Below are 121,896 nucleotides of genomic sequence, written 5' to 3' on the forward strand. Positions count from 1 at the left end.
TCTGTAACAGCTATTTACTGGGTGTTGCACACGTAACTGGTATAAGATTAAACCAAGGGAAATCTAAGCATGATGGAAGAAGAGAGGATTATGAAGTCCTCCTATCTGTGGGACTTTTTGGGAAATGATGGCTGCTGGAAAGGGAGAAGTCACTTTGTAATATCCAAGCTCCAGTAGATGGCCACATGCCTGGGTACTGAATGGACTCTGGGTATTAGTATGTGAAACTGGGAAGGAAGAGTGAGAATAGGGGAATCACTGGGAGAGGAAGGAATAATGGTGGGATGGATTGAATACAAAAAGTACATGTATGAATATTGAATTTTTTTTAATAATACCAATCAAGGATATCAGATCCACCCAATTGTATCAATATTATATTACACCCAACTCTTATACTGTGAACTAGATAATCCCATCAGTTAGAAATTAAGTCCATTTTCAGGTGAAGACAGGAGGGCTCAATAATTAAACTCAAGGCCTGTGACTGATCAGTACAGTCCTTTCTGACCCCCACCCCCATCCCACATTTTCAGTAACACCCTAAATGTGCTGTGACATTAGAAGAAAGATGCAGGATTGGTGGCTATCTCTGTGGCTCTAAAGGAACCCATATTTCATCCTCACCCTGGCCAGCTCACAGATTTACCACAAGAGTTCTCTAATCTTAAGGCAGAAAACCACTACAGCTTCCCTTCCAAGGGAGACAGAATGTGAAGAGGCCAGAAAAATGTATCAGGTTGCCCTGGACCTGGAGTTAAAGATACTTGTGAGGGCTGGAGGGATGACTCAGCCGTTAAGAGCACTGACTGCTCTTCCAGAGGTCCTGAGTTCAATTCCCAGCAACCACATGGTGGCTCACAACTATCTGTAATGAGATCCAATGCCCTCTTCTGGTGCGTCTGAAGACAGCAATGTTGTATTCATATAAATAAATCCTTTAAAAAAAGGGGGGGGGGGCTGGGGATTTAGCTCAGTGGTAGAGCGCTTACCTAGGAAGCACAAGGCCCTGGGTTCGGTCCCCAGCTCCGAAAAAAAAGAACCAAAAAAAAAAAAAAAAAAAAAAAAGATGCTTGTGACCCACCAAGTGGATTTTGGAAATTGAACCCAGGTGCTCTGGAAGGGCAGCCAGTATTCTTAAGTCCTGGCCAATTTGCCATCACACCACCAATACTCTACCCTTCTCATGTGCACATGACCCAGGGAGGATCGGGTGGAATCAGAATGACCCTGTAATGGAAAGGTTTATAGTGATTCCTAGTGAAAAAGAATGTTTCTATTCTGATAGTGGACAAGACTAAATCTGGGCATAAGTGACCTGGCTGCTGGCTAATGGATGTTTATATAAAAAGGCTACCATGTTGCAATGGGAGTGAATATAGTCTATTTGTTACTTATAGGTCGGAATTAAACAAACTAACCCAACAGGAGTTTGTGCTGTTGATTGGGAGTAAGACAGATTCATCTGTGTGGGAAGAGTTGTGAATGAGCAGAGATCCATGGCTCAGTGGGCAGGAAGGGCACAGGGGAGACCACCCGTCTGCATAATGAGACATTGGAGTTTCCCACTGTTCAGCTCCATTGTGTCCAAATGTGAGAAGCTGCTCTCCAGTCGTCCTGTACAAAGCCCCTCATTGGACTTTACTGAGGCATGAGCCCAGCTGCTTCACTCCAACTGCCAGCCTCTGAGGGGTTTGGCGTGATGGTGTCTGGCTGTGTTGCCCCTAAGGAGATTTATGGTCTGTGAAAGATAGTCAAATTAACACCCTGAGCATTCCTGGTAGGATTAGAGGCCTGCATTTGCATGCTGCTCTGACATGTCACAGGATCTTTTCCCAGTCTTGCTGGGTGGGGTTTGGGGAGGATAATTAGAAGGAGCTGGTTACACACCCCAGTCCCAGCTGGCCAGAAGGGTCACTCTGCATTTCCAGAGACATTATCTGGGATTTAACACTTTTTAATTGCTGTACCTCCCAGAAAGTGAAATGGCAAGCCTCCCCTTCTGGAGCTGAATGAGGCCTCCCGACTCCATGGGAGAAAAGAACCAGCCCTTCTCTATGGAGTAGATGGATTCCCCCAGCTACAGGAGGACTGGAGGTGCCTCCGAAGACAAAGGCTTAAGTCATACAAATTACTGGTGTTAACAGCAAAGTTATACACTGTAGAAGAAAGGAAATAAGAGGAAAAGTATAATAGAGTTTAAAAAAAAAATCACTATTTCAATTCCATCCTGTGAAAATAACCTGTTTGGTAAGGTGTGTATTTGTGAGTTGGGGTTTTTTTTGTTCGTTTTTGTTTTTGTTTTGTTTTTTGGACTGTTTATTTACTTGTTTATACATATAAGTACTCTGTTTGCATGTACACCTGCATGACAGAAGAGGGCATCAGATCCCATTACAGATGGTTGGGAGCCACCACGTGGTTGCTGGGAAATGAACTCAGGACCTCTGGAAGAGCAGCCAGTGCTCCTAATGACCGAGCCATCTCTCCAGCCCCTGTAAGCTGTTTCTATGCACTGGACAAGTCCTTTGGCTTTCCTGCATTTTAGGTTTGTGCACTGAAGATCAAACTGGACACACACACTCCGTGGAACAGTGTCTCCAGTCCACTGGTCTCGTTTCCTCAAAGCCAAATCATACTGTTCGCCCTCAGCAGTCTTTAAAGCTTATCACGTGCATTTTCTCATGTTACTGTCTAAGTATTTATCATCTTTTGTATGCATGTGTACAGTGTGTATGAATGCAAACATGTATGCAGTGATAATATTTGTGGAGGCTGAGGACAATCTCAGGCTACATTTCTCACTTTCCTTGTTAGAGACAGGGCTTTTGGCTGTTTTTCTGCCCCTCAGCTTCCAAAGATACTTGTCTTTGCCTCATACCCTGTCTCCAGCTCTTATGTGAGTTCTATGAATTCAAACTCAGACCCTCATATGTATGCTTTTATCTACTGAACCATCTCCCCAACCCATTACTGTATTTTTTGTTGGGAAGAAGGACCACTAACAGAAGAATCTGATCATAATATTTGAGCTCCAAGAAATAAAAGTTAACACTCCAGTGTACAGCAAGCGATGACTATTGTGGTAGATGATTGTGTTTGTGTGTGTGTGTGTGTGTGTGTGTGACTTGTGTGATATGTGTGTGTATGTGTACATACAACACATATGTATCCAGAATTTCACAGAACCTCTGAAAAAAAGGAAGTGAAGCCAGAACCCAATATGTTTGCTCAAATGGTAAAATGCCTTCCATGTTCTCCAGAATTCTTTCTACAAGGTGGACCATCCTTTGTGTGTACAGGTTCCAGTCACTCTTACCACTGGATACTCTTAAAGAATGTACTTGCTTTTTATTTTCAGGGTTAGATTGTTTCTCGTATGAAATCTGTTCCAGTATACTTGAACTATACCACTGAATCTAGACTTAGAAAATGAATTGAATTTCAGAAGGCTATGGTCCAGCCTTCAATCATTCATTGAATCATTGTCCTATCCAATAGGAAGTTGTCTGATACCCACTGCACAAAGGAATTCTCAAGGCTGGCGGCCATTAGAACCATCTCCTATAATCCCACCTTTCAGTACAAGGGGAGCTAAGGCAAAAAGAGTACCTGGACTTCAGGGCCAGCTTGATCTGCAATACCAGACCCTCTCCCCCCTCCCCCGCCCTTCCCTCCCCAGCCACACACACACAGAGAAAATTGACTAGTTTAAAGAACACTTCCTGAGTTTCCTGGGCCTAATCCCTGGAAGTTATGATTATCTGATAAGTGTGGACTTAGCAATTCTAGTTAGTATCCAGATTCAGTTTCTCATAAGCAATTACTTATGAAGCCCCCAAAACAAGGGTGCTTGCCCCATGTAGACTGGAAGGAACTATGCCAGCCTGGCTCTGGACTCTTCCCAACACCTGGCCTGATGCTGGCAAATGTAATAATGGCCTTGAATCCCGATGATTAGGGGCCTGAATGACAATCTAGTCCAGTGGTTCCCAACCTTCCTAATACAGAGACCCTTTAATACAGTTTTCTTATTGCCATGATCCCCATCCATAAAATAGTTTTTGTTGGTGTAAATACTTTTGGGGTTTGTCGAAGGGGTCGAGACACAATGGTTGAGAACCAATGGTTTAGTTAGATTATCGACTGAGTGTAAGGGAACTGAAGGTCCTTGGAACTGGTCCCCATCGTGATGAACAAACACTTGATGAGGGGGTGGAATGGGGGTTTTCAGAGGGGAAACCAGGAAGGGGTATAACATTAAAATATAAATGAACAAAATAACCCATTTAAAAAAACAACACAGGGGTTGGGGATTTAACTCAGGTAGAGCGCTTGCCTAGCAAGTGCAAGGCCCTGGGTTCGGTCCCCAGCTCCGAAAAAAAAAAGAAAAAAGAAGAAAAAAAAAAACAAAAAACACGGGCTGGAGAGATGGCTCAGCGGTTAAGAGCACTGACTGCTCTTCCAGAGGTTCTGAGTTCAATTCCCAGCAACCACATGGTGGCTCACAACCATCTGTAAAGAGATCCGGTGCTGCCTTCTGGTGTGTCTGAAGACAGCTACAGTGTACTTATATATAATAAATGAATAAATAAATCTTTAAAAAAAAAAACACTTGATGAGCAGCCAAGATCGTAACAAGATCTGGGGGCAGGCTTGGCTGAGCAGATTCCTTGGGAAAGCAATTGCTTGCCTCTTCAAGAACCCTGAGAGTCCATACCTACATACAGCTGTATGTAAATTCACAGCCACATCTATCACAATGGCTGTAATTCGCCAAGTACCATGGATTGTCCTTCATAGACATGTCTGTTGACAACCAGTTTATTTTACTCTTTTTAAAATTGTATTTTATTTATGTATCTATCTGCATGCCTCGTGTGCCACAGCAAACACCTTTACCCATTACACCATCATGTTAACCCCCTTTCATGGTTTTTTTTTTTTTTTAGGATTTATTATATATAAGGACATTGTCTTCAGACACCAGAAGAGGGCATCGGATCCCATTACAGATGGTTGTGAGCCACCATGTGGTTGCTGGGATTTGAACTCCAGACCTCTGGAAGAGCAGTCAGTGCTCCTAACCTCTGAACCATCTCTCCAGCCCCCAGCCCCTGTAATTTTTTTTTCTTTTGGTTCTTTTTTTCGGAGCTGGGGACCGAACCCAGGGCCTTGCGCTTCCTAGGCAAGCGCTCAGTCCCTGTAATCTTAATGACTAATGTTAACTCCCAAACCACACACTATCCTTTAGGAAGTTTTTTGTTTGTTTTTTGTTTTTATTTTGTTGTTTGGTTTGGTTTTGGTTTTGAGACATGGTTTCTCTATGTAGCTCTGACTGACCTGGAACTCAATCACTGTAGTCCAGGTTGGTTTCGAACTCAGAGATCCACCTGCCTCTGCCCCCAAAATTTCACTCATTGTGCACACACATGATGGGCACCGACATGAATGCTATAGAGTGGTAAGAAACGACTGGAGAGACTGTAGTGAAAGGAAAGGCAGACCTCTGACACAGGCAGGTCATAGAACGTAGGCAGATACTGAGTTCAGACACAGACCTGTTCCCAGAATTACCAAGCTGCCTAAACATGGAGATGGTCCAAAATGAAGAACTGAGTGCAGACAAGTGACCGTTGACGTGGGCTACATTCAGCAGAGCAATTGTGCCGAGCTGCGATCCCAGGATCAGAGGTCGTCACCTATCTATCCTGTGTGTCCTATGTGCCTTTCACACAACCCTGGTGAGAAGGTCACATCGCTCGTTGATTTAGAGTGTTTGATACGTTTATGGGCCTTGTTTCTCTGATATTCCAATATGCCTAGGTGACCATGGGTCTCGAAATAACTTGCTGCTGTTTATAGGTTGTATCTTAATTTCTTTTCCCGTTGCTGTGTTAAAATACTCTGACAATAACAACTTAAGAGAGAAAGTTTATTTTAGCTCAAAATACCAATATGTCAGAAGCTTGACGGAGCTGGCTACATCACATTCACAATCAGGAAGGGGAGAGCAATGAGTGCATACTGGTACTCTGCTTGACTTCTCTGTGCAGCAGTGGTACCGCGTCTCGCAGGCGATCCAGAGGCTGTCGAGTGCACAATGACCACCAACCATTACAAACGGTAACTTCTGATTAGCCTAAGTCTGGGCCTCATACCCTGCACTGCCATGTGGTCATTTACAAACAAGATGTGGGGTGACTCGCCCTCAGCATTTATCCTCAAAATGCAACAAGCGAACTATAAAATGGAGTGACTCAGGAAGGCTCAGCCGCTACTGTCTGCAACATCGAGCCACTTAGAGCAGACCTCGTCTCCACAGACCACCGTGCCTGTGCCTCTTCATTCCTATGACTTTAAGTCTGAAGTTTTGTTGTAAGTCAGTGCTTTGGTAGGCAAGACAGTCTTCAGAGGGGAGTCTTGGGAAGAGAGGAGTTCAGGCCACTAGGAAGCCAGAGGAAAAATACCTATACCACTAAACCGGATTTCCTGGCCTCATCTTTTGAAAAGAAGGGAGGGCAGAAGGCTGGCTGATTTCTTAGAAGAGTGTTGTGTTGTATTTTTTTTAAATGCTGAGGGGAAATCGTAATGGAATGTTTGATATAAAGGAGAAGAAAATCGAAGTGTGGTTTTTATGTTTGCTTTTAAATACCAGTTAATTTTTGAATAGATACTGCATTTATACAGCTCAAAATATTAAAGTACACAAAGGTGTTCAATAAAGTATCCTGTTCCTATTCCCCATTATTCCAATTTTCCTATATTAAATCTGTGTGTGTGTGTGTGTGTGTGTGTGTTTGCGTGTGCACATATGTGTCGCTCAGGATCAAATCCAGAGAATCTATTCATCATCAAATACATATGAGCTTCTTCTATCTCTTCTTTTAAAACACGAAGTAATCTGCAAGTTATCTTGTAGTTTTCCTCTAACAATATATCTCCAATGTATATCTATTCTACATGAGTATAATGTTAACTCCATCAAAAGGAGAGTTAGGCTTTGGGGATGTTGGGACTAGAACCCAGAGCCTTGTGTATGCAAGGCAAGAACTCTATCACCAGGCTACAGCCCAGGCCTCTTTTTAATTTCTCCTCTCCTCTGGCTAAAAGGCAGCTTAGCTCAGCATGGAGATCCTCACATAATCACAGGCCCAGGGTTGAAAGGACTTCTTGAGGTCACACCTGTTCCTACTATCCGATTGGGGGCAGCTAGTTGTATGCATTGCTGTCTTTGGACCATGACACAGGAAGAAAAACGTTTCATGGAGAACGTCAGAAATTGGAGCACTCCGGGCGCTCTGTGATCCCATGTGTGTGTGTGTGTGTGTGTGTGTGTACATTGTGAGTGTGCATCTATGCATGGACGTGGATACCAGAAGTGTCCTCCTCTATCTCCCTCCACCTTCTTTTTTTTTTTTCTTTTTTTTTTTTTTTCGGAGCTGGGGACCGAACCCAAGGCCTTGCGCTTCCTAGGCAAGTGCTCTACCACTGAGCTAAATCCCCAATCCCGTCCACCTTATTTTTTGAGACAGTCTTTTCACTGAGCCTGGAACCCACAGATTAGCTGGATTAGCTGGCCAGGAAACTCTCAGACTCTCCAAGTCTCCACTGCCCAGCACTGAGGCTGCAGACCCAGACTGTCTTGTCAACTTTTCAGAGCTTTTAGACCGATTTGTGGCGCCTAGTGGTCTGAGTTCAGGTCCTGATGCTTCAACAGAAAGCAAAGAACTGGGATCTTCCCAGAACCAGACAGTTTCTTTGTTTGGTAACCGCCACCACCACACCCCTACCCTCCCCCACTTTTCGAGACAAGGTTTCACTACCCAGCTCTGGTTGGCTTGGAACTTACTATGTAGACCAAGCTTTGAGTTCACTGAGACTCGAACTCACAGAGTTGCCTGCACCTCTGCCTCCACCAAGCCCCTCTCCCCAGTTTTTATTGTACATTGGAGTCTTTTTTTTTTTTTTTAATACAGATAACAGACTCTCAGAGTTCTGTTTTCACTGTGGTGTGACCAGTGCTATGAGGAGTTTTAAGAGATCCCCAAGTATTTTATTTATTTAATTTTATTTTAAAGATTTATTTTACGTATATGAGTACATTGCTTCTGTCTTCAGACACACCAGAAGAGGAGCATTACAGACCCCATTACAGATGGTTGTGAGCCACCATGTGGTTGCTGGGAATTGAACTCAGGACCTGTAGAAGGGCAGTCAGTGTTCTTAACCGCTGAGTCATCTCTCCAGCCGTCAAGTGTTTTATGACCACAACATGGACTTAACTTCTATACTTTCTTTTACCTTTTTTTTTTAAGATTTATTTATTTATTTATTTATTTATTTATTTATTTATTCAATGTATGTGAGGATACTGTAGCTGTCTTCAGACACATCAGAAGAGGGCATCAGAGCCCATCACAGATGGTTGTGAGCCACTTTGTGGTTGCTGGGAATTGAACTCAGGACTCTGGAAGAGCAGTCAGTGCTCTTAACCACTGAGCCATCTCTCCAGCCCTCTTTTACTTTTCTAGATTTATTTATTTATTTATTTATTTTTTGTATGCATGAGTACCTGTCTGGTGCTCTTGAAGGCCGAAAGCTTCTCTGAAACTGGTGTTACAGGTGCTTGTGACCCCTATCCCATGTGGGTGGTGATTTCTAACCAGGGTCCTCTGCAAGACAACAAGTGCTCTTAACCACTGAGCCATCTCTCCAGCCTCCACTCCCTTCTTTTTAGACAGGGTCTCACTATATATTGATAACTGGCTTTGAACTCATAAAAATCTGCCTGCCTCTGCCACCCAAAGTGCTGAGATTAAAGGAAAATGCCAGCAAATATGCCACTTTTACACTCAATCTATTCCCCCTTCTTCTTTTAAATATGTTTGTAAGATCATTTTTATTTTATGTGTACAAGTGTTTGCCTACATGTGTATCTCCACAACATACATGCCTGGTGCCCTGGAAGGCCAAAAGAGGGCATGGAGGAGCCCCTGGAACTGGAGTTAGATTGTTTAGAGCCAATACGTTTGTTGAAGTCACCATCTGCACCACCAGCCCCGTCCCCAGCATAGCTGCAGCCATTTTGCTCTATGCCGCCAGCTATTTCATAGTGTTGCTGTAAAAAGCCTGCCAGTCAGCCACAGAAAAATAGCTTGGCTCAGAGCGGGACCATGCTGTTGTGTTCTGTATGAGGTTTGTTAATCTTATATTTTTGGTTGTGAGCCTAGCCTTTAACGGCTGAGCCATCTCTCCAGCCCGAGGTTTGTTAATCTTAAGACATTCCACAAAACTTTACGTAGGAACCATCAAGTTAAAGGTCAATATGAACTGTGACATCTAAAATGGCTCGAGTCAGAGACAACCAGGGAACAGCACTTCCTGCACCTGCCTATGAGCTCACTGTGTTTTTTTTTTTTTTTTCTTTATAAGCTGACAGAGAAAGATCTTCGTTGTCATAGCTTCAGGTCCCGAAGTCTGAACCATGTCCCTGACCTGGTCAGTATTATCGTGTGTGATCACTAAACCATCCCTGTCTGACTGAGATCATTGTAGTTTGTGGAGCAACTCCTGGATCCCAACAATGTTCCTGCTAGAAACCAATCAAACCTCTGTCCTCTGCAAAAGCAACAAGTTTTCTTAACCACTGAGCCATCTCTCCAATGTTCAAGCTTTCCAAGGGAACTGTGCAGGGACGGAATTTCCCCCCTTCCATCCGTTCCCCACATCCAAAACAGTGACTCCCTAAAGTTTCTCTGTCCCGGGTACCTACTGGGGTACTAGGCGGGCAGGACCATGCCCCTAGTCGCCCTTAAATCATTGCAGGTTCCCTAAGTATTATAATTGAAGTGACAGGTTTATCGTGTGTTCAGACGTTTCATTCTGCTCATCTTGCATGTTAATTTACTTTCTCTAGTTAAATAGATGTATCTAACTGAACTTTCTCTGTTGCGATCGAATCACATTTCTCTGTTATGATCGGAGGCTAAAGGGTGGTCAGTCTGTGGCCTCCTAATGGGTCAACTCCTCAGCTCTTAAAAGGAAACACAAAAAAGGAAGCATTTACACCATTTCGTTTTATCAAATATCTCAGGGAATGTTGCCAGCTCGGACTTATTAATAAAAGGTCACAGAGCAGGCTCGATAATTGGACCTTGGTTCTGGATTGTTATTTGCAATAGGTTGCCATAGATTAAAACCTGATTTCCTCATATATATTTATATTTTGCAAAACATGATTTGTAAAATTAAACAACGGCGAATCGTTAACATGGACTTGATGAAAAGACACACAACCTTTTGCAGCTGTGCCACGCTTTATTTCCAAAACCCAGACAAAGAAACATTCGCAAACACCAGCGAGTTACATTTCGGAAGCTGTCGTAATGCAAGACCGGACGACCTGGCCTGCAGAGCCACGGTAACTGTCCCCGATCTTGGCCCCACGTTTCTAATTGCAGAGACGCGGGTAGACTTTTTAATGTCCCCGCTTTGTAAGCCCACTGGGTCGCCTGAATGGCGGCAAGGTAACGTGACCGTGCGGCGCCAGGGCGGCCGGGGAGGGGTGCGGGCTTGGCCAGTGGGAGGGTGGGATGTGAAGAGGCGAAATCACCCCACCGGCATCAGACCACCCGCCCCTTTGAGCGACGGAATGTGGGCCGGGCAGAGGCCCCAGGCCCGTGATTAACCCTGTGCTCGCCGGGGCGGGGATGGGGGAGGGGAAAAGGCTCTCCAGACCACCTGGCGCGCGCTGCGGAGACTGGGCGCGTTCGCCCTCCCTGGCTCCTGCACTGGACTTTGTTGGTGTATCTGTTTCTAGAACCTCACTGTTCGGTCACCCTCATTCCATTTTCTAGAACCACGAGTTCTCACCGCAATTCAAATAATTTAGGAAACACAGGAAATCGTGGAGCTGGGATTCTCTCTCCCTGGAAGATATGGCCCAGGCGCCTAAAACTGCTGTCCAGTGGGCCACGTTTGTGATTCCTACACTGGAGTGGCGGAGGCAGGAGGATTGTGATGTTAACAAGATCGCTAGGAAGCTTCCCCATCCATATGCCTTTGAGAGACAGTTTCTCACAAAGAAAAACAGTAGATTGTGGGGCTGGAGAAATGGTTCAGCGCTCCGCTCTTCCAGAGGTCCTGAGTTCAATTCCCTACAAATAGACGGTGGCTCATAACCATCTGTGATGGGGTCTGATGCCCTTGTCTGGCACGCGGGTATACATGCAGGTAAGTCATTCATTCATAAAATAAATGTTAAACCAAAACAGTAGATCGCCCGAGGATAGCTGACCGATGTATTAAAGTGTGGTGAGTCTCTCGCCTCCTGCTGGGTCAGCTCTACAGCATTAAGAGTTCAAGGGGTTGGTGATTTAGCTCAGTGGTAGAGCGCTTGCCTAGCAAGTGCAAGGCCCTGGGTTCGGTCCCCAGCTCCGAAAAAAAGGAAAAAAAAAAAAAAAAAAAAAAAAAAAGAGGAAGAGTTCAAGTGCCAGGGCTCTTCTATGTGGAGAAATCATTGACTCTAAACCTGATTCCTCACCCACGACATCTGTCTCAACCCACGTATGCCTGTAATCCCAACACCTGGGACGTGGAAGTAGGAGTAATAGGAATTTTTTTTTTTTTTTTTTTTTTCGGAGCTGGGGACCGAACCCAGGGCCTTGCGGTTGCTAGGCAAGCGCTCTACCACTGAGCTAAATCCCCAACCCCTGGGAGTAATAGGAATTAAATAAAGGCCAACTCAGCTACATAGTGTGTTGGAGGCTATCCTGGACTATATGACACTTTATCTCTCTCTCTCATACACACACATTAAATTAAAATGTGGTAATAATAATGCCTACCGAAGAGCACAGGGGTCCTGGTGAAACCAAATGGAAGGAAGCTCACCTCTTCCTGGGCATTGGGATGGTATTAAGCATTTTAAGGAAAGAAATCTATTACAAGTGCTGTCAGTGCTAATAAAATGTCCTTTACACTTATGTTATAAGCATACTTTCTACTGTTCATTTTCCTGTAAATAAGCACAGGAATTGGGGCTGGGGCAGCTCGTAGGCTTTCCCTTGCTGCCTTAGAAGCTTTGAGCAAGAGGATTTCCAGTAAAACAGCCAGGTGGGCTATAAAATGAACTATATATCTAGCTAGCCAGTATAAAAGCTCCCAAATTCTGGTATTTTATTAACCAATTAAGTTTAAACTGGAGACCAAGGTTTACATAACAAAGACTACACAACCGGTTCTTGGGGTACAGAATTTACCATTTGAATACATAGCAGCACCAGATCAACCCCTAACAGTGGGCAACGGCACATCATGGGCTAATGACAGCATTAGCCATTTTGAACGCTACTCAGCTACCTTGAAACAACAATGCAAAGATTTTAGCTTATTAAGCAGGGACTGTTTGGACGTTTGGAGCAGTTAGACTAGACTTATTGGTATCCAAAGCTCTGGTGAAAAGCTGAACGGCTAGAATAGCTCAGCTCTTAAGAGACCTGAATCTCATCCTTGAGGCCTTGCCAATGTTTTCACACCAGCTGGTAACTCTACTTCTAGGGGATCCAACAGCTTGTTCTGAACTTCATGGGCACCGTGAGCACTGAACTCAAAATCCACACATAGACACACAAACAGATACACGTAAATAAAACTAAATCTCAAAGGGCTGGAGAGCTGGCTCAGCAGTTTAGAGCTGTACAGAAGATCTGAGTTAAATTCCCAGTACACCTGGACACCTCACGAACTTCCTGTAACTTTGACACCAAAGCTATCTAACGGAAAGGTCACAACGCACTCACATGCACCTTCCCACATACAGACCCACATGTACACACATCATAACAGGTAATAAAATAAAATTTAAGAACAAAATAAATATTTAAAAAGCAAAGTGAAAGATAGAAGCGAGAGGGAGAGAGGAAGAGATACAGAAGGAAAGAGAGAAAGAAGGAAGGAAGGAAGGAAGGAAGGAAGGAAGGAAGGAAGGAAGGGAGGGAGGGAGGGAGGGAGGGAGGGAGGGAGGGAGAGAGGGAGGGAGGAAACAAACAAGAATGAAATCAAGCCAGCCTCCGAGAAGCCAATTCCACTTTGGCCACAGGGGGCGCTCTTTCTCTGGTGCAGCGTCTGTATGACTGATGCTGAGTCAAAGCTGTGATTGCCTTCCTCCTCTCGCGTCCGGTCCCGCTCTTTCGTTGGGTGCTGCAAATGAGGCTGTAAAGAGTTCAGAATAAACAAACGATTGTAACGGACCCAAACAAATAGCTGTGAATGGTCCAAACACCCTTCTTGGGCCTTCTGAGCAAGCTGCTTAGATGGCTGGGCCATACTCTTTTGTGCTACTCCTTGGTTCTGAGATATCAAGCTCACTCACATGGTGGTCTTTTCTTGACCCCCGAAGAAGCCTCAGAGAGTTCCTTGCTCTAAGTTCCCAAAGAACCCAACTTTCGTCTATTGTCAGTTTCCAGCCAGGCTTCCTAGAGCTATCTGCTAAACGGTGGACCCTGGTGGCTTCCCGCCAGCGCACTACCAGTGCCTGGGGGACTCAGTTCTCTCCTTCCATGGTGTGGATTTGCCCGGGTGGAACTCAAGTTGTTAGCCTTAACGGCAAGCGCTTTTACCCTCTCAGCCATCTTGCCTGCCCTTTCTTGGAGCATAAAGACTCGTCTGAGATGCTGGTTGCGTATCCACCTGTTGACTCTGGTCACATGAACTACAGGATTAAAAAGAGGACGATCAGAAACATCCTTTCCCATGTAGATTCTTTTGCTACCATTTTTCAGGGTGCTCTAGTCTTCCCATTTTGTTTTGCCCCCGCCCACGTTTTCAATTGCTAGCATTCAGAGCTTAAGCGTTCATAGGAAGAGGTTAAACTAGAGGAGAGGAAAGGAAATAGGAACCTCTGTACTCTTCCTGGTATTTCACCCTGTGGCACTGCCTAGGAACACTTCCACGGCGCATGACCAAGCATTAATTTTTACTTATTATTATTAATTATCTCTCCCTTCTGGGATCTCACACGGGCCCTTTTGCCTTCACTGAATTCCCCACATCTTAACAATCGATGAGCAAGGGCCTTATTCCCGTCTTGACTTCGAGAAGAATCATCATCATTGTAACCATTGTGCCCAAGAACAAAGGAACATATGGATCAAAGCTTTAGAGTCTTCAGTCCCACTACCATCACATGACCACCCAGCTCAAAGGCAGCTACTGTCAACTGAAGCACTGGTGGGATCCGCAGCTTCTGGGCTTTTTAAAGGAGTTCCTATGGTTACCTAGAGACAGCACCCTCGCTGCATCATCGCATTGTTTGCGGCCGTGTTGCCAACATTCCTTCTGCGAGGCTGTATTTAGCCACTTCAAGCTGTAGCCCTTGGTGACAGCATCTCTCCTCTCACAGATCCTTTCGTCCCTCCTGCTCATCTATTTCCTTTTGGTTTCCCTTTCCGACCTAAGAATCAGCTTGCCTAATCAGATCGGAAAGTCCTACTGGTGTTGAATTAGAATAACGCTTAAACGTATTCATTAAAAAAAAACAAAAAACAAAACAGGTTGGGGATTTAGCTCAGTGGTAGAGCGCTTGAGGCCCTGAGTTCAGTCCCCAGCTCCGAAAAAAATAAAAAAATAAAAAAATAAAAAAATAAAATAAAAAAAACAACCCGTATTCATTAATCTGGGCAAACATTTTGAATGCCAATGTATCTTATGTAATAATGCAACCCGTATGTTTTCATTTGAAACTTTAGTTTCTATCCCCAAAGTATTTCTTTGTTCTTCATATCGTTCCTATTAGGTTCAGGCTCCTTTTTACCCTGTGCTGTGTTTTATTAACAGCTATTTCTATGACACTTCTTAATCTTCTGCTGTCTCTATATGATGACCCCGGCTTCCTCCCTTCCTTCCCTCCTTTCCCCTGTACAGTGCTGAGGGTGAACTGCAGAGTGCTGTGTATGGGAAGCATGTGCTTTGCCTCAGTGCTGGTGATTTTTTTTTTTTTTTTTTTTGGTTCTTTTTTTCGGAGCTGGGGACCGAACCCAGGGCCTTGCGCTTCCTAGGCAAGCGCTCTACCACTGAGCGAAATCCCCAACCCCAGTGCTGGTGATTTTAATATGATTGGACTAGGCTTCTTGGAGAGAGAGAGAGAGAGAGAGAGAGAGAGAGAGAGAGAGAGAGAGAGAGAGAGGAAGAAGGAGGAGGAGGAGGAGGAGGAGGAGGAGGAGGAGGAGGAGGAGGAGGAGGAGGAGGAGGAAAAAGAGGAGGAGGAGTTGGGAATGCTTTTATGGCTGCTTTTATATTTTAAAAAGGAGGGAATTTTGAATGTGATTAGCCAGAGGTCACAGGGCGGACAAAACTCGGAGTAAGTTCATCAAAGCCTTGCAGCTGTAAGCACTGATCAGGAACTAAAGGAACGGTTCTTTGAAGTTATAAGGAAGCTGTGAAGGTGGGAGGTCAGAGTGGTCCCCAAGGCCCTAAGACCGTTTATGAACTCTTCTATCCTTTCAAGTCTCCACGACTCCCCCAACCCTTCCAACACCCCCATCCCACCAATATCCCACTTCCCACCCCCATCCCTGTGCTTTTGCTTCGGGGATGTGAGTGCTGTCCAGTTGTGTCAAAGTGGAATTCACTCCACAAGAGCCCTCACCCCCCATCCCTCCCTCTCTCTTCAGTTTCTGATCCTGGAGAGTAAAACCTGGCCTTTGCACATTTCAAGCATACACTCTACCCCTGAGCCGCACCCTGACCCTTACCATTCATTCATTCATTCATTCATTCATTCACTCACTGTTCCAAACTGAGAGGAAGAGTTGCCAATGATTCTCTTGTATAAGTACTTTTTCAGATGGAGATCAAATGTCTCTTTTTGATGTCTACATTGGCATACAAAAGAAAACAGGCTTTAGTTATATACTTATCCACACTTGCGTGAGTGTGCACTCTTCCTGAGCCTCTCCACAGCACTGTCGTGAAAGTCCTGTTAGACATCTCTGTTTTACAAGTGGAAAAATGGGGCTCAGAAAGGGGAAGTGAATTGCCCAAGGTCACACAGCTGCAAGACCCCAATCTGAACCCACGTGTGTTGGTTTCTAGTGCACACATTACTACTTAGAGATTTACCTAGAATATTTCATGGCAGCAAGTGGGGGAAAGGCCGCAAACCTCCTCTCAGCGATTCTGACAGAGTCTTCCATTCTTACACTGCTTTGTATGGCAGCTATAGGAACTAGGTACTTTTTTTTTTTAAAGGATTTTATTTTATGTATATGAGTACACTGTCACTACCTTCATACACACCAGAATAGGACATCAGACCTCATTACTGATGGTTGGGAACCTCCATGTGGTTGCTGGGAATTGAACTCAGGACCTCTGGAGGGGCAGTCAGTGCTCTTAACCGCTGAGCCATCTCTCCAGCCCTTGATCCCTAACATAATTACTTTCTCATCAGAGAACAGATTTTTCACTCTGGAAGCTGTTTAGGATGAACTGCAATTTGTTTCGCTCAGAATATCGTCTGTGTGTGACCAGGCACTTTAATACTGCACTGTGGTGTGGGGCAGTTAGCTGACCGTGGTAGCCAGCTGCATGTTACCAGCAGCATCTTCAGAACGCACCACAGTTCCCGTAAGGCCATACTTTGCTTGGGCCATTACAAGTGGCTGTACCTGTAGAGAAGTTAGAATGGGCCGTTCCTGCCTAACACAGGATCCTGGGGTGAGCCATGCGGGTGCTGTTCGCCCCAAGTCACGGCTGAGGTTTCCTCAGGGCATCAGTGCTGAGGCCCCTCCTACTCGATTCTCCTTCCGCTTTCCCTCGGCCTCTGTTGTCCTTAGGGTGCTGCCTGTCTCTGCATGACTGGGGCTGGGTTCCCAGTGCATCCTTGCCTAAATTCTGAGGAGAGGCAGCTGGCATGTTATTTAAGTATAGTGAAGTTGAAGTTACACAGATCACTGGCAAAAGGTGAGTCACCGATCACACCTGTGCACAAAGAAGGCTAGAAAATGTCCCTGGCTTGGACATCCAGGAAAAAAGGGGGAACCGGATTTAGGTGGATAACTGGTACTTCACCGCAGTGAGCAGTGGAGAAACGAGAGGTATATTTCCCTCCCCCTCCCTTTGCTTCCTTCCCCACCCATCTTGTACAAACAAAAGCAGGTTCTCTATCACTGAAACATCAACCCGTAGCTAAAACGGTCCAGAGGGCGGTTTCTTTTCTTTTTTTTTTTTTTTTCTTTTTTTTTTTTCTTTTTTGGTTCTTTTTTTCGGAGCTGGGGCCCCGAACCCAGGGCCTTGCGCTTCCTAGGCAAGCGCTCTACCACTGAGCTAAATCCCCAACCCCTCTTTTCTTTCTTTTTAATTTTATTTTTTATTCAGTTATTAATTTTTTAATTGAGACAGGCGTTCACTATGTGGCTCTGACTGTCCTGCAACTCACTACACAGACCAGGCTGGCCTGAAACCCACCTGCCTTTGCCTACCACAGGCTGGTATTAAAGGCCTGCAGCCAACTACTGCAGAACTGATTTCTAATCCTGAAACTGTGCAGACGACACGGAGTAGCAGAAAGCCTGACAGTGTCTGGTTTCTCTTCTTCCTCTGCACTGTTTTTTTTAATCTTTGCAAGTAGATGCACTTACTACTGTCCACGTCCATGCACTTCTTCAGCTACAACCACACATTTTGTTATTTTCAGGCTCTCAATGTCATATATTCAATATTCAAAATATTCAAATTAATTTTTTTTTTTACTTTTCTTTAGGACTCACAGGCCATTTTGGGAGCCTGTGTTTACTTTTTAAAATAATTGGACACTTTCTCACTGCCGTTGATCCCTAACATAATTACTTTCTCATCAGAGAACAGATTTTTCACTATGGAAGCTGTTTAGGATGAACTGCAATTTGTTTCGCTCAGAATATCGTCTGTGTGTGATACAATCATGGCTCGAGTCCCGAGAGACCACATCAGGCCAATGCAGTCCCATGTGGAAGAGGTTCGTTGAGGATGACGGGACAGAAGGGGGTCGGGAGAGAGAGAACAAAGAGAAAAAGAGAAAGAGAAAGAGGAAGTGGGCAGGAAGGGTCTGCCTTTTATTTAAACTGTCCGGTGTAACTACTCCCAGGTGACGGTGGGAGCTGAAACAAATGCATGCTGTTGCCATGGCAACAGATGCACAGGTCCCGGTCACTGTTGGAGGTGAAAGTTCCTGATATCAACAGTCTGTATCAATGACTATACTAGGTTGGGCTGAAGAGAATCTATAGTGTATTGTCAATCCGGCTGCTTTCTGATAGTGTTGTTCAACTCTTTTCCCCCCGTCCTTTTTTGTGTGGGGAAGGGGTGCTCACTGTGTAGCACAGGATGGCATCACACATAATTTTCCAGCTTCCACCTCCTAGATGCTAGGATTACGGACTTCTGCCTTTGCAGTTGGCTAACTGCTCCTCTATGGTGACCTTTCCGGGGACCCTGTTTAGCCTTGAACTTGGTGCGGAATATCAAAATGAAAGGTTTAACCCAGAGTTTGCTTTTAGCCAACAGAATGTAAAAAATTAAAACACACCGTTCAGGTGATAATTGTGTGTAGGCAGTGAAATATGATAGAAAGTTAACATTCTGTGAACCTACTAATATTCTTGTACAAATTTGCATTCTGAGTTAATATCATCAGCATACCAAGACACTATGATTAGCCATTTTCCTCGACTGCTAAGCAAATTTATAAAGGACCAGTACCGTAAGGCAGATTTTTTTTTTTTTTTTTTTTTTTTTTTGGAGACAGTATCACCATGTAGTCTTGGTTGGGCTACAACTCACGGTTTAAACCGTGCTAGCCTTGAATTCATAGAGCTCTCTCTGCCTTCCTCTGCCTCCTGCGTGCCAAATAACCTGGAAAACAGAACTAGAACAAGATGGTTGTATGTCTATGATAATTTGTCTTTCTCCCACAGGCAGAGCTACCAGCACCTTCCTGTTCGACACCTTCTGATCTCAGCACTGACAGTAAATGCTAGTGCACCCTGACAACTTTCTCTCCACTCTGCATGGTGCCCCTAGGGGAAATCATTCATCTTTCCTAGAACCAGCCTCCTTGTGTTATAGAGATTTTCATTCAGTCCTCTTCCAGCTGAGGCTTTGTCCAGCATGTTTTTCCATACTTTTCTAGATGTCCTAGACATAGATGCTTTCTCTCTGACCATTTCAGTGGCCTTTCCCTGGCTCTTTGAAGTCCGCCATCTTTCCTGGGTTACATTGTGCACTCCACATGATATGATGTTATACTTGTTGCTACTCATGTTATTATGTCTGTGGAGAACTGCATGCATGATTCTGGAAGGCAATAAGTGTGCTTTAAAAACCCCAGACTTAGCCCAACCCAATCTCCAAAAAGACCTGGAGACGCTGGGACTTTAGACAGTGTCATTCAAAAGGCCGATGGAGGGATCTGATTCCCTTCCCTTTCACTGCAAACAGCTGTTGCTTGTTCCCAAGACAGAGTCCTGGCACAGCTCTTGGACACACAGAGTGTGACCTTTTCTTCTTTCTTAGAGAGAAACTTGTCAGACCATCAGAGGGCGTTCTGGGAGAGATTGGCAGTCCTCTTTCCCAGAGAGCTGACAGTGGGATGCTTGCTAGCCATAGTTCTGGACAGTACAGAATGGTTTCCATTGTTTCTTTTTGGTGATATGCATTTTGCTTGTCTTTTTAGAGACTGTGTGTGTTAGGACATACTTTTGGAGAATGGTCTCCAGACACCTTGAATCTCCTTTCCTTGTCCATGATTAATTTTATCTAAGGATCAGTGCTATTCAACACGTGATCACATAAATCCACCATCAAACTATGCTCAATCTGGATGTTTTAACAATCGCTTTAGTACAGAAACACACAAAATGGGTATAAAATAGTTTTTATGTCATAGAAGCAAATCAAATCGAAAAAGTCAGGAATTCGTTGCACTTACTAATAGTAATCATGACTCAACAAACTGTAACCCAACAATCATATTTATGTTAAATTCTCAATCCACAATACATCAACACAATAAACTTATAACCAATTGATAAGGATATAAGCCTCCCACCTAGATAAGATAAATTTGCCTACAGAAATCCATCCTAACTACCTTGGCAATTCAAGACCGACCTGATCTGGTTCATCTTTCTCCATCTCCATCTTGATTCCCTTCCTTTTCCCTCTCTCCCTCCTTACAAAAACTTTGTCCCCACCATATTTTTATTACTGTCCAATCATGGCTTGATCTAACTGGTGCCAGCCCTCACCTGCATATGAACATCAACCTACAGTCATGTGCTTGCCTAGCATGCACAAATCTCTGGGCTCAATCCCCAATGCCGTACACATACAAATTAATAAAGTTGACTGCTGTACTAGAATGAGTAAGAACTCTAGAAAATCACACCTAATCCAGAGAGAGGCAACCAACAGCCGGCCAGCTGTACCATGTGGAAAGACAGAAGGGTTGGTGGATCTTCTGATTTTCTTTCAAGAACTTTGGGGGTTTTGTATGAAATTATCCCATCTTAAAATGCTGACAGCTTATTCAAATTGGAGGGAAGGAGAAGGAAGAAGAGAAGGAAACAGAGGGCAGGGAAGAAGGGATCAAGGAAGAGAGGAGAGAGAAGGGGGAGGGAAAGGGGAGAGACACAGAGACAAAGACAGGGAGAATATGCTCTTTGAAGTTGAAGGAGAATAAAACACATCCCAATAGCTACCTGTTAGTGACTCTTGCGTTATACAAAATTTTCAGTTTCTCCTTTCAACCATTCAATAATGAACTTAACTCCAGGTGGCTGTGATCAGGATGTAAAGTGAATAAAAATAAATAAATAAATAAATAAATAAATAAATAGGGGGGAAAACCCTTCATTTAAGTCGGTCATGGTGGAGCACCTATAAACCCAGAATTTGGAAGTCTGAGGCATGGTGGTCTTGAGAAAATGACAGTCTCAAGCACACAAAACAGACAGACCACACACACACACACACACACACACACACACGCACACACACACACACAAATAAAAGAATGAAATAAAAGAAATCGCAGAATTTCCATCGTTTTACGACCTTATTTTTAATTAAAGACGATTGTTACAACATATTTTTAAAAACCACGTTTTAAATTTAATTACAAAGGAGATGAAGGCCCAAGTACTGAGAGACATGTTTGCATTTTAGCTGATTTTTTAAAAAGAGTGATCACAATTTACAGGCCTGGAGTTTTTGTTTGTACTTGAAGATCTGGAGGGCACTACACTTCTAAAATTCACTTCTGATTTTACGTAGTTAAACTTTCAGGACAGTAGGCTCAAAATTCACCTCAAAATTAGTAGTAAAGGGACTGAGAAACAATTGTCCTGATAATCCAGTCTTAGATTTATTTATTTATTTAACCTACAAGGCTTTAATCTACATAGAAGGTGTGATGCCAAGTCACACTCAGAGTTCATTACAATCCAGAAAGGAGGGAGGATGGGTATTCATTTTCTCAAGCTGAAAACCCGAGATTTCGAACCATTCAACATGACTCAGGTTCTTACGCACAGTTCATTTAAAAATGTGGTGATATACATTGTATCCCACTTCCTAGGAGAAATTCGCACCTCTTTAGTCTTCTCATTCCCGCTATTCAGCTTCTTTTTGCATAATATATATCTGTTTCCAGTATTTCTTCTGCTCCTTAAGGCAAAATTGAGATGCCGCAAAAAAAAGCTCTCCTGCTGACTCAGATTCTTCTCACCCTGACCTGCTGCCCTATTTTGGAATCCCGACTAGCCTACCCTCCATCCCAGTTCCTAGTCTAAAATGCCCTACGCCTTCCGCCCCGGCTGCGCTGTCCTCTGCTCCGCAGCACCTGCCCCTAGTGCTCCTGCCAGCCCGCAGCCTCAGCCATTCCAGAAATTGACAAAGAAGTTGCAAAGGGAGTGCCACTTCTCAGTGCAGTAGGTCTCAGTGAGCTCGGCATTCTGGTCCAGCCCGTTGGGCTGGAGTCCGACCGCCTCAGGAGTCTCCGGAACCGGGTCTGAGCCCGCCTTCCTCCCGCCTGAGTTGGACTTCACCAGCAAGGGCTTCTTTTCGGGCTGGGAGCTCGGGGACCGCACCGACTGTCGCGGTCGAGCCCGGCTCCGCACCCTGGGCCGGGGCTCCTCGCTAGGACGTGCGGGCAGGCTGGAGTGCGCGGGCGGGTGTAGCTCAGCGCTGGCCGTCTTGTGGGCGCACAGGCGCGGCGGCAGCGGCGCGGTGTCCAGGCAGGGCCGCGGTCTCCTGCGCAGCGCGCCCAGCAGCCGTTTCCAGTAGTGCGCGCTCCGGGAGCCGGTGGCCGCGCAGCGCTCTGGATACCCGCGGTAGGTGCAGTGCAGGCTCGCCCCGCCCGGGACCTGGCAGCGCAGGGCCAGCTCTCCGCCCGTCGGCGTCCCCGGGGCGGGCACCAGGAGCTGCCAGCTGCACGCGTGCTGCTCTGGGCTCACGAAGCGACCCAAGGAGCCGTCTCTGGGGCCGGAGGCCCGGGCCACTTCCCTGCCAGCCGCCCCCTTGTCCCTCCCGGCGGCCGAGAGGAAGCAGCCTCCCAGCAGCAGTAGCAGCGACAGCGGCGAGAGCGACGCCCGCGGCCTGGGAGGACTCACGCCCGCGTTGGCCATGCCACTCCTCTGGGATTCCTGGAGCCTCAGCGCAGGTAGCACGCGGTGAGGAGCATCCTCGGATCTGCGAATGAAGGCTCCAGATGAATCCCGCTCAGCCCTCTCCCTGGACACAGGAACCTGCCAACTCCCCTGACCCGATTTTCCCCGAAGCAAGTGTTCTGCTAGCAGCGAAGAGCCCCTCTAAAGAGCTGCCTTTCCTAAGGGAACAACTTAATGTTTAAGGAATCGGTTTAAAACTTTCACTAAGATAGAAAAATGAAGCTTAATGATCGCCCTCCCAACCCTACCACCAAACTGTCTACAAAATCATTTCAGGTTAATCGGATACCTGTGCTTTTCGCTTACCGAATTCCAGAAGAGGTGGAGATAGAGCGAATGACTGCATAAGGGATTAGTCTGCTTTATACGGCTGTCTGTGAATTAACCTGTTATCAATGGGACAGAAGGGGCCTCCCCCTTCATGCCCCTCCCAGACTTCTCTCACACTAGGTTTCACCCGCTGCTAACACACACAGAAGATACAACGGCGAGCAGACTCACTCCGCCGCAGATATATAATAGAAACAGCCATGTAACATGAAATATAAAATGCTGAATTTGCTTCCACCGCTGAAAATAAGGCAAATGTTAACACAACTTTCTTTCCTTTTGAAACTTGTACATATTTATCTGGTCTATATAGTTAAAAAAAAAGATAAAATGAAACAATATTCAGAACCAGATGCTATTCGCAGTTTTCTTTTTTCTTTTTGCATCGCACGTTATTTCTTGTATGTGTGTACCCCAGGGATCCAACTCGTTTGTAGGGCCCAGTGGGGTGGCAATCACCTTTGCCTATGGAGTCGTCTCAAAAGTCCCACTATTTTCAGTCTATTTTTCTTATCACTCAGTTCTGTATTTTCATCAGTACACCTAAGCGGGGGCATTCTGGTTTTTTAACTATTTGGGATATGGTAAATTAGTTCTAAATATCTTTCAAAACTCAAAGGTCCTAAAAGAACTAATTGCTTTGTGGTTGGAAAGTAATACAAATCCAAGTGGCATAATTAAGCACTAACCCGTTCTTCGCCTGCCTCTTCAGGAGAGGGGTAGACTTTGGGTCGAGTTAGTTTTGCTGTGTGTTTATTTTTCTTTGCAAGTTTTTTATAATAACATTTATAAAATTAAAAAAGAATTTTGTTTACTCTTATTGTTGTGTGTGTGTGCTTGAATGCTACAGCGCATTTGAGGAAGCCAAAAGACAAGTTTCAGGAATCTGCTATCTCCTCCCACCTTGTTGGTCTCAAGAATTGAAGGATTCAACTCAGATGACCAGGCTGAGCAGCAAGTCTCTTTAATTTGCTGGGCCATAAGACGCCCTTTTTTTTAAAACAGGGTCTCTCCTGCCTTGAGTTCATTGTGGATCTGACTGTGACCTTGACCTTGTATTTTAAGCAAAGTTACTTTTAAACTTTGAGATTTTTATATTCATCTCACCTTTAGCTCCATAGTATATGTGGTCTTTTTTTTTTTTTTTTTTACTTTAAGAGTTTATTGCCAAGAGGCTGGGGAGACCCATGTGAGGGTAGGAAAAGAGGAATGGCATCACAAAGTTGTCCTGTGATCTCCATTCAGGCGCATACAAGTAATACACACAGTAATAATAAAAAGTTATTTTGATAAAGCTCTTATTTCTCCAGGGAATGGGGATGTTTCTCACTGGTAGAGGACTTGCTTAGTGTGTTCAAGGTCTTTGACTTCTCAGTACTGAGTTTCCTTATCTAATTTTGGTATGTGACCTTAAAGATGTGCACCACCTTGCCTGGCTATATGAGTTTTTTTTTTTTTTTTTTCTCAGTATTTTTTTCATCTTTATTAACTTGAGTATTTCTTATTTACATTTCAAGAGTTTTTTTTTTTAAAGATTTATTTATTCATTTATAAGTACACTGTAGCTGTCTTCAGATACACCAGAAGAGGGCATCAGATCCCATTACAGATGGTTGTGAGCCACCATGTGGTTGCTGGGAATTGAACTCAGGACCTCTGGAAGAGCAGTAGGGTGCTCTTAACCGCTGAGCCATCTCTCCAGCCCAAGAGTTTTTTTTTTAATCCCCCACTGTTCCACATTCCATACCTCCTCCCCGCAACCCCCACCACAGTCAGAATGTCCCCACCCCATCAGACCTCTAAACTTCCTGGGGCCCCCAGTCTCTTGAGGGTTAGGTGCATCTTCTCTGACTGAGCCCAGACCCGGGAGTCCTCTGGTGTATATGTGTTGGAGGCCTCATCTCAGCTGCCTGGTTGGTGATCCAGTGTCTGCGAGATCTCAGGGGTTAATTGAGATTGCTGGTCCTCCTACAGGGCTGCCATCCTCCTCAGCTTCCTCCAGCTTTTCCCTAATACAACCAGAGGGGTCAGCAGCTTCTGTTTTGGTTGGGTGCATCTGCATCTGACTCTTTCAGCTGCATGTTGGGTCTTTTGGGGAGCAGGCATGGTAGGCACCTTTTTGTGAATATCCCATAGACATGACAGAATGGATACAGAAAATGTGGTTCATTTACACAATGGAATATTACTCAGCTATTAAGAACGAGGACATCCTGAGTTTTGCAGGCAAATGGATGGAACTAGAAAATATCATCCTGAGTGAGGTAACTCAGACCCAAAAGGATGTGCACAGTACGTTCTCAGTAATAAGTGGATATTAGCCAAAAAAAGTACAGAATACTCAAGATACAGTTTACAGAATTCAAAGTCAACAAGCTGAAGGGCCCAAGTTAGGACACCTCAGTCTCACTTGGGAGGGAGAAGAAAGCATAAAGGGGGACAAGAAAGGGAAAGGGAGTTGGGGGAGGGGGGAGGAGAACATGATCTGGTATTGGGTGGGGGAAAAGGACTGAAGGCCAGCAGAAAGAATGGAAACAGGCGACCTTGGGAGGTAGGAGGTTGGAAGGACCCTCCAGAATGTACCAGAGACCTGGGAGGTGAGACCCTCAGGACTCAAAGCGGGGAACTCTAGATGAAATGCCCTATGGTGGGGACAGGGAACTTGTTGAGCCCACCTCCAGCAGAAAGACAGGGCATCAACTGAGGGATGGGGTTGTCAACCCACAATCAAAGCTCGACTCATAATTCTTCCTGTCTGAAAGAAATGCAGGGATGGAAATGGAGAAGAGTCTAAGGAAAAGAAGGTCCAGCAACAGGCCCAAAGTGGGATCCAGCTCAAGGTCCCAAGACCTGACACCAAAAAAATTTTTTAACGATTTATTTATTTTATGTATAAGTACAGTGTTGTTGTCTTTAGACACACCAGAAGAGGGCACAACTATTACAGATGGTTGAGCCAACATGTGGCTGTTGGGAATTGAACTCAGGATCTCTGGAAGAGTAGTCAGTGCTCTTAACCACTAAGCCATCTCTCCACCCCCCATAAGTTAAAATTTTAATAAAACCCCCATAAGTTAAATTTTTAATAAAAACAAATTGGTACCTATGGCACTAAAACACTTAACATGAAAACAGGAACTCTAACAAGAGTTTCATAATTATCAGTAGATAATTAATACGTTTCACAGATGGAAATTTCTAATTTTCTTTCTCAGACTACCCCCCACCCCAACCCCCAGTGCGGCCCTATCAGATTTTTCAGCTGAAGACTGACATCTTGTGGCCTTATGCTCTAATTACATTAAAATTATGAGCTAGATCCACAGACTTGAGTTTTGATGTCAGAGACATCAAGAAGAAAAAGGGAAGGGCACACAGAAAAAGCAAGATAAGTTCAAAAGCATGATGAATGAGGCGGAACAGGGAGAGCCTGGTGGCTCACGCCTGTTAATTCCAGCACTCTAAATGCTGAGGCAGGGGGCTGGAGAGATGACTTAGCGGTTAAGAGCACTGACTGCTCTTCCAGAGGTCCTGAGTTCAATTCCCAGCAACCACATGGTGGCTCACAACCATCTGTAAGAGATCCGATGCCCTCTTCTGGTGTATCTGAAGACAGCTACAGTGTACTTATATATAATAAATGAATAAATCTAAAAATAAATAAATAAATAAATAAATAAATAAATAAATAAATAAATGCTTAGGCAGGAGAAGCACACACTCAAGGCTAGACAGGGCAGCATAGTGAAGGCCAGGCCAGCAACACTGTATCAAAAACAAGATACAAACCACAACAAAACTTAGCATTTTAGGGGCTGGAGTGAAAAGTGCTTACTGCTCTAGCAGAGGACCAGCAGCCTCTAGAGGCTCCAGAGGTTCCTAGCAGCCATATCAGGTAGCTCACACCCACACCTATTACTCCAGTTCTAGGGGACCCACCACCCTCTTCCTTTGTGCTCACACGTACCTACTGCCACATAAATCCATACACATGACTAAAAATAAAATCTTTCCAAGGGAGGCCCAATCTCAGCAGCCCTGGGATCTTGTGAATAACCAACTCTCCCTCCTCTGGGACTACAGTTCAAGTGTTCTGGGTCCTAGTTGGCCAAACCTGCTGCTGGGAGGTATGGTTTGTGGAATTTTCTCTCACCATTGTTTTCTATTCTGTAGCTCTTCCAGAGTGTGTTCTTGAATGTTTGAGTTTCATGTGTGAACACAGTGGGTTTATTACTCCCATCCGTTAATGTCCTCCCACCCTCTGTTTCCTTCTTAGCCCTGACCTTCCTCTCTCTCCTCCCAAGTGCATTCTAACTGCCTCTTAAGAAGAAAGAGGTTGTAGGCTTGGAGGTGGGGCAGAGCCTTTGAGTCCTTGGAGAACTGTCTTCAGTCCAGCAGTTCCCGCTAACTTACTGCTGTCCTTTCTAGTATCTGAAGGCAAGGGTGGAGGTATCGGGTCTGGCCAGACCCAAGTACCTTAGCACTGCATGGCCGAATGGAGGGGCATCTACAGCCCTTACTAACCACAAACCCTCCAACCCACCATCACAGATCCCAAGCACAATCCTGGGAACTTCGCAAGCACTTGAGCCTAGCTAAGGCTTTGGCTCCATGGTCCTGAGAAGTCTTGCAGCACAGAGCCCACTGGCCCCAAGATCCTCAAGAGGTGACTCTGACTCCCAGGACTAAGGGGAGCAAGGAAGAGAAAGTGTTTCTTCAGCCACCATCTTTAAACTGGGATATCCATGGATCCTCAATAAATGTGTAGGTCTAGTAGTACCATGCTTTTAAAAGTCAGTGCACCATAGAATTATACATATACTTCATTAAAGAACATCAACCTAGAAGCTGGTGGGATGGGGCATCATAAGAGCTATATGCACTAGATTCCTTTTCAATCCCCGCATGTGTAACTTAGACATGGTTATGCTGTCAAAAATTGTGAACTAGTATTAGTTTCCCTACTTCACAGCTGAGGAGTTAAGATTCAGAAATTAAGTAACTAGCTCAAGGTTAATAAAGAGATTAATCCAAAATGGAGTTTTAGCTCAGAGTCGCCCATGTGCCTAGCATGAGTCAGTCTCTGGATTCACCACCTCAATGAGTAGTGTTGAGCGCTTACGTGACAGCCATTTGGTTCAGTGGTATGCATTCCCATCCAGTCCCTACCAACGCCATTATTTCATTCACTTCCCACATAGAGAAATGAGGCTTAGTGAGATTATAAAACTTCTTTGGACACGTAGCTGTTATGGGAAAGGACTTAAAAATAAGCCAGTTCAGCCATGTGGTGGTGGTGGTTCACCACACTTTTAAATCTCAGCACACAGGAGGCAGAGGCAGGAGATGGGTCTCTGAGTTCAAGGCCAGCTTGGTCTACAGAGGTAGTGCCAGGACAGCCAGGGTTACACAGAGTAACTCTGTCTTTAAAAAAGCAGAAACCAAACCAAACTAAACAAACAAAAAAAATGAGGTAAAAGTCGTCCTACAGGAGTATGGTTGACCATTTGACAATGACCTCATCCTTAAGGGTAGAGACTCAGTAGTTAAGAGCACATATTACTCTTCCAGAGTAACTGAGTTCGATTCTCAGGAGGCTCACAACCATCTGTAACCTTAGCCTGGCCTCCGTAGGCACAGGCCACACACACACACAATTTCAATTACCTTTGGGGGGAAAAAACAAGTTGAGTTGATAATAACAGTCCTTTCCTCACTTCAAAGTTTTAGACTATGGAGCTATATATTTTGATATTAGAGAAAAAAAAGTATAGACAATGAAAATTGGATCATTTCACTCTCTTGCTCAAAACACTCTGTTCTATACCTCGTATAAAATCCAAATCCCTTACTTCTAAGCCCCTTTTACTCCTCCCATCAAATGGACGGGTCTTAAGTGCACCTGCTATCTAGAGGGCTCCCAGGATCTCTGCATGGATAGCACCTCTTGTCGTGTACTTAGCAGCTTAAACATCTTGTTTCTTTCCGAGCCGCCTGGTTCAGACAGGTCTTTGTCACCTTCTTTTTCCAGTATTCTCATTTATATATCAGGAAAGCCTTTCTGCATTTATGTTTTCTTTCCTTTCAAAACCTTTTTTTACATTTATATGAGATTTTGCCTGTACGTATAACATGTGTACCACATGTCAGCTTTGGTGCAGGAAGTCGGGAGGCATCAGATCTCCTGGACCTGTAAGTCACCTGTGCAGTACTCTAGCAGACACTTGCTTCATTTCCTCCTATACGCATCTGTTTTACAGTTCATCACGTTCTTGTGAACTTTCCTGGATTCATGACATACTCCCCCCCCCACTTCCCACCCCGCCCCAGTCTTTTACAGTGCTTCTCTTCTTACAGATGACAAGCAGACTCAAGAATTGAGACATAACTTCTAAATCAGTAACAAGAAGCTAGTGGGCATGTTTTATAAGGAAGGGCGACAGGACATGCGCCTTTTGATGATTAATCTGTCAGTGGCCTATAAACTGGTCTTGCTGAAACTAGAGAAATACTAGTTTGACTACTAGGATAAAAACACATTTTAAGGTGTTACGAGGCCACGGTAGTTTACAGAGGAGTGTTTAGCAGTGGGGGGACGGAAGGAGGAAAAGATAGGATAAGGGTGATAGTCCTACGTAAAATTATGGGCAGTCCCTTCAGCATTTATGCAGAACGTCTAGTAAATAATGGTATACAGTTGAGCCTCCTCCCACGTCCCCTTCCTCGCGGAACCAATGCAAATTCTTGGCCTGGATTATCTCTTTGTAGCCTACACTGACCCCCGAGTTCACAATCTGCTGCCTCAGCCTCCCAGGCGCTAGGATTATAGGCACGCATCACCCTACCCAGCCCTCTGCCGCTTTTCCTTCTTGACTTCATCCCGCCCACAGCACCGCGACCTGGGCGGGAGTCTCCTTTCTCCAGTTTGTTCCTGTTTGGAAGCAGCCTAGCTGGGTAGTAGGTCAGGATGAAAAGCACTTAAAAACCGAGGTTTGGAATTTTCAGAACTTTGGCTAGGTAATCTTCATCCTTCTCTGGAAGATAAAGACCTCTTTCCAACTCTCCTCTTAATCTTAAAGACTAGGAGGTCTGTCCGGATTCGCACCAACAAAAAGCTCCAGGAGCCCCAGGGCGCTCTGACACTCAGCTCCAGACTCACGGCTCGCGGAGCCACGTGCTGGTGGCGTCACTTCCGGCGTGCCGACGCTAAGTCCGGCGTGCCGGCGTCTGCGTCAGCAGAGAGCGGGGCTGGGGGCACCCGGTTTGAAGTGGTGCGGGTCAGAACGGCGCCGCCTCCGCCCGTGTGTGGGACCCTGGTGGCGACAGAGACGAGCTCCGGTGGCCGGCCCATGTCCGAAGGCCTGTGCCGGCCGCTACACGCCGCGCCGCCTCCTGCCCTGCGCCCGGCGGCCTGGGCCTGCGCCGCTCTGCTCGGGAAACGAGCGCTGGAGCGGCGTGGCGTGTAGGTCCCCGGGAGTTCCGAACCGCCGGCGCCGGCCATGGCGGTCTCCAGGTGAGTGTCGCCGCCTGCCAACTAACGGGGAGCTCGCGCGGGCTAGGCTGTCCGCTCCCGGCGTGACGGTGCGGGGCGGGAGCGCTGCTTCTCGCCCAGACTTTGAGGCTTCCCTCGGCTTGCTGGCGCTTTGAGCTCGGGTTACCCGGAGAAATGGGCTCAAGAAGGGCTTTTTCCTCGTTAAATATGACTCGGCGCGTTCGATCTGGCTTTTTTTCTTTTTTCTTCACCACGTCGCTCTTTGGTTTCTCTTCCCTCTTTGAATTCTAGGCGAGTTTCTTTTCTTTTTCTTTCGTAGTATCAAAGTCTGTTCCCTAACCACCATTTCACGGCAAAACTTGGTGGTAACTGTCGATGGAGGCGGCCGTTGAAATATTGTTATCTAAGAGACCATCTGGTTATGCTAAATTTAAAAAATTTACAAAGTAAGGGGTATAGTTTTTCTCACTTTTTTCTTAAGGTCTAATTCCTCCTTTTTGTTCAGTAGTAAGTATTCTGTCCATCAGCGTGTGATCTTAAGCAGATGGCTATTTTAGCATCTTTTCCCAAGCGATATCATCGATCTTATTGTAAAATTATGTCCACTGTGGAAAAGTGTGAGAAAAATTGTAGAAAAACGTACAAGCGTTTAACTTGTATAGCTTCTGATGATAAAATGGGTTGGAAACTTGGAAATGATTTTGGTGTCCCGATGACGTTTAAGTAGGGGATGGTCTCTCGGTGGTTAGTCACGAAGAGTTACCAAGTCCTTTAGGGATGAAGAGTTAACTTAATGAGAATTGAGTCCTTTCACTAAATGGACTGAAGGAGATAAATGATGAAATAAACACCTTTCGCTCATTTTTCGAAATTAGTTGAATACATTCCTTTCAGCACACCGTGTGCTGAAGTTTTTTCTTTTTTTTTTTTTTTTTTTTCTTTTTTTGGAGCTGGGGACCGAACCCAGGGCCTTGCGCTTCCTAGGTAAGCGCTCTACCACTGAGCTAAATCCCCAGCCCCGAAGTTTTTTCTTATAAGGAGAGACTAACTAACCTGTTCGTCACAGACTCCCTAGGTAACTGATGAAATAGTGTGTGGGAGAGAAGCCCATGGGAGTTGAGTGAAGGGAGTTGCTAGGTGCTGGTAGTAGGGACACCTGATTTTTATTTTATCAGCAGCCTCATCCACTCAGTGGGAGAAAGAATTTTATTTCAGCATTTATGAAACTGTTTTAAGAGAATACTAGTGGCATTTCTTATTCCTACAAGTACAGATAGCTTTATCTTATAATTTATTTTCCATGTAAATGCATAGATATATACACCAGAAATATGTTGGTTCTTGAACAATATGAAATTTGTCAGTCTCTTCTTCTTCTTCTTTGAGACAAGGGGTTGATGTAGCCCAGGCTAGCCTCGAACTCAGAAGAAACCTCTGATTCTGGGATTAGGTATGGTGTCACCTGGCTGTATCAGTTTTCTTACTCTAAGGGAATTAGTACTTCCTTTCATCAAGTAGGTGTGTATGTGTACAATATCCCAAAGCTTTATAGAGACATAAAGCTTTAAGCTTTATGATAGAGCTTAAAAAGATAATCTTTGCTTAGCACTAATCTATAGACCCAAGGTTTGAAGGAGAGTGAGTGGGCTTTAGAGGCTTTTGGTCCTCATCTGGATTCAGAGAGTAGCGCTGTTTGTTGTTCTGTATTTTTTTTTTTTTTTATTCACTGCCATAATTAAAGCCAGCCACATTTTATAGAAGCTTCTTCTGTGTTTGGCTTAGTAATCAAAGTTTAAGCAAAGGCTTTGGGATGCCTTGTTTGGGGGGAGGTATTGGACTTTTGAAAATATTTGTGGGTTCAATTTGAAAAACAAACTTTGTAGTTTCAGGTATGATATCATGCACTAAGCATAAGTCTGTGCCAAATAAGCTTCATTTTTCTCTTGTTGATATTGTGAATTCATTTAAGTACTTTTATGTAAAATAGAGTATAGTTTGAGAAATGGAAATCATATGCCAGAATCAAATAAAAAATACTTTTGCACTGTTTATGTCAATGCATACTGGAAAGAAACTGTATATTTTTAAGACCTCCTATCCCTACTCCACAAGGGTTTCTCTGTGTAGCCTTGGTTGTCCTGGAACTTCTTCTGTAGAGTATGCTGACCTTGAATTTAGAGATCCATTTGTCTCTGCCTCCTGAGTGCTGGAATTAAAGATGTGTGCCACCACTGCCTAACATTTTAAGATCATGGTACTATTGTTCCTTCTTCTGTCGGAAAATCTGGAGTAATCTTTGACTTTTCTGCCTTTTTCATTCCCTCTATCTAGTCAGTCACTAAATCCAATCCTGCCTCACATCTCTAAGCTTCCTTTCTGCAGCCCCGCTTTTTGTTTTTTTGTAATTGCTGAAGCCTTTCAAACTCCATCATCTGCTCCAATGCTCCAAGACATCTGCAACAGCACCCAACACACATTTATTTCTCTCTCTCTCTCTCTCTCTCTCTCTCTCTCTCTCTCTCAGGCGGTTTTATTTTGCCTCAGTTTGAGGGTCAAGGGTAAAGTTGATGGTCAGGAAGGCATGTGGGAACATGAGGCAACTGGCCACACTGCATCCATAGTTAGGAAACAGGAAGAAATGCTCTCTTTAAAAATTTTTGTGTGAGAATGTATGTAGAGGTCAGAGGACAACTTGTGGGAGGTTTTCCCTTTCTAACTTGAGTTCCAGGACTAGAACTCAGGTTGTTAGGGCCACATGTCAAATTTCTTCACCAGCAGCAGCAGCAGCATGATCTGGCCAGCTCACAAGCCTTTTTCTTTGTACTTGTTCTTGTTGGCATCTCCAAATTATTTATCACTTCAGACATGTTATTTGCTAAAATGCAAATTTTAGATTATTTTTCTGCCTTTAACTGACTAGCTTTTTGTTGACTTAAGATAAGGTCCAAATGCCCAAACTCCTTGTAGATCTCTTGATTCTTGCTACATCTTGCATCAAGTTCTTTGCATTTAATGTCCTCCCTCCCTCCTATCTTCCTTCCCTAGAATGTTCTTACCTCCCATTCTTTTGTATCTGGAATACTTATCTTCCCATCTTGTCTTTCTTGTCACAGTCTGAGTTGTGCCTAAGTGCCTACACATCACTTTGCTAGGAAGCCTTCTTCCTTAGTTTTACTTTACCTGTGTTATTTGCAGTGGTGTGGTTTTTGTCTCTCAAAGTATTTTTCACACTTAGTAGCTGGCTGCCTAATTGTTCTCTCTTTTTCTGAATTAATAAATTCTGCTTGGGACAGAAATGTGTCTTATAATCTTTCTGTTTTGAGCAGCATGCCTGGTTTTTAGGAGCCATTTGATGAAATTTATTTTTTATTGTCTTTTGTCTTTTTGGAGACAGGGGTCCCAGTGTAGCGCCCAACTATTCTTTTTTCATTTTTCTGTAGCTGAGACCACAGGAAGTTGTCACTTTCTCAGTGTGTGTTTTCTATTTCAGCTCTAGGTTTCTATTGTTTGGTCATACTGGGGATTGAACTCAGGAACTTATGAATTCCGGGCAAATATTTTACCACGGAACTATAATCCTAGCTTTGGTTTTGTTATGTAGACTCTGGATATGTATTCCAGGCTGTCCTGTAACTATCTTATCAGCCTGTGCTGCCTCTGCTATGTTTAAGGTACACTAACAGGCCTGACACCTAACTATGCTTTTGCTGTTAGGAAGAACATTTACTTTAGCTTTGCATATTGTTTATAAGTATATAGTTATAAGTCTATTTGAGTACCTATAAGTATATTATATGTACTTATAAAAGTATAAAAATATGGTTATTCTTTCAAAAGATTTATTTTTATTATTTTTAATTATGTATATGTGTGTTCCTCTATGTGAGTGCAGATTACCTTGGAGACCAAAGACTTCAAATTCTCTGGAACTGGGGTTACAGTTTATTGTGTGTGGCCTGACATGGGTGCCGAACTGGGAATCGAACTTAGGTCCTCTGGAAGAAAAGGAAAGGGTTCTAGACTGCAGAGCCATTTGTGTGTGTGTGTGTGTGTGTGTGTGTGTATGTGTGTGTGTGTGTGTGTGCCTGCCTGTCTGCTGTCTGTCTGTGTGTCTGTATGTACATGTATATGTATATGTATATGTATATGTATATGTATATGTATATGTATATGTATATGTATATGTATATGTATATGTATGAGTATGCTGTTAGTGACACACCAGAAGAGGGCATTGGATCCCATTACAGGTTGTTGTGAGCCACCTGGGCAGTGCTCTTAACTGCTGAGCCATCTCTCCAACCCTGATCATTTATTTTTTAAGAGTATGATCCTGGACTGGAGAGATGGCTCAATGGTTAAGAGCATTGGCTTCTCTTCCAGAGGTCCTGAGTTCAATTCCTAGCAACCACATGGTGGCTTACAACTCTCTGGAATGAGATCTGATGCCTCTTCTGGTGTGTCTGAAGACAGCTACAGTGTATTCATATACATAAAATAAATAATTATTTGAAAAGAAAATGATCAGGATAGTTTTAAATGTTTTCAGATAAGTCCTGTTATAACATGTTTTTTGTGATGTAAAGTGTATCTAATGTAGCCCTGCATTTTGTATGATCGAAAATATTTATTCTGCTTAAATTCTTTTTTTTTTTTTTTTTTTTTTTTTTTTTTGGTTCCTTTTTTTGGAGCTGGGGACCGAACCCAGGGCCTTGTGCTTCCTAGGTAAGCGCTCTACCACTGAGCTAAATCCCCAGCCCCTGCTTAAATTCTTATAAGGATTGGTTTTATTATACTTTGTAGCAAATTATGACGTGCACAATGAACTTTTGCTTTGTGGATGAGGATATAAATCTTGTATAAATAGCTGAGTCTTTACAATTGTGAACGAGGGTAGCATGTGAAATTCTGTGTAAAATTCAGGAGAATATCATTGGAAGATAATGTGTCTTTTTTTTTTAATATTTATTTTATTTATATGAGTACACTGTAGCTGTCTTCAGACACACCAGAAGAGGGCATCTGATCCCATTACAGATGGTTGTGAGCCACCATGTGGTGGCTGGGAATTGAACTAAGGACCTCTGGAAGAGCAGTCAGTGCTCTTAACCACTGAGCCATCTCACCAGCCCGATAATGTGTCTTCTTTAGGTGCTTATTATTTAACTACTGTTAAAATGTGGATACTGCAAAGTCAGCTAAAATTTTGCACCTCCCCACCTCCCACCAAATTAGTACTTGTTAAGAGCTTGTACTCTTGCTAAGTCTTTGAATTCTATCTTCTTGGCTTTGTAACAGACTCTTCTGTTATCTTTTTTTTTTTTTTTTTTTTTTTTTTGCTTAGTGAGAATTAGAAGCAGAAAAGGCAACTTTAGAGTTTCATAAGGCTTATTCATGGGCAGTGAATCTATAAACTATTAGTTAGGTTCTAAGCTTAATGTAGATTTGCCTTTCTTTGAGACTGGGTCTTGCTTTTATAGTCCAGGTCAAACTCTCCAGTTGGGTCCTCTTCTCTCAAACTTTTGACTGCTGGACTTGCAGGCTTGTACCACCATGCACAGTTTAATGTAGATTAGAAAAAGTGTGTGTGTGTGTGTGTGTGTGTGTGTGTGTGTGTGTCAGAAACAAAGACAGACAGACACTTGCTTAAAGGGTAGTTTGGGAGAGTTGGTTCTCTTTTCACCATTTGAGTCTGGGGGATTGAACTTAGGTTATCAGTCCTACCAGTACCTGCCTTCACTTGATGAACTATCTTGCCAGACCTGATATAGATTTTTAAAAAAGGATTGTTTTTGGTGTGGTTGCCTGTTTAGGCTCTAAGTGAGTTAACTGTTGCACAGTAATATTTTCCTATTGGCCAACTAAGTTTTTTTCTTGATATGTGGGTTCAAGAATGTAGTTTATATTATTTTTCTCTGAATTATGCATAAAAAGTAATTTGTAAAGTATTCAAACATTGGATTTATTTTGGAAGCTGCATCTACCTCACTCCCCCATATATAGATTGAAAGTGATAGAACTAGCAAAGATTCTTAACAAATTGTTGCCGGGGCTGGGGATTTAGCTCAGTGGTAGAGCGCTTACCTAGGAAGCACAAGGCCCTGGGTTCGGTCCCCAGCTCCGAAAAAAAGAACCAAAAAAAAACAAAAACAAAAACAAATTGTTGCAGAACTTTTTGCTCAGTCTTGGTAATTCTCAGTACAATACTGATACATTGTTTCAATAGTCCGATTCTACAAAATGAGAGGAAGTAGTAGTACCCAGCATGATCTGGTGACTTGTAGTCTTTTGAGTCCGCTTTCTCAGTGCTGAGCTTACATGCTGACAAAAGGAAGTTCCTTGATGTGGGAAAGTGCTAAGGACAGGGGAAATAATTACTTAGATGGGTCAAACAAGTAGGCTATGCCTGCTCCTTGTCCCTTACTATTAATTTTAACCATTTTAAGATTAACAGGAGGTATTAATGTCAATTATATTTTATCAAATTCCACTCTTTAGAAAAAAACTCAGAAACAATGAGGAAAAAGTAGAGGAGATATGTAGAAGATTTTCCTTTTCAGTGTGGTAAATTTCAGCATGCTGATTTGCTTTATTTCTCAAGGGGCTTTTATAAGTTTGCTTTATTGTGTTGGATTTTAAATCCAGGCTCTTAAGTATGCATGGTAGGCAACCACTTGATCACTGACCTGCATTCCCAGCCATGGTTTTTATTTTAATTGTACCAAAACAAAATGCATCACTTTGACCATTTAAAAAGGTATAATTTCATAATTTGAAATATATGTATTTATGTCAAAGAATCTGACTTTTTTTTTTTTTTTTTTTTTACTTAGCACATATAAGTACACTGTATGTAGCTGTCTTCAGACACATCAGAAGAGGGTATCAGATCTCATTACAGATGGCTGTGAGCCACCATGTGGTTGCTGGGAATTGAACTCGGGACCTCTGGAAAAGCAGTCAGTGCTCTTAACCGCTGAGCCATCTCTCCAGCCCCAGCTTATGATTTTTTATCTTTGAGATACAGTCATGAAAGAGCTATAAGTTGTTGGATGTGGGTGGAATAGCATAGCTGTATGCCTTTTTCACCGTCGTCACTCCTTAGCAGTATTTATTGAATGCTTCTATGTTCTATGTACTACAATTATAATAAACAAACACATTTTCTAACTGGGCTTGGCACTTGACTTTGTGGTTTCACATCTTTCTGTTGCTTGTGAATGTTCTATGTGATGTCTTTAGTTAGCCTACTTTCTTGTTTAGAAACATACATCAATGTGATTTCATATTACTCTCAGTATGCATTAGAAGATGTGCATTTTTGAACAGTAGAGAACTTCTTGGTGAAGTATTCATACCAGCATTTATTATCCCTATTTCTTAAAAAACACAAGCAATCTTTACATTAAATTTTACTGCACTTTATCTACATGTGAAAAAATAAAATGGACAAACTTGACTTTAAAAAAAAGTATTTATTTTACTATTTAGTGTGCATATGTGTGCTTGTGTCTGTTTCTGTTTTTCTCTATTTGTGCAGTGGCTGTGAAGACTAGATGGTGACATCAGGTCCCTGGAGGTAGTCGTGAGCTGCCCACTGTGTGGGAGCTGTCTGTCATGTGGTTGCTGAAACCAAACCCAGGTCCCTCTGCAAGAGAAGCCAGTGCTCTTTAACTGCTGACCAACTCTTCAGCAGATTGCTGCAGCCTTACACTTTGTGGTTGCTTTCTTATTTTATGGCCCCTTGTGCCTTGGCTAGTCTGTAGTGCTGTTAGTGCTAGTCAGTCTTAGCCGAGATTACACCGCCACTTTTGAACTATTTTGTCAGTTGTCCTTTCCTACTTACTCAGATTAAATTCTGAGAATTCCACTGAGGTTTTTTTTTTTTTTTTTTTTTTTTTTTGTTTTTTTTGTTTTTTCTTTTGCAGGAGGGCATAGAATAAAAATGTAGCTTTTTTTTTTTTTAAAATTAACTGAATTTGTAATCTGTGGCATGTCTGAGTTCAGATTTCTGTTTCTTTTAAATAGTTTACCTGTTATGAATTCTATTGCAAACATTTGGAGAGGAGAGGGTTTATATTGCGGTTACCTGCAAAACCTCACAAACATCTCTATGACCTTTTAGGGCAATTTTCAGGGCATTTATTTGAAACGAGTTTGAAACAACGTGAATCATGTTTTCTGTATTATTTATCTGAATTAGAAACAGACTATTTCTTAGCATCAGTAAATTCAAAATTAGTGAATATTGTCAAATACTACTACCTAATCTTTTAAAGTTTGTTTTGTTTTTTGTTTTTTTAAACATCAGTTCCTTCTTTTTATTAACTCATACACAACTACTTGTCTTATGGTTTGTTGAAGCAGTAAGTCAGACAACACTTGCCACAGTAATGCCTGTCAAAGTGGCTACCCATGAAAACTCCAGCACCACATTCATCAGAAGGACATTCCCGACGAAGTCGGCTGATTTTGCCATTTTCATCCACCTTATAGTATTTCAGCACAGCCAACTTGACCTTCTTTCTCTTATGCTTGTTCTTCTTTGGGGTGGTGTAAGACTTCTTCTTCCTTTTCTTTTTTTTTTCTTTTCTTTTTTTTTTTTGGAGCTGGGGATCGAACCCAGGGCCTTTCTTCTTCCTTTTCTTAGCGCCACCATGAAGTCTCAGCACGAGATGGAGAGTGGACTCCTTTTGAATGTTGTAGTCAGACAAAGTACGGCCACCTTCCAGCTGCTTACCAGCAAAGACCAACCTCTGCTGATCAGGAGGAGTTTCTTCCTTATCCTGGATCTTGGCCTTTACATTTTCTATAGTGTCCGAGGGTTCAACTTCGAGCGTGATGGTCTTCCCTGTAAGGGTCTTCACAAAAATCTGCATCGTGGCAGCTGCTCCACCAACGATGGCGGATCGGAAAGCTGTTTTTTGGTTTTTTTGAGACAGGGTTTCTATATAGCCTCGACTGTCTGTCCTGGAACTCACTTTGTACACCAGGCTAGCCTCAAACTTGCCTGCCTCTGCCTCCCAAGAGCTGGGATTAAGGGAATTTATCACCTGGCAAAAAGATTTATTTGTTAAAAGATTCTATGTGTATAAGTGTATGTCTGAATGTATATATTACTCCATGTGTTCATGGAGTGCAGGAGAGGTTTATAGATACCCTGCAACTGGACTTACAGGTAGCTGTGAGCGACTTGGTGTGTCTGCAAAAGCCACAGGTGATTTTAAGCACAGAGTCATTTTTCTAACCTGAAATACCTTAAATTTTATTTTAAATACTCAATAGTGTCTGATACCTTCAATTCAACTTGGCCTTTGTTACCTTTGTTTTTTTCTATCTGTATATCATTCCAAGAATGAAGTTAGTTTGTTTGTTTGTTTGTTTATGACAGGGTCCCAGTATGTAGCTCTGGTTGGTCTAGAACTCATTTTATAGATGAGGCATGTCTCAAACTCAAAAGAATTCTGCTTCTGCCTCTGTCTTGAGTGCTGAGATTAGAGGCAGTGTCACCATACCTGGCCAAAGTTTTGTGGTAACCAAGCATGGTACATACCTGTGATCCTAGTACTCTCCAGGCTGAGACAGGATGATCTCAAGTACCAAGCCTCGAAAACAAACAGTGGGGTTGGAGAGGTGCCTATGAGTTAAGAGCATTAGTGGCTCTCACAGAGGACCTGGATTAGATTCCTAATACACACATGGTGGCTGTTAACTATCTGTGAGCTCCAGTTCCAGGCGAATCAACACACTTTATTGCTTCCACTGCCACCAGACACACATGGTGCACAGACATGAAGGTAAAACACCCATATATATAACAAATATCTCCCCTGAATTGGAGGGTATGTTTAGAGAGGAAGAGAGGAAAAGTAGTTGCAAACCCTCTTGCTGTTCTTTAATTTTTTTCTTTTGACATCTAACCTTCCTTTTCAAGGGTTGTGCCTACTATCTAATATAATACTGACTTTATCTCATGTTCCCCGCTTGGGGTCCCCCCACTGCCCCAAACCAGTTCACACTGTATCAATGTGGTCTGGTCCTAATGAGTACCCCTATTTTGTCTCACAGGTGGATACCCTAGATTAACAGGTCAGACTGCCCTCTTGTCAGATCCTTGTCTGTTCATTCCTTTATTTTCCCTTTTCTGCGATCCCTAATGTGTTGTTTCAAACGAGGAGTGGAGAGCTCTAAAGAGTGCTGTGATCAAGAGGACTAGAGAAATATACTTGTGTGCTTATTCTTCTACTAAAGGAGGCGCAAGTTCGGTTGCGTCTACAGTGGAAGAAGTGAGAATACACAAGCCAGAATTGCAGGAGAAAGTGCACTGATTTTTTTCTGATAGATAAAAGGCTCTGCAGAAAAGAGGGGCAAGGGGAATTTTGTGGGGTAGATAGGGTCAACATTGGGTTAGAGAGGTATCAGAGATGTGTGGGCAGGAGTTTGGTGATCAGGTCAGTATTTGCCTCTATCTTTTTTGAGGCAGGGTTTCCTGTCATCACACTCCTTTAATCCAGGCTACATGGCCTTTGAGTTTCCCAGGGTATGTTCTGATGCATCTGATCATGTTTAAAGATTTATTTATTATATGTAAGGACACTGTCACTGTCTTCAGACACACCAGAGGAAGGCATCAGATTTTATTACAGATGGTTGTGAGCCACCATGTGGTTGCTGGAATTTGAACTCAGGACCTCTGGAAGAGCAGTCAGTGCTCTTAACCACTGAGCCATCTCTCCAGCCCTGGTCATGGTTTTCTGACAGCAACAGAAAGCAAACTGATTACAAGAGTTTACTGGTGAACCAAGACAGTATCTTGGTTATATAACACAGGTTGGCTTTGAACTCAAGATTATAGTCATGTATCCCCAAGTCCAGGTTGTAAGACATTGTTTGAGATTGTGAATGTAGCTCAGTTGGTAGAGTCCTTGAATTCATAATCCTGCCTTCAATTCCATATCTATCCACCACTTAAACTAGGTTTGGTTGCAGACATCTGTAATCCTCACCCTTGGAGGTGAAGTAGAAAGATCAGGATTTCATTGCTAGCCTCAGCTGCATCAGTCTAGGCTACATGAGGTGTCTAACTATAAAATAAAATAGATAAAAATTAAGTTTAAAAGTAAGTTAATTAAAAAAGTATATTCTAAAGGGAAAAATAATACAGTTTTTGGAAAACCAAAAGACTCATATTTAGGTTTTATTTTGTTTTATGTTACCATGTGAGTCACTGAAAGTTTTAGAATAAAGTAGTGATTTGATCATAGTATACTGTAGGAAAGTAACTGGTAACTGGATCACATTGAGTGTGGATTATATATACTTAAAGGCAGTTGGAAGTTTGTCAGATGGGAGGTGTGTCAGATGTAGATTTGGGAGGTATTTGTACTGGGTATAGATAAACAGTAGTATACAGTTTCCTAAAAGAGAAACTGGAGAGATGAACAGGCAAAGACTGTGTGGGCTCTGAATATTCATAGAAAGAGTGGTATGGATAGGAGGTGAAGTAAAGTATTTGGAGACTAACAAGGTAATCAAAACTTGAGAAGGAAAGGCTTAAGAATGAATACTTGCTGGTATTGATGTCATAGAAGAGTCAAGAAATTTTAATTCATAAGATTGCTATTGGGTTTGGAACTTAAGAATTTATTGGTAACCTTCAAGTGTGGTATTTCAGTCATATAAATAAATTAAATTTTCTAGGGTATAATTGCATGTGATCAGTCGGGGCCTAATGACAATCTTTGGGGACATTCCTAAGATAATATCCATCTTGTTTTTGGACACTGAGTCTCACTGGCCTTAAACTGGCCTTAAGCTGGTTGGTTGTCCAACTTCAGGGATCCACTCTCCTCTTCCTTCCCAACAGTAGGATTACAAGCGTGTGCCAGCCACAATGCTTGCTTTTTAGAACATGGGTTCTAGGGTTTGAGCTTAGGTCCTCATGCTTGAAAAGCACTTCACTGACTGAGCTACCTACCAGCCCCAGGAATAAATATATTTACTATTTAAGCACTTGTTTAAGATGTTTGGCATTAAAGGAACATATTGTAGAAAATAGAGACCAAGAGATCTCTGCATAGAGGAAAGTAGAAGGAAAGAAGGAATAACATAGGCATTATGAACAGATATTAGGGAAGGGTTACTGAGGTTAGAAGAGTAGTGGTATGAAGACATAGGCTTATAAATAGGTTAGTATTAGACTTTCCTTAGAGTGTAAGTGTATTTTCCTGTATATGGATTTACAAATATGTTGGTTCTGAGCCTTTGTTAGTGCTTATTTTGCAGCCAGCCTTGCTTTTGGTTTAAAAAAAAATCACAGAAAATAAATTTTATAGTAGAGAGTAGTTGAAGTTTTTCCAGAGGCACAGTTTAAGAAACTGGGATCAGATAAATCAAAGATATGACAAACATATTAGTGGTCAAACCAAACCAAAAAATGATTAAAAAACTTATAAGAATGTTAAACTGTCAAATATATACACTATCTAGTTGTATACTCCAAAATAAGAGAGGCCTAAGTGAACTTTAAAGTGCACCTTTCAGAGTCTCCCCACAAGTGATGAAGTAGGGTTTTGAAAGGTTTCTTAACTTCAGTCTACTGGTTTTGTTTGTTTTATTTGGGTGGGTGGAGTTCACTAGTTGAGTCCTCAGTTAATGTGACTTGTATGCATTGTAAGAGAGCATCCATGATATAAAAAAATACCTTTGTGGTATAGATTTGATTTTTTATTTTTTTATGTGAGTGTGGTTTATGTATGTATATTTTGTATGCATGCTTGCAGAATCCATAGGAGAATGCCTTGTGCTCTGCTCTATAACTTACCACCTTTTCCCTTGAGACAGGGTCTCTCACTAAGCCCCATGAGCTAGGACAGCAGTTCGCAAGCCTCAGTAGCATACCTGTCACTGCCTCTCTTAGGACTGGTGTCCCAGGGGGCAAACATGACCATGCCCAGCTTTTTAAAAATGTGGTTGCTAGGGATTCAAGTTCAGGCCCTCGTGCTTGTTCTACAGTGCTCTTTACCAATGTGCTGTCTCTCCAGTCCCTTCAACTCTTTGCTAAGATTTATTTTATATATGTGAGTATACCATCACTCTTCAGACACACCAGAAGAAGGCATTGGATTCCATTACAGATGATTTTAAGCCATCATGTGGTTGCTAGGAATTGAACTCAGGAACTCTGGAAGAGCAGTCAGTGCTCTTAACCACTGAGCCCCAACTATTTCTTTATGATAAGAGGTATTTACTATTTGCTAGTTTTGCCTTTCATGTAATTTAAGATTTAAAATGTATGTCTAGGCTAAGTGAAATTTCAGTTGGATTTAACAGGGAGATTTTTTTTTTTCTTTTTTTTTTTTCGGAGCTGGGGACCGAACCCAGGGCCTTGCGTTTGCTAGGCAAGCGCTCTACCACTGAGCTAAATCCCCAACCCCAGGGAGATTTTTTTTTAAAAAATGCTTGTTAATGTTTTTGTTCTTGCATTCTTAAAATTTCTTTTTAAAAGCATTTATTTTGGGGGACAGGACATGCCACAGTATATATGTGGAGGTCAGGAGACAATTTGTGGGATACTATTCTTTTCTTTAACTATGTGGCTTCTGGGGATTGAGCTCAAGTTGTTGGGCTTATTGGCAAGCACTTACCTGTTTAAGTAATCCATCCTACTGGTCTCCTAAAATAATTTCCTGAAAAAATTAAAAGGTTTTTTTTTTTTTTTTTGCCATTGAGCTTGAGGTGTTCTGACTAGCAACGTGCAGATGTTTGTTGCTATTTCCAACGTGCAGATGTTTGTTGCCATTTCCAAGGATTGTTTTGAAGACTCACAGCTGATGTTCATGAACTCTTGACATACCAGTCTCAGGAAAATAAGTCAGAAGGGCTCGAACCTGAGAATCACATAAAACGAATGAAGGGAAGCTGTTGATAGTACACAGATGTTAAGTCTGATCTTACCTTAGAGCTTTTAAAGAATATCAGTGGTCATAAACAACTTTCCTTTCTTTTGTTTCGGAAGCCTAATCTTTCTACCAATCCTTTAGCGAAAAACAGAATGAATGGTGTGCTAGTCAGTATTTGTCATTATGCCAGGTATCTATCTGAGAGACAGGAAGAGGAAGCTACTTGAGATTACTGTTTCAGAGGTTACAGTTCACGGTTGTCTGGTTCCATTGTGTGGACCTGTGGGAAGGCAGAATAACTTGAATATAAGGCATGGTAGTGTAGAACTGCTCACCCCAGGCAGAGAAGGGACAGGAGAGAGAGAGCCTTTGAAGACATATTCCAGTGATGTGCTTCCTTCAGCTCGGCCCACCTCTGAGGCTTCTCCTACCATTCCAAATAGCACCATATGCTGGTAGTCCAACACACGAGCCCGTGGAGGATTATTTTATCTTCCACATACAGGTAAAAGCAAGTGTTTAGATAGCTGTGAATGAACAAGGAGAAAACAGTCTACATGCTCAGTATCTGTGTAAGTTAATTTTTCCATTTCCTTTAGAAGCTTACTGTATTGGATTTTTTGAAAATCTTAATTTTGAAAAATTTTGAAAGTCTTTAGCTTTAATTGCCTGAAGGAATTTTCTTGAGTTATATCTTTCTTACCATACCCTTAACTATAAAATGTAAATCATGTGTTGGCATCTTGTTCTGAAACAGTTGAACATTTCAATACCATTAATATGGAGAGAAAAAGATACATTTTAGGGGTTGGGGATTTAGCTCAGCGGTAGAGCGCTTGCCTAGCGAGCGCAAGGCCCTGGGTTCAGTCCCCAGCTCCGGAAAAAAAGAAAAAAGAAAAAAAAAGATACATTTTAGTTATTTTTCTAACCAATTCTAGTGATTTTTGTGCTTAATGTGACTCATTTTTTAAAAAGACCATGTTTGTGCTGCTTGCCTCTGCCTCACTATGTAGCCCAGTAGTTCCTATGGTGGAACTTAGATCCACCAGCCTTGTGAGTGTTGGTATTAAAGGCATGGGCTACCAGGCCTGTCCTGTTTTCCTCTTAATGTGAGAGGCATTCATTTATTTCTTTTGTCCTCTAAAACTTTTTTTTTATTTCTTCTCCCTTTTCTTTTTTTCCTTTCAGAACTTTGTAGCTTTTTAGTTCTTGTTAGATAAAAAAAATCCCAGAAATATTATAAACCTTTTAGTTTATTAATGCTTAAAGCTTATGCCTTACTTTGGGACCTTGTTTGTTCTCTCTTCTCATAGATAAAATGTAAAACTATTCACTAGCTCTCCCCTCATGTTAGATGGGCATTCTTATAACCTTGCTCATCGTTTGCCTCGATTTTGTTTAAAGTGTCCGTATATCCCAAACAAGAAGCCTTCTTCTATAGGCATGGCACTCACGTTACTTCAGTGGGTTAGTGTGGCAAGGCTAGCCCTGTGTGGTGCGTAGATAGGTGGGTGGAGTTGTGACTTTGTCCACCGTCCTTACTCTAAGCATAGTCTGTTGTGATTTTCATTGCATACCTTGCTTAGAAGTAGCAGAGCTAGGGTTTGGATTTGTGTCATTCTCTCATATGTTGCAAGTTCAGGAATATATTAGTAGTCATATTTATCACCTCTGCAGATGACCTTACCTTCCAGCTCTTGTAAACATTAACTCTATTCCAACTATCATTTTGTGCTGTCTTACACTTTCTCTGCCACTGGTGAGCTTGCCATCTTTTCTGTTTTCCTTCAACTACCCCTTTTGATTTCTTTCAATGATTATCTTTTTTCTTTTTAGGAGTGGCATGGGATGGGATGGGAAGTTGTGTCAAAGTCCCAATATGTAGCCCAAGCTGGTCTTGAACTTGGTTGTAGCTCCCAGGTTGGTCGCATTCTCAAATTGATCATCCTGCCCTGTTTTCCAGAGTACTGGGATTATAAGCATGTGCCAAAAAGTAATCCTTGATATTTTCATTTCTGAGATTAGAAATCTTACAGTTCTTTCAATACCCATGATCTTTTGCTTAATTACCACACTGTGCGTGTTTTGTTTAGATGTATGTTTTGCTTCTGACTACTAGCTTCTTTGGGTTTTTGTATGAATTGTGGTCTAATTTTCTACAAGACTTTCCACTACTGCCAGATTAGTCTTCCTAATCCATAACCCCAGTCACACTTGATGCTCTGCTCTATTCTGTTTGCCTTGTCCTTTCTTTTTATGTAACCCAGGCTGGCTTTGAACTCACAGTATCTTCTTTCAGCCCTCTGAGTATTCAAATAATTGTGCACCCCCATGTCTTACTAGTCCCATCATTTTTTTGACCCAAGACTTTTTTGTTGAACTATACAGTCAAGGATTTCACATTATTTTTGTAGTTGTATTTCTTTTCCTCTTCTTTCTTTTGTTAGTTTATTATTTATTTAGTTAAACAAGGTCTTTATATGCTGGCTAGTTGGGAAGGTTTCATGTATATGAAACCTTTCGGTTTTCAGTTCTGCTCTGCACTCACCTTACAGATGAGTATGATGCCTAATAGGTATCCTTTTCCATTCAGAGAATGTGGGACCAAGTCAGTCTCTCCATCATCTCCATCTTGGTTAGAAAGTCCACATAATGTCTAATAGTATTAGCCCTTATGGTACCAATCACACAATGCACATTTCTATGTGTTGAGGATTTATAACTTCCCTCATAGCCTACCTCTGCCTCTTTCCCAAGTGCTGGAGTTGTGCTTGGCCCTCCTACTGTTTTCTGAGTTAACTCTGACTTAAAACCAAGCCATGTTATTCATTTTGCAAGTTACAATTTTTTTGTTATTGCTAGCTCTTTTAAAATTTCACTTATTTATTTATTTATTTATTAAAGATTTTCTTTGGAGTTGGGGATTTAGCTCAGTGGTAGAGCGCTTGTAGCAAGCGTAAAGCCCTGGGTTCGGTCCCCAGCTCTGAAAAAAAAAAAAGATTTTATTTATTTATTGAATATAAGTACACTGTAGCTGTCTTCAGACACACTGGAAGAGGACATCAGATCTCATTACAGATGGTTGTAAGCCACCATGTGGTTGCTGGGAATTGAACTCAGGACCTCTGGAAGAGCAGTCGGTGCTTCTATCCATTGAGTCATCTCTCCAGCACCAAGATAGGCATCTCTTTTTTTCTTTCTTTCTTTCTTTTTTTTTTTTTTTCTTTTTCTTTTTCTTTTTTCTTTTTTTAGGAGCCGGGGAACGAACCCAGGGCCTTGCTCTTGCTAGGCAAGCGCTCTACCACTGAGCTAAATCCCCAACCCCAAGATAGGCATCTCTTATAGACACAGCTTTTACGTTTTTGTTTGTTTGTTTGTTTGTTTTGTTTTTAATCTTTTTGAGGCACAGTTTTACATTGCCCAAGTTGACCTTGATTTGGTTGGTCTTTAACTCTTTTTTTTTTTTTTTTTTTTTTAATTTCTTTTTTTCGGAGCTGGGGACCGAACCCAGGGCCTTGCGCTTCCTAGGCAAGCGCTCTACCACTGAGCCAAATCCCCAACCCTGGTCTTTAACTCTTGATCTTTCTGCTTCTTAGGTGTGGGATAACGGGCACAACATGCTGCTACACCCGGCTCCCAGCATAGAGCTTTGTTTACAGGTTGAATACATTTTCTGCCTCACGCTTATGAGGAAACACATTCAGATTAACTGTTGTATTTTTGCTATTATAGACTCGATCGTCTTTTTATCTTACTGGATACGGGTACTACCCCAGTTACAAGAAAAGCCGCTGCACAGCAACTTGGAGAAGTGGTGAAACTTCATCCTCATGAATTAAATAATTTGTTATCTAAGGTAAGAACTCAGCGTTTTCTTAGTGTAATGCAAGCATAAAGACTTGTGGACAGAGAAACAATAGGAAAGGTAAAAATAATCCTAAATGACCTTGTGGTCTCTAAATTCCATTAAATATCTTTACTTCTTAAAATATTTTTTCAAAGTTGCTATTTGTTTAAAAGATATAAAGTATTTAAATCAGTTTTAGTTGTTTAAGGAATCTGCCAATATTGAAACTTTTGCTTGTGTGACAAATTTGAATCTGACCCAAATTGCTAATGAACTAAGTTGTTAATCTGGTTTGTTAGTGGCCTAACTTGTTCTTAATGGCTAATAATTATATGGCAGTTGGTAGTTTTTCAAATGGATGAGTGCTCATGGGCAATACTTGAATATATACGATATCAACTGACCTGTTCGGAATGGGAGATTTTCTGCTTTGGTGGGTCACTGTTTCTGTAATCCTAGTATATGTTTTTACCTGTGCAGTGGCTGAATTTTGCTTAACTCTGTGGGTGCCTATACATTAGTATTTGACAAACGTTAAATTCTTTGGCATGCAGAATAAAGCAGTGATACTTTGGGTGATGGAGCATATGACTGCCCAGACATTGGGAGCCCTAAGGGAGTCTAGTCTAAACCCCTCCTTTCATTCTTATTTGTCTCTCCCTGAGACATAGGGGTCAGAGTTATAAATTCCCTTCAACACATAGAAATGTGCATTGTGTGATTGGTACCATAAGGGCTAATACTATTAGACATTATGTGGACTTTCTAACCAAGATGGAGATGATGGAGAGACTGACTTGGTACCTATAGGCCCCCACATTCTCTGAGTGGAAAAGGATACCTATTAGGCATCATACTCATCTGTAAGGTGAGTGCAGTGCAGAACTAAAAACTGAAAGAAGTTTTTAGGCCCCACCCCTCCCCTAAAGCTGTGTAGCTTTTTTTTCTTCTTCTTTTCTTTTCTTTCTTTTTTTTTTTTTTCTTTTCTTTTTTCTTTTTTTCGGAGCTGGGGACCGAACCCAGGGCCTTGCGCTTGCTAGGCAAGTGCTCTACCCACTGAGCTAAATCCCCAACCCCAAGCGGTGTAGCTTTAACTGTCCTGGAAGTTGCTTTGTAGATCAGGCTAGCCTCGAACTCAGATATCTGCCTACTCCTGCCTTCCAAGTGCTGGGATTAAGGGTTGGCTCTATCTCCCCTCCCCCCCCCCCCCCAGCTGGGGACCGAACCCAGGGCCTTGCGCTCGCTAGGCAAGCGCTCTACCGCTGAGCTAAATCCCCAACCCCTTATTCTTTTCTTTTTTAAGTTTAAGATTTATTTATTTTATGTATATGAGTGTTCTGTTTGCATGTAAATGTATATGCCAGAAGAAGGCATCAAATCCCATTACAGATGGTTGTGAGCCAACGTGTGGTTGCTGGGAATTGAACTCAGGACCTGCTGGAGAACAGCCAGTGCTCTTAACCACTGAGCCATCTCTCCAGCTTAGGAGTTCTAGTCTTTTTTTTTTTTTTTTTTTTTTTTTTATTCTTTTCTTTTTTTCGGAGCTGGGGACTGAACCCAGGACCTTGCACTTGCTAGGCAAGTGCTCTACCACTGAGCCAAATCCCCAGCCCCAGGAGTTCTATTCTTAATTCTCACTTCAACACATTAACTGCTGTCCAATTGTTCTGAAATATTTGTCTTTAATACCTTCTTGTCTTCTTTTTTTTTAAATTCTTACTCTTAATATTTTCCTGGTCTCTTTGGTATAGCTGTACAGATGGCTTAGAGATTGAATTTTTGCTGCTGTTACAGAACTGGGTTTTGGTTTCCACACATGCACATGGTGGCACATAAACTCTGTAATTCCACTTATAGGAGATCCTATTCCATCTTCTGGTCTCCAAAAACACCAGGCACACATGTAGGTGCCCATACAGGAAAATGCTTAATGTATAAAATAAAAGTAAGTAAACACTCCCATCCAATTTACAACCACTAGATATGTTTCTGTATGTTTCGTACATCACTTTACATACAGCAGGCATCACAGCAATTAATTTTTTATTTTTATTTTGCTTTTTTTTTTATTTTGGAGACATTGTTTCTCTGTGAAACTCTGGCTATCCTGGAACATACTCTGTGGCTAGACTGACTTTGAACTCAGAACTCAGAGATCCTCTTGCCTCTGCTTCCCCAGTGCTGGGATTAAAGCCTTGCACCACCATCATTAGGCACACTAATCTAATTTTAAAATGTTTATATCACAATAGAAAGATGCCATGTTTCTTCTAGCAGTTGCTTTAGCACATACTCCGTATGTAATTACAAATGCAGCCATTTAACTAACTTTGTGACATGTCTGTTTTGTGCAAAATAAATTGTGCAGTGTGTGGTCTTTTATGACATGTTTCATGTAAAATAATGTGTTCATATTGTAGTATGTTTTATTACTTTATTCCTCTATATTGCAGAATGATATTTAATTCTGTGGATACGAATGGACAGAATTTACACAGTGTATACCTCTTATGTTAATCAGCTGGTGGATTTTATGTTGTAAAAAAAATACTGTTATAAAAATTTATGCATCTTTTTATTGTATGGACATATATATTTTGGTCTATTCTTTTTTTAAGTTTATATTTATATGAATGGATGTTTTGCCTGCATATATGTTTGTGTGTGCAGTTACTCGTGGAGCCCAGAAGCAGGTTGTGGATCCTTTGGAATTGGAGTTAAGGCATTTTGGGCCACTGTGATGTGATAGGAACCTGATGAAGTGAGGTCCACTGCAGAAGCGGCATGTGCTCTTAACCACAAACCGTATCTCCAGCCCACCTTTCCCCTTTAAAATGATCAAATTCTATTAGTTTTCTTTTTCTTTTTTTTAAAGATTTATTTATTTATATGAATACACTGTCACTTTCTTCAGACACACCAGCAGAGGGCATCAGATCCTGTTACAGATGGCTATGTGAATGTTGGGAATTAAACTCAGGACCTCTGGAAGAGCAGTCAGTGCTGAGCTATCTCACGAGCCCCTACTTTTAGTTTTCTAATAGTAAGAAATGTACCATAGTCAAAAGACAAACATAAATGTGGTAAAAATCACAACTTGACAGAAGATTAATTCCATATTCTATTCTACAAAGTATTCAGTGAGGTACAAAAGGAAGTAATCCAACAGGTATGAACACGTAGCTATTAAAAAGAATGCTAGTCAGGGTGGTGCACACCTTTAATCCCAGCACTGAGAAAGCAAAGGCAGGTGGATTTCTATTGAGTTTGTGGGCAGCCAGGTCTACATAGTGAGTTCTGTCCAGGCCATTCAGGGTTTTGCTATGAAACACTGTCTTCAAAAAACAAATCCTAACAACAAAATCAAAACTATGTATAGGTAGTATAGTTGAAAACAATAACCACCATTCCTGGTTTATTACTTGGGTTCTAGGGATTATTGAATTTAGGTCTTCATGCTTTCCTGGCGGTAGCTTACTTACTAGTTGAGTTATCTTACCCACCCAATTTTGCTTTTCAGTTATTAAATTGTGATGTTATTTTTAAAATGCCGTAAAATATTTTATTTTCTCTTTTCCCAGTTAAAAATGGTAGTGAGAACAAGAGAACTGTCTCAGTGGGTAAAGGGGCATTCTGCCCAGCCAGTAACCTGAGTTCAATTCCTGGACCCAGAGAACGGAAGGAGAGAACCAATTTCTGCAAGTTCTCTGACTTCCACACATGTGCTAGCGTAATAAACACAAACACACGGAACAGTGATAATTTCTGTGAATAATCAAATTTTTGAGTTTAATAAGTTTAAATAAAATGGTGAATATGTATTTGAAGGATTCCAGGTTATAAATGAATAACAAATTAATATTTTTTCTGGTTACCTGGTACAAACTTTTGTTTGATATGTAATTGTTTTATTTTATAATTTTAAGGTATTAATATATTTAAGGAGTGCAAATTGGGATACTCGGATTGCAGCAGGACAAGCTGTTGAAGCTATAGTGAAAAACGTGCCTGAGTGGAATCCAGTGCCAAGAACCAAACAAGGTACCTTTTTTTTTTTTTTTTGGTTCTTTTTTTCGGAGCTGGGGACCGAACCCAGGGCCTTGCGCTTCCTAGGCAAGCGCTCTACCACTGAGCTAAATCCCCAGCCCCTACAAGGTACCTTTTAAAGTAGAAAAGTAGTTTGAAGTAAAACATAATTGTAGATGAAGTATGTGGTTTAATAATTTCCATTTTGATTTAAGGGTTAATCTTCATGTTCTCAGCCTTGCTAGGAAAGAAGATTAAGTTATTTTTGCCTAAAATTTTTTTTAAAAGCATGTGAGCAATAGCTTGGTTTTCTTTTTCTTTTATTTTCTTTCTTCCTTTTTTTTTTAAAGTTTTTTTTTTTTTTTTTAAATTATATATGGGTACACTGTCGCTGTCTTCAGACACACAAGAATAGGGCATCAGATCTCATTACAGATGGTCGTGAGCCACCATGTGGTTGCTGGGATTTGAACTCAGGACCTCTGGAAGAGCAGTCAGTGCTCTTAACCACTGAGCCATCTCTCCAGCCCAACATTAAACTTAAAAAGAGAAACTGCTGGGTAAACAATGTTTTCATGTGTTATTTCTAAAATTATTAAATCGTATAGTATATACTAAATGTATTACTGCCCTTTAAGGAGTGAATATTTCTGAATCAATTCCTTTTTCACTGTTGTTTAGAATATTGTATAGTGTGGTATATTTTAAACTTTAGCCTAGTTTATATTTGGTTACTTGGCAAGCTAATTCTTTAGTCATGTTTTCTCTCATTTAGGGGCTTTGTCTTGTTTGCTGTTTTGATTTTGTGTGTGTTGAGGATTGAACCCAGGGCCTTGCAGATGAAAGGTTTTGCCTTCCCAAATTAATGGGTCTTTGTGGCTGGTCTCTGTGGATAATGGTATAGAGGTAAAAGATTGCACTTATTTTAGGATTGCCTGTGCCTGTGTTTTAAAGCAAACATATGCCTTTGAAAAGGCTGCAAGGCATACATTTTAGTTAAACAAACTTTTATTGTGTATTACTTCATCTAAATTTCATGTTTTGGAATCCGGCAACACAGTGTCTTTTATGTTACAGTATGAGCTCTATCAAAGGACAGAATTACAAGTTTAGTTTTCAGGCATTGAGGGTTTTGTTTTGTTTTGTTTTTTTTTTTATAATAAATGTTTCCTAGTTGAGAATTCAATAAGGAGAAAGTAGATTAATTTTTAGTCGCTTAATATAAATCTTATCTTTCTTAAAAGTTTTTGCTTTTATTTTTGATCTGTTATTTTGAGTTTTTGTGTTAATTTGCTTTTATCTAATGTAAACCCAGAACCTTCTCATTTCTAGCTCATTATCCCCAATTATCTTGGTGAATAGACACAGTGTAGCTCATTTTAGGGAACTAATTATATTAGCATTAAAATTTATACTGAAACTGCTTATAAGAAAATATTCATGAGGTTTTGTTCTTTGTTTTAAGTTAAGTGGTTACACTTTACAGCAGATGGTTACAAATGCTGGATTAACTCTTGTGTTAGTAAGCTGTAGTTTAACATTTGTAGCTGACCTTTTTTGGGAAGAATGTAGAGCATTTTGAAGATCTTGGGTTTCAAAAGGGTGTATAATTTCAGTAGCTTGTCATGAGTTTACAAGTGGTATGGACAGCAAGTCTTATTGAATGACTTGTTTATATCCTGGCTGTTCCTTAGACACAGGGAGAACCAGTGTTTTTAACTTACTTATGCATACATTTTGTGCATGTTTGTCTTCAGATTTAGCAATACAATTACCTCATGCTGTAACTCTGGAGGTCTTTAACCCTTAAACAGTAAATTAAAGTATAATATTTAACATATACATCAACATGAGGATTTCTTCCAGTAGTATACTTTCATGGTTGGAAACATGTATATATACCCCCTTACCATTTTTATGGTTTGTAGAAGGGGAGTTACCAAGTTAATAATTGATTTTCAGAAAGCTTAAGAACTGGCTGTAGATAAATCACAGTAGTTTTTCTATTTATTTGTTTCTCTTAAATATTAGCCAATTTTTACAAGTAATGATATACCATGTTCTTTCACTCTGATAAAAATAATATTTTTAAACTTCATCTAGAACCCACAGAGTGTTCTATGGAAGATTCATCTACTACAGATCGATTAAATTTTGACAGATTTGATATATGCAGATTGTTACAGCATGGGGCATCACTTTTGGGGTCTGCTGGTGCAGAATTTGAAGTTCAAGATGAAAAATCAGGTTAGTAGTCCTGGAGAAGTCTGAAATTTTGCTTTCAAATTAGTTTATAATTTGTGCTGTGTAATATATAAGGAATCATGAAATGTAAATTGACTGAAGTTTTTAATGCATGGAGAGTTACGGGTAGATAAAGTGACCAACAGTGCTTGTTCTAAAGCTGAAGTAATAAGAACCAATACAAATTGGGGCAGTATTTTCACAGTTCTGGGAATTTGAAGGTTATTTTATTGTTGTCTTATCTTATGTTTTGAGTAGTGTTAGAACTTGTGCCTATGTCCAAAGTAAAAAGTTGAAATTAAAATTAAACCTTGGTAGGTAAATGGCTCATTATCTTTAAACTTTCAGAATTCTTAGATGCACAGGTAGTTGAATACAGTGCCTCATATTTCAGAATGCCAGCTCATTTGGAGGCTGAAACAGGATCATCTGAGTCCAGAGTTTGGAATTAGTCTGTGTAACATAGTGAGAGCTTGCATCAAAAAAATCCAAAACCAAAAAGGGTTATTATAGGAAATTGAATGTTTTTCCTACTTAAGATTATAGCCTTTAGTAGAAAAAAAAACCCTTGTTTTTAATGGATTTCTGTAAATAAATAAGCTGTCTCTTAATTTAAAAAAGGGGGCAGGGTGTCACATACTTTAATCCCATCAGAGACAGGTGGATCTCTTGAGTTCCAGGCCAGCCTGGTCTGCATAGTAAGTTCTAGGCCAGACAAAGCTACACTGTGAGATTTTTTTAAGTGATAGATGATTTTGATTATGTATGGTCTGGCAAATTTGATTTTTTTTTTTTAGCCATTTATTATTTTATATGTGTATATGTAGGTAAGGAGCGTGTGTATCATGCTGCACATACTAGAGTTAGGAGAATTTTTCAGGGCTGGAGAGATGGCCCAGCCGTTAAAGGCTAGGCTCACAACCAAATATATAGGAGAATTTTTCATTTCTTGCTTTCCACTGGGTGGATTAGTTCCTGCATCATTTCACATTGCCACCTATTGCAATTTGGTGGGATCCAAGGGATTGCATTTCTTTCATGCTGCAGCCAGAGCTTTTTTGATATGCCAGAAACTGAACTTAAGGCATTTATGCTGCAAGATCTACTAGTGAGTTAAACCCCACCTCTTCTTTCCTTCTCCCACGTTAGTTTGGGTGTTTGTATGTGGGTATATGTACACATGTGTATTTGTGAGGGCCAGAAGTAAACCTCCTGTTCTTGTTGATTTTTCAAAACCGGGTTTCTCTGTGTAACAGAGTTCTGGTTCCCTCTGTCCAAACCCTAGCCATCAGTGATAGCACACAAGTGTGCGCTAGCTATTAGACCATGGTTCTGAAAGCCCTTGAAATCAGATGCTGTTTGTCCAGCCCCCAATTTTAGTGTTGTTGTTGTTGTTGTTGTTGTTGTTGTTGTTGTTTTGATAGGATCACCTTAAGGATATGAGACACTTATATTTTATGGTTGTAAAATATTCTACTGTGTGGATACCATGCCTTGCTTATATTTTACTAATTTGGGTGTTTTCACTTTTTGACTATTAAGAATATGCTTCTGCCTAGGGCTAGTGAGATGGCTTACTGCTTAAAGTGTTTTGCTCTGTAGAGGATCCATGTTTGGTTCTGAACCTGTATGTAAGTGATGAAACTACCTGTAACTCCAACTCAGGGGAATCCAGTGTCTCTGCTCTATGCACATATCTCCCCTGCCATACACATTAAAAATAAAAATAAATATTAAAAGGAATAACTTACTATAAATCATTCATTTAAAAGTTTATGTATGGACATGTTTTCATTTTTGGAGTAGAATGCTGATTTATATAGTAACCATGTTTTTCTGTTGAAACTACTAGGTTGTTTGTTTGTTTGTTTTATTTTTGTTTAGTTCTTGAGATAGGGTTTCCCTGTGTAACAGAATCTTGGCTGCCCTGTAACTTGATTGGTAGACGAGGCTGGCCTTGAACTCACAGAGACCTGCCTGTCTCTGCCTCCAAGTACTGGGATTCAGGACTTGCATCACAAACTACCAGTTTTTACAAAGTGGCTCCATCTTATATTCCACCAACAGCGTATGGGAATTCGAATTTCTCTACAGCCTTGCCAACTCTTTATTGTCTGACTTTTGATGCTAGCCATACTTGCTAATGTGAGTGCCATCTCTGTGGTTTTGTTGTTGTTGTTGTTCTTTTCAGCTGACTAGTAATAGTAAGCATCTTTCTTTTCATGTATTGTCTATTTTCTCTCTTCTTTGTAGAAATGTCCATTCAGAGACCGTTGCAGAATAATTGGTCACACTGTGAACCCCAAAATTGTGTTATTTACTGAAAAGATCTGTTTCTGTTTGTGGTGAGGTTCAGCCATTAGTACACACCTTTAATCCCTCTGGCTGGAAAACAGATGTGCCCTTAGCACACACCTTTAATTCCAAACAATGAAGGTAGAGTTAGTTTGTAGAAGGAAGCACTCATGTTAGAAGGTGATGTTTAATTGAGTGGCAGACAAAGTGAGGAGTCTGAGAAAGAGTTAGGATATGCCCAATTCTCACAAGAAGAGTGAGGAAAAAGAGGCTACTTAAGAGAGAGCAGTGCAGAGAGAGAAGAGAGGAAGAAGGCAGTTTTACCATGATTGTTACACAGAGACAGGTTGCAGACAGAACAAGCAAGACACAGGGAAGACAGAAGGAGCCAGAAGATTAGAACAGAGTGCCAAAGTTAGTATGGGGCCAAGCAGAGCAATTCAGGAGAGGCAGAGAAAAGGAGAGGTGTGTGTCAGATTGAATCAGTCGGCCTGGAGAGGAGTTAGAGCCAGAACAGCTGAATTGAGTCAGCCACAGAGATCAGAACAAGAGAGGGGAGAGCTTATGTGGCAGCAAGTGTCAGAGGCTGTAAACATTCGAGGCCTAAATAAGACTGTAGGCTAGAAGCTTCCAAGACTAGGCCATAAGCCTCAGAGATGACAAATACTACAGGTGAATAAAAGTATCTTTTTTAAGAGACTTTGCTCAGTTTATCCTTTATTATGGCTTAGAAGCATTCTTTATGTGTTCTAGATACAAGTGCCTTATCAGATATATGATTTGCATATTATCATTATTTTGTGGGTTGCCTTTTTATTTTCTTGGCCCTGTTCTTACGGTAGAGGTGGGATCAAACCCAATGCCGTGTGTATATTTTGCTAGTGTTCTATCGCTGAGTTAGAACCCTTGTTTTCATTTACTTGATGATATTCTTTGAAGCATAAAGTGTAATTTTATTAGGTTCAATTTCTGTATTTTTCTTTTGTTTTGCAATTTTTATGTGCCACATGTAAGACATTCTAAATCAAGATCATTTACCAGTATGCATTGTTCTGGTCCTTTTTTTAACTTTAGTTCTTATATGTAAGATTAATTAATGTTCTGTTTTAGCAAGTTGTTTGTTTGTTTGTTTGTTTCTTTCTCTTTCCCTCCCTCCCTTCCTTCCTTCCTTCCTTCCTTCCTTCCTTCCTTCCTTCCTTCTTTCTTTCTTTCTTTCTTTCTTTCTTTCTTTCTTTCTTTCTTTCTTTCTTTCTTTCTTTCTTTCTTTCTTTCTTTCTTTCTTTCTTTCTCTTTCTGAGCTGGGGACCGAACCCAGGGCCTTGCGCTTGCAAGGCAAGCGCTCTACCACTGAGCTAAATCCCCAACCCCTTAGCAAGTTTTTAAATCAAGAAGTATCAACTTCCAATTTTGTTCCCTTGTATTTCTGGGAGCTGGAATTAGGGTAGTTGTGAGTGATAATGAGTGCTGAGGACTCTGGAAAAGCAGCAAGTGTTTCTAACCTCTGAGCTATCTCTTTAGTCCCACTATTGGTTCTGTTAAATTACATTCTACTTATTCATTTGTGCATGTGTGAGTGGGTTTGCAAGTGCCCAGGTGTCCTTGCAGAGGTCAGAGTCCAGCTCACAGGAGCTGTTATCTTCTTTCACCTTGTGGGTGCCAGGGACCAAAGTTGGCTCACCAGGCTTGCAGTCATCTCTTTATCCACTGAGCAATCTAGCTGCCTTGAGATAATTACTGTTTTTTTTATTTATTTATTTATTTATTTATTTATTTATTTATTTATTTATTTTGGAAACAGGGCCTCCCTATGTAGACCAAGGTGACATAAAACTCATAGAGATTTACCTGTTTTTGCTTCCTAGTGCTGTTTTTAAGAAAGTATTTTTATATAGAGTTTAAAAAATTATCTTAGCTGTTATAAGGCTAAGTTTCAACTTTTAAAAAATGTATTTATGCCAGGCGGTGGTAGTGCATTGCTTGAAACATTTTAAAACTTACCTACTTTCATTTCCTTATCTTAGTCCTTTGGGCTACACCATCTCAGAACATACAAAAGAGCACTCTTGGGATAAGCATTCATTCATTTGTCAATCTTTTTCTGTCCAACAGAGTCTAGATTTTGGTATTATGGCCTATCAGGGCCCTTCAGAGAAGGTAAGGTAGAGCTGTAAAATAGTAAGACTGATTTCCTTAGGTGCGAATTGCATCATCTCGTGTACACTTGGTAACTGACAGGAGGGCAGCTAGGGTCTCGGTGGAATTAGGACATTGTTTTCTGATGACTATAGGTAACAAAGTTTGTGGGCTCTTCAAATTAGTATGGTTTAATTCAGTTGGGCAGAAAAGATCTTAGTCTTCATCTCCTTTCTCTCATCCTTTTCTTCTTCCTCATTCCTTCCCACTTCTGTCCCAACTCCTCTTTTTCCTCCCCCATCATCATCACAAGATCTCACTTTATATCTCCATCCTCCTGTCTTAGCCTTTTAGGTAGCTAGCAGTACAGCTCTGAGACTTTATATCTGACAAAAGGTGTTTACTTTCATTATTATTGTGCTTATTGTCTGTCTGCTTGCAAGTTTTCCTGTTTGTCTTTTTTGTCTTGTTTCCCCTCCCCCTACTCTTTTGTAAACATATCTTGTTAGTCAGCACTAGTAGACCTAATTGTCATGTCTCTGCCTCCTGAGTGCCATTCTGCCTGTCACTGGTTTTGTTTTGTTGTTTCTTTTTTTGTTTTGTTTGTTTTTGGAACAGGGCCTCATTATGCCGCTTTGGTTATCCTGGAACCCACTATGTAGACCAGGCTAGCTTCAAACTCACATAGATCTATCCACTGATTCTCAAGTGTTGGGATTAAAGGTATACACCACCATTCCTGGCTCTAGTTTTGTTATTTTGAGACAGTCCTACTGTTAATCCAGCCTGGCCTTGAATTTAAACTAAGGAACCCTGGTTGGCCTCATCTGTGTAGCCCAGACTGCTATCTCAGCTTCTGGGTACTGGAATTACAGGCATGTGGTACAACTTGCAGTTAACCAAGCAGATGTCTGACAATATGTGTTTTGTAATAATTTTTTTTTTTCTTGTAGTGGGAGTCTGTTGAGACAGGGTTTTTCTGTGTGAACCAGACTAATCCAGACTCAGAGAGATCCGACTGCCTCTGCCTCCTCAATGCTGAGTTAAAGATCTGCACTACTGCTGCCTGGCTAGTAAAATCTTGTTAACTAATTTGCATGGATTGTATTTCTTCTCCGTCCATAGGTGAAGTGGATCCTAAAGAGAGGATAGCACGCCAACGGAAATTATTACAGAAGAAACTTGGACTTAATATGGGAGAAGCAATTGGAATGAGTACTGAAGAACTCTTCAACGATGAAGACTTGGATTATACTCCAACTTCAGCAGCCCTTGTAAACAAACAATCTGTAGGTAAAACATTGGGTGGCTTGATTGCAAGTAACAGCACAAAGAGTTGGCTTCATTTTGTTATGCAGTTGCACCAAGAAAAATGTTGTGCTTAAAGCTATTTGTTGCTCTTTAGTGCCACTCCAGCTCAGGGTCTCAAGCTGAGAATATGGCATAGCCTACAGACAGAAGGCCAGCCTGTCTCCTACACGTCAGACTGCCAGATACATGCTGTGCTAGACTGTGTGTGCACTAGTATTAAAAAATTCTAGTTGCTTAAATGGATGAAAGTAATCTTTGGAGAGTGAGAAAAGGACTGTCACAGATCTGAAGATAATAGTTTAGAACTGCCATTCATAGCTCTAAAACGAAAGAGGAAATAACATTTAAAAAAAAAAAACAGGAAAATAGGATACAAGGATAAAAATGTAATAAGATTGAATGAATAAATCAATAAATGGCTATAAGCTACACTGTGGGTTCTAAGAGCCAGATTCAGATCCTCTGCAAGAATAGCAAGCACTTTTGTTTGCTGAACCATCTTCTCCTTAGTCCCCCACAGAGTTATCTTACTAATAATTTAGGAACACAAACTTTTCTATTCCTATAGGCAGTCTGTTTAGAGTTATTTGTTTATCTTTCCTAAAATTTCTACATGAGTGCTGGAGCTTCAGACTCAGTTCCTCATGGTTGCCTGGCAAGCACTTTATTATCGAAGATCTGTGTGTACTGTACTGTTCTGTGTCCATTTAAAACATGTTATTCTTTCCTCCACTCAGTATAGCCTAGTATACCAGGATATGCAGATTAAACACATTTATGTGGTATATGTATGTGCTTCTAGGTATATTTGCTTATCACGCAGTTTCTGTAGTGTCTTCAATGAATAGAAAAATGCCAAAACAAGCAGGAAGTGGCTATGAGGAAAGGATCATGTGGCTAAATTGATGATAGAATACTGGACCAGTTAGTCACTTAAGGCTATAATACTTTTCTTTTTTCTTTCTCTCTCTTGCTGCTGCTTCTCTTCCTCCTTCTCTTCCTTCTTATTCCTCTTCATCATCATCATCATGATAAGCATCAGTTTCTTTTATTGAGATTTTATTTTCTCAATTTTTGATGATATTGTGATTATTTTGAAATATCTGCTCTTCAGAAATTCTCCTTGTTAGGATTATTTATTTATGCCATACCTGTAGTACAGAAAAGTTGTGAAACAAGACTTAGTTGGGAATAGATAATTAAGAAGTTTCTTTTTAAGTTTTAATTATTTATTTTTTTGAGACAAGGCCTCTCTATGTAGCCCTTGATGTCCTAGAACTCACAGAACACCATTGCCTCCCATGGGCTTAAAGGCATGCCATTTTTTAAGACAAGGTCTTCTTAGGTATCCCTGGCTTTCTCACCATCCTTCTGCCTTTCAGGTGCTGGAATTTTAAGTGTTCCAGTACATATGGCTTGAGAGTAAAATCGTGATAGATAATAGTGTAATATCAAAAAGAATGCTTATCTCTCTTTATTAAAATATATGCAACTATTTCTTTCCTAAGATTGAAACAATCAGTATTTATTTTAATTTCTGGCAGTTTAAACTCCTTGTTTTACTCTTTTAGACTCTCCAAGCAGCTGAATTGATTGATTCAGAATTCCGAGCAGGAATGAGTAATAGACAGAAGAACAAAGCTAAAAGAATGGCCAAGCTATTTGCAAAACAGAGATCCAGGGATGCAGTGGAAACAAATGAGAAGAGGTAGTGATCTTCGTGCTTGTTTCCTAAGAACAGTGTGTGTGTTTGGTTTATAGGTAAACTCTGGGTGACTTTGCTCTACTGAGTAGTAATGCTTGGATTGTTTTACTCAGGACAGAAGATTTACTGTTTGCTACTGGGGAATCAGATTGCTTCTCCAGAAAAATTTATTGGAGTAGGATTTTTGTTGTTGTTGTTTTTATTATTTTTTTCCTTAGTGATAGTCAGCCTCACATGAAGACTGAGGACCTGTGATGGGAGAGCATTCTAGTCACGGAATAGAAACACCATTATGGAATATTCAGGGTGGCAGAAGTGCATTGAGTGAAGAATATTAGAGAATGAATTCAGAGAGGGGTTCTAAGGGTCACCAGTCAAGATGATGTTTGTGCTAAGTGAGAAGTGGTGTCAGGGTGTTATCCCCCTGTTCTTGTGCTAAATAGTGAATGGTAATCTGGACTTGCTTAGGTTAACCTTTCTGTAGAAAAGAATTCTGAACTAAGAATCATTTCTTCAGGCTCCGAATGAATTATTAAAAGTGTCACCTGTCTTTAAAAGGTAGTTAGTTCAAAACAACATCTTTCAGGTCCATCTCTGAAGAGGGTGTTAAGCTGTAGATTCTTGGGCCCCTCATCTATTAAATCAGACTCTTAGTGGTGTTCAAGAAATGTTTGAGTAAGTGATGAGTTAATAAATAATGCAAAGTCTATAAAGTTATGTCTTTGTTGTAGATTATAGTACTTCGGTTCTTTAAATTCACATAAAGCTAAAAAGTGTTTACAATGTTCGAGAATTAAAGAGTATGTTCCTGGACAGCCAGGGATATACAGAGAAACCCAGTCTTAGAAAACCGAGGAGGGGGGTTGGGGATTTAGCTCAGTGGTAGAGCGCTTGCCTAGGAAGCGCAAGGCCCTGGGTTCGGTCCCCAGCTCCGAAAAAAAGAACCAAAAAAAAAAAAGAAAACTGAGGAGGGAATAAAAGAAAAAAGAAAAAGTTACCAGGATGACAGTGGCGCATACCACTTGAGCTAGAGACAGGCAGATCTCTTGAGTTTGAGGCCACCATGGTCTACAGAGTGAGTTCTGGGACAGCCAGGGCCACACAGAGAAACCCTGTATGGAAAAACAAAACAAAGAATTAAGCATAAATAGCTAAACAAAAGAATCCATTTAATAGAAATCTATGCTTGAGGTTGTTTTTAAAGTGTAAACTCTTTATTGAAATGGGATTCCCCCTGCAACCCACAGACAGGGTTTTTCTGTGCAGCCTTGGCTCTCCTGGAACTCCCTTTGTAGATCAGGCTGACCTGAACTTACAGAGATCCTCCTGCTTCTGCCTCCTGAGTGCTGGGATTAAAGCATGGACACCAGCCTTTTTATTTTTAGCTATGGGATTTTTAAGGTGAACAACGTGTTAAGGTCATAGACATTAAATATCCTTAAGGTAAAATGTTCCAAAAATCTAAAACCTTGAGTCTGAGTTTCAGATTCCAGAGGATTTTATCTTTTGTTTTTGTTTTGCCTTTTTCTAATTGTTTTTTTTTTCAATAAAGAGACTCATCTAATAAGGTCTTTGTAAATATCCTCAAAAATAAAGTCTACAATAAGAGTGTTACTGATCCCAAACTATATGAGATATTCATCTTATGTTAATTTAATAAAAGTCTGTAACTGGAAGATAAAAGAGAAAAAAGTTGCTATTAGTTTTTAGTCATACTTTTACTCAAGTATTTGAATATTACACCTTTTCACAGTTTGTTAATTATGTGTTCCAAATTCTTACTATGACCAAGGCAACTATAATGAGAGAGCATTTACCTGGAGGCGTGCTTACAGTCTCAGAGGCAGCTGCCATTATTGTGGCGGGGAGTCTGGCAGCGTGCAAGGCGTTGGAGCAGGAGCAGGGTAGACACACCCTGATCAATAGGCTGAGAGAGTAAGAGTGAGGCTGGGCCTGGCATGGACTTTTGAAACCTCAAACCCCACTTACCGGTGACACACTTCCTCCAGACGCCACACCTCCAGTCCTTCTCAAACAGTCATGACTAAGCATTCAAATATGTGATCCCATGGGGACCATTCCTAATCAGACCACCAAGAAGGGGATGTGAAATATGGGCAGACCTTGATTTTGAGTTTTTGGTTAGATGATCTAAGAAACCTTCCCGTAGCTTAGAATAAAGATCTGAGAGAAGGGTGATGGCTCTTACTGTCTAGGAAAAAAAACAATCCCTGAAAGTGCAAGTAAGAAAGTCTAGAGATAGAAGGTGCCCTGCTAGTCTAGCCAATAGGAGAGGATTAGGTGAGGGCATGAGGGAGTCTTCAGTCTCTTCCATGATCTTACGGAACAAGAGCAGTTGGCCAATAGTTCACACTGTTAGAGACGGAGTCTGAGCACTGGGAAGCAGAGGCCAGCCTGGTCTACAGGGCTAGTGTGAGGACTGTCAGGCCTATGTAGAGAAATCCTGTCTTGAAAAACAAATAAACAAGCATATATGTAGAGAGAGGGAGAGATTCAGAGAGAGTAAGAGTATTCTTTAAAGTGCATTGCTTCTTTCATTTCTTCTGAATGATGCATAAAGGTAGTTTGTGTTTTATTCCATTTGTTCACTAGGCTGACCTTGAGCTTATGTTCTTGCCTCACCTTGGTACTGGAAAAAAAGGTGTGTGCCACCACACCCAGATAACTTGTTTTTTTCTTTATAATATTTCTTATAAAGCTAACCTTTATATTTCTTTTCAAGTTATAAAACAGTACAGTACTTTTTCAAATTTTCTGTATACTTTATCAGCGGTCAGTTTCTGTATATTTTTAAAATTTTTGTTTTTTTTTCATATAATATATTTTAATCATATTCTTTCAAACAAATACGACTATCTTGGCATATTAGTTTTCTCCAAGTTTCAAGCCTAAAAACGTTAGTGTCATGTTTGACTGGATTTAAATTGTAATCAGAGTTTAAAATAAAAGAAAGGGAACTGGTTGTAGAGGTGAAAGAATGTTAGATTGGAGATTCAATTTGAAAGAAAAAATTTCACCACTTCAGAGAATAACGGGGTATATTTTGTTCAAAATATTGAGTTCATTTTAGTTGATGTAAGATTGCTGAGTAAGCTACTCCAGCAAAGTAACATACCCATGCAGTGAGGACAGTGGGTTCTCTGACACACATTGTAGAGCATTTGCATTCCTTCATATACTTTTAAAATTGATAACTTCTTTTTCAGCAATGACAGCACTGATGGAGAGCCGGAAGAAAAGAGACGGAAAGTAGCAAATGTCGTTATCAATCAGACTGCGAGTGATGCCAAAGTCTTGATAGATAATGTTCCAGAAAGTTCTTCCTTCATTGAAGAGGTAGATTGCAATTGTTTCTTACTTTACTATTTTAATTTTTAGCTTTATTATTTTTTTTATGTGTATGGATGTTTTGCTGAATATAAGTCTGTGTACCACTTGCATGACTAGTGTCCATGAAGGCCAGAAGAGGCTATTTATTGGACCCCTTGGAACTGAAGTTACAGACAGTTGTGAGCTGTCATGTAGGTGCTGGGGATTGAACCTGGGTTCTCTGGAAAAAACAGCCAGTGTTCTTAATGACTGAGCCATCTCTCCAAGCCCTTTTTATAAGTTTCTTAAATATATTCATGAGATATTGTTTGTCAACAAAGAAATTTTATAGTAAATATCTTATACTTTAGAAAAATATTTTAAAATATTAAAGCCTTGTTACTATTGCTAAGGCTACAAGTAAATATAGATTTTTGACACTCTTAAACTGTTAAATCTTGAATGCAAAGCTTTGATGTAGTAATTTGTATCTTTCTCATTTAGACAAATGAATGGCCTTTGGAAAGCTTTTGTGAAGAACTTTGCAATGACCTTTTTAATCCTTCCTGGGAGGTAAGGTATCTTCCTCTTAGGCAAAGATAACTTTTTAGGACACCTGTCTTTTCATCAGGTCTTTTAGGACTTGTAACATATTATTTATTTTTATCCATTTTTTTTTATCTCCACCCCGCCACACCTCCCTTTGGAGGGTTTGAGATGTAGTCTTATCTCATTGTGTACCTGGTGGGCCTGGGACTCATTAGGTATACCTGGCAGGCCTGGGACTCAAGAGATTCCTCTGCCTTTGCCTCCTGCATGCTGGGATTAAAAGTGTATGCCACCACACCAGGTTTAACTTTTTTTTTTTTTTTCTTTTCTTTTTTTTGGAGCTGGGAACCGAACCCAGGGCCTTGCGCTTACTAGGCAAGCGCTCTACCACTGAGCTAAATCCCCAACCCCCAGGTTTAACTTTTAAGTAGAAATTTTTAGACTTTTTTTTTTTAAAGATTTATTTATTTTATCTATATGTTAGTACATTGTAGTTCTCTTCAGACACTTCAGAAGAGAGCATCCCATTACAGATGGTTGTGAGCCACCATATGGTTGCTGGGAATTGAACTCAAGACCTCTGGAAGAGCAGTCAGTGCTCTTAGCCACTGAGCCATCTCTCCAGCCCCAGACTGTTTTTTTTTTTTTTTTTAAACTTTTTTTCCTTTATATTCTGAAGCAAATAGTTTGTTTCTTATTATTCTTTTGGCTACTGTAAAGACTTGTGTTTTTCTCATAGACAGTAAAAATTGTTTCTTTTCATTGAAAATGTCCAGTTTTGGGGGAGTAGGATGGCACTTTCATTGTTGTCCTTGAACTTGTGGGATTCCTGACTCATATTCCTAAATTCTGAGATTTCGAGTGTTCACTTTTTTTTTTTTTTTCCTTTTTTCTTTTTTTCGGAGCTGGGGACCGAACCCAGGGTCTTGCGCTTGCTAGGCAAGCGCTCTACCACTGAGCTAAATCCTCAACCCCTCACTTTTTTTTTTAAATAAGATTTATTTATTTTATTTATATGAGTACACTGCAGCTGTCTTCAGACACACCAGAAGAGGGTATCAGATTTCATTACAGATGGTTGTGAGCTACCATGTGGTTGCTGGGAATTGAACTCAGGACCTCTGGAAGAACAGTCAGTGCCCTTAACCACTGAGCCATCTCTCCAGCCCTCAAGTGTTCACTTTTTTTTTTTTTTTTTTTTTGTAATTTTTTTTTTAAAGCAAGCAAAGGTCAAATTTTGCCTCCTTCCCACCCCAATTCTCTGTCCCTCAACAGTACTGCTAGGAACCTTCCTCAGATTCCAAGCCCAGGGGCTCCCTGTGAGTACCAGCTGGTATGCTACCTGGCCCCAAGGTAGATGGGATTAGAAGAACCTGGTGTACAGTTTTTGGAGCATTCCTATTGAGCACAGTCCTGCAAGCTGAGGGCCCCTGCCAGCTACCAGGTCCCTTCTCCTGAGGATGACCTGTGAGGCTTTTGTTCCGGGTTCTGCCTTTAAGTCTACAGTCTCCTTGAGAGGCTCCTCAGGAGGTGGCAGTTCTTGGATTTCACTGGTACCTTTTGGGGCGCAGCACTCCCCTCCTTTTGGGTGCCTCCAGTCATATTGTTGCCAGGAAATGTTCACTCTTATACCAAGCCTGTAGTGAGCAGTTTTGTTTTGCCAAGAAAGTAATTTTAGGGACTAGGAGTATAGAAGCCTGTACTTGGGCTCAAACCTCAAGATCACCAAAAAAGGGGAAAAAAAAAAATCAGGATGTATAGCTGTAGAAAGAGTAGTTTTCAAACCAGTTTCAGAAGTAATTAAGCCTCTTCGGATTATTTCTTCAAAGAAAAATTTCAAGCATGTCCCAGCATGTAGGAAAGATATAAATGAAGCTTCTGGTCGAATTATTGGTTTGTTCTCCCAAACCTTTAATTGGCCTTTTAATTAAACAAACAAAACAAACCTGTATGCGCAGTTTTTTCTACCCCACTTTAATGCTCCCCAGGTGGCTGTGCTCCCACCCACCCACCCAGGTTCTCTCGGATGAAAGACATGCACACGTTAGTTCATTGTTAACCTACCTTACTGGCTCAGCGACTGGGCTCGTCTAAGCCTCCTGTTGCTAGTGTGCACCTGTCTTTACTCCCAGCTTAACACCTCTAAATCTGCCCTAGCTTAGTTGCCCTGTTACCTTCTGTGGAGCCTGTAGGTCTTGATGCCCAAGACACTTTTCGGGTTTCCCTTTCTGCTTACATTTTGGAAGATCTCCCCTGCAGATCTGAGTCAATTCCATCTCTCTCCCCTAAGTATACCTATCCTCCTCTTTCTGCCTTCTCCTCTCACCTAGCCTGAGGGAACCTGGAAGTCCTGCCTCCTTCTACCCAGCCATTGGCCACTGGCATCTTTATTGATTGATCAAGAACCAATTGGGGACAAGGACCATAGTGCATGGACACCATTCTTGATCAAAGCATCAGAAATACTCTCCTTCACAAACCTGCTTTGGGTCTATGGGATCTAGCTCATTGGAATAGCACTTTGCTTAGCATGTATGAGATCCTGCCTGGGTGTGATCCTCAGAATGGAAAAAAGGAGAGAGGAAAAGAAAGGGGGTGGGGTAGATCTTGCTGTGAATACCTTTTACGATTAAGTAAGTCTTAGCTCTGAGAGCATTTTAAATAAATAACTATAGTATATAGTACAGGCTTTTCTTCCCTTAGGAAGCACCTCCTCATCTCTGAGAATGCTGATTGATCCACCAGATAGAAGAAAGCACTAGCACTACTCATTAGACAACTTGTGTGATGTGAATCCTCCTCTTTTGGCACCTGACTACTTTTGTGGTGGTTTTTTTTTTTTTTTTGCATGTACTTCTAAAATATCAATATTTGGGCTATACAGAAAAGTTTCTTTCCCTTTCTGTTTGTTGAGTTCTGAGTCCAGGTAGAGACTAGGCATGGGAGTGAAAGCCAGGTGGATTTATATCCTAGAGTTAGAGAATAACTATTTTGTTGCTCAACTTTGAAAACCTCCATGTAACTAAAAAAATTGTGAAATTAATAAAGGTACTGTTTATATTCTTTGTATCACAGTACAAAATGCATGTTATTTAAAAACATGACTGTAGGCCGGGTGTGGTCACACATACCTTTAGCCCAGCACTGGGGAAGTATTACCAGACTGGTCTTTGTGAGTTCTTGGCCAATCTTCTATACATAATAGCTTCCAGCTCAGTTAGGGTTAGAAAATAAAACCTTGTTTGAAAGACTGGCAAGATTATGCTTTAATAGAGTTTCTGTAGCATCAATGCTGACTGGAAAACATTTTCATGTTAAAGAAAAGTTGAACTTGACTTCTTTAAACATTTGACATCTGATGTTTGCTTCTTGTGGTTTTTTTAGGTTCGACATGGGGCGGGTACTGGACTCAGAGAAATTCTTAAAGCTCATGGGAAAAGTGGTGGTAAAATGGGAGACAGCACTTTAGAAGAGGTAAGTATATTAAAATTATGATTTAATTTAGTGGTTGGTCTGTTTTTCCAATTTAGGAGGGAGTAACAAAAGTCATGTAATAAAGTCAGAATGCAAGGTGAGTAAGAAGAACTGTGAATAGGTAAAAAAATTCAAGTTTATTGTCATAGAATGAGATTAGAGAACAGAGATCTTCAGAAACACTAGAGTGGAAAAATATAGAAGAGCATTTGAGCAGGATAATGCAGGAGAGAGTAAGATAAATAAAATAATACTGATTGTTAGCAACATTAGTGTAGTAAGAAACTCTAGAATTAGCATAGATAGCAGAGGACCCGACACAGAGTAACCATTAAGTAATTCCTTTGCTTTTGTTTTCTTGGAGGTCTGAGAAGCTTTGATCATCTTACTGGTTAGCTATGGCTGGCTTGGAATTCCCTGTGTATCTTTTTAGCCTGGAACTCACAGAGATTCCCCTGCCTCTGCCTCTGCCTCTGCCTCTGCCCTTGCCTCCTGAATGCCCAGCCTATAATTAGTTGGTTTTTTTTTTTTTTTTAAAGAGTACAGGAACATAATAGGAACCATGAATATAAGAATTTTAATGTAGTGTTTCTGAGTATAATTATCAAAGAGGACATGGTTACATTTAAAGATGGAATATAGAACTCTTACATGGTTTGGTAACTGTTCATTCTACTAAGATAATGTCTCAGGGTGTGTGTCTGTGTGTGTGTGTGTGTGTGTGTGTGTGTGTGTGTGTGATTTTTTCCACCCATTTTTGGACCTAGCATCTCCACTCTCCCTAGAACAGAGTTGATTTTTACCTCCTGTTAAAAATGGTTGTTTTAACAGATGATTCAGCAGCATCAAGAGTGGTTGGAAGACTTGGTCATTAGACTCCTTTGTGTTTTTGCATTGGACAGATTTGGAGACTTTGTTTCTGATGAAGTAAGTATCCCCCGAGTGAAGCTTTGCCCGAGTTGTGAAGTCTGTGTCAGTAACTGTTCTGCTTATGTAACTCCTTTCTGTTCTCAAGGTTGTAGCTCCAGTTCGTGAAACTTGTGCTCAAACATTAGGTGTCGTTTTAAAGCACATGAACGAAACAGGAGTTCATAAGACAGTGGATGTGCTGCTGAAATTATTGACACAAGAACAGTGGGAAGTTAGACATGGTGGTCTTCTGGGAATAAAATATGCTTTGGCAGTTCGTCAGGTAACTAACAGTTTTTGAAAGGGCTTTTCCCTCTTGGATGTCTTGTGTGTTGTGGTGTAGAAATGGGTGTGCTTGATTGCTTGTTTGTTCCTTGTTCTCAGATCTCCCATGTCTCTCCAGCCGGCCTGGCACAGCTGTACTGACTGGCAGGCCTCAGGGTTGCAGACATTATTCTGCCTCTGCCTTTTCTTTTTCTCTTGGGTTCGAAGAGTACAGGTGTGTGTCATCATGCCAGGCTCTAGCTTTCTTGAAAAAGTGTCACAAAATAGGTGATGCTCCTAAGAATTTACAGAGAAATCAAAAGATGGTTAGTTACATTGTTACAACTCATTCAGTCTATCTCATACTTCTTTAATTGTTTAAACTCATTTAAATATTGAATTCATGGTCTTAGGTCTGTGAGAATGAAGTTATATAGGAGATATATATTCAGAGGATATAGACAGGAAACATATAGCAAGGATCAAAGCAAGCAGTCTATACAATCATATATATATTATTCACCAATGTTTTTCTTTGTTTATCCTCTATAAGGAGTCTGAGAAAGAGAATATAGCCTTACCATTTTCACGTAGGGAAACCGAGATCTAAAAAGTTAGAAGCCTTGTTTAAGGTTATAAAACTAGGGTTAGTACCAGAAGTCAAAAACATATGACATCTTTTTTTTTTTTTTTTTTGTACTAGAGTGTTTTATAATCCAGTATTCCATTGTCAGGCTTCATCCTGGATTAAAAACATAAGCACATATATGTATGTATGTATATATATATAATCTACTGTTGAGCATTAATGCTCTCTCTGTAGCTTAATGAAAATTTTGGTATACTCTAGCATCCCATGGCTAGTAGTTGGGTTCCTAGGTTGATTCACAAAAGACTATTTTAAAAGAATTGTTTATTTCATATATGTAGGTACACTGTAGCTGTCTTCAGACACACCAGAACTGGGCATCGGATCCCATTACAGATGGTTGTGAGCCACCATGTGGTTGCTGGGAATTGAACTCAGGACCTCTGGAAGAGCAGTTGGTGCTCTTAACCCCTGAGCCATCTCTCCAGCCCCACAAAAGCCCTTTTAATTTATGATCCATAATTTTTTTTTACACAAAGTTGAGTGCTAAAATGATAAAAGCAAGTGAGGGTTGGTGCCCAGACCTGTAATTGTAGTGCTTAGAGTCAGACCTCTGTGCTCCAAAGTCCTTATCCCAGTGTTGGCAGGTAGAGGTAGAAGGACCAGAAGTTCAAGGTCATCCTTCACTAGATAAGTTTTTGCTTGGGATACACATGAGGCCATGTCTTAGTAAAGAAAATAAAAAAAAATAAAAATAAAAAAAAATTAAAAAAAGGAATAGTGAGGCAAATGAGGAACTAGAGAGAAACCAGGACTGTATCTTTTCTTACCAATGTGTAATTATCTTCCTGAATACTTTGTAAACTGGCAGGAATTTAAGAGATTGTCCTATTTACTGCTCTGGATTAGCTTCTCCTCTGTTCTCTTACTCACTAATCCAAGAATAGAGCTTCCCTTCCTATCCCAGAAAAGCCTTTTGAAGTTACTTCTAAAGTTGTCTTTTTCTTTTGTTTTTAAAACTACCAGCAATAAAGCATTCCCTTGTGGTTTCTGCTCATAGACCCAAGCTCTCTACCACTTACTTTACCCTTTCTGCTTTTTCTTGCTTTTCCTGGCCCTTCCTAGTCGCTGCAACCCACCCTTCAAACACAACCTCTTACTGTCTTGTAGCTTCTATAAAACACGGAATGGAAAATACCTTGTTAGTATAGCTGTACCTATTTGATAATAAGACTAATTTTAAAAAACTTCTTAATGTTTGAGATTATAATTACAGTATTTCTTGCATCTCTTTTCTCCTCCCTCTAAGGCCTTCCATACACCCCTCCTTGCTCTCTTTCAAATTTATGGCTCTTTTTCCCCCTATTGTTACAACATGCCTATATATATATTCCTAAATATAATCCACTCAGTTCATATGATGTTACTTTTATATATGTTTTCAGGACTGACCATTTGATATTGGATAACCAAGTGACATGTTCTTTCCTGGAAAAGACTTATTTTTCCTGTAAAACTAATTTAAAAAAAAATATTGGTCTTCTGACAATGAGCTGACACATCTTTTGAGAAGCATTTATTTCTCTTTGTTTTTATAACTTGTAAATTTTTTGTTAATGTACAAAGAGTTGGTCTCATGTATTTTTAGTTTATAAAAGTTTATTACAGTGTATAACAGGCTCTAGGAGCACATTTTATTCTGGCTATAGGTGTCAAAAAGCCATTCTGGTGGGGAATTCAGATGTTTCGATAGGAATTGAAGTGGGCCATCATCATCTTAGGTACACGGGACAGCTTACTTTTTGTCAGATTTTGTTATTCTACCTCTGACCCAGGGGCCTTTTCCATGGCTTCAGCTTTTATTTTAGCTTTAAGAGATTCTTCTACTATTATTTTTTATTTCTGACTAAAAGTTTTATCTCTGTCATTCACATTCTTGGGCTGTTTCAGGGAACTTTTTTTTTGCCACCTTTCTAATCCATCTTCCTGCAGAAGTCACCCTTACATTCTTCTTTATAGCTGAATAAGCTTTTTCTATTTTGTATGTGTACCACATTTTCTTCACTCATTCATGTGTTGATGTCATATACGCTGGGGCTGTATCTTGGCGACTATGAACACTGTATCAGTGATCACAGATATAAAGTGTCTCTGGTATGCTGATTTACCAGAGAGACACTAGAGTTCTCACTCTTCACATAATGCATTACAGGGTTTCTTACTGAAGCTCACTTCTTTGACTTAGAAGCCCGCTGTCTCCCACCAATAATAATGGCATGACAGGCACACACAACTATGCCTGGCTTTAAAAAAGTGTGTGTGTGGGTTGGGGATTTAGCTCAGTGGTAGAGCGCTTGCCTAGCAAGCGCAAGGCCCTGGGTTTGGCCCCCAGCTCCGAAAAAAAGAAAAAAAAAGTGTGTGTGTGTGTGTGTGTGTGTGTGTGTGTGTGTGCGTGTGCGCGCGCGCGCGCGTGCGCATAGGAGATTTGAACTCCGGCCTTCATGCTTGCAGAACAAGTTGTTTTACTACCCAGTTGCTCTTAATGAAATTCATAGTATATGGTCACAGGAGCAACTAGCCTTAGTGAGGAAAATGAAGAGATTACATTGCAATAAGGAGAAGCAGGAGGATGTGGCTTTTCCTTCTTATCCCTCTCATATCTCCTGTGATACTGAAGAAAAAAAATGCAAACTGAGAGTCTTGACAGGAGATATATGTATCAATACATTTGTTTTCACACACAGCAATTATGGACTTATTAAGAGCTGTTCTGGTATTTTAAGTTACATCCAGAAATATTTGGATTCTTTCTCAAATAGGATTATTTATGTAATCTGTTCATTTATCTGTTCTGTTTATGAATTTCTTGTCAATATATAAATATTGACATGATGTAGTTCAACGTTATTTGAGGTGCTTGAGCACAGTGATGATGCCACAGGAAATTAGCATGTCTTGATGTACTGTTTTACAGGACGTGATTAATACTTTATTGCCTAAAGTTTTAACTCGAATAATCGAAGGACTCCAGGACCTTGATGACGATGTTAGAGCTGTTGCTGCAGCATCCTTAGTTCCTGTAGTAGAAAGCCTTGTCTACCTTCAGACTCAAAAGGTATACTAAAGTCTGCCAGCATTTTCTTCCTGAGGCGCATGTTTACATTTGCATATGGACTAGAAGGAAACAATAGAGCATTCTTTTTATTTATCTATACAGTTTTTAGAAATTTTCTTGTCTCTAACATCCCTCTGATGCATGCAAGCTCGATTATTTGTTGTCTTTGAGAACAGTGAATTGTATATTGTCTGATTCTCTTTGTGTACTTAGTACACAGAGAATTTCCTTGAAAAGGAAACAGCTATTTCTCTCTGATTTTGTCCCTTATGTTTAGAGATGTGAAGTTTTGATTTTATATCTTAGCATTTTAACCTGATCTCATTTTTGAGACTGTTACATTTTAGCTACACTTCCCATTTTATCAAATCCAGAATATGAAGGTAAAAGTGCAGTCAGCATTATTTTATGAGCTCAAAAACTAAACTTATATTTACATGATTGTTGACATTACTTAAAATTCCCTGAAATTATCCTTAGTTTGGTTAGAGAGGATGTGACAGAAGTAGAACCGAATGGCACTAAAAAGAGGATAAGAGAATTGATAGTGATAGATGATGTCTTCTCCTTGATGTTCCTTAAAGCTGTTCAAATTCATTATGTATGCTTTTGACCCAAGTGACCCTTGGGATATAATTGGCAGGATTTATAAAATTTGTTATGTGAAATCAGTAACTTTTCTTAAAAACTGATCTTACAGGTGCCCTCCATTATAAATACCTTATGGGATTCTCTTCTGGAATTAGATGATCTAACAGCTTCAACCAATAGTATTATGACTCTCCTTTCATCCATGTTAACTTACCCTCAGGTCCAGCAATGCAGGTAATTATTATTAGAGGTTTAGAATAATAATCCTTTATATATCTTTCCAGATGACTAAACTTAGCACCTGTAAAGAACAGTGCTATAAGTTGAATACACCACTTTTTCTTGGGAGGTGTTAGCCCTCCTTTATTCTCACCTACTAGCACATTTGGGACAGGGCTAGAGAGATGGCTGAGTGGTTAAGAGCACATACTGCTTTTGTACAGGACCCAGGTTCGATTCCTAGCCCTCATATGGCTGCTTATTGTCTTTCCTGGAGCCTCTCATAATTTAAAAAAGAAAAACAAATAAATAAATAATATAATATAATATAATATAATATAATATAATATAATATAGCATTTGGGACTAGAAAGCATAATTTAGGGGCTGGGATCAGAGCTTAGTGGGAGATTGTCTGCCTAATATGAACAAAGCCCAGAGTTTCACCATTGCACATACACAGATAAAGAAACCTAAAGTAGGAGGCTGAAGAGATGGCTCAGGGGTTAAGAGCACTGACTGCTCTTCCAGAGGTCCTGAGTTCAATTCCCAGCAACCACATAGTGGCTCACAACCATCTGTAATGGGATCCGATGCCCTCTTCTGGTGAGTCTGAAGACAGCGAAAGTGTACTCACATACACAAAATAAATCTTTAAAAAAGAAAGAAAGAAGGAAAGAAAGAAAGAGAAAAAGAAAGAAAGAAAGGAAGAAACAAACCTAAAGTAGTTATTTTTCTTACCTTGAGTTATAGTTTTACAGTTCATTATCTTGTGGATCTAAAATAGATACTTTAAAATCATTTACTTTAAAATGACTCATTTTATACTATCTATAGTGTTGGCTCCATAATACACATTTTTTAGATTTGACATTGGTTTTATATTTCACAGAATTTTCCCTTTCTGTGAATGTTTTTGTGTAATGTTTATTTCTTCAGTTCTTGTCCTTAATTTCAGTTATTACCAGTCAGAAGATAGCAGGCAATAATGAACTATAAAATTTAAAGACAGGAACACTACTTAACACTGTTTAAAATGTTAAGGCTTTTCAGTTGTAACACTGGTGTGAGACTCAGGACTGTCCCGTCTCTGTAACACACACGCTAGAATGCTGTTAATTGTTTCTACTAATAGTGTCCACAGATGCATGAGAAATGTCACACAGCTTTGTGAATGAGTGAGGGAATTACATAGCCTAGTGAGGTTATTCAGTGAATATCCATATGACTATGATTTTAAAGCAACTTCTGGCTGTATGAATGAGTATTTCAGTAAAATTCAAGCATATATGAAAGGCATATTCATATACTATGAACTAGTAGTATTTTTTTTTAAACAATTTATTATGTATACAGTCTTCTGCCTGTGTGTACACCTGCAGACCAGAAGAGGGCCCAAGATCTCATTATAGGTGGTTATGAGCCACCATGTGGTTGCTGAGAATTGAACTTAGAACCTCTGGAAGAGCAGACCACTCTTAACCACTGAGCCAGCCCTCAACTAGTAGTATTGTGTGCAGAATTTAGGCTGGTAGAACAGCATGCAAGTAGGAACAGCAAGTGAGTGTCTACAGAAAGCAGCAAATAAAGCGGCAATGCACATGTAACGGCTTCCCACTTCGACAGGTTGCTTCTGTACTAGTACAATGTACAGGGGTTAAGCGGGTTCACATGACAATTCTCCCAAGCTATAAAGCCATAGGGGTTTTAAATTGCTTCAGACCAGAGGTTTGAGGAAGTCTCATTGAAGACCTAAATACTGAACATTTTTAGGTTGTAAGCCAGTGATAGACTGTGTTTCTGTAACCAGAAAACTGCCAGTATAGAGGCATGTGTTCCAATGTAAGACAATTACACAATATAATAAAAGATCTAATAATCCATTGTGAAATAATATAGTTTTCCATCCTTTTTGTTTCAAAATTGCCTGATTAGAAAAATTGCTTTAGCTGTGTAGTGGTGGTGCACTCCTTTAATCCTGGCACTCAGAGGCAGAGGCAGGCCGATCTCTGCGTGTTGAGTCCAGCCTGATCCACAGAGGGAGTTCCAGAACAGCCAGGGCTACACAGAGCCAAAAAAATTTAAATAAATAGGTAGGTAGGTAGGTAGGTAGGTAGGTAGGTAGATAGATAGATAGATAGATAGATAGATAGATAGATAGATAGATAGATAGATAGCTTGCTTCATATTTATAATAATTGGCAGATACTTTCCAGTTTATGCAAGAAGAAATGCAGCATGTCTTGTGGTGCATGAACAATTACACTATTAACACGTCTTTATCGTCATGGTTTTATGTATTCTGAAGTTCTCCTATGTCTGTATGTGCATGTATTTAAGTTGGATCTTTTAAAGTGAACTTATAAAATAAACACAGGAAGTCCTACTTGGAAGTGCTGAAACCAGCACTGAAGGTGGCTCCTGTGAGGAGGAAGGCATAGCCTGCGACAGTGCTCTGTTTGGTTTCCACTTCTTCCTATTGAAGGATGTAGTTCAAATGCTACTTATAAATGACTTCCTAATTCGAGGTACCTTTTAAAAATGACTCCTAAATATGGCAGAAGTGCTGTGATCCAAGCTAGCCTAGGTTTGGCTTTGTATCTTCCTCCACTTAAAATCTTACCTGAGAAGGAAGAAGTGCAAGTCTTCGTTTCTTGCCATTTGAGGTGAAAGATGAATATAAATTATGATTGGCTACCTGTTCAGGTTAACCCTTGGCTGGAAAACAGTTATGCAGAACTGATTGTGTAGCTAGGATACATATCCCATTTTCCTTGGGAGAAAAGTGCAGATAATATTGGAAGGTTCTAACTTGATGAGTGTAATTATGGCATTAGTGCTGTAGAGAAACCTAATAGTAAGTTTCTACCCTTTATTGCCTACATTTTTCTGTATTTTTATAATATAATAATATTTTTGAGAGTATAAGTGAACGTCCATGAAAATTGGATCATTGTTAATTTATTAAAAAGCCATGTCAACATGATTAGGTTCATACAACATATATATTAGATAATGTATCTATGGACATTCAAGTGAGAATGAATAAGGTTAATTTGTTTCTTCTTCATTAGTATTCAGCAGTCACTCACAGTTTTAGTCCCACGGGTCTGGCCATTTTTACATCACACTATATCTTCAGTTCGAAGAGCAGCATTGGAAACTCTCTTTACATTATTATCAACACAGGACCAGGTAAGAACTGATAAATTTTAACCTCAAAGCTTTGTAACTTTTATAAGACAGATCAAATCGTTGCCTCATTTTTTGCTATATATCAAAAGATCAGAATGCTTGAGTACATTAATTACGTGCATTGTGTGTCTGGTGCCCCAGAGGTTAGAAGATCCCTGGAGTTGGGGTTACAAGCGGTTGTGAACCATCTGATGTGGGCCCTGGGAACTGAACCTGGGTCCTCTACAAGTGCAGCAAATGTTCTTAACCACTGAGCCATCTACCAATTTTTAGCCCCAGTTTTTTATTTGTTTTTTCTTTTCTTTTTCTTCGTTTCTTCTACTGAGACAGGGTTTCTCTGTGTAGCTCTGGCTTTTCTGGAACTCACTCTGTAGACCAGGCTATCCTGAAACTCAAATCTGCCTCTCTCTGCCTCCTGTGTGCTGGGTTTAGAGGTGTATGCTACCCCCTCACCCTGACAACCCTCTCTCCTGCCTCTCCAGCCCCCACCACTCCACCCCTCCTTTCTTCTTTTACAATGTGGCTTCTGGGTATCAAACTTGGGGTTGGGGTGCACTTTGCTGTCGGAGCTGTCTCCTCAGCCCTTAGGTATTTATTTCATATTCACTCATCTCATGGGTCTAGTCTCATGTGTGTGGATGTGGCATGCACATGAAGGTCAGGGGAAAACTTGTAGGAGTTGACCCTTTCCATCTACCAGGGAGCTTCTAGGGATTAAACTCCAACCATCAAGCACATTTACTTGATAAATTATCTCACTGCAGCCCCCTTTAAATCTAAACTGTCGTTTGGAAATTACTATGTAGTGAAAACTTTATTATAAATCTTGTGTTCCCAGTAACATCAAAAGAACTCTCAGAGTAACCCCTAATTAATGTCATTTAAAAATTGTATTCTTCACAGATTACCTGGAAGTTACTTATAAACTATAATTATTATAGTTTGTGAAAATTCCATGGTTCCTAACCTGAATTTTTAAAAAACTGTTGCTTGCGATTTTGAAATATAAAGCTTTTGGTAAATTGTGTGAATTAATCATTTGGCAGCAAACCATTCTGAAAAGCTATTTATAGTCTTTTATTCCATGCATGCCTACTCATAAAAAATAACATTTTAATTGTTTCTTTAGAGACTATACGGGGTTATATAGTATATAGTGCATGAAACCAACCTCTTTATTATCCTAAAATTAGAAAAGTTCTGAGCACATGTGGTCCCAAGATACTCAATGTGACAATAAAGCCTACGATTAATTTAAACTTACCTCCCTTCTTTTCTCTGCTTCGTTTGCACTTCTCCAGTGCTAGCATTGGTTTATTAGTCAGGACTCTTAGCATGGTCACAGACAAAACATGAAGAACAGCCAGCCAAAGCGTATATTGCTGCTGTAATACCTTCAGCATATAATAATGTAAAGACCTCAGACACAAGCTAAGTGCTAGCATTCTTTCTTTAAATCCCTTTTTTTTTTTTAAAGATTTATTCATTTATTATATATAAGTACACTGTAGCTGTCTTCAGATACACCAGAAGAGGGAATCGGATCTCTTTACAGATGGTTGTGAGCCACCATGTGGTTGCTAGGAATTGAACTCATGACCTCTGGAAGAGCAGTCGGGTGCTCTTAACCACTGAGCCATCTCTCCAGCCCCTCTTTAAATCCCTTATACAGCATTCACATGATGCATGTGCATATATGTAGGCAAAACACTTATATACATAACAATTAAGACAAATTGTTAAGAGAGTGCATTTCAATTCCCCTCTTCCCCCAAACACACACACCAAAACCCTTGTGGCTAGAGAGTTCAGCAAATAAAAACACTGACTCTTCTGGAGGACTGAGGGTTATTCCCAGAAACCACACGGAGGCTCACAAACACCTAGAACTGCAATGTAGGGGATCCAACAATCTTCCGGTGCCTTGTGTGCACCAGGCACCAAAGTGGGAAACTTTGCAGAACAGCCATACACATTTTTTAGATTAGAATCCCTTTGTAGCCTTTCTTGTAGTTATGGATCAAGTGAGGTAATATAAAAAAAAGGACTTTGAAAATATTAATTCTATACAAGTATAGCTAATTATATAGAGAGTAAAACATACATTTGCCATTCTTTATAATTAGATATTCTGAGATATAGAAATGATACTTAAAAGTAACAATTCTCTGAGATATTACTGGGGTTCATTTTATGCTAGGAACTATGTCAAGCACTCTAAAGGAGGCAGCTACTACTATTTATAGTTTGAAAATGAGAGAACTAATGATCAAAAATTAAGAAACTCCCAAGCTTACAGAGATTACATAGCTCACAGTAATCTGCTTACCTCAGATTCATGTGGGAGTCTGAATGACTTTCAGCTGTCACCTAAATTTGACAAAGAAAGGAATGGATTGCTTTCCAGCTTTTAAATGTGAATGAAGTAAGCGTAAGTGCAGAGCGAGGAGGAGAGCCAAATGCCTACATTCTTTGTTACCATGTTCTTGCGTCAGTTCCTGACATGCTTAGCTGGCACCCTCAGTAATGGCCGTAACTTGGTGGGTAAATGCCACTATAGCTCAGTATATTGTAAAGATGGCTCTGTTGTCTATTCTCAGTTTTTCTGATTATCAACTTTTTATTGTTTTGCCCATAAAACTGGAAGATTTTAAGAAAGGATAGGTTACTGTCAAATGTGTAAAGACACTTGTCTACCATTATAGTATCAGAGTTATTTTCAATGCCGTGAACATTACCTTTGTTCATCTCTTTGTTCCTCATCTTCCTAGCCTCTCATAAGAACTGGCCTTTTACTTTCTGCATAGTTTTGCATATGTAATGTAGTTGGAGTCATCCACTGTGGAATCTAATCTGCATAGCTCAGTTTTTGTTTTTTTTTTTTTTTTTTATTAACTTGAGTATTTCTTATATACATTTCGAATGTTATTCCCTTTCCCGGTTTCCGGGCAAACATCCCCCTCCCCCCTCCCCTTCCTTATGGGTGTTCCCCTCCCAACCCTCCCCCCATTGCCGCCCTCCCCCCATAGACTAGTTCACTGGGGGTTCAGTCTTAGCAGGACCCAGGGCTTCCCCTTCCACTGGTGCTCTTACTAGGATATTCATTGCTACATATGGGGTCAGAGTCCAGGGTCAGTCCATGTATAATCTTTAGGTAGTGGCTTAGTCCCTGGAAGCTCTGGTTGCTTGGCATTGTTGTACTTTTGGGGTCTCAAGCCCCTTCAAGCTCTTCCAGTTCTTTCTCTGATTCCTTCAACGGGGGACCTATTCTCAGTTCAGTAGTTTGTTGCTGGCATTCGCCTCTGTATTTGCTGTATTCTGGCTGTGTCTCTCAGGAGCGATCTACATCCGGCTCCTGTCGGTCTGCACTTCTTTGCTTCATCCATCTTGTCTAATTGGGTGGCTGTATATGTATGGGCCACATGTGGGGCAGGCTCTGAATGGGTGTTCCTTCAGTCTCTGTTTTAATCTTTGCCTCTCCCTTCCCTGCCAAGGGTATTTTTTTCCTCATTTAAAGAAGGAGTGAAGCATTCACATTTTGATCATCCGTCTTGAGTTTCATTTGTTCTAGGGATCTAGGGTAATTCAAGCATTTGGGCTAATAGCCACTTATCAATGAGTGCATACCATGTATGTCTTTCTGTGATTGGGTTAGCTCACTCAGGATGATATTTTCCAGTTCCAACCATTTGCCTACGAATTTCATAAACTCGTTGTTTTTGATAGCTGAGTAATATTCCATTGTGTAGATGTACCACATTTTCTGTATCCATTCCTCTGTTGAAGGGCATCTGGGTTCTTTCCATTTTCTGGCTATTATAAATAAGGCTGCGATGAACATAGTGGAGCACGTGTCTCTTTTATATGTTGAGGCATCTTTTGGGTATATACCCAAGAGAGGTATAGCTGGATCCTCAGGCAGTTCAATGTCCAATTTTCTGAGGAACCTCCAGACTGATTTCCAGAATGGTTTTACCAGTCTGCAATCCCACCAACAATGGAGGAGTGTTCCTCTTTCTCCACATCCTCGCCAGCATCTGCTGTCACCTGAGTTTTTGATCTTAGCCATTCTCACTGGTGTGAGGTGAAATCTCAGGGTTGTTTTGATTTGCATTTCCCTTATGACTAAAGATGTTGAACATTTCTTTAGGTGTTTCTCAGCCATTCGGCATTCCTCAGCTGTGAATTCTTTGTTTAGCTCTGAACCCCATTTTTTAATAGGGTTATTTGTTTCCCTGCGGTCTAACTTCTTGAGTTCTTTGTATATTTTGGATATAAGGCCTCTATCTGTTGTAGGATTGGTAAAGATCTTTTCCCAATCTGTTGGTTGCCGTTTTGTCCTAACCACAGTGTCCTTTGCCTTACAGAAGCTTTGCAGTTTTATGAGATCCCATTTGTCGATTCTTGATCTTAGAGCATAAGCCATTGGTGTTTTGTTCAGGAAATTTTTTCCAGTGCCTATGTGTTCCAGATGCTTCCCTAGTTTTTCTTCTATTAGTTTGAGTGTGTCTGGTTTGATGTGGAGGTCCTTGATCCACTTGGACTTAAGCTTTGTACAGGGTGATAAGCATGGATCGATCTGCATTCTTCTATATGTTGCCCTCCAGTTGAACCAGCACCATTTGCTGAAAATGCTATCTTTTTTCCATTGGATGGTTTTGGCTCCTTTGTCAAAAATCAAGTGACCATAGGTGTGTGGGTTCATTTCTGGGTCTTCAATTCTGTTCCATTGGTCTATCTGTCTGTCTCTGTACCAATACCATGCAGTTTTTATCACTATTGCTCTGTAATACTGCTTGAGTTCAGGGATAGTGATTCCCCCTGAAGTCCTTTTATTGTTGAGGATAGCTTTAGCTATCCTGGGTTTTTTGTTATTCCAGATGAATTTGCAAATTGTTCTGTCTAACTCTTTGAAGAATTGCATTGGTATTTTGATGGGGATTGCATTGAATCTGTAGATTGCTTTTGGTAAAATGGCCATTTTTACTATATTAATCCTGCCAATCCATGAGCATGGGAGATCTTTCCATCTTCTGAGGTCTTCTTCAATTTCGATTGAAGAAGACCTCAGAAGATGCATAGCTCAGTTTTAAGGGTGTTGTGTACTGCTCTTGTCTTGTACTCTAATTTATTAATTTACTCATTGAAGGACAACACCACTACCTTCAGGTTTTGGTAGTATATTCAAAGGCTTTTATGAAGTACAGGTCTTTGTGTAGATAAATACTTTCTTTTCTGTGGGCAGAAATTAAGGAGTCCAAGTACTAGACTATAAGAATATGGTTAGTTTTGTAAGAAACTTCTAAGTTGTCTTTCAGAGTAGACACTCCATTTTAACACACACACACACACACACACACACACACACACCCTCTGAACAGGGTCTTTCTAATAGTTCTGGCTGTTCTGGAACTCGCTATCTGGACCAGGCTGGCCTCAAACTCACAGAGACCTACCTGCCTCTGTCTCAGGAGTGCTGAGATTAAAGGCATGATACACCATGCTTAGTTTTTTTTTTTTTTTTTTTTTTTTTTTTTTTTTTTTGGTTCTTTTTTTTGGAGCTGGGGACTGAACCCAGGGCCTTGCGCCTCCTAGGTAAGCGCTCTACCACTGAGCTAAATCCCCAGCCCCTAGTTTTTTAAGAACAGTTTTAAGTTGAGGAAAAAAAAAAACTGAAGATAAAGTATAATACTGTTTCCTTAATTTCACACTGTATACGGCATTATAATTATAATTATTTCTCTGAGTATCCTCTGTGCCCTATCCATGTATTCTTTCTTCCCTGGCTGATTTGAACATTTGCAGTGTCTATTCATCAGCATTTGTAACCAGGGACAGCTAGTATATATACTTCATAGCACATTTTACTTGATATAAATACAGGGTAGACATCTTTTTCTAGAGATAGAGTTTGGTGTCTACAGGTAACTGTTTAGATTGCCAATGATTGAACTGAGAGTAAGAGAAAAGGTCACTAATACTGTTCTGGCACTGCATTATTGATGCGTACATAGAATTAAGGCTTTGATCTTTTGGCATAGCAGCCAGTGATCTGAGCATTTCCCAGTTTCCTAATAAAGCAGTGATGTATGATGATTTAAGTAATGACATTGCTGCTTATAGCTTGGTTCTGTACTTTCAATTTATTTAAGGGAAATTTGATGTTAGGATAATCAATTTCCCCCCACTTCCCTGTGATTATGTAATTTTCAAGCCATTGCAATAATAACTGTGATAATTATTTGATCTTATCAAAATCTATCACCAGTTTAATCTTTTTGGTAAGGCGTATGATCTTTTTTATGACAGTGTTTGTCTCATTTGACTTCTTGTTTGTGCAAGCTGACTTCAGGACCACATGTCATGAGTGTGTTTGTTTTCAGAACTCGTCGTCTTGGCTTATCCCTATCCTGTCTGATATGCTGCGGCACATCTTTCAGTTCTGTGTTTTAGAAAGCAGCCAGGAAATTCTGGATCTCATTCACAAGGTACTAGATGCATCTACTTATCTACATTTCTCTTCCTAACAAATTTATAGATATGATTAAAAAACACTTACTATGCTATCTATCGAGAGATTTTAATGAATAAAGCCATCTAAGATATTGAAGAGTTCAAGTAATCTACAAGATGAGCTAGAAAACTAGATTTCCTGTGTGATTTAATAGTAAATTCGGGTTGGTTACGTTTCTTTTTTTCTTGTTACATGCCCCGTTAAGCTGATGCTCTATTTGTTTTTTTTTTTTTTTTTTTTTGAAGATTTTGTTTTTAAAGATTTATTTATTTCATGTATGTGAGTACACTGTAGCTGTCTTCAGACACACCAGAAGAGGGCATCAGATCCCATTGCAGATGGTTGTGAGCCACCATGTGGTTGCTGGGAATTGAACTTAGGACCTCGGGAAGAGCAGTCAGTGTTCTTAACCCCTAAGCCATCTCTCCAGCCCTTAAAGATTTTTATTTTTAATATTTTATTTATTTTTAATTTGTGTGTGTGTGTGTTCACCTTGTCAGTTCTTCAAGACAAGGTCTCACATAACCTAGGCTGGCCTGAGCTTGCTGTGTAGCGGGATTGGCCTCAAACTCCTGGTCCTGTTGCTTTCATGTCCCAATCCTAGGCCTGCAGCTATGTATGAGCATGCCTGGCGTGGCATGCTTAATTTGTAAACATATGTTCATATGACATAAACTAGTGATCATATTAGTTTGATATGATCATAAAGTATCAAATATTCTATTGGTTTTGTTGAGTAGGTCTATTTGGGTATCCCAGGCTAGCCTTGTACCCTTGATCCTTATGCTTCAGGCTCTTTATAGATGTGTACTATCATGGCCATCTCCTGTATTCCTTTTTTGCTTTTTTGAGACATGGACTCTATGTAACAGTTCTCTTGGAACTCACTTTGCTGACAGGCTGGCCTTGAACTCAGAGAGATCCTCCTGCCTCTGCCTCCCTAGCACTGGGATTAAAGGCATGCACCACTGCACCTGCTTCTATATTCCTTTTAAGGAACCTGTTTGTTGGGCTGGAGATGGCTCAGTGGTTAAGAGCACTTGTCGCTCTTGCAGAGGACCTAGATTTGCTTTCCTGCATCTTCATGGGAGCTCATAATTTTCTGAAACTCCAATTCTAATATGACACTTTCTTCTGATCTACATGTGGTGCATATACACATACATGCAAGCAAAACACACATAAAGTACACACAGTGGGGACCAGTGCTGGTTTGAGTGGCGTGTGTAAGTTAGAGGATAGCTTTTTAGGAGTTGGTTCTCTCCTTCCATGTGGGTTCTAGAGTTTGAACTTAGCTTGTCAGGTGTGGCAGCAACTGCCTTTACTCACTCTGCCATCTTCTTGGCCCCCACATTCTTAGAAACAACAACAAAACCCAACAACTTTTCTTTATATTATTTTATGTAGTATATAACCCATGAATAAGATCACTATTTCAAAGTAAACCTCTATGTTGACCTTTCAAATGAATCTTACTATTTCTTACTCCTTCCATTTCGTTTTCCCAAAAAGTATGTTTTAGACTTTGTTATCACTTAATAGAAAAATTTGTTTCATATTCTCCTTTTCCCTTTGTAGGTCTGGATGGAACTGTTGAGCAAGGCTTCAGTTCAGTATGTGGTAGCAGCTGCTTGCCCGTGGATGGGTGCTTGGCTTTGCTTAATGATGCAGCCTTCTCATTTACCTATTGATTTAAATATGCTGCTCGAAGTAAAAGCCAGAACCAAGGTAAGTGGAGAGAGACATAAGGTGTTCCTGTGTTCAGCTCGCCATCACTGACACAGTGACTCCTTAAGAAACTTGCATTGCGGGGCTGGGGATTTAGCTCAGTGGTAGAGCGCTTGCCTAGTAAGCGCAAGGCCCTGGGTTCGGTCCCCAGCTCCGAAAAAAAAGAAAAAAGAAAAAAAAAAAAAAGAAACTTGCATTGCTTTATTCTAAATGTGCCTTCATTAACATTAGTTAGACTCTTCATTCAGACTCCGATGAACTGGATAGCAATTATCACCCATTAACATTTTACAAAACTATATTTTATCAGGGTTTAATAATATTTTTGTTGTTTCCAATTGAATTTAATTGATTATTCTTTAATTGTTGTTTTTCTGTTTTTCCTCTAGGAAAAAACAGGTGGTAAGGTCCGGCAAGGTCAGATGCAGAGTAAAGAGGTGCTTCAGGAGTACATCGCGGGGGCAGACACCATCATGGAGGACCCAGCTACCAGGGACTTTGTAGTTATGAGGGCCAGGATGATGGCAGCTAAGTAAGTACTTAATGAGTGACAAGTGTCAGAGACAAGTATCGATAATGGTTTTAAAATACAACCACAAGATTTTTTATAGGTGTGTCAGTTCTTCCTCTATACTAATTAGCTAAGCAAAATTAAAGTAGATCAATATTTTTAAGTTTCTGAAGTTTTAAAAGTAAAATTTGGGTTAGAGGTGTTTGCCTAGCAGAACCAAGCCTCTTGATTCCAGATACAACATAAACGGTGTGATGGCGTACACCTGTAGTATCGCTTGAGAGACGGGGCAGGGAGATCAGCTCAGAGTCAACTTCAGGTACATAAAGAGTTGAGGGCCAACCTGGGATATATTAGACTGTTTCAAACCAAAAACAAACCACCTCATGTCTACTCATGCAAATAAGGTGGAAGATAAGTTATGGTTTTTATGGGGAAATTTACAGCCTTAGTAGGAGAAGTTTTGCCTTAGGTAATTTCTACAGTGTGGCCTTCCCCTCTCTTTTAGGTTGTTAGGAGCACTCTGTTGCTGTATTTGTGATCCAGGTGTAAATATGGTAAACCAAGAAATTAAACCAGCAGAATCCCTCGGCCAGTTGCTACTCTTCCATTTGAATTCCAAATCTGCTTTACAGAGAATTAGTGCTGCGTTAGTAATCTGTGAATGGGCTGCTTTGCAAAAGGTAAGGTATATTCCTAAAGTAATAAAGGCAAATTTAGTAAAACCAATTGCTATTAGCATTTAGGACTATTTATAACTTATAACACAAAAGTAGAAACAATTTTTTTTATAAAAATTTAAGTTAGGGGAAAGTTTTCCATATAATATTGAACATTGTTTTCCATTTAACTTTTAACTTGATCTTTTTTAACACCCCATTCATATTTACGACTACTAAACTACGTTAATATTTAGTATTTGTCCGTCCTCCATAGTCTGTTACAGAAGTTCTTGTGAAAGAGTCTGTGTATAAAAGTGTCAGGTGATAGCCTGACTCTATATATCCAGTTGGTCGTTACTATTAGGTAGCACATTTTCAGTGCTTGGTTTTTGTTGTTGTTTTCTGTCTGTCTGTTTATAGAGGGTTTCTCTTCAAAGACTTGGCTGTCCTGGAACTTGATCTGTAGACCCAGGCTGGCCTTGAACTCAGAGAGATCCACCTGTGTCTGCCTCCTGAGTGCTGGGATTAAAGGTGTGCACCACGACCACTAGGCCTGTGTTTTGTATTTTGGAGTTCTGTTTATTTGGATAATAACTAAAAAGGGGAGAAATTTTGGTTGCAAGGAAAAGAAATCGCCACATTTAAATTCAAATCTTTGCTTCCAAATTCCCTTCTATCCTTTCAACTTTAAGCTTCTGTAAGATAAACGATTTTGTGTAAGACTTGTTTCTGTAAATCAAAGAAACTTCCTGCTGATTTTGTTTATTCCATTGACTGGAATTCTGGAAATTTAACTGTCTGCACTTGCTGTGAGAGTTGCTTGTTACTGCCTCTTAGCAGTTTGTCAAAGCGATGTCTAAAAGTAATTGAACCATGCTTTATTGCAATCGAGACCCCGCTTTGCCTCTGGAAAGAAGCAAAGCTTGTCTGTTTTGTTGTCAGGACACTATGTGCTGGAGAGGCAGTGATGCTGTGTTTTTGTGCCTCTCAGACTCAGCAGCAAGTGTTGACAGTTCGGTTTCTGGACCCTCACAGAGCTTCTCTGGATTTACTCTGTGAAGCCCAGGCTGATCACCCAGATCCCACAGAACCCCTCATGGCTCACCACTGAGGCCATTGCCCCTGTTGTTGGGGCAGGCAACAACCAGAGAGAGTGGGAAGGGTTAGTTAAATTTGGGGGCAGGTAAGTAGCTTTTAAATTATATCCATTTTTACAATACAGCATGTGAAGCTGTGGTTGAATTGTTAAAGATATCTAATAACAAATTTTGAACATTTTTAGTGCATGCCAGATGTTTTCTGATTGATTTTTATAGTAATATACTTTTAAATGTCTGCTGTATTTATATTTTTTGAATAAATTCAGAGTACACTAAGAGTAATTCGGTTGAAAATTAAATGGAATTAAAATAGTTACATGTGCATGTCCTGTAGTCATTCAAATTAAAATTTCAAAGTAGTTTTGATGTAATATTTTTCCTTTGTGTAACTAACTATTCGGGAGATAACAGACTATAGACTCAAAGTCAGTGGCAGTGTAACATTTGGTTGTCTGAAGTGAAGGTTTATCTCTACCATTATGTTCCTGTATTCTCCCTAAATCTTGTTATCTGTTGTATTTTAGGAGTGTAAAGCTGTTACCCTAGCTGTGCAACCGCGTTTACTTGATATCCTTTCAGAACATTTGTATTATGATGAAATTGCTGTTCCGTTCACACGAATGCAGAATGAATGTAAACAGTTTATATCGTCATTAGCTGACGCACATATTGAAGTTGGTAATAGAGTAAACAACAATGTTTTAACAATAGATCAAGCTAACGACCTGGTGAGTAATGAAGTACCTTTCTTAATTTTAGAGCATGAAATAAAGATTAGAAATTTGTCATGTGTCACTACAGAAGCATACCAACATGTTGAATCTTTGGAATGTATCCTGCAGTTCTTGTTCTTTAGAAATGTTATTTCATTATACTGAATTTCTTGAAATTAGAGGACAGAAAACTGGTTACTACATCTTACTGGAAACTTGTGAAGTTGTGTCACTTCCCATGTATCCTAAGATTGTAGAAGATAGGAAGAACTGCTTTACTGTCTCCTGGGCATTTCTCTTCTTGGTGTAAGGTGAAGGGTTTAGACACAGAAGCAGAGAGCACAGCGGTTCTGTGGCCTCAGGCACTTGTCTCCGTCCTAACCTTAGGTTGACTTGGTTCTGCTTTTATTTGTCTGTAGTTTGGGGTGGGGTCTTACTCAGCTGTAGTTAATAAGCATTGGTTAAATGATAGAGGGCTAATTTGGAGTTATTTGAAAGCTTTTCCTCAGTTTACAATAGTTATTGAAGGCTGACATAGAATAGTCTACTTAGGATAATTTTCAAATTTTTAAGTGTAACAATAATCTGTAAATCTTGAGCATAACTCCAGGTGGGCCAGGCAGAGTGCAAAGTGTAAGTTAGTTAGAGGTTGTTCTTCTGTGATGAGCATAGTGGCATGGTCACATACCTACAATTGAAAACCTTTTATATTTTATTTTGATAGAAATAAGATATCACGTAACTTTTGCTTTCACAGTAAATACAGCATTATTTACATTTTCTACCATGTCAATAATTTATAGGTCTTAAAAGATAAATTCTTAGCAGGATATGGTGGCGAGTACTTACAATCCCAACATTCAGGAGGCTGAAGCAAGATGATGATGTAGAGCAAGCTTGTGATATTTGGTGAAACTGTCCCCCTAAACAAAACAACAAAAAACGAATATCCATAGAAAGTTGTGCTTTTCAATGTTTACTTACTTTTGTGATCAATAATTATTAAACTACACTATTTTAAGAAAGTTCTCAGTAATTGTGTTTAACCAGTAAAGATAACTATTTTTGTGGTTGGGTTGTTGTTGTTGTTGCTGTTGTTGTTGTTATTGTTGTTGTTTAAATTGGATTGGTTGAGACCAGGTATCCTGGCTGTTCTGGAACTCATTCTGTAGATTAGGCTAGCCTCAAACTCAGAGATCGGCCAGCGTCTGCGTCCAAATGCTGGGAATAAAGGCATGTGCACCACTGCCTGCCTATCTTTGCTACATAAGCCTGTACATGATCTTGATACATAATAACTTATAACATTCAAAAGATGGGACAAACCCAAGTATTAATCAACTAATAAATAAAATGCATAGAAAGATTATATTTGAGAGTTAAATGCTGTTTGACAGAAAGTATCATTACATGCTACAGTATAATGAACCCAAAGAGCATTGTTCTGTATGAGAAAAACAGCCAAAGGCTTACTTTTCAGTGGTGGTGGTACATGCTTCTAATTCCAGCACTCGGGAGGCAGAGGTAAGTGGATCTCTGAGTTCGAGGTCAGCCTGCTCTCTGTGTCGTGGTGGTGGTGGGGTTATGTGAGTGTGTGTGTGTGTGTGTGTGTGTGTGTGTGTTTAATGTAGGTATGTATGTATATGTATATATATGTATGTAGAAGAAAAATAAGTTTAATAGGACCGGGGAAATGAGTGATTGCTAATGGTTATGAGTCTTTCAGGATATTTATGAAAACATGCTCATTGTTGAGAGCAATAATTCTTAATATACTGAAAATCACTGAATTATGTACTCCAAATGAGTTAATTTATAGTGCAGGAATTCTATTTTAATAAAGTTAAAATGATGAAGAGCAGTCTCAGATGAAGCTTGTGGAGTATGCGATTGCAGCACTATTGGGCCTTATGCATTAAATACTGCACTTTGGTGTGTGTACGTGTGCTTTTGTGTGTCTTCTGGCTTTTATCTTTGGTTGGTTGGTTTGTTTTCTAAGACAGGATTCTTAGTCTCAGTTGTCCTGGTACTCATACTGTAGTCCAAGCCGCTTTTGTGTGTGTTTGTGGAGTAGAGAAGTAGTTTGGATTTTGATATTTCTCAAATTAACAGTTCGTGTTTGTTTGCAGCTTCCATGTTTACCATTTGGGTGAGATGTGGTAGACTTAATGGTAACTTTATTCTCTTAAGAAACTCTTACAATGTGCAGTGTTACTGTTAAACAGACTAAGCTACGCTTTTATCTGAGCTATTTTAGACATTAATTTAGCTTACTAATTATTAAAGTCATACTTGATACTGTGAGATGTTTGCAGGTGGGACAGAAAACTGCCATTTAGGACTTCAGAGTATCTGGGATTATTGTAATTAATGACTTTTCATTTCTTCTCTGTTTTTGTTTTTTTTTTCTAACTAGGTAACTACTCTTTTTAATGAAGTCACGTCAACTTTTGATTTAAATCCTCAAGTGTTACAGCAGTTAGATAGTAAACGGCATCAGGTCCAAATGACAGTTGCAGAGACGAACCAGGAGTGGCAAGTGTTGCAGCTGAGAGTGCATACGTTTGCTGCATGTGCAGTTGTGAGCTTGCAGCAGCTTCCGGAGAAACTAAATCCTATCATAAAACCACTTATGGAAACAATTAAAAAAGAAGAGAATACGCTAGTACAAAACTATGCTGCTCAGTACATAGCTAAGCTTCTTCAGCAGTGTACAACAAGGACACCATGTCCTAATTCAAAAGTTATTAAAAACCTCTGTAGCTCTCTTTGTGTGGACCCATACCTCACTCCCTGTGTAACATGTCCAGTGCCAACACAAAGTGGCCAGGAAAACTCTAAAGGTATATGTCTAAACCTTTGTTTGCATAGAGAAGGAATTGACCATTTAAGTTTAGTGTCATTGGATTATAGGTATAACTTAAGCACAAATCTGGATCTTTTTAAAGCTACTCTCCCCATTTCTTATTCTGATGAAAGAAAGCTGGATGATAACGAAGTTGTATCTGTTTGTGTATTTGCCCGTCAGTCCTCTTCTGTGCAAATGAGCCTCCATAGAAGAAGGGAAATAGTCGGCTGAAGTCTGTGCTCAGCCTTTGTTAGTCTTGAAAGTCATTTGTGGCTTATTATAACTAGACAAGAAAACTAGCTGTGTCAAATGTTAATACTCTGTTTCATTAATTTAGTGCCTTGTTATGATGTGAGTAGTCTATTTGATAAATAATACCAAATAAATTTCACTTATTTATTTGATTTGTGTGATTGTACTGTTGCTCTCTTCAGACTAGAAAAGGGAATCAGATTGGTTGTGACCCACAATGTGGTTGCTAGGAATTGAACTCCGGACTGGGAATTGAACTCAGGACCTCTGGAAGAGCAGTCAGTGCTCTTAACCACTAAGCCATCTCCAGTCCCAAATTTCCTATTTTATGTAGAAAATTTATATGGACACACCTCTTTTATTTAGATGATCTCAGAGATAAGAATGTCACTGATTTAGTCACACGACTAAGTTCTATATGATTTGGGCTGGAGAGATGGCTCAGTGGTTAAGAGCACCCGACTACTCTTCCAGAGGTCCTGAGTTCAATTCCCAGCAACCACGTGGTGGCTCACAACCATCTTTAAAGAGATCCGATGCCCTTTTCTGGCGTATCTGAAGACAGCTACAGTGTACTTATATATAATAATAAATAAATAAATCTTTAAAAAAAGTTCTATATGATTTTCAAGTTAAGATTTTAGAAAGCCTAAGTTATTTGAAATATAATTATTATTTGTAATGTAATAGACTTACAACTTTAAAAAAACAAATGAGAAGGAAGAAAGCTCCTTGTTTAATATTTACTTAAAAATGTAGTAGGATCATCATCTTCCTATGCAAAGAGGTAGTAGTTTGCAGTAGTCAGTGCTTTTCTGAATTCATTGTGGTTACGAATATTTAGAGAAAACGTGGAGTATTTCTTAATATTTATTCCTGGGCTCTGTCATTGCATGTGCTATTTTTCATTGTTTTTTACTCCATAACTTTCATTGCGTTTAATGTAAGGCTTAATTCAAAGACAATTTTGTTAGAATTTCATTGTCTAACACATCCTCCTCTATAAAAATTGAATCTTACTGAGTTTTTAAGTACATGTGTCTCTTTAGGAGCAGGAAGCGTTTGTTCACCTGTATTTTGATTAAATGGCTTTTTTCCTTCTCAGGATCCAACTCAGAAAAAGACGGAATGCACCATACTGTCACCAAGCACAGAGGCATCATTACGCTCTACAGGCATCAGAAAGCAGCTTTTGCCATTACAAGCAGGAGAGGCCCTATCCCCAAAGCAATCAAAGCTCAGATAGCAGATCTACCTGCAGGAAGTAGTGGGAATATCCTGGTTGAACTTGACGAGGTAAATAGTCCCCATCCCACCCTCCTTTCCCCCAATGAATGCTCTTACTCTTAAATATTTGTTTTCTAGATTCAGAACTGTATTTTTATATCTACAAATGAAAGTACTGGTATTAAAGTATTTTAGCAACCTAACTGGAAAATTTTAATTTAATTTTTAATTTATATGAATTTATTTTGCTAGGTAGTAAGTTCTTTTGATTAAAGATATGATTGTAAAATAGATATACTATTGTAGAATAGATATTCATAAATATAAACCAACTCAGTTTCAAAGCATTGAGAGCAAAAGTCATATTAAACAGCAGTGATAATTAATTGTTTTTTATCCTACTGTGCCCACCTCCCACCTCCCAGGTCTCACTCACTCCACCTGGCTTGTTTCAGTGCTAGGGATCAAGCTCAGGGCCTTGTACATGCTAAGCAAACACTACCACGTGAGCAGCACTGCCCATAGCCAGTGTTTCACTGAGTGCGTCAGCTGCAGTGGTGCACACACACCTATATGCCTACTACTTGGGCTGAGGTAGGAGGATTATAGGTTTGAGGCCCGACTGGGAGGGAGGTAGGAAGAAGGGTCAAATTAATGCACAAGAGTGTGGGTAGTACTTGAGGACAGGGAATGTAGGCAAGTGTTGGCCCTAAGTCATAGCCACAGCTCGTACAGTAGCATATTAACAGTGGGATGACTGTTCCTATTCTTTTACTGTAAGACATGGGCACGTACCTGGGTTCCACAGTAAGCTGTTGGTGCTAAAAAGATGTGGTTTTGTATGTAAAATATGGGTCATGGCTAAGTTTCTCATTAAAACCAACACCCTACTATTGTTTCTTTTGAAACATTTTATAAATCACCATAATTATCTCCATAATTTTCATGAAAAATTTACCATGACTTTACAGCTTTATCATTTATACAGTTATTTCCCTGTTTTTAATTCCCTTTTTTTGGGTGGGAGTGGTTCAGGCCAGCTCTGTCATAGGTTTACTTCAGCCTCCCAAGTGCACTACAGTGCTCTGTACAGCTTTTCTTCTTTCTTGTAAAAGCTACGCGTGTTCTTTGAGGGAAGACAGTTTTATGATTCTAATTACTGGTGCATTTAAAAAAAGGATCACTCTTGGGGTTAGCAAATACATGGCCTCATCATTTCCCTGTAGTGAATTTAAGTAAGAATACGTGGTTTCATCTCTGGGATTGCTGTTTTTTTTTGGGGGGGGAGGAGGGGGTAGTGAACATTTTAATAAAGTCACTTGTGACTCTCTCTAGAAATAGCATATGCCCTTCTATTTCTTACTTTATTTCTATGTTAGACTAAAAATTCTGGTTAGTCTTGTGTGGAATTTATTACTGGAAAATGTTTGCAGTGATCATAAATATATCCAGTAATTGTTTTATTGATTAACAGAAACATTGTCAATTTTTAGATAGTGTCTTTAAAATGCTTTTTTCTTTCAAAATTGGATTTTAGGGTCAAAAGCCTTACCTGGTACAACGGAGAGGAGCCGAATTTGCCCTAACAACTGTAGTGAAGCATTTTGGTGCTGAAATGGCACTGAAATTGCCGCATCTTTGGGACGCGATGGTTGGTCCACTGAAGACGATGATTGACCTAAATAACTTTGGTATGCATCGTTTCCATGATTACAGTTCAGGGTTTTCAGTGTGTATCGCATGTCCTTTTAGACGAAAACTGCTTATCTCTTTGTTATCCTAGACTAGCATGCATGTTTTAAAATGGCTGATAATCTTCATGTTAGTCTGTATGCTTTCCCCCTTTCTCTTATAGATTTAAAGATAGATTTGGAAATGCATTATTATTTTAAATCTCCGTTTGCTTTAAGTACAGTATTTGAGTACTTAAAGTCCCACCGTTTTTAATACAAAAAGCTTTGTTGACACTTGTGTATTAGCTAAGGGGTATTAGTTTGTTTTTTTTTTTTTTGTGGACTCTAGGTTTGTAATTGTAAGAATTAGTTACAAAGTGATAGGACTTTTATTTGAATAGATGGAAAGTCCCTCCTGGAAAGAGGTGATGCTCCTGCTCAAGAACTGGTGAATTCCCTGCAAGTGTTTGAAACAGCAGCAGCTTCGATGGACTCTGAACTTCACCCCTTGGTAATTAACATGTGTGGTGCTTTTCCAGATAAAATACATTGTCTTGTTGAATAATTTTAATACTTGAGAAATACCAATTTTGTTGTTACTAATGGGATTTTTAAAAATGTGGTATAACTAGATTCTTCCTTATGGGACTTGTGAATTAGGTGCAGGAATGAAAACCCAGTGTGGAAACTTGAGGAGCACTGTGGAAAGAGTTCTGGAGCAGAGGGGACGGAGTAAAGAGAAAGAGAAGTGTAGGCTGTTTAGATCAGTAGTAGAGCTCCCTGCGTGGAGGACGTCTTCAGGATAAGCAGAGTGGGGGAGATCGCCTACTACGGTGGAGCTGGTCAGTGGCATAGGGGGCACTAGTAATGATTTTGATTTGGGGTTGGCTTTTACTGTTATACTTCTAACAAGAGTTTCCATAGAGGGAAGAGGAAAAGTAGAAGATTATTTGGTTTTAATAATAAAAATATCTGTGTATCTACATTAGAGATGATTAGATTAGATTTGCTGTTTATTGCATTGTACACAGTTGTATCTTTTCTCTGTAACTAACATTAAGATTCATAAAAGTCAATCTAGGAGATGTGGTTGGGAAGAAAACTATGTACTTTTACTTGTTAAGAATTTCGGATAAGCCATAGCAGCTTGTGTCTGTTTCCCAGTATGAGGGCAGTCTGGAAAACAGCAAGTTCTCTTCTCAAAGAAAGCTCTCCCATCTTCTTTCTTATCATTAGAGAAAACTCCATCTTAACCCCTGTACTCAGCTGAGATGTGAGGCCGGCCTTCACTCCTGAATAAGTACTTGGTTATTATTGGTAGCCTTGTGTTCTGTGTGATGGACATTAGCAGTGAGATGCTGTTGCTGTCATAATGCTGTGGTAACCCAGAATTTGGAAATACCTACCCAAACCCAAAGTAGAAGATAACCAGGGACACTGACTCTGCTTATTCCCTAGTGAGAATGTCACCCTTTTTACTCCCTTGTAGCTGGTGCAGCACCTGCCTCATCTTTACATGTGCCTTCAGTACCCCAGCACTGCAGTGAGGCATATGGCAGCTCGCTGCGTAGGCGTCATGAGTAAGATAGCTACCATGGAGACCATGAATATTTTTTTGGAGAAGGTACTTCCCTGGCTGGGAGCAATTGATGACAATGTCAAGCAAGAAGGTGCAATTGAAGCACTTGCCTGTATCCTTTATTTTGCCGAAATCGAAAAATTTTATTCATTTTATTTAAGAATAATTCACTTTACTCATTTTAAAGTGCACATAATCTGCTTTACTCCAAATGATGTTTTACTTTGAAGTATTCTACGTTTCACTATGAATTTATTATATTTTATTATTAAAATTTTAAAGAATTGCGGGCTGGGGATTTAGCTCAGTGGTAGAGCGCTTACCTAGGAAGCGCAAGGCCCTGGGTTCGGTCCCCAGCTCCGAAAAAAAAAAAAGAACCAAAATTTTAAAGAATTGCTTAAAATAGGTATCTTTTTAACATGCAAAAATACTTTTATATAATTTTAAACTAGAAACCAATCTGTTTATTTTATTTAATGTTTCCTTAGTATTAATTAAGTACTAGATAGGTTATATTTACCTATTTTATTTAATGTTTCCTTAGTATTAATTAAGTACTAGATAGGTTATATTTACACCAAATGTATGTTTCCAAACTTTGTTCTTTTTTTTTTCCAGGGGAAAATTAATGAAATATATAAGATAATTAAGCTCTGTTTTCTCTTCAGACCATGAAAATTATGCCTTTTACTGAACTATATCAGATCTAGAAATGTGCTGCGAGCTCTTTTAAAGGACATGACAGCCATTGTTTAATTTGGAATGTGTGAATCCCCTGGGTCAAAGTAAGAAAGGTTGATAAGGTCAGATCAGTAGAAAATTCCGGTTGGTTCTACGTACGGGTTCAGAATTTCCACAGCCACAGAGATGAGGTTCAGTATATCCAGATGGTGATTTTTATGCTCCTAGTGGGAAATTGAGAATTAATCTTTGTGTGGTAATGAATTGTCCTGGGGATTCTGACTCCCTCTTCCGACTTTTTTAGGCACAAGGCATGGAAATGGTGCATAATCAGACATGCAAATAAAATACCCAAACAATAAGATTTTTAATAAAACACACACACACACACACACACACACACACACACACACACACACACACACACACATACATACAGGGTGGGGGGGTAAGTTGAATTTTATGTGCATGTGGGTGTTTTGTTTATAGGTTTGTCTGTGTACCATATGCATGCCTAGTACCCATGGAGACTAGAAGAGGACATCAGATCCCCTGGGACTGAAGTTAAAATGGTTGTGAACTATTATGTAGGTTCTGGGTTTCAAACCCAGGCACCTTGGAAGATCACCCAGTGTCTTTAACCACTGGGCCATCTCTTAACCCCTAGCTTTGTTTGTTTTTGATTTTTCGAGGCAGGGTTTCTCTATGTAATCCTGGAACTCATTGTATAGACCAGGCTAGTCTTGAACTCAGAGATGTGCCTGTCTCTACCTCCTGAGTGCTGGGATCAGAGGTGTGTGTCACCACTGCCTGACTTTCGGTTTTATATTTTTAATTGTGATAGTTACATAGTGCTTTTATAAGAGTGCACATGCAAATATAGTTATGATTGCTAACAGAAGTCACTGCATTGAGCCTGGCAGGATGCCATCCATCTGCAATCCTAGCATTCAAGGTAGAATCAGAAGAATCAAGAGTTAAAGGCCATTCTAGACTTACAGGATAGTCTGTAAATAACAACATAAAGTAGTCAGGGTAATTTATATACATGTGTGCATATGCCTAGAAAGAGACTTTTAATGTTGAAGTCACACTCTTCGTATACTAGTACCTGAAAATGTGTACCTGGGAACTATTGTGAAATTTCCTTGATGACTTACTCAGGTGTTATGGAACAATTGGATGTTGGCATTGTCCCATACATTGTCCTTTTAGTTGTTCCTGTGTTGGGAAGAATGAGTGATCAGACAGACAGTGTGAGATTCATGGCTACTCAGTGCTTTGCAACACTGATTAGACTGATGCCACTCGAGGTAAGTGGGAGAGATTTGGGTTCATGAGTGCAGTGCTGTGTATAACCTCATAGTAGTAACTTCTTATTTTTAAAGATCTAGAGTGTGTGTGTGTGTGTGTGTGTGTGTGTGTGTGTGTGTGTGTGTGTGTGTGTGTGTCTCGGGGCTGTATGTGCCTGTGATGGAGGTCAGAGTTCTGAAGTTGGCTCCAGCCCACCCCATCAGGAGACCTCAGGCTGATGCACTGTGGTGTGTCCCAGTCACAAGTACACCCCTGCTTTGTGGTGTAGTTTTTTTAGGTTTGCATGGGTAAAAACTTGTCTTAAGAGAATAATAATTGTATGGTGATTCAAAGTTAATAATTGTAAATATTTTGGATTTAAATGTTTTTATGGTACTGGAGATTGAACATAAGCCTCGTACTGGTGGGTAAGTGTTCTACCAATGAGCTACACTCCTTAGCTCAGAAATGTTTATCTCGAGTATGATTGGCTGAGAGGCTGACTCAGTGGCTAAGAATACTTGCTGCACAAATATGAGGACCTGAGTTTGAATCCCCACAACTCACATAAAAACTAGATGTGGCTAGGCTCAGTCTGTCACTCTGACTGAGGGACGGGAACAGGAAGATCACTGGGCTTGCTGACTGCCATCTAGCTCTGGTTCAGGTTCAGTGAGAGACTGAAGGAATGATGATGTTAGAGGGTGACACAGCAGGACACCTGATATCTTCCTTTGGCCTTTGTGCAGGCATGAAGACACAGTCTGTCAAGTCAACATTGAAACATAAGGCTGGATACAGTCAGGGCATGTCTGAGCATCACAGCATGACAAAGAATTTAGTGGAATACCGATGCGTTTAAATTATTTAGGGGAAAAAGAGGCTAGTTTAGCAAACAGTTAAACAGGTGTGGCCCCCTAATATATTTTGAATAGGTCAGAAGTGTGCTGTATATTTCACATTTGTCTCATGCTCAAGGATGAGATTTAATAGCTCTTCCCATTTTCACCAGCTCAGCAAGGGCCTGCCTAGATGAAGGTGGCTGGTGAGGTTAAATGTCACTCGGACATTTGGTGCTCTTGGTAGACTCTCTCAGGCTCAAGCAGTTTTCACTGAAGTGTGCAGGTGTTAACAAAATGATTGCAGTGCACAGTCCCTCCTTTGTTATAAAACAGAAAGCTTGGGAGGTTTACCAGAACTTTTAGTTAATCGTATTTTAAGATTCAGTATCTGAAGACTTCAGAACTCTGTGAAGCTGATAGTGATTAATAACAATATAGTATGTAAAGTAGGTTGCATTTCTTTGTTTCTCTATTAACGCTTATTGCAAATTAAAGTTCTATGGGTTTTTTTGTCTAATTCTTCAAACACTTTTAATATCTTTTAAAATCTTTAGATTTATTTACTATCAAGTCTTTATTATTTTTATGTTTTATGTATTATATTATGTTTTTCTGTGTGTGTGTGTTTGCCTGAGTAAAACAAATTATTGTGATAACATTTCAGGATGGAAAATTTTAGTAAATGGCATAGACTGTCTAATGAATTCAAGGTCTTGTCGACAACCTTCTCTTTCCTTATCCCATCCCCCACACAAAGAACAAGCATTAGTTAATTCTTCTTTTTGGGAGAAGTTCTTACGTTGCTGACCTCGAATTCTCTGTAGCTGAACGTGAACTTGAATTTTGCCTTCAACCCCTGGATGCTATGATTATACGGGTGTAGTTTCGTGCAATGCTAGCATTGAACTCAGCTTTTTGCATGTTAGTCAAGCACTTAACAAATGAGCTGTGTATAACTCTCAAGCCTGATTTTAATACATCTTAAAAACCTATTTTAGGCAGGCATTCCGGACCCTCCAAACATGTCAGAAGAATTAATCCAGTTGAAGGCAAAAGAGCGACACTTTTTAGAGCAGTTGTTAGATGGGAAGAAGCTAGAAAATTACAAGATCCCAGTGCCAATCAATGCTGAGCTTAGGAAGTACCAGCAGGTAAGTTTGCTCTCCATCTTGTAAGTGTAAAGTCACCTTTTCTTTCGACGTATGAAGTCTCAGGTTTAGTGCCCTGTTTTAATTTATCTAGGTTCATACAAATACATTTTACAAGAAAAAGATTCTCATGCTCTGCTTACATTTAAAGTTTTCCCGTCTCTCCTCAACCTTCTAGGATGGTGTGAACTGGTTAGCCTTTCTCAATAAGTATAAGCTTCATGGGATTCTATGTGACGACATGGGCTTAGGGAAAACACTGCAGTCCATCTGCATCCTAGCCGGCGACCATTGTCAGAGGTGACTACAAACAGTATTTCAGAACAAAGCTGCTGAAGCCTGATCCATGAGAACAAGTTGCTTACGTGCTTTTTCCTTTGTAAAGGGCCCAGGAATATGCAAGATCGAAACTGGCAGAATGTATGCCACTTCCTTCCTTGGTGGTTTGCCCACCGACATTAACAGGCCATTGGGTGGATGAAGTAGGTAAATTCTGCTCCAGAGAATATCTCAACCCATTGCATTATACTGGCCCTCCCACTGAAAGGATAAGGTAAGAGCTGTGCAACTAAAAGGCTCATAGTTTAAGTCTTTTGGAAACAGAAAATTTATAACTGTAGTTAGTTCTATAATTAGACCCATAGAAATCCAGCTTTAAGAAAATGGTAAGAAGGTAACAGTGAAGCTCACCAGAATGAAGGACTTGAACCCATTGTGGCACTAAGTCTGAGAAACTAGCAGCAGCCATGTCCACCCTGTGTGCTCTCTTGTGGCCACAGCACCTCTTTGTTCTTTTATTCCATTCTCTCCATATTTTCTCAGTTTCCTGTTCTTCTCCTTCGCTTTCTGTATATGTACTTTTGGTTCATAGTGGCTGTTGTAGATATACTACTGTCATGGCAACAAGTCTGTACTCACAGTCACCCTCTCAGATACTGGTTCTCAACCTGTGGGTTACCACCCCTTTGTTAGCTGCATATCAGGTATTTACAATATAATTTATAGCAGTAGCAAAATTACAGTTATGAAGTAGCAATTAAGTAATTTTATGGCTGGGGTCACACAGCCTGAGGAACTGTATTGCAGGGTCACAGCATCAGGAAGGTTGATGATCACTGTGCTAAGGTCTACATTTTGGAGGTCAGTGTAAAGCCTAGGTCCTAAGTCAAAGGTCACTTCGACTGTGTCGCTGACCACATTCTCCTAGCTCCATTACCGTAGTTCCTCTTTCAGAGGTCTCAGTCCGGGACATGCTAGCCTGGCTGTTAATCATGCTCTTGGATATAATCTTGTGAATAGTTCAGCCTAGCTCTGCAGCCTCGTCGTTTTATTCATTATGAGAATACAGGGTTGATGACCCCATTTAGCCTGAATGCCAAAGGGATTAATGTGACCCAGAAGAGATCCTGGCAAAACTCTTGCTATATTTTGAGTTAGGTGCTTATCTTTTTTTCTGAGCCAAATATCAAATGATCGTCATAAAGAATGGGGTAGCATCCATGTGTGCAGAGTAAAGTTAGTGCTCAGCAGGCAGATTGAAACACTTTACAGAGTTACACTATAATAGTAGCTGCAGTTACACTACTGAAATTGTATGAAGACGAATGTGGTAGCTGTCTTGGTTCATATCTCTAGCCTTTAATCCCAGTTCGGGAAACAGAGGCAGTCAGATCTCCGAGTTGAAGGCCAGCCAGGGCTACCCAGAGAAACCTTGTCTCAAAAAACAAAACCAGGGGTTGGGGATTTAGCTCAGTGGTAGAGCGCTTGCCTAGCAAGCACAAGGCCCTGGGTTTGGTCCCCAGGTCCGGAAAAAAAAAAAAAAAAAGGAAAAAAAACAAAACCCAACCAAACAAACAAACAAAAAAAACAAAATAAAATGGCATTAGGAAGTTAATGATTCCTGTTTTCTTTCCTTATTTTCTTTAAAGGTTGCAACATCAAGTAAAAAGGCATAATCTGATAGTAGCCTCATATGATGTTGTGAGGAATGACATAGACTTTTTTAGGTAAGAATTCAAATATTCTCTAGAGAGGGAGGGTAAGGAAGGATAAGTGGATGCGGAGTATAATCAGTATACCTGACATACATGTGTGAAAATGTCAGCCAAACTATCACTCTTTGCAGTGGATGCATGCCAATTGGAATTTTAAAACTTTGCTAGGAAAAAGCAAAAAGGTATTTTCAGGCTGCTGGTACATGATGTTTTGCTCTGGGTTATGGCTATGTATATAATATATCTTAGAGTCCATATATTCATTTACATCATAATTGTAGATTTGTCTGTATTCTCTATGTCCATGAAATACTTTGAGCAAAAGAAAAAGAAAAACATTTGATATCGAAATTGAAAATACTTAATTTTTTTGGATTCTAAGATTGTTCCTATAATATCTGACATGTAGGAAAGGATGGATAACAATTTTTATTTATTTTTCCTTAGGAATATTAAATTTAACTACTGTATTCTTGATGAAGGCCATGTCATAAAAAATGGAAAAACCAAATTGTCAAAAGCAGTAAAACAACTGACTGCTAACTATAGGATTATTCTTTCTGGAACACCAATCCAGGTAATTATTTACAGTTCTTCCTATTTTAAAACAGAAATAATAAACTTGCCATGTGGCATGGAAATTAAGGGAGTCTTTTAGTTTACAAAGATGACCAAAAAATTTTCTAGTAGTTAAATTGTTTTTGTAGAGGCTCGTTTGTTATGTGGCAGTAGCAGACACGTTTGGTTTGGTTTTGTCTGGTTTTGTTTTTGTTTTAAGACAGAGTCTTACTATGTAGCCCTGGCTGGTCTGAAATCCACTAGATAGACCAAGCTGGTTTTAAATTCATTGTAATCCCCCTGCCTCTGTTTCCTGAATGCTGGGATTACAGATATGCATGACCACACCTGGCCTTTCATAATTAATCTTTTTTTTCTTCTTGTTTTGGGTTATGGAGACAGGATCCCTTTATATAGCCCTGGCTGTCCTAGAACTTGCTCTGTAGATAAGGCTGACCTCAAACTCACAGAGATCTACCTGCCTCTCCCTCCCAAGTGCTGGGATTAAAGGTGTGCTTCACCATTGCCTGACCATAATTAATTAGATTATTAGATTAATTAGATTTATAGAATTTTAATTTTATGTGTTTTGCCTGTGTACTGTGTTTAGGGAGCTCATAGAGATCAGAGGAGGGTGTCACATTGCACAGTACTGGAGTTGTAGCTTGTTGCCACTATGTAGGTGTTGGGAATTGAATGTGGGTCCTCTGTAAGAGCAGCACTCTTTCTTTCTTCCTTTCCTTCTTTCTTTCTTCCTTTCTTTCTTTCTTTCTTTCTTTTTTTTGTTTTGTCTTGTTTTTTTGTTTTTTTTTGTTTTGTTTTGTTTTTTGTTTTTTCCAGAGGTGAGGACTGAACCCAGGGCCTTGCGCTTGCTAGGCAAGCGCTCTACCGCTAAGCTAAATCCCCAACCCCAGCAGCACTCTTTTTTAACTCTTGATCTACATCTCAGGTGTCCCATCTCTTTTGCCATTATATAGCTGAGACCAGCCCACAGCTCAATACAGATCAAGCTATAGATCGAGCTCACAGATCCACTTGCCTCTTTAAACAGGTCAAGGTTTATTAAAGGTCATATTGAAATTCTAGTTTTAGGCTATTTGAATAACACTTGTTTGATGAATAAAACAAATCTGATCCTACCCTGACCATTCTACTTCTGTAGTTACCTAGAAATCTGATTCAGCAGTGAAAATTTAGAACCATCTTAGAAATGAGGTGTGAAAACTTCAGCCAGTGTTCATATCTGGCCTAGATAGCTACCTTTGGTAGGAAGATTACCTTATTCTCCAATTAGTAGAATCATATTTTCTGCCTCTAAAAATTAATGATTTTTTTTTCAAGGCAGAATTTTACTGTGTAGTAATATAGCTGTTCTCAAATTAGTTTCACCTACCTCAGCTTCCCACGTGCTGGGATTCAGAGGCGTGCCACATGTACGTTGTGGCACAACCCTTTGACCCCAGCACTCCTCACGCAGGGGCAGGCAGAGCTTTGTGAGTTTGAGGCCAGCCTGATCTACATAGCTAGTTCTACAACAGCCAGGGCTATAAAAAAAACTGTCTCAATAAAAATAAAAAGTAAGAAAAAGAGTGTTCTGAGTTTTACAGTATAGTTAGTTTAGTAAAGGGTGCATATTTTAATAATCATTAAAGATAAGCTTTTCTTTTACAAATTTTTCTAGACCTACTAGAAGTTTTGTTGGCTGTTTTTGTTTGAGTGTGTGTATATGTGTGAGTGTGTGTGTGTGTGTGTGTTTGTGTGTGTGTGTGTGTGTGTGTGTGTGTGTGTGTGTGAGAGAGAGAGAGAGAGAGAGAGAGAGAGAGAGAGAGAGAGAGAGAGAGAGAGACTGTGTTGTTGTATTAGGGATTAAACCGAGGACCGTAATGATTTTACAAGTGTGAATTCTGAATTAAATCCCTAGTCCTAAGTTGTTTTTGGTGTGTGTCTGTTTTAAAGTGCATTAAAAGGGGATAGGAAAAACTTAGATTTTATTGCTATTCCCATCACCATCATCATCATCATCATCATAATTTTGGCTTTTCGAGACAGTTTTTCTGTGAATCCCTGGATGTCCTGGAGTTCACTCTGTTAACCAGGTAGACCCTGAATTTACAGAGATCCACTTAGCTCTGCTTCTGCCTCCCAAGTGCTGGGATTAAAGGCACATGCCCTATTTTAGATTTTAAATAGGTTACTACTTGTATGTGATTGAGACATCAGAAGGTTTGAGGTTTTGTCTAATTAAAAGGTCATCTCTTTTCTCTTCCCCTACTCTAGTTTTGAAGCTGTCAGGTGGGTTTCTGCTCTGCAGAGCTTTAGTGGGATTAGAAGGGTGTCCATGTTAGAGAGTAGCTGAGGGTGCTGAGGCAGAGCCTGGGCTGCTAAGGTTTCTGAAGAAGAAAAAGTGGGAAGGCACATTAGGACCCAGATCTACCAGGAATGATGTTTTCCAAAACAAAAGGTAACTGGTGGTTCTTTTTCTGTTCAGAACAATGTTTTGGAGTTGTGGTCATTATTTGATTTCCTTATGCCTGGATTTTTGGGTACTGAACGCCAGTTTGCTGCTCGATATGGCAAACCTATATTAGCGAGTAGGGATGCACGAAGCTCCAGTCGAGAGCAAGAAGCAGGTAAGAAAGAATCACAGTAAGTCCCGTGGTCATGTGTTAAACATTTAAATGTGTTAGACATTTAAAGCTGTGTTCTCACTGTTGACAGGTGTTCTTGCCATGGATGCACTGCACCGCCAAGTTCTGCCATTCCTTCTCAGAAGAATGAAAGAAGATGTTTTGCAGGATCTTCCACCTAAAATTATTCAAGACTATTACTGTACTCTTAGCCCTCTCCAGGTTAGGAATGTGGTCATGGTAGCTGTTGATAGATTCTTATTAGCAGGACAGCCTTTAGTTTTATCAGATGCCCATTGATAATTAAATTCTCCAGTTTATTTGGTGACTTTCTGGACAGATTTCCTTAAGTCTTGCTGTGAATGGTAAAGTATAAACATGAACTACGTCTCACTCTAGTGGAGGAGTCTAGAGCATTTCCCTTCAAAGAAAGGGGCAGCGTACTTTCTCTAAAGATAGAGATCAATGCTCTTCACCCCTCCAGATGTAAGGGACTAATCCTTTGGACTCTGGCCCTAAACTACCAAGTAAGCTCCCCCACCCCCACTTACTCACTAAGATATTTAACTTAAAGAAAGCACTATGACTTCTCTTAGGCATATCCAAGCTTTGGGGCTATTGTTGACTGAAAGAAAGCTTACTAGAACCCAGGTCAGAAAGAAGGTGAGAGTGATCAGTGTTGGAATTGGGACTCCCTGACTGACAGGCAGGGAGCTCTGGTTCTTCTGTGCCTACCACCTGCTCTACAGAGTGAGTTTCAGGACAGCCAGGGCTACACAGAGAGAGCCCATCTCTCTGTGTAAAAAAAGAAAAGAAAATGATCTCTTGAAAGAAATGTCTTACGAGTAATGGGGTACTTTTGCCCTTTGCTGGGGGTGGGGATGGTGGTAATATTCTAATGATAGTACTATAGTATAGGCAGAAACCACATTTAAGTAATCTAGAAGAAGAGGATTCCAGAGGGAAGTGACATTTTGCCTTTGTTTATTATTTATGGTTTTGTGTTCTATGAGTTTTGTTCTAACATCCTTGATAGATTTTATTTCCTTGTCCTTATGTTAGTACACGGTAGTATGTTACGTTAGCAGTAACATTCGTTCTTCTAAACTCTAGTCTCAGAAGGGACTGGTAAGGGCTTGTTTTAATACCTGTGTGATTAAAAAAAAAAGATTTTTCTCATTTACTTGTAATGGATTTGACTCCCTTTTATTGATAATTTATTTTCCTGAATGGAGGAATAATTTAGTGTTTGTGTGTGTGTAATACTTGGCAGCTGAACTTTAACACATTAATTTTTAATTTTTTTCTATAAATTTAACTTTAAGGAACTTACATACAGATGGAGTGAATTATCTCTAATATCAATAATGAGGTAGTGGTGTCTTAGTTTGCATTCATTTATAAAGACTGGTTTAATTTACTGTTCCTGACAGGGACGTGTGTGCGCGCATGCGTGCGTCTCTCTCTCTCTCTCTCTCTCTCTCTCTCTCTCTCTCTCTCTCACACACACACACACACACACACACACACACACACACACACACACACACACACAACTTTTCCTAGATATATATATTAACTGTTTCCCTGGGATAATTCACAGGTTCAGCTTTATGAAGATTTTGCTAAGTCGCGTGCCAAGTGTGATGTTGATGAGACTGTGTCTTCTGCTGCACTCTCAGAAGAAACTGAAAAACCAAAGCTGAAAGCTACAGGTCACGTGTTCCAGGTAGAGGTCACAGACTGCCCTTACAGATTAGAGTTCCTTAATGGGGGCAGCTCATCTTCCTTACCGAGTGTAACACACATTTGTACTGCATGAAAGAAGGCTTTACAATGAAGGACCTTACTCTTCAGAAAATAATGAAGTACATGCAATGCAGTGTAGGTGCACATCTGTATGTGCACATCTGGAAGCTGACATTAGCATCTTTTTTTTTCGTCTTTTGTTTTTCAAGACAGAGTTTCTCTGTAGCCCTAGCTGTCTTGGAACTCACTCTGTAGACCAGGCTGTCCTCAAATTCAGAGATCTGCCTGCCTCTGCTCCCAAGTGCTGGGATTAAAGGTGTGCATCACCACACCCGGCTAGTATTTTTCTGGATTATTCTCCACATTGTATAATGAGAGACTCTCTTGTTGAGCCTCAAAGCTTGCTGTTCAGGCTTATCTGACTAGGGGTCCCTAATATTCTTCTACTATGCACTGGGATTGCAGGCACTCCCCGTGTCCACTCAGAGTTTCTTGTTTTCTTTTTTAATGTGGGTTCTAGGGATCTTAACTTTGGTCCCCATGTGGCAGATGGTTTATGGGCTGAGCCATTTTGCTCTGAACTGGTTCTTGAACACTGACAAATGCAATAGGGAGGAAAGGATACAAATTGCAAATGCGTCTGTCTATGAAAACGCACTTACATAGTTGTTTTTCCCTTTTAAAGGCTTTGCAATATTTACGTAAACTCTGCAACCATCCGGCATTGGTCTTAACACCTCAGCATCCAGAATTCAAGAATACTACTGAAAAGCTGGCAGTTCAGAATTCTTCCCTTCATGATATCCAACACGCCCCTAAGCTCTCAGCCCTGAAACAAGTATGTATGTCTGTAATGATAAAATAATGTTCCTAATATATAATATTAGAGCACATAGCTGTTCCCCAAGATTATTGATGTGTTTACCATTTACCGTATTTCTAAATCTGGATTACAAATTTTTTTATAGCTTTCTTAAAAAATGACATACCATTTTAGCTGTGCAGTTCTGACATTATGTTCACAGTGTGGTACGGCAGCCGTGATTATAGTCCCTGAGTAGTCTGCAACCCAGAGCCATCGCCTTTCGAGCAGTCACTCACACTACTAAACCTGCTTTCTGTGACTCCCTCTGTAGCTGCTTCATGTAAATGGAATCAGACAGTGTTGTGTTTTGACTGGCTTTTTAAATTTTATTTTATTTTATTTTATTTTATTTTATTTTATTTTATTTTATTTTATTTTATTTTATTTTGGAGACGGTTTCACTGTGTTGTCCTGGCTGGCTTCTAGTTTACTGTTTGGTCCAGGCTGGCCTCGAGCTCACAGATCTCCCTGCTTTTCTCAGTATTGAGATTAAAAATATGAATCATTGTACATGATCCCTTCTTTCAGGAAGTGACTTCATAGCTTTTGTTTGGAACACCTGTGTTGCCTCAATTAACATTAACTGAAGGGAGAAGCAAGCGGGCGGTCAGTTGTAGCCCCAAGTACTAATGGGCTGATACATGTGACAGATATATTTAACCTTTTCTTTCAATAGGAAACTTGCAGTAGGTAGCATATGTAGTAGCAAATACTTGTTGTCTGCCTCTGTTGAATGGAGTGTGGTGCTTTCTCCCCAGTTGCTGTTGGACTGTGGCTTGGGAAATGGCACTTCTTCGGAGAGCGGCACAGAGTCTGTTGTGGCACAGCACAGAATACTGATCTTCTGTCAGCTTAAAAGCATGCTCGATATAGTAGAACATGATCTGCTCAAGCCTCACCTGCCCTCTGTCACTTACTTGAGACTGGATGGCAGCATACCTCCTGGACAGAGGCACTCCATTGTGTCCCGGTAAGCAGTCCCCTCTGCTCTGCTGCCTCATCAGTTGTTCAGGAAGGCCTTTGCCTCCCGTAATGTGTTCTTTGGGTAAATACCTGTAGGTGTGTTACTGGGTAATCCAATCCCAGTAAATTTTGTTAATACAGAACTACAGAAGTTGTGTGAGGGGCTGGAGAGATGGCTCAGCGGTTAAGAGCACCCGACTGCTCTTCCAGAGGTCCTGAGTTCAATTCCCAGCAACCACATGGTGGCTCACAACCATCTGTAATGGGATCTGATGCCCTCTTCTGGTGTGTCTGAAGACAGCCACGGTGTACTCACATACATTAAATGAATAAATCTTTTTTTAAAAAAAGTTGTGTGAGGAAACTAGTGATTGTATTAGGAAATCAGAAGAAGAAGAGCAGAATGGAATCTTAGATAACCGCTTTCTTCCTCTGTTGTTGGGGTCAGAATGAAAGCAAGGAAATAGGTAACTTAGCTAAAATCTCTGTCCTGGCTACTGCTGCTCTGCTAAAAACAAACAGCAAACCAACTCATCTGGGAAGCAGATGGGAGGCAGAGCAAACATATCTTTGTGAGTTCAGCACCAGCCTTGTATACATACCAAGTTCCAGGAAAGCTAGGGCTACATAGAGAGACACTGTCTCCATATACGAACAACAGATAGATAATTTTCTTTGTAGAGTTCCTTAATCTCCTATGTTAGGGTCCTCCAAGACTGTTTCTTTTCTTCCTTAGCATGTCTGTTACTGATACGTGGGAATGCTACTGATTTTTAATATAGGTTTTTTTAATTGCTTCTCTGCTTAAAAGTTTGTGAGATCTGACAGTTTTATGATGGAATCTTGAGTGTGTGCATGTGTGTGTACACAGACTTGCACGTCTCTGTTTTACTTTAGGAGACCGTCTATCCCTGAACCTGGAGCTCACTGTTGAGGCTAGACCTACTGGTCTGCCCAGGACTCACCTATCTTTGACGTGGGTGTTGAGGGCTTGAATTCAGGCATTTTAACCACTAAGCCATCTTCCAGCCCAAGTCCAAGATAAAATTAAATCATCTACTAGAAGCCAAACAGAGGAAACCTCTGACTTCCCGTACTCTTTGCGTCCCTGTTTCCTTTCTGTGTCACTGCTCTTCATTACAGGGAGAACGCATACCCCTTGCTTGTCCAGGCCTTAGAGAAATGGTCTCAGTTTTCTCCCATTGAGTAAATCTGTCATATGCAGCCTTTATCACATTGAGATGTTTGTTTTATTCCTAGTTTTTCTCTTGAGTTTTTCTCAATCCCATGAAGGGATTGAGGATTTTGTCCAGCGTCTCTGCACCTATTTGAAGTAATTATTTGATTTCTATCCTAGAGTCTATTTATGTAATGAATTACATCCATTGTTTTGTGTATGTTAAGCCAACCCCTGGAATGAAGCCATCTTGACTACCATCTTCCCAATGTTACTTAATTTGATTTGCAAGTATTTTATTGAGAATTTTTGTATCTTATGGTCATCATAGAGAATATAATTTTTGTTATTAACTGTTTTGATATCAATAATACTAGCTTTTAAAAAGGTTGGTGCCAAGTCTTTGCTTTTTGTTATGAATCAGCTTGATGAATGCTGGTGTAGCTTCTCATTTGAATGTCTCATAGAGTTCAGTGAAGCCATCTGGACCTGGGCTCTATTAATTGTGATATATTTTATTGCTTGTTATATATTTATGGTGCTTATCCACTTGAGTTTCAGTATATTGTCTAGAAATATTCATTTCTTTTACTTTCTGAATTACAGTAGTTTTAGGGTATATACTAATCTGAATTTTGTTGGTACATTTTCTTTTTTGTAGCTCTGATTTTGTTAATTTAAAGGTTCTTTAGCTTTCTGTTGTAATTTGGTTGTTTGTTGGTTTTGTGTATCTTTTCAGAGAGCCATATTTTTCACTATTTTTTTATTAGATTTTAAGTTTAATTTACCTTTGTTTCTTTTTTTCTGTGTACTTAGGGTTTAAGAGCACAACAGGCAGGTGATTGTGTGTGTGTGTGTGTGCGCGCACGTGCGTGCAGGTCTGTCTGTCTATGTCTGTCAGAGTACAACTCTAGAGTCAGTTCTGTCCTTCTACCATGTTGTTACTGGTGGAGCTGTCGGCGGCTCTGGGGTTCTAATGTGCGTACTTGGAGTTCTTTTTTTTTTTTTTTTTGGTTCTTTTTTTCGGAGCTGGGGACCGAACCCAGGGCCTTGCGCTTCCTAGGTAAGTGCTCTACCACTGAGCTAAATCCCCAGCCCCGCGCACTTGGAGTTCTACACGTCCTTCTTCGGGCTGTTTTCATTGTTTCAGAGGTTTTGGAGAGTTCTCATTTTCATCTGACCGCAGACATTTAAGTTTTTCTCTTATGCCTTGTTGCATTGTGTATGCTTTTCCTCAGGATCACCTGTGGGTGAGAGTGTGCATAGAGACCTTGTTACTGAGTGCAGGTTGGCCTCTCTTCACTCAGAAACGGCTGTGATGCAATCTGGTGCACCTTCTGTGCGCACTGCTGCCCCTGCAGTTTTGATGATCTCCTCCTCCGTCTGGCCCTGAGTGCAGCCTCAATCTGGGTGTTCGTTTCTTTACCTCAATTTGGGGAGTTTCCACTGTGATTACTGAGAACATTGTCTGGGTGCGGTAGTAAATCTGGTCTTTTAGTTCCATGGTTCTTCAGCTCTGTTCATACCTCCTGACTGTCAGTATCTGAATATTCTCACTTCCCTCTGTCATTGATACTCTGACTTCAATGCCCTCCAGTCTCTGAATCTTTTTACTGAGTTTTTCATTTGACTTAGCTTTTCATTTCTGAATTTTGAATTTGAGGCTTAATGATGTGGCTCAGCTGGTAAAAGTACTTTCTCTGCAGACCTGGTAAACTAATTGTAATCCTTGACTGCACTGTTTCTGTTTCTTTATTGAATTCCTGCTTCATATCTTACGTCGGCTTCCTCGTCTCAACTGTTGCTTTTTAGATATGTTTAGAAGTTCACTTGTGTCCTCTCTGACCTCACTAAACTCTTGAGTCTTTTGAATTTGACCTGGCTCATTTTCCTTGGTATCTGCTTTTGTAGAATTGCTACTTTTCACAGGGTTCATCCTGTTTTGTCCATGATTCTTGATTTTCTTCCTTCCCCTTCTTTAGATTTTTCCCCTACCATATTCTTTCTGCTTAAGTATTTGCAGCACTCGGGGAGGGCGAGTGTGTAGTAAGTAGGCTGAGATGCCATTCCTCCTCGGTGAGCTAGAAACGCAGGTGCTTGCTAAATCCTCAGTATACCAGTGTAGGGCATCGGGCATGACTGCCAGCACCGTTCCAGTAACTTTACTCTTGCATGAACATCTCTAATGTAGCAACTGCAGAACTCACCACAGCTGCCAGCTGGTCATTTAAAAACAGCCAGCTTGTTTAACTTCAGTAACTTTGGGGGCATAAAGAGAACAGTCATACAATGATGTGTAGACATTAGGAAGGGAAGTGGGCTAATCATAGGGTTGGTATTGATCAACTGGGGATGGGGGACACGGCACGGCAGGGAGATGTAGAGAGGAGGAGGAGGAGGTTTGGATCCACAGAGCATCTAGAGTCATAAAGAAGTAAAGAGAGGAGAGGGTTGCCCAGTGGTTAAAAGCACTTGCTGTTCCTTTGGAGGACCCAGTTTATTTCCAGAATTCACAACATGGCGCACAACACCTTTAACTCCAGTTCTAGGGGAAATTCAACACCTATGCTTCCTGGTGTTCCAGGCATGGATGCAGGCAAAACACTCATACATGTAAAAAACAAAACTAATGTAGAGGGAATAGAGGAAGGACTGAAAAGGGGATAAGCTGTAAGGAGACTAGGCTAACAATAGAATGTCTGAAGAAACACACAATAGAAACAAAACCTAATTGAGCAATGCAAAATGTAAGCAAGGACATTAGAGATGTTCATGCAAGAGTAAAGTTTTTGTTGTTCCTTTTTAGGTGGTTTGTTTTAAAGACCAGGGAAAATAAAAAAAATCCAATCAGGCATGCCTAAAATTCCTACATTTAGGAAGTGGATCAGGAATCAAGGCAGTCCTTGAGGCCAGCCTGGAGAGGAGGGAGGGAGGGAGAGAGGACGGGCTAGAGGGAGAAGAACAGGGATAAGAGAAGAACGGGGATAATGTATCAATCAACATTTTCCCTTGGTTTTTGAGTTGCTCCCTGTTCTACAGAGCAGACTGTGATGATGGGTGAGGTGCAGTTTGTGCCTCCATTGTAAGCTGGTGTCGTGTGTGTGAGTGTGCTCTTTGAAAATTCAGAACAAGTGGCCTTTTAGGTTTCATTCTGCTTAATGGCAGTTCCTGTCAGCCCTTCCTTGGCCTTTTCCCAGCCCTCAGCATATGGGCTGTGGAAATTTCCCTGCCGTGTCCCATGTGTTTTGGAGAGAAATCCGAGGTTCAGAAAGTGCCTGTGACTGAGCCACTATTTATTCTCATTGGGCTGGGGCTGGGGCTAGGGCTGTCCCCCCCTCCCCCCAATAGGCATCAGCTTCACAGTCACTCAGTGTCAGGTTCAGCAGTCTCTTCTTACCAGGTGACCCCACAGAGTCGCCTCATTTTCTGCAAAGATGCTGCTGCTCAAATGGAAGCTCCCAGACTCTCAGCCTCAGCTCCTCTGGCTTTTCTTGCAGTTGTGTTAGTCAGGAGAATAGAGAGAGCACCCAGAAAGGTCCTGTGCATCCCAGTGAGAGATGAGGGACAGGGTGCAAGGCTGCTTCATGTTCCTCTGCAAGGCTCTCACTTGACTTAGTCGTTGGTAACCGCGTTTGTAAGACTAGGTTATTATGTATTACCCTTTTTCTCCACAGTGGGTTACAGTGAAAGATCTTCTAATCTCTGTGGCTGCTCTTTTTTTTTTTTTTTTAAAGATTTATTTATGTATGTGAGTACACTGTAGCTGTCTTCAGACGCACCAGAAGAGGACATCAGATCCCATTACAGATGGTTGTGAGCCACCATGTGGATACTGGAAATTTGAACTCAGGACCTCAGGGAGAGCAGTCAGTGCTCTTAACCACTGAGCCGTCTCTCCAGCCCCGACGAGTGTCTTCTGAGACTAGTGTCTATAGCTGTCCTGGACGTTTGCCCCTGCCTGCCCTGGACGATGTGGCCTACCCCACTCATCTGTCTTCACACTTTAAAAGTTCATAGTTGGGTTTTTAATTATAACATCTGTATTTTTATGACTTATTCTGTATCTGATATAAAATTAACCTGTTTGGCCTTATTTCTGTTTATGAAATTTCTGATAATCTCTAGAATGAATTCTTTCTGATACAGATTTGCATGCATGCATATATGTATGTGTAAATTGTGTTTTATATAAAACGTGGACTGTAATTCAAGGGCAGAGTTGGTGGTGGAGGACTTAGGGCAGCAGTGAGTCACACTGCATCCGATGAATGCAGGGTCGTCTGCTTGAGTTTTCCCTTTTCATTTAGTCCGACAATCTCCCTGTAAATTGGACCGCCCATACTTAGGGCAGGTAGTCCTGTCTCTCTAATACCTCTTCTCACACAAAGCTGATTCGTTCTCTGGTGGTTGCAAGTCTTATCAGAGTTTAACCCTCACAGTCTATTTACAGTCAAAGGATACTCGCATCTCAGCGGGTAACAACCGTGCCTGCCATGGCCGTGCTGCAGGCAAAGCTTGAAGAAAGCTCAGTTGAGAAAATGCCCCAGCAGCTTGGCCTCTGGCCAGCCTGTGCTTCATGTTCTTGTTGGTGTGGGAGAGCCCAGCTCACTGTGGGCAGCCATACTCCTGGCTGCTGAGTAAGCTGTGAGGGGCCAGCCCGGCAGTTGTGAGCAGCACCCTTCATGGCTTCGGCTTTACTTCCTGTTCTGAGTTCCTTGGATGATGGACTGTGATCTCAGAGTTAAATGCCAAATAAAACCCTTTCCTCCCCAGGGTGCTTTTTTTTTCTTTTTTTTTTCTTTTTTTCGGAGCTGGGGACCGAACCCAGGGCCTTGCGCTTGCTAGGCAAGCACTCTACCACTGAGCTAAATCCCCAACCCCCCAAGGTGCTTTTGATCATGGTATTTTATCACAGCAGTGGAAACCCTAAGACAGTAGGTTTTAAAAACAGTATGTTTCATTGTATTAAAGACTCCAATTCCGTTTTTGCTCTCTGTGTTTGTAGGTTTAACAATGACCCATCCATTGATGTTCTTCTACTCACAACTCATGTTGGTGGCCTAGGGCTTAACCTGACTGGTGCTGACACTGTGGTGTTTGTGGAGCATGACTGGAACCCTATGCGAGATTTACAGGCCATGGACCGGGCCCATCGTATTGGGCAGGTGAATGCTCTAACACTCCATCCACTAAATGCTGGACAGACACTGGGGAGAGCTGGGGAGGCTGGGTTCCAGTTCTGCTTTGATGCTAGGTGCTCATCCCCTCCGTGAGATGTTCCCACCCCCACCTTCTAGCATGGCTGTGAAAGCCTGGGTCGATGTCTTGATGTTCTAGAATTCCTGGGAACATTTTTAGGGTTGTGGGAGCAGACAAAACTAGTTAGAGTTAAGGTAATAAAAAGGGCTGGCTTGGGGCTGGGGATTTAGCTCAGTGGTAGAGCGCTTACCTAGAAAGCGCAAGGCCCTGGGTTCGGTCCCCAGCTCCGAAAAAAAGAACCAAAAAAAAGGGCTGACTTGACAAACCTTTTTGACAAACCAATTTGCTTTACGGTTCAATTGTTTTTCTTATTCAGAAACGTGTGGTTAATGTCTACCGGTTGATAACAAGAGGAACACTAGAAGAAAAGATCATGGGCTTGCAGAAATTCAAGATGAACATTGCAAATACCGTTATTAGCCAAGAAAATTCCAGCTTACAGAGTATGGGGACTGACCAGCTTCTCGACCTGTTTACTCTAGACAAGGTAAAACTTACTTACCTTTATCAGTCCTGATGGTTGTCTGTGGGGAACTGTGAGAGTGTGGCGGTCTCAGGGATTAGTAAGTGAAAAGCATTAACAATAGTGAATACAAGGGCTGAGACACTGGCTCCTCATGCAGAAAACCCAAATTCAGTTCCCAGCACCCACCAGACGTGATAGCCCACAGCTGTCTACAACTCCGGCTCAGGGGACCTGATGGCCTCGGACAGACACTGTGTACATAGAGTGCAGGGCCAGTGAAGGCTGAGGGCGGCATTCGATCCTTGGGAGCTGAAGTTGTAAGATGGTTGAGAGCTGCTCGTTGAGGGTGGTTGAGCCCTGTACAACTGCAGAGCCGTCTCTCCCGTCTCCAACACTTGATATTTTTAAAAACTACGTTTATTTACTGTGTGGGGGAGGGGACTGTCGAAGTGTACTTCTTGGAATTGGTGCCTTCTGCCGTCTGGCTCCTGAGGCCCCCACTCAGACTATCAGACTTGGCGAGTGCCTTCGCCTTACTGAGTCATCCTGTGATCAGGCCACTTTGGCTCACATGAATTCTTCCATACCAGATGTTTGAAGTCTTGGCTTCTGTATTGTCATCAGTCAGTTGTCTCAAGGCATCTTGTAGTCTCAGGAATCTGTGGGACTCATGGCTGGGCATTGCTGGGCCAGCTTCCTAATAATTGGCAAATTAACTTCTGAGCATGTCCACCTGTTGTATTATATGGTGTTAAGATAAAATGAAGTTATATACACACACATACAAAATGATACAGGCACTTAGAGCAGATAGTAAGTATTATTGTGGGGGATCAAACTACTACTCTATTGGAGCATGGTGGCTGAGGCCTGCAATCCCAGCACGCTGGAAGCAGAGGCAGAAAGGGCCAGCCTGGGTCAAATGGCAAGACCCTGTCTTCCTTCCTCCCTCCTTCCCTCTTGTGCCTGTTCTCATCTTATTGATTGGTTGACTGAGAAAATTCTCATGTATCTCAGATTAGCCTTGAACTCCTGATTACAGGCACGCTGCCACTGTGCCTGGGTTTGTGCTGTTGGGGTCCAACACAGAACTTGGTGTGCAAGCACACTCACTCTGACCTGAGCTTCTGTCCTTCCTGCTTTCTCTTTTTCAGTGTTGGAGATTGAACTCAGGAATTCAACCCCTGAGCTATAGCCTTTGACCTTTGATATTTCTGAATTAAACCAGGTTTGATAGCACACATCTCTAATTCCAGCAGTTGGAGGGCAGAGGCAGGTGGATGGATCTCTGGGTTCCAGGACAGCCAGGGCTCTGTGAGACCCTGTCTCAAAACAGAAAGCTCACTTTATCTATCTGCCAATGTTTCCTTAGGATGGAAAGGCAGAAAAGGCTGACAGCTCCACCTCTGGAAAAGCGAGCATGAAATCAGTTCTTGAAAACCTGAGTGACCTCTGGGACGCCGAGCAGTATGATTCCGAGTACAACCTGGAGACCTTCATGCGCTCTCTCGAGTGACTGCTGCATGCTGGGGCGGCGGCTGCCAGCTCAGTTCCTTCTGCTGACCTCAGCAGACCTCAGTCTCTGGCGAACTTGACTGAGTTATAAATAGATCTGGAGAACACGCAGCTTAGTGCTGCCTCTTGCTTCATTGGGGAACAAGTTACTCTCAAGTATTTGCACTGTATTAACTATGACATGTTAATGTGAAAGGTTTAAATTTACACGACGACTAGCTGCAGACAAAGGGAGCGGCCAGGTCTCCATGTGCTACCAGGAGGTGCTTCTGCAGGGACAGCCTCTACAGTCACTTTCTCCACGGTGAGATCACCAGTACTGTGGCGTTTGTATGCATTCGTGTTCTTTAAAATAGTACTTGTTTTTATAATTGATTACACGTAGGGCTTCTTTTGTATAAAAGCCTTAATGAGCCATACTTTTCAGAATTTCTGAGTGACTTTAATATTAGCCCTATGACATGAAATGTTAAGCAATGAATTGAACAAGGCCCTGTGGCAACCTTTGTATATTTAATGCAGATGCATATAGTGTTTTTCAAATCCTTTAACATCATTTATTCACTTTGAAAGTCTACTAAACAATAAATGCAGGTACTGGTATATTTAAGGCTACCATTAACATCCTATTAGAGGGTGGGTTTCTGTTTAATTTATCTAATGGCTAGGACATAGCCTGATTCAAAGAACATATATGTATTCAGTATGTTTCAATCATATATATATATATATAAATATATATATATTTTGTAACTAGGAACACACACAGTTTTCCAGACATAGATTTTACATTGCTTAAAATCCTGAACCCCGTGGTAAAGGCAGTTTACTGTGGTAGGGCATGCCTGACACATGGGAGCAATGCTCTTCATACACGGCATACAAGGATACACGTGTCTATATGACAGTGACCATCCCACACCAGAGAATGTGTCTGGCTTTGGCACTAAATCATGTAGTTATACCAGACAGCAATAATCGAGCACGGAGCTAACGAGCTACTTCAGCAGCTCACTGGTGAGGGTGGGGAGCTGTATATAGATATGCATGTATGTGTATGTATATATAATTTTATAAATTCCCCACGTAAATTAATACATGCCCATGTATACACACATTTGTGGAATATATTTGTATATATGTATGTACAGGTAAGAAACATCCCTAAGGTTGTGTCTGGCCCTGCACCCAGGCATCAACTTAAAACCATCAGACCTCAGTTGTACAAGAGCAAGGTTTGTTTAATAACTCGGAGCTCCGCAGCACCCAGATGTGAAGTCTGTCTGTCACACTCGGGTAGCCTTGACAACCATCCTGTAATGCTGAACCTAGCATTCCAAAAGAATAAACATCAAGTTGTACCGTGTGTGCGGTGTGTGTTGTTTACAGGGAGACGCACAGGCTGCTGGAGCCACACTTTGTATGCAAGGTTTGTATTCAAATAGAGGACCAAAAGGAAAACTCCATGTAGATTCCATGTAGAAGATAGAGTGCACCTGAATGCTGTTATACACTGTTCGTTTGCTACTTCCATATCTAAAAGCAGGGAGAAGTTTTATCGTTGAAATAGGAAGGGCAGAAGCATTCAGGCCATATATTAGTGTTTTGTTTTTCCTCCTCACTTGAAAAGTCACAACAGGAAGCCAGGTAAAGTTCCTGGGTTTCATCAGAAAGTACATGTGCATACTGGCAAACAATTTCTCAAGATAAAGCATCTTGTCCTTTTTGTGAGGAACAGTGACATTTTAAAAACCTTTTATTGTAAAATGTAAAGCCACACATTTTCGTTTCCCAACAAAGGCACATGACCCAGAGTATGGTACGTGTCCGTCCGACAGTGGGGAACACTACTGAGGAAGGGCATGTGTTAAACCCGTTACCAGCTGTGTGGGGTGACTATGTACTAGTTATGTGTTTAAAATGTGTGGGTTTTGGAGCTCAAATATACACGGTAGTGTTGGTGCTGAACTGGATTGTGGGTTCATGGAATCCATTGTACTACTGTTGAAATTTTCAAATTGTTAATTACATTTAGGGTTGATCAAACATTGTTTCTTGTAGGAAAGCCTAAGATTCAAGGTTCTGGGTCAAATTTATACACACCACTCACAAATCCTAGTCTTGGAGGAGAGCTGGTTACTTGGTCCTCTATTGAGATGGTTTATAGAGGTTTGGGCAAATGTTAGTATCCAGGGGTGCCATCTGAAGGTGTGACAGTGTGGCATCATGCCCCTTGAATGTACTTGATCTCAGAACTCAGCCGGGTCAGGCACCTTAGTCCTTGCAGAGAGCATGACCATTTAAGTGACAAAACTGCAGCTACGAACACAATAGAGCTAGGCACGGTGGCACACGACGTTAATCCCAGCACTCAGGAGGTAGACGTAGATGGATTTTTTTTTTTTCTTCTTTTTTTTCGGAGCTGGGGACCGAACCCAGGGCTTTGCGCTTGCTAGGCAAGCGCTCTCCCACTGAGCTAAATCCCCAACCCCTGATGGATCTCTTGAGTTCGAGGCCAGCCTGGGCTACAGAGTGAGTTCCAGGACAGCCAGGGCTATACAGAGAAACCTTGTCTCAAAACGATAACAAACCAACGAAATAGAATTTGCAGGGAAGAACAATGTCTATGTTGAGTTTTGCCCACTAACCTGGCCTTGTATCTTCTTCAGACCTCAACTTCCCAGGACCCGATGGTACTGGGGGGATTAAGTGACATTATAAATGCAGGGGTGTCTGTAATCAAATGTCAAAAAAATTCAGTGTGAATCAATACAATAAAAACTTGAGTTTTGCTACCAATCAGTTGAGAATGTTTGCTTGTCACACTGAGCATTATCAACCTGAAAAGAGAAACAACCTCTAAAGAGAGAAACCACCTGAGCTGGAGAGACTGTTCGCTGGGTGAAGGTGCTTGCCACCAAGCCTTCGGTTCTGTCTCCCAAGGCAGCCAGCATTGGATCTCACTGTCCTGCTTCATGGCCTTCTAGCTGATCCAGCTGCTGGCCAGATCCCCCCAAGCCTTCTGTCACATTTGTACTACATCAAAACTCTATAGTGGCTCTCCAAGTAATCGCTCTTGGCCACCTCTGACTACATGCTTGCCCCTGTTTATCTCAGTCAACCAAGTGTATTCTCTGCAGGAGAAGACAAAAGATTTGGGGAGGGCTGAAAGTGGGGAAACAACGGATTTGTTTATTTCCAGACACCTGATCAAAGACCTCTCTCAAAGGAGAGGTGTTGAGTAGGTAAGTTGAGCCCAAAAAGGAAAAGTCAAACTGAGATTCAGTGCGGAAGTTGGTGTTTTCAGGTGAGAAGCTGCAAGATGACCTGCAGAAACGCTATGCTGTGATTCAGCACCATTGATTAGGGGAAAGCTAATGGCCAGTGAGTTATTTATGGATCTTTTTTTTTTTTTTTTTTTTTTTTGGTTCTTTTTTTTCGGAGCTGGGGACTGAACCCAGGGCCTTGCCCGCTTCCTAGGTAAGCGCTCTACCACTGAGCTAAATCCCCAGCCCCTTATTTATGGATCTTAAAACAGCAATTGCAAAAGACTTGCAGGCCCAGCCAGCCAGGCAAACTAGTACATCTGAGGTGTGTGGAGAGCTGTATGCATGGCTCTGACTTAAGACGAAGGCAGCAGCCACACGCACATCCACGGCTCCTGTGATTGCATGTACCAGACCAATGGGAGGAGCACGGCATGGTTTCAGTAATTCAGGAAAAC

The 121,896-nt window shown here is 40.7% G+C and overlaps 2 protein-coding genes, 1 long non-coding RNA gene and 1 pseudogene across 5 annotated transcripts; 2 read left to right on the top strand and 2 right to left on the bottom strand.

Annotated features, from left to right (window-relative positions):
• Positions 1 to 16,023: 16,023 nt before the first annotated feature.
• Positions 16,024 to 19,209, top strand: LOC120100026 (uncharacterized). Its single transcript, XR_005499664.2, has 3 exons — positions 16,024 to 16,965; positions 17,862 to 17,998; positions 18,957 to 19,209. It is a non-coding gene; the product is annotated as an uncharacterized LOC120100026 (long non-coding RNA).
• A 1,873-nt stretch (positions 19,210 to 21,082) lies between these two features.
• Fgfbp3 (fibroblast growth factor binding protein 3) lies at positions 21,083 to 23,088 on the bottom strand. Its single transcript, NM_001109165.1, has 2 exons — positions 23,016 to 23,088; positions 21,083 to 22,731 (listed from the first exon to the last, which is right to left on the bottom strand). The coding sequence occupies exon 2, from the start codon at positions 22,665 to 22,667 to the stop codon at positions 21,915 to 21,917; it is 753 nt and encodes a 250-aa protein (NP_001102635.1). The 5' UTR covers positions 22,668 to 22,731; positions 23,016 to 23,088; the 3' UTR covers positions 21,083 to 21,914.
• Positions 23,089 to 30,241: 7,153 nt separating this feature from the next.
• On the top strand, positions 30,242 to 120,971 carry Btaf1 (B-TFIID TATA-box binding protein associated factor 1). Of its 3 annotated transcripts, none has more exons than XM_006231332.5 (38): positions 30,242 to 30,552; positions 48,165 to 48,288; positions 52,206 to 52,320; positions 54,409 to 54,552; positions 60,103 to 60,266; positions 61,860 to 61,996; positions 65,221 to 65,350; positions 65,828 to 65,896; positions 69,257 to 69,346; positions 70,178 to 70,273; positions 70,362 to 70,538; positions 74,083 to 74,223; positions 74,924 to 75,048; positions 78,108 to 78,228; positions 84,612 to 84,716; positions 86,321 to 86,470; positions 86,860 to 87,002; positions 87,490 to 87,664; positions 89,268 to 89,471; positions 91,873 to 92,299; positions 93,662 to 93,852; positions 95,321 to 95,474; positions 95,858 to 95,967; positions 96,946 to 97,147; positions 98,881 to 99,029; positions 100,850 to 101,002; positions 101,178 to 101,299; positions 101,385 to 101,552; positions 102,928 to 103,005; positions 103,441 to 103,570; positions 106,040 to 106,181; positions 106,270 to 106,400; positions 107,782 to 107,907; positions 108,613 to 108,765; positions 109,551 to 109,762; positions 115,938 to 116,097; positions 116,508 to 116,678; positions 118,030 to 119,538. In XM_006231332.5, exons 1-38 carry the CDS (start codon positions 30,539 to 30,541, stop codon positions 118,171 to 118,173), a joined length of 5,547 nt encoding a protein of 1,848 aa, XP_006231394.1. In that variant the 5' UTR covers positions 30,242 to 30,538; the 3' UTR covers positions 118,174 to 119,538. The 3 variants fall into 3 exon arrangements, with proteins under 3 accessions (XP_006231394.1, NP_001178846.1, XP_038941778.1); NM_001191917.1 differs by lacking the exon at positions 30,242 to 30,552 and adding an exon at positions 45,507 to 45,541 and having other exon boundaries at positions 118,030 to 120,971; XM_039085850.2 differs by lacking the exons at positions 30,242 to 30,552; positions 48,165 to 48,288; positions 52,206 to 52,320; ... (13 more) ...; positions 86,860 to 87,002; positions 87,490 to 87,664 and adding an exon at positions 88,690 to 88,826.
• Rps27a-ps28 (ribosomal protein S27a, pseudogene 28) lies at positions 38,833 to 39,448 on the bottom strand (annotated as a pseudogene).
• Positions 120,972 to 121,896: the final 925 nt, after the last annotated feature.

The sequence above is a fragment of the Rattus norvegicus genome, chromosome 1 (genome assembly GCF_036323735.1).
Source record: "Rattus norvegicus strain BN/NHsdMcwi chromosome 1, GRCr8, whole genome shotgun sequence".
NCBI lineage: Eukaryota > Metazoa > Chordata > Mammalia > Rodentia > Muridae > Rattus > Rattus norvegicus.

Bases quoted from the DNA above. Each gene is read 5' to 3' on its own strand.
- Fgfbp3 (NM_001109165.1), bottom strand. From the start codon at position 22,667: ATGGCCAACGCGGGCGTGAGTCCTCCCAGGCCGCGGGCGTCGCTCTCG.
- Btaf1 (NM_001191917.1), top strand. From the start codon at position 45,507: ATGGGCTACCAGGCCTGTCCTGTTTTCCTCTTAAT. The intron at 92,300-93,661 runs GTATATGTCTAA...TTTCCTTCTCAG, and splicing joins TGGCCAGGAAAACTCTAAAG to GATCCAACTCAGAAAAAGAC. The intron at 106,401-107,781 runs GTTAGGAATGTG...GATAATTCACAG, and splicing joins GTACTCTTAGCCCTCTCCAG to GTTCAGCTTTATGAAGATTT.